At 42.1% G+C, this 137,021-nt stretch overlaps 4 protein-coding genes across 10 annotated transcripts; 1 reads left to right on the top strand and 3 right to left on the bottom strand.

The window, feature by feature from the left end:
- The first annotated feature begins 21,872 nt into the window (after positions 1–21,872).
- On the top strand, positions 21,873–27,524 carry LOC133108621 (beta-1,4-galactosyltransferase galt-1-like). 2 transcript variants are annotated; one of them, XM_061218234.1, is made up of 3 exons: positions 21,873–22,005; positions 22,683–22,770; positions 25,095–27,524. In XM_061218234.1, the coding sequence occupies exon 3, from the start codon at positions 25,110–25,112 to the stop codon at positions 26,466–26,468; it is 1,359 nt and encodes a 452-aa protein (XP_061074218.1). In that variant the 5' UTR covers positions 21,873–22,005; positions 22,683–22,770; positions 25,095–25,109; the 3' UTR covers positions 26,469–27,524. The 2 variants fall into 2 exon arrangements, with proteins under 2 accessions (XP_061074218.1, XP_061074217.1); XM_061218233.1 differs by lacking the exon at positions 21,873–22,005 and having other exon boundaries at positions 22,508–22,770.
- A 429-nt stretch (positions 27,525–27,953) lies between these two features.
- LOC133107945 (metastasis-associated protein MTA1-like) lies at positions 27,954–89,654 on the bottom strand. 5 transcript variants are annotated; one of them, XM_061217284.1, is made up of 20 exons: positions 89,619–89,654; positions 67,069–67,136; positions 65,457–65,550; positions 59,034–59,160; positions 58,435–58,498; positions 57,317–57,434; positions 56,092–56,194; positions 55,207–55,306; positions 49,837–50,025; positions 48,566–48,640; positions 47,701–47,759; positions 47,347–47,462; positions 45,263–45,414; positions 43,902–44,106; positions 42,030–42,113; positions 41,121–41,279; positions 40,549–40,587; positions 36,876–36,907; positions 33,544–33,698; positions 27,954–30,527 (listed from the first exon to the last, which is right to left on the bottom strand). In XM_061217284.1, exons 4-20 carry the CDS (start codon positions 59,141–59,143, stop codon positions 30,383–30,385), a joined length of 1,905 nt encoding a protein of 634 aa, XP_061073268.1. In that variant the 5' UTR covers positions 59,144–59,160; positions 65,457–65,550; positions 67,069–67,136; positions 89,619–89,654; the 3' UTR covers positions 27,954–30,382. The 5 variants fall into 5 exon arrangements, with proteins under 5 accessions (XP_061073268.1, XP_061073265.1, XP_061073266.1 ...); XM_061217281.1 differs by lacking the exon at positions 89,619–89,654 and adding an exon at positions 87,284–87,544; XM_061217282.1 differs by lacking the exon at positions 89,619–89,654 and adding an exon at positions 87,284–87,544 and having other exon boundaries at positions 40,549–40,584.
- A 323-nt stretch (positions 89,655–89,977) lies between these two features.
- yif1b (Yip1 interacting factor homolog B (S. cerevisiae)) lies at positions 89,978–103,280 on the bottom strand. Of its 2 annotated transcripts, none has more exons than XM_061217062.1 (8): positions 103,150–103,280; positions 98,169–98,389; positions 97,560–97,664; positions 94,466–94,544; positions 93,591–93,648; positions 93,103–93,258; positions 92,873–92,966; positions 89,978–92,241 (listed from the first exon to the last, which is right to left on the bottom strand). In XM_061217062.1, exons 1-8 carry the CDS (start codon positions 103,193–103,195, stop codon positions 92,086–92,088), a joined length of 915 nt encoding a protein of 304 aa, XP_061073046.1. In that variant the 5' UTR covers positions 103,196–103,280; the 3' UTR covers positions 89,978–92,085. The 2 variants fall into 2 exon arrangements, with proteins under 2 accessions (XP_061073046.1, XP_061073047.1); XM_061217063.1 differs by having other exon boundaries at positions 103,159–103,280.
- A 4,332-nt stretch (positions 103,281–107,612) lies between these two features.
- On the bottom strand, positions 107,613–131,316 carry si:ch211-136a13.1 (HHIP-like protein 1). The gene is made up of 9 exons (XM_061216577.1): positions 131,038–131,316; positions 122,184–122,830; positions 120,359–120,502; positions 115,536–115,864; positions 112,746–112,872; positions 112,146–112,285; positions 110,730–110,811; positions 110,437–110,519; positions 107,613–110,329 (listed from the first exon to the last, which is right to left on the bottom strand). The coding sequence occupies exons 1-9, from the start codon at positions 131,314–131,316 to the stop codon at positions 109,275–109,277; spliced, it is 2,886 nt and encodes a 961-aa protein (XP_061072561.1). The 3' UTR covers positions 107,613–109,274.
- Positions 131,317–137,021: the final 5,705 nt, after the last annotated feature.

The following is a 137,021-nucleotide window of genomic DNA, read 5'->3' as shown; positions in this document are numbered from 1 at the left end:
CGAGATAAGGTGCACTTTCATATTTCTGCAACCAATTAAAAAGAAGTATAGGCATATGGCCAATCGTCGCTGAGTTTTACTCATTTTAGCTGTTTATAGACACGGGATTCGATGCCTAAAGTACAAAAAACTGGCAATTCGTGTCCCGGGAAAGACCGGGGCAGTCGCTCAAAAAAGAGAACAATCCCGGGAAAACCAGAATGTTTGGCAAACCTAATAGCCAGTCCAAATCCAGTAATTACGCACGGCACGTCTGTATATTCATTATGTTATGCGAATGTAACAATATTCCTAAACTGTCCATTATACCTCAAGGGTAGGAAACCCCGTACAAGAATCGTGCCATGTTTTACATTAGTTCAGTTTTGAAATTACGTGGCAATGCATTTACGCAACAATAGTAGTTCAAGACAGCATTTGCTTACCGTCCCGGCAAAACTAGTTTTTCCGACAATCGCTGAACGGATTATGAAATAAACTTCAACGTTGAGAAAACAGCCGTACCTTCATAACCAGGGGGATATTTGGTTCCATAAATATGTCTATATCGAATAAAAACTTGTATTTCTACCAAACCGGAAATATGTTGGCCGGACGTGGAATAATAGTGAACTAAGAACGATTTTTTTAACGTAGAGAAATGGTATTGTTATAATATCCCTTTTATTGTCTCAGTCTCTGACTCGGTCGACGCTGTAAGCCATTCATATGGCATGGAGACACCTGCTATGAACCCGCTTTGCAAATAACGAATCTATAGTGTTTTTCTTGCAAGCGGAAAGTCTGGTTAACGGAGCATCGCCGTCTTGCGGTTTCATTTCGTAACAGTTTTTATTAACGCAACACTAAATTGGGACATTGACGTCTCAAAAGCGTGGACGGGGTTAACACGTTTGTTTGTAATACTTTTACATACTATGAATAAGTCTGTAACACTTAAACGTACGTCTAATGTTTGGGATGAAGACCCATAATTTATTTATTTGCTTCTTTATTCCACTATTTGAGAATTATTTGGATAAAGTTAGAAGGGCATTTAATACACTCAGAATGTTGCGAAAGACAAAAAACATCCAATGAGCGACAGTTCTGTGGACGGAAACGCCTCGTTGATGAGAGAGGTCAATGGGGAATGGCCACACCGGTCGAAGTTGACAGGAAGGCGACAGTAATGTAAATAACCATGCATTACAGAAGAGAATCTCTGAACAAACAACGCATCAAACCTCTAACAGGCCTCATAAAGTGCCTTAAATAAATACCTATTAAAGTGCTCACCTTTTGGTTTTGGAGTGTACATTTTGGTTTTACTATAGAAATTACAGCAGTGTTGATACATAGTCCCCCCATTTCAGGGTACCATAATGTTTGGGACATAAATGTTAGGTAAATGAAAGTAGTCATGTTTAGTATTTTGTTGCATATCTTTTGCATGCAATGACTGCTTGAAGTCTGCGATTCATGGACATCACCAGTTGCTGGGTGTCTACTCTGGTGATGCTCTGCCAGGCCTGTATTTCAGCCATCTTTAGCTCATGCTTGTTTCGGGGGATAGTCTCCTTAAGTTTTCTCTTCAGCACATGAAAGGCATGCTCAACTGAGTTCAGATCGGGTGATTGTCTTGCCCAAGAATTGACCATTATTTGGATTTGAAAAACTCCTTTGTTGCTTTAGCAGATCATTATCTTTCTTTTAGAATGAACCCCCTGCCAATGAGTTTTGAGGCATTCACTTGAACTTGAGCAGATATGTCTGTACACCTATGTCTATATGAGCAGATATGTCTGTACACCTATGTCTATATGAGCAGCTATGTCTATATAACTACCATCAGCAGTTCAGTTAGACAACTCACGATTAATTAAGTAATATGAATTGAGGTTAAATGTAAATACAAACTTTGCCATGGACTCTGCCTCTCAGCACTCCCTGTTCTAGAGCCTGCCGAAACAGGGAGTGGCTATAATTTTACATAATCATTGTACTTAGATCAAATACACTCACAAGCCCTTTATTAGGTATTTATTAGACTTCTACTGCTGTAGCCTATCCACTTAGAGTTATAATGCGTCGTGTTCAGAGATGGTCTTCTGCATACCATCCATTATCTTAACCCGTTTATCCTGAACAGGGTCGCAGGGGGGCTGGAGCCTACCCAGCATACATTGGGCAAAAGGCAGGAATATACCCTGGACAGGTCACCAGTCCATCACAGGGCACACACACCATTCATACACAAACTCATACCCACGGTCAATTTAGACTCTCCAATCAGCCTAACCTGCATGTCTTTGGACTGTGGGAGGAAACTGGAGTACCCGGAAGAAACCCACGAAAACACGGGGAGAACATGCAAACTCCACACAGAGACAGGGATTCAAACCCAGGACCTCCTTGCTGTGAGGCGGCAGTGCTACCCACTGCACCATCCATGCTGCCCTTCTTCTGCATACCACTGCTGTAATGTGTGGTTATTTGCGTAACTGTCAGCGTTGACCAGTCTTGGCATTCTCCTCTGACATCTCTACTAATGTGTGTGACGGCATTTTATGAGGTATTTATTATGCACTCAGTGGCCCCAGTGCACTGAAGGAGCTGTGCCACTCTGCACTCCACTAGGTGACCTGTGGCCTTAGGGCACTGAAGGAGCTGTGCCACTCTGCACTCCACTAGCTGACCTGTGGCCTTAGGGCACTGAAGGAGCTGTGCCACTCTGCACTCCACTAGCTGACCTGTGGCCTTAGGGCACTGAAGGAGTTGTGCCACTCTGCACTCCACTAGCTGACCTGTGGCCTTAGGGCCCTGAAGGAGTTGTGCCAATCTGCACTCCACTAGGTGACCTGTGGCCTTAGTGCACTGGAGGAACTGTGCCACTCTGTACTCCACTAGCTGACCTGTGGCCTTAGTGCACTGGAGGAACTGTGCCACTCTGTACTCCACTAGCTGACCTGTGGCCTCAGTGCACTGGAGGAGCTGACCGTGGGGACAATGTTCACTTTTGTCTTCTTCCTGGCAATTTAGCAACCATTCCATATATTATACATGTTTTTATTATTGCCCCTACAGTGCTAAGTGGTATGAGCTTCAGTTAATGTTCTTATAAACCATCAGAATGGGGGGAAAATGTGATCTAAGTGACTGTGGAATGCTTGTTGGTGGCAGACAGGGTGGTTTCAGGATCTCCTGGGGATTTTCATGCACACTAATCTCTAGAGTTTGCAAATGTAAGGGTCTTAATTGATTCTTAATTGATTCTTCATTGATATTCCTTTTTACTATTAGGCCACTTTCTGAAATAAGTGCTTTCTATGAGTCTTTCTCTGTCTCTCTCCCAGCTGACAGACAGCCTTTGACCTTAATGTCTCTGCTTCTCCTAGAAGGGGGTAGCTAGCTCTGTTTCTCCTAGAAGGGGGTAAAGGGGGTAGCTAGCACATTCCGGTCAGCTAGCAAGGGCAAGGTTGGAGTTTATCTGGGGACTAAATAATAATAATCCTTGGTTGTCAGCATCATGTCTTACTTGTTTTTGTCTCCGCCCTTGTGGAAAAGTGTGTATAAGAGTCTTACTGTGTCTGATTAGAATCAGAGAGCCGGTACGCTCTCTCACTTTCTGTTATTTCTTTGCAAATAAATCTGAAAGTTAAACTCAAGCATAGTTATCGTTGTTTTACTGGGATCTGTTTCATCAGACGATGCTCACCTGTGAAATGTTAAAAAGGCACCTGAGCTTGCTCTGCAAGACCGAGAACGACACTGGGTCCCTGACACAATCCAGTCCAATCGACTATATGGCTCCATGTGATACATGTAACCACTGGATGACGCAAGGCTCCATAGCTTGTAACCTAAACGGATGGGTTTACCTCTTATGAATTGCTTACATCCATGTCGGCCATAGTATGTGATCATGCTCTCATCCACTGACAGTCATTCCTGAAATGGCATGACTTTGTATGACTGATTGAGCTCGGAGAAGATGGGTTGTTTTTTAACCTTAAAAAATGGGTTGTCGACCACTTGAACTGAGGCCATTATTTTGTCAAAGCAATTTCTCTGCATTGCATTTGGAATGCTTTCATTGTGTACATCGCTGTCAGGTGACCAGTACATGTGTCTTCTTGGAACAGAGCTGTACCCAGATGTGATAAGGATCCCATAGAATGTAAGGAGCTCATCCATACGCAGATACAGTTGCTTGTCCTTGGTCTGGGTCGAGTAGAGGTTGGACATTTCAATGGTGAGCTTTGTTTTACAAATTCTGCAGCATTTGGGCTGTATATAATGTGTTTTGGTATCATAGTGGTGGCAGGCCTCTTGGACTGTTTGAACACTCAATCTTTATTTTTGACCACCTGCAGTTTTGCCCTTGGCTCCTCTGGCTGGCCCCTGTCTTGTAGAGGCCCTTGGCCCTTCACTATCTACAGTGGAGGGGGTGGGAGAGGGGGGGTTGGTGAGGGGGAGGTCATCATCACTGATAATGTTGTTCCTGTCAGGATCTGTTTGCATAAGTTCAACAGCCCGCCTGGCAAAGGGTCTGTCTCCCCCTCATAGTCCATATCTGACCCATCGCTGTCACAATCACTGAGGACAGCGTCTTTCTCGTTGTGAGATATAACTGCAATGTTACATGGCGGTCACCTAGATCCACCATATCCAGGATCCTTGAATCAAAGTGAAACTAAAAGAAAGAACAGTCGTAGAAAGTTAAGTAGAACAAGAACTATGTATGTGCATAAGTATGTGTCTATATCTAGATGCACTGTGTTGTCCCACCAGTCACTATTGTTGCTGTCAACATGTTTACTCATTCTATGACCACTCTGAACAAAGTTGAGTAATTTCAAATGCATATATCAATACTAGACACCTTAAAGATGATGTGTACCAAAATATTCTGTCCTATCTTTATGTTAACATACTTTACCATCCTTTTATTTGGGAGCTTTGATGCAGCCATTCTTCTCATGGTGCAACCATGAAGTAAACATCTCTGGTCATGTGACAATTTACATTTACATTTACATTTTAGTCATTTGGCAGACGCTTTTAATCCAAAGCGATTTACAAGTGCATAGGTTCTACCATAAGTCAAAGCATCACATCCAGAAACTAGCAAAATACACATGAAATGCTGTTCTAAACATAGTTGTCATCATAAGTGCATTTTTTTTTTTTTTGGGGGGGGGGGGGGGTTAGACAAGGATATGGATATCAGAAAGGAGGGGCAGGGGAAATCAGGAGGGAGGACTAAGGTAGAGTTTGAAAAGGATTTACATTTTACATTAACATGTGACACTGCACATATTTCATTGAGACCATTTTTTTTTTCAATATTTGCTGGAAATGCATTGATACATCATTCAGTAATATTTCTAGAGCCTCATAACTGAAAGGGTTTTTTACGGTCACTATTGTGACCGATGGGATTACATGGATCAAAACTTACGGTCCCTCTCATGGATAATAATGTCATGTAATGTAATGGATATTGTCCACAATAGCAACAGTCTGCTGCCATCTAGTGGTAAAATGAACCAGGGATGCGGATGAGCGATGCCTTGCCAATAAGGAACCATAATAATAAGGAAACCGAGGTAAGTTCTCATGTGATATGCAAGAGCCATTACAGACCAGTGCTTATCTTGAACATATCACAGCTCGTAACAGCCAGGGGAATTTAAACAGGACCATCATAACTCTATCGAAACAACTCGGCTCGACTAACAGAATGAATCATGCCAGGAGAGTTACAGCTGGGAACAGTCGAATAAATACATAAAAAGTCTATTACATTGCTTCAGCAGTATGTGCTTACAAGCAATGTTGTGTAATGGATCTTGGCTCGACTCTGAAATAATTTCCAGGCACTACCTTGTTGCATTTCTGCCTATTTGGTCATTCATTTCACTTTGGTAATGAATGGCGATTAGGTGATCAGTGCCCTTGTACTGACGACTGATTCCAATTGTCTGCCGCTTGTGGTTTCATTGCGTGCCTTTCTGTTTAAGCTCTGTTTCTCTTTGAATCGGGGCTTGTTTGTTGCATTCCTCATGGCACGTTATTTATTTTATTTTTCATTTTCATTTGTGCATTATGTGCGGTGTGACTGACGATTCTCTATTACGTGTTGTGATGGAGTCTATGGGAGCTAAACACGTCGCAATTCTCTCTCATCTTGGGCAAGTGAGGACAGTTTGTAACACCTTCACTTGCATATTTTGTTTAGCGCACAAATGTTAGACACACGACAGGTGGAAGACAGGATTCTTCTGAGAGTTTGAGACCCCGTTCGCAGCTTCCTAGTGTCTAGGCCAAGTGTTAGAGTTTTGAGGTTATTGCACCCTTTTTCTGCACGCTTTCTCTCATTGGCTATTCGTCCACATAGTTTGTTTCCGCCTTGTTTAAAGACTACCTTTGGGAAGTAAGGAGCTTTAGGTTAAGTTGAGGTGGACCCAGGAGTACTGAGACCCGCTGGTAATTAAGACTGATGCAGACTCCCTACATTTTGATCAAGCCTAAGAGGAAGTCAATATTCCCTCTATCCGTAGGTGGAAACTATTCTTGGGGTCATTGTGTGTCTTTCTCGTAGTGTTCGGTTTCCCCTCCAACTGATCCAGAATGCCGCAGCTCATCTGGTATTCAATGTAGCCAGATATTCACGTCACCCCCCTGCTCAGCAACCTCCACTGGCTGCCTGTCATGGCTCGCATCAAATTTAAAACTTTGGTGCTCACGTACCAGGCAGTTAAGGGATCAGCCCCTGCGTATATTTAATCACTGATCAGAACGTATACACCAGCAAGACCCCTCCGTTCCGCTACTTTGGGATGCCTGGCACCTCCCCCTCACCGCACCTGCACTTCTCGGTCACGACTATTGACTGTTCTGGCCCCACGGTGGTGGAATGACCTTCCTGTGGATCTTAGAACGGCAGAGTCTCTGACCTCTTTCAAGCACAGACTGAAGACTCATCTCTTCAGGCTGCACCTTTCCCTCCCTACCTCACTACCACGATTAGCCTTATGTATGCCATAGATAATAATGGCACTTATGTATAGTTGTATATAGATATTGTTGTCTTGTATTAGATATTGTATTGTTGTATGGGGTATTCTAGCTGCCAACCGTGGTATGCTAGTTTGTAAACTTATTTATCCTTCGAGGGTTCCAATTGTATCTTTATGGTCACGCTAGGACTCGGAACCGTACTGTCCTCTAGGGTTGTCATCACACTTGTCCCTGTGTTTGATTTGCGCTTTGTTGTACATCACTCTGGATAAGAGCATCTGCTAAATGCCTGTAATGTAATGTAGTATGGCAAGGGGTTTCGTTTTGTCACTTTCTAAACGCATTATTTTTGTGATTGTTGTCTTAGTGCTGTATATCCAATGACAGACAAAGTCGCTATTCACCACTGTCGGAGGTAACATTAAATGGCTTCTTTGTTGAGAGTTTTACCAGGGAGGAGGTTACTAGTAGGCCGGAAGGCATACTCAATGCTAACAATGTCTTAGCCAGTATTGAGATAGGGGATAAAGAAATATTGGATAAATTACATAAACTAAAGACAAATAAGGCAGCATTGGCCCAGATGGCATATTCCCAAGGGTACTCAAAGAGTTAAGTGGAGTTAAGTGAGATAATTTTTAAACCACTGGCAAGTTGTCATGATCTGTGTTTTGTGAGTTTATTTCATTGTTTATTATCCTTTTTTTTTTTGTAATTCATTATTTTTCTTATTTATGTTTCATGGTATGTATGTCTTAGTATTGCCTGTGACTGTCTGCCTCACCATGTGCTTGTTTTCCTTGTCCTGACCCCGCCCTCACCTACCTCTGTCTGCCACTCCCCTCAGTTCATTTACATAATCATTGCCCTGATTGGTTCCCCCTGTTCCTCGTTTTCTCTGCCTTTTAGTTGCCTCCTCTGGGTATTTAAGCTCCCCTTTGTTTGGTGTTCTTTGTCAGATTGTACTGTAGCCTGTAAGCCTGGTGAGAAACGCTGGCAAAATTTTTGCTCTGCTTGCCTTTGCGCCGTTCTGTTTGTATTTCTTTTGTTCCTGGTAAATGTTATTTTTTGCTGGATTTTTTTAGTTCTGCATTTTGGAGATTATTTTTGTTCCACGTTCCCTGTAACTTCTGAGCTTTGGATTTTTGTGTTTTACCTTTTCCCGGTGGTTGGCCTTTGAGCATTGTCCATTTTTGAAGACTTAATAAACCCTGTTTTTGGCACTCCGTTTCTGGTCTGCACTTGGGTCCTTTACCGGCATAATCTTAACACAAGTATTTTTAGATAGTCCTTAGAAACTGGAGAAATACTGGATGACTGAAAACAAGGTAATATAATACCAATATATAAGAAAGGGAATTTACCAATCTAGAAAACTACAGGCATGTCCGTCTAACTTGTATCACATGTAAAATACTGGAATCTATAACTAGGGACAAACTGAAATTATTTCTTGAAAATAATAACATTCAAGGGGATAGCCAGCATGGTTTTTGAAAGGGTAGATCATGCGTGTCAAACCTTTTGGCATTCTTTGAGGAAGCTTCCAAGTGTTTTGATGATAGCAGGACTTATGATATTATATACCTAGATTTCCAATAAGGTACCACATGACAAATCATTATCAAAATGAGGATGGTAGGAATTGTAGGAGCCATTTCGAAGTGGATTTGGAATTGGCTATGAGAAAGGACACAAAGAGTAGTAGTAGGAGGGGCCTTATCCTAGCAGGATATTGTGGGAAGTGGAGTCCTACAGGGATCAGTGCTGGGGCCACTGCTCTTCCTTATTTATATAAATGATTATTTATAAATTTGCAGATGATACAAAACTAGGAGGTTTAGCGAACAGTATAGACTCCACTAAAGTAATCCAGGAAGACTTAAACAGAATCCAGAAGTCCAAGCAAGTTATACTCACCTTATACAATACTCTTGTTCCTGTCTGCGCTCTTTAATCTTAGTAAAAGGAGGCTGGGGGGGGATTTTATTGAGCCTTTTAAATTCATTAAAGGGATTAACAAAGTGAATTATTGGGGATTCTTCACGTTGAGTTTGGTTAGCGGAACGAGAGGACACAAATTGAAATTGGCAGAGGAGAAATTCCGTACAGATATTGGGAAGTATTTTTTCATACAGTGAGCGGTCAATATGTGGAATAGCTTGCATGTAGTGGAGGCAGAAACACTGGGGGTTTTCAAGACCAGGCTTGATATGGTGTTAGATTCTATTTAGCTTTTAGGCAATTTAAGCAGTAGGTACACTTAGGGGTAGGAAAAGCCATTGCTGGGCTGAATAGCCTATTCTGTCCTGTTATTTGTTAGTGCGTTGAGTTGAGTGCTGAAGAACTGTGGAAAGTTCTCAAATACGTTTGGTACAACCTACCAGCTGATTACCTTATGAAACTGCAGGACAGTGTACTTAAGAGAACTTATGTTTTAAAATATACAAATATTGATTCAATTTAGTTTTCTGAACGTTTACTTCTCTTTATAGTAAGTTGTTCAATATTTAATACTGTTCATTTCACTATTTATGAAGGCATCTTTGCTTTTTGATTTTCATTTTTCATAACTGCACATGCTGTCATACTGACAGAAAATTGAAACTTTATCATATTTTAATATCTCTCCTGGTTTCAGTAATACCTCTGACAGATGCCATTACATTTCCATAAGTAACTGCCGATCCCACACACCCCTGGTTTCCCATGGTGTCCCCCAAGTTTCGGAGCTTGGTCCCCTCTTCATCCTCTACATGCTTCTCTTACGTCACAAACTTGGAATTCTGGAGAATACGAGCAGAAAAGGTAGCAAACTTATCAGTCAGATGAGACCAGTCGGTTGAGAACCCAAATCAAGTGTGCAAAACTGACTGTCACCAACTAACATTACAATAGGCTACCGCTGTAACCTTAGCTTTTGCTAAAGGTATATCTGTTCGTGATCTCAAGCTGAAATGAACTTGGGTTCTGCAGCAGGACAATGATCCAAAACACCCCAGCAAGTCCACCTCTGAATGGCTGAAGAAAAACAAAATGAAGACTTCGGAGTGGCCTAGTCAAAGTCCTGACCTGAATCCTACTGAGATACTGTGGCATGACCTTAAAAAGGCGGTTCATGCTCGAAAACCCTCCAATGTGGCTGAATTACAACAATTCTGCAAATATGTGTGGGCCAAAATTCCTCCACAGCGCTGTAAGAGACTCATTGCAAGTTATTGCAAACACTTGATTGCAGTTGTTGCTGCTAAGGGTGGCCCAACCAGTTATTAGGTTTAGGCGGCAATCACTTTTTCGCGCAGGGCCGTGTAGGTTTGGATTTTTTTTCTCCCTTAATAATTAAAACCTTCATTTAAAAACTGCATTTTGTGTTTATTTGTGTTGTCTTTGACTAATATTGAAATTTGTTTGATGATCTGAAACATTTAAGTGTGACAAGCATGCAAAAAAAAATCATGTGCAATTTTATAAAGAATTTATAAAATTGATGAAAAAAATAATGGTATATGGTCTTATCATTCCACTACTCTGCCTTTAACTAAATATTCAGGTTGTAATGAGAAAATTTTATTCAACATTTAAAGGTACAATAGGTAATTTTGGTAACAGTCAAGAGAGGGAGGGTTTATCAAGGGTGCTTGTGCACCGACCCTTTGTCTGGACTCTCGTTTTCGAACTGCCTTATCTCTGTCACTACTGTTTGCTGGATATCGACCCCTGCCTGTCTAATCTTTCCTGCAGTTAATAAAGACTTTAACGTTAACTTCTGTGGTCTCGCTCAGTATTCTGACACCTGACAATTTCAGTACCAAACTGATGTAAAATATGTTAATCTTATTGTATGGGGTTTCCTACCCTTTCCAACAAGGTAGATTTTGTGGCATATTTGGGTACCGGACAGTTTAGGATTATCGCTGTATTCGCATAGCAGAATGAATATGCAGATGTGTGTAATTATAGGATTTAGACTTGCTAAACCTGTAATTCTACTGGCTAATGGGTGAATGTGATGCAGGTTGGTTAAAAACCACTAGGGTGAGTAATCCTTTTTTGAGAGTCTTTTGGACACTTTGCGCATGCTTTATAAAAACATGCTCTCATACACACCTGTGCACCTACTTATTCATGTGATTATCTAATCAGCCAATTATGTGGCAGCAGTGCAATCCATACAAACATGTAGATACGGGTCAGGAGCTTCAGTTAATGTTCACATCAACCATCAGAATGGGGGAAAATGTGATCTAAGTGACTTTGACCGTGGAGTGATTGTTGGTGGCAGACAGGGTGGTTTGAATATCTTAGATTCTTAGAGGCGCCTTCTTGGGCCCTGGGGGTCCCCCTTTTCTCACATTCCTGACAGGTTTGAGTACAGGAATACTGGAGATGTCATAAAGATGTTTCATGATAATCCCAGGTCAGAATATAATAATGTTTGGTGTTATTCTGATTGGTTCAGTGTGACTGGTGTAATGGTCTAGTTTTTGTAACAGTCTACCTTTGATATCATAACCATTCAGGAGCCAAGGGGAAACTGGGCAAAAGCTGTCTCTGTAGAAGCCATGTGTTTTAGCCCCCTGCCTGGTGGGGCTGGCTGTAAATTATAGATGGGTGACTCACTTTTAGGGTCAAGAACTAAGGCCTAGATTTTGGAGATAAGGAGAAGAAACCAAGCAATCTGGGGTTGTGTCTCCTTTCATTCACCCAAATCAGGTTTATCCAAAAGGTATATTACCATGAGAGGCACAAATACATATTTCCAGCATAATGCAGTTATCATGAAAACTCCCAACTACAGCATTCATAGATATGATGGGGCGGCCTGTAGCATAGTGGTTAAGGTCAGGAAGGGCTGCCATTTGTGAGGGGCCTGAGAGCTGGGGTTTTTTTCTCCACCGAACTGAGATTTCAGCAATAATGCTAATCCCGGGAGCATATATTGAGTAATGGTGGCGCAGGTACGAGTCGAGTGTAATCACTCCCGAGGTTCGCGTAAGTTTCAAACCCAAATTTCTAAATGATACTTTAAATGGAGTCAGATAAACGAGTAAAACTATAGTAACCACTAAGCGTACAATATGGCCCCATTTGAGAACGGAGAATATTAAGAATTGTACTGATCCGTTTCAGGCCAGCCGTGAGCAGGATATGGGGCAGGTCAATCCATATCCTGTCGTGTCTACGAAACGACAGAGTCCAAATCTTCAATTTGTCGAAATACATCTTCGTGAGGGAAAAGACGACACCAGGCAGCAAGATCTTCAGGAAAATCAGACTTTATTAGCACACGTGCATAAAGCCGGATCAGCTCTCCAGAACTGAACCCCGACTGGCATTTGTACACCCATTTTATACACAGTTACTCCACCTACAACTCCTCCTCAAACCTCATTCTGGCAAATCACCCACATTTTTCTTATCGTAACTCCTCCCAACGCTCCTCCCACAACGTCATTGTGGCAAATTGCCAACGGTCCTTATGCTCTGCCAACTCTGTACAAAATTCAGGGCATTCTGCCAACTACGTGTCCTCACTTCACCCCGCACCTGCTCTTGGCAAACTACCAGACCTCATAAAGTTCTGGATGCCCTCCCTCTAACACGTCATCCATACACGTCACTCTGTATCTTTCGCTTTTATAAGACGAACTAAGCAGCAGTAATCATTGAAAATATACAGACAAACTAAACATTTCATTAATATTCACTTCTAATATACTTTTCTAATCTACAGACATACTAAACATTTGATTAATTATTCTCTTCTAAGGGAGTAAATGTACGTAGCATTCTTTGCTCTCATTTCGACAGTTTTCACTGTGGTTTCTTGCGTTTTCATAAGCTCAGCTATAATTAATGTTCTAGGTCAAATAGATACACTCCTGGCATAAAACATCGAGAGTCCTGGAGAAATCAGCTGTACAGTCATATCTCGCTCTGCCTGGTCTACACAGTTCAAGACGGGGCCCCCCCCTGCCAGCTGGCTGGGCTCACTGTGTAATCCTAGCACAATTTAGCAGTTAATCAGTTTGAAACTATACAGGGTACATATCATACTTTAATACAGATATATTGATAAACTTTTAGCACACATCGTCGAGAGTTTTGGAGGAACCAGCCTGCTCACTAAGGCGGAGTCTGATTTTTACTTGTGATTGGTTATCATGCTTTTAGGAGGGAGATCTTTCGTTCTGTGAATTTTCCCCTACAATCCGACCCGTGGCAATGGACCCAGTATATTCTTAAACGTAATTGTGCTCTGTTCTTGTACGGAGGATAATAATTAACCCTACTAATGTTCTCCCAGCAACGCCAGAAGGACAAACACGCTAAACCCCCTTTGGCCCCCGCTAAATTCCGTCATTGGGTTAGTGTGGGGTTTTACACTGTGTCCGGACAAAAAGATGTGCAGACGTTTTGTATTTGGGGAGATTTGGGTACATTTGAGGACATTCAGGTGCAGTATTGGGTACTCATGTGGAATTTGAATGGCTGTCGATTTCTTTACCATATTTTTTACACAAGTTCACATCAAGGTTGTCAATAACTATAAAGTAGTTCTAGGTTGGTCCTTGACTTGAGATATTCAGTGCTAAAACATAAGGCATTTTATAATTTATTTGTATTTTAATGTATCTTTTGTGTACACTGTATGTACATGGTCTGACATAAATTGGTTCTGTCTCAAATGTATGAATCTCAATTCATTTTTGAGATATTGAAACTTTTATAGGACTTGTACAAAATAGGTGGAAATTGCCCTCTTGTGGGGCAAAGTGGAAAGGGTTAACCGTTGCGATTATTGTCATTATGCTGAAAGATATCTTGGAGGATTCTGCCTCACAAACAATGTCTATGCAAAGCACAATGGCTTGCACAGATGGGGGGACTCATTTTATCGTCCTGTTGGGCAACTGGAAGGGGTACTATTACTTGCTGAAAGCCTTCTCCATGCAAATCAGCCCTGTGTGTCTGGAATATGCACCGGTCCCCTGCCACATTTTAGCCATCTCAGTGGGTCCCACTCTGGGTCTGTCATGAATATTCATGCATTAGAATGCTGATTGGGGTTATTTTTGGATATAAAATGCAAGATCATCATGATTTGGTGACATGCATTTTCTCCCATTTCACAACTAATCTTAACCAAAGTCTGCTTTCATATCTGTATTTGTAATCACCTGTTTCCAAATAAATATCATCCTTTCATGTGGCTTCCTGTATTTATTGTGTAGTCTTGCAAACGGCATTGCCCATGGGAAGATAATACGCAGTGCACAGTGTTGTAAAGGCAAGTTAGCTTTCAAGTATTATGGTTTATGAGCAAGAAAATTAGTTCCTTGTTATGATGTGCTTCTGAGTTGGTGAACATCTGTGGGGCGCAAATTAAACAAAGCTGGGCTGGTGGTTGACAGATTTGTCATTAACTCGATGATGTTTTCAAATCATCCAGCCACTCACACAAGAGAAGTGTGTTGCTATCGTACATTTGTGAAAATAGTTAATTTTGCTTGTCTGCCACCAGCCTATGGTCTTTTCTCAATCCTACAGTATAGGCCTAGTGTACCGTAAATCACCATCGTAGTTGTAGTACATAATGCAAACACAATGTCAAAGCAAGGTTTATGCACAACATTTGATGTATGAAAAGCACACTACTTTGCACATGTTTATTTTAATAACATCATTATTTTTCAAGTTTACAGTATTTCTTGTGTACATTTATCAAGGGTGCCAGTAATTCGGGAGCCCAATGGGTGGCAATAATGCTGGACTTGACTGTATATGTATATGAAAAAAAATGGACTATTTCTTCTTGATTAAGTGTCTCTGTCATGGTGCAGAACCGGTTTGGACCACTGGAGGGTGGTGTGGTCATTGACAGCCGTTTCAGCCTATTTACTCACAGGTGTAATAATTTCTGTGCAATCAGACCGCACCCTTGATAAACCCTCCTCTCACTGCGCTCAGGTCCGTCTGTGTAATTTGTTATGCTGAATCTGGTAAACGGTATCCCTGGGTCTCTGAGAAAAGAGTTTGTGGGAGTCTGTCTCTCCCTGTGTTAGCTGCTATGACAAATTTTCTTTTTCCACCCGTTTGGGTTCTATTTAAGTTCACCTTTATCCTTTCCTTTGTGATCATTTTTTCCCCAGTGGGGTAGTTTTCAGTTACAGGTTATTCCTCTTTATCTTTTCGTTTTTGCTGTCCCTTTAGTCTGCTGTGCATATTTAGTGGGTGTCTGTTTGCGTACAGCTTTTAGGAACCCTGGTGTCTGCGTTTGGCCCAATACCCCACGCCCCCACCTCACAGTCTCCTGTCACAACCCAGCTCGGAAGGCCGTAACAAAAGAGGGCCGCCACACCAGGGAAGTATGGGAGGAATGTTCATTTTCGTATTAAAACCCAAACGCATAAATCATGACCTGCGGAAGCCTGCAGGCTGTCTGCTGCATTTGCATGTGCATGAATGGGTGAGCAGTATGAGAGTGAGTGTGGTTCAATACAAAAACCAAACGACTGACTACATGCGTGGAGAGGGCAAGGAAGCCAGTGAGTGCCCTAGAATGGTAGAGGGCGGGCTAGAGAGAGAGGCACACTCTGTACTGGTGTGCCTAAAACGGCTCATTCCAACTCCGCCCACTGGCCTCCTGTTTCAAAGGAACCGCTGGTTGGAGCAGGAGAGCCGAAACACTGTTACAATGTAGCCAACCTTCCCTTTGGCGATGAACGTCCTTATTCTGTGCCAACAGGAAATGTCAAGTAATGCACATTGAAGCCAACCAGTGAACATTTTTTTGTGGTGAGAAATGCCAGCTGGGCATTCAGGTAAACTGTTTTCTAGTAGCCAGGTAAACCCTGAGCTATATGTATCCTATAGCACCCATACAGTATGATTCTATGACAGACTGGCTCCACACCTGTATACAACTCTTTTAAACTGTAAATCCTTTAGCATACACTTTTGCCCTAAGTTTAAACACAATTTAGTTTCCATGTTCCTTTTGGAGCCATTTTTATCACCTCTGGCGATATTGTCCTCTAATTTGAAAGGACATTTGGCTACAATAATCTGTATCCTGTCGAATACAGGACATATTTTCAGTGAGAAAAAAGCAAACACTTTTACTGCGTTTGTGCTTCTGTCACCTGAAGTAATCCTGACTCTTGGAAAATAAACCCCAAAGGGTTCCCTTTCAGAAGAGACCATAAATTTGCCTGTAGTCATAAGGGTTCAAGAATAATCACCATTTTATTTATGGCATGACATTTTCAAGCTTGTGTCAAGAAAAGGGCAGTAATTAAGGGATTAAAAAGAGATTCAAGTCTTCTTGTATGCCTTTGACACACCCTCTCAAACACTCCCATGTCACATATCCCTGTCATACCTCATGCTTTTTTGCGATTTATCAACTCAGCCAATTGTGTGGCAGCAGTGCAATCCATACAATCATCTATATACGGGTCAGGAGCTTCAGTTAATGTTCACATCAACCATCAGAATGGGGAAAAAAATGTGACTCAGTGACTTTGACAGTGGAATGATTGTTGTTGGCAGACAGGGTGGTTTGAGTATCTCAGAATCGGCTGATCTCCTGAGATTTCCACGCACACTAGTCACTAGAGTTTACAAAGAATGGTGCAAAAATAAAAACTGAGTCTAATAAATACCTGATAAAGTGCTCAGTGAGTGTATATGATTGACTACCTCTGAGAGCCTAAATATTTCAGTTAGTGGTCTGATCCCTGAGTCTGGTACATCTGCAAGGTTGCCTTATGAATGAATGAAATGGAATAACAAGTAGGAATAACAAAAATATATATTCATTACAGTCCGTAAGTATTGGTCAGTGGTACAATTTCTGTTATTTTACCTCTGTACTCCAGAACACTGGATTTTAAATTAAACTCTGGTCCTTATGTTGACAAGCACCAATAACCAACTCCAATGGTAATCAAAAGCATAGAATCAAGACAAGGTGCTTAAAGCTTTCTTATACCTGCACTATGGAAGTGACTGAAGACATCAGACCAATCAGAAACAGCTGAGCAGCAAACTGTCCAATTACATTTGGTCCCATAAAATGGATGCAATTCCTACACAGAACACCCTATATGGATGTAAACACCCTCAAATTAAAGCTGACAGTCTGCACTTTGTCCTCATAGTCATTGCTTCACGTTTCAAATCCAATGCGAAAATGTCTAACATGCGTGGGTAAAGTAGCTACAGGGCAGACCCCTTTCCCCTTCAGCAAGAGAAGGAGGCTAGATGACCTGGTGACTGTGGCCTCCCAAAACCACACAGCTGCACACAGAATCACACAGAGCTAAGGACAGCTACCTCTCATGACATTACATTACATTACTGGCATTTGGCAGACACTCTTATCCAGAGCGACGTACAGTTGATTAGATTAAGCAGGAGACAATCCTCCCCTGGAGCAATGCAGGGTTAAGGGCCTTGCTCAAGGGCCCAATGGCTGTGCAGATCTTATTGTGGCTACACCGGGATTAGAACCACCGACCTTGCGTGTCCCAGTCATGGGCAGAGAGAAGTGGACTGGGATATTATACTCCAGTCTAAAGAGTAATTGCACTCACTATCTCAACCTGGCTCTGCCTTATACACAATTTAAAAAATAATGAAATAATGCATTCTTGTAATGTCCATTTCATTTGATAAAGTATTCTCTAACCAATCAGGTGCCAACAGTGTGTAGTGTAGTGTAGTATTGATTGATAACAGCAGGCTTTCTGACTTTGGAAATGAGCCATTCAAAGTTAACGGACAAATTTGTGGGTGTCAATAATTTTCCCACTCAATAACTTCATTGACATCAAGACATCACGACATCAAGTAAACTTGATTGACTTGACATCTACTGTGGAAAATGTAATTTTTTTCACTTTCATCAAGGGTGCTGTACCCTTGATAAAAATGAAAAAAGGCTACATATAATAAACATGTAGGATGATCATTAACATGTAATGATCCATATGTTATGTTCAAATATATTGGAACACTATTTCAATCCATTTACTTTAATATTTAAATATTATTTATTCAGAAGGTTTCCTACAGGCCAAGCTACACATGCGCTACCAATTTCTCAAGGATCTTTGATAAAAAGGTTTGAAATAGGTCTATAATTGGCCAGGACAGTAGGATCCAAATTTGCTATCTTGGGTAATGGCTTGATTTCTTGATTTTAAAAGATATGGGGACATAACCTGATGACAGTGAAGAATTAATTATGTGAAGAATTGGTTTACAAAGAACGGGCAGAGCCTCCTCCAATAATTTTGTGGGTATAGGGTCAAGGAGTTGAGTTCACTCTGAGTAAGGGGCTAAGGAATTTAAGCTGTTCTGTATATCTAGGAGGTGGTCCTATGTTATCAATAAGGCTACCACTGACTGGCGTAGAGACAGATACGTATCTTGTCTCTAATTCCAATTATCTCGTCACTAAAGAAATTGAACTCCTACTGCAAGAAGCTGGGGTTGGTTGCTGCATGATTTATTAGTTAGTTCAGCGACCGTTTAGAACAGAAATCTGGAATTGTTTTTATTTCCTTGAAAAGGCTTTGCAAAATAAGAAGCCCTAGCACTAGAGAGAGCATGCTTAGAAGAAACAAGGTTCTCTTACTAAGCCAAGCAAAATACCTGCAGTTTAGTAGAGCGTTCCAGTTGGCGAGAGAGCCCGTGTGTGGTCAGTTCGTTGGCGACCATGGAAATTATTCACGGACATTCAGTATAAACTTGTAGAGACGATGCCATTCATTCTAGGGAGGAACAGCGCCACAATATCAACGTGTGGCCTACAAAATATTAAATCCGTAGTGTTAATAACTACCATTGAGAGCGAATTGAAAACGTTAACGGGAGTTAAGCTTATCTATTGGGAGCCAGGCGACATTTGGCATAATTAATAATATGTAGGCAAATAAATGTAATATCAATGTACAGTGCATCCGGATAGTATTCACAGCACTTCACTTTTCCCACATTTTGTTATGTTACAGCCATATTCCAAAATGGAATAAATTCATTTTCTACATTCTACATTTCTACATTTTCTAAATTCATAATTCTACACATAATGACAACATGAAAGAAGTTTTTTTGAAATTTTAGCAAATTTATTAAAAATAAAAAACGAATAAATCACATGTACATAAGTATTCACAGCCTTTGCTCAATACTTTGTTGATGCACCTTTGACAGAAATTACAGCCTCAAGTCTTTTTAAGGCACACCTATCTCTGGGCAGTTTCGCCCATTCCTCTTTGCAGCACCTCTAAAGCTCCATCAGGTTGGATGGGGAGCGTCGGTGCACAGCCATTTTCAGATCTCTCCAGAGATGTTCAATCGGATTCAAGTCTGGGCTCTGACTGGGCCACTCAAGGACATTCACAGAGTTGTCCTGAAGCCACTCCTTTGATATCTTGGCTGTGTGCTTAGGGTCGTTGTCCTGCTGATAGATGAACTGTCGCCCCAGTCTGAGGTCAAGAGCACTCTGGAGCAGGTTTTCATCCAGGATGTCTCTGTACATTGCTGCATTCATCTTTCCCTCAATCCTGACTAGTACTCCCAGTTCCTGCTGCTGAAAAACATCCCCACAGCATGATGCTGCCACCACCATGCTTCACTGTAGGGATGGTATTGGCCAGGTGATGAGCGGTGCCGGTTTCCTCCAAACATGACACCTGGCATTCATGCCAAAGAGTTCAATCTTTGTGTCATCAGACCAGAGAATTTTGTTTCTCATGGTCTGAGAGTCCTTCAGGTGCCTTTTGGCAAACTCCAGGCGGGCTGCCTTGTGCCTTTTACTAAGGAGTGGCTTCCGTCTGGCCACTCTACCATACAGGCCTGATATAGTGGATTGCTGCAGCGATGGTTGTCCTTCTGGAAGGTTCTCCTCTCTCCACAGAGGAACGCTGGAGCTCTGACAGAGTGACCATCGGGTTCTTGGTCAGCTCCCTGACTAAGGCCCTTCTCCCCCGATTGCTCAGTTTAGATGGGCGGCCAGCTCTAGATAGAGTCCTGGTGGTTCCGAACTTCTTCCATTTACGGATGATGGAGGCCACTGCGCTCATTAGGACCTTCAAAACAGCAAAACATTTTCTGTACCCTTCCCCAGATTTGTGCCTCGAGACAATCCTGTCTCGGCGGTCTACAGACAATTCCTTTGACTTCATGCTTGGTTTATGCTCCGACATGCACTGTCAACTGTGGGACTTTATATAGACAGGTGTGTGCCTTTCCAAATCATGTCCAATCAACTGGATTTACCACCGGTGGACTCCAGGTAAGCTGTAGAAACATCTCAAGGTTGATCAGTGGAAACAGGATGCACCTGAGCTCAATTCTGAGCTTCATGGCAAAGGCTGTGAATACTTATGTACATTCTTCGTTTTTTATTTTTAATAAATTTGCAAAAAATTTCTAAAAAACTTTCATGTTGTCATTATTGGGTGTTGTGTGTAGAATTTTGAGGAAAAAAAAAGAATTTATTCAATTTTGGAATAAGGCTGTAACATAACAAAATGCGGGAAAAGTGAAGCGCTGTGAATACTTTCCGGATGCACTGTATACGTGAATATAATACGGGAAACCTGGGCACAAACTAACTCGAGGCATGTTGAAAATTACCATTTTGCACAGCGGTCACTCCATCCGCACTTAAACCTTTTTGCGCATCTACATTACGGTTTACGGTAAATAATGCTTTTGACGGCGCTATACGGTTGAAAATTCAACTACTCGCAAGATCAATATTCCAAATGCTACAGTTTGGTTATTTTAAACATTCAATAATAATAATAATAATAATAATAATAATAATAATAATAATAATAGTAATAATAATAATAATAATAATAATAATAATAATAATAATAACATTGACTGCTCAAAAATGGCCATTATTCCATAATTCCACATTCCTACGGTAAAATGTAACGCAATCAATTGCATGTATACCTGGCATGGTGCTCTTCAAGATGTTTCATAGATACTGAAATAGTGCCATGTATTGAATACAATTTCCATTTTGGATTACTTTTCAATCCCATAATTCCACATTTGTATAGTTAAAGTGCACAGAATTGATGACATGTACTATACCTGGCATGGTGTTCTTCAAGGTTGTCATGGTGTGTCCTGAAAAAAGTTGGATTCCATTTATTTATGGAATGTTAAATCGTGCGATCTATTGTTTCCTGAAAACAGTTTGATAAAATTTATTTAAATGTATTTTGCTTCCAAATACCCACTGAACAAATGCACGGAATATAGTAGAATTAACTTGTTTAAACAGTTCGAGTCGACTTTTGACTTTTATGGAATTAAAAAATAATGGCCATACATTAAACATAATGGCCATTTTGGATTATTCAAGGTTATTATTTGTATTATTGAATGTTTAAAATAACCAAACGGTAGCTAGCATTTGGAGTATTGATCGTGCGCTAAATAATTTATTCAGGATGCGAAACGGTTTGAGAACGGTGACAAAGGTCATATATCATATATTAGATATATCATTTTAGCGATGCACTTAATTATCCAAGGCTTCTTATTCACATGCAAGGAATATTTTAGAATCGAAGGTGACTCTAGAAATAGTGACTGGATTCATTAATGTTAAAACAACGTGTCTATCGTGGTTAGAGTGCTAACTACGTGTAACGATGCTCCTATTGGTTGTTCATTGAATGTCCATTGTCTGTGGTCGTAGGAGTTGTCACATTGCACGATTTTGGTCCCGAACTATCTGAGTCTGCCAGTCTGCTGTCGGAGGCTAAGATTCAATAAATCGGCCGTCTGCGAATATGTCACACTGAGAGATCCAAAACGGCCGATTTTGGAAATGTTGTGGCAAAAATCTCAGCGTATACCCAGTTTAAGAATGAAGGATAAAAGTAAAAGTTCTAGAGCTAAGAAATGTACGAATATGTTTACTAAACTGTCCTTCTTTTGTCCTGGATAACCCCACTGGTAGGTTTTGTTCTTCTTTCTTTCCAGATTATATATATATATATATATATATATATATATATATATACATATATATATATATATATATATATATATACATATATATATATATATATATATATATATATATATATATATATATATATATATATATATATATACACTAGGTGACACAATATCACAGACGAGACAATGGGAGCATATACAAGTGTAGCCTTTTGGGTTAGAAAAGAGTGAACTCCACTGTGAAATCCTGAAAATGAAACAATCATATTGATTAAACTGAGAGGAGCATGGAAATATTTACCTATCATGCTTGTTAATGTACATTATTGTACAGTAAAATCCATTCATCTCTGACAGAGTTAATAATTATGTAAATCCATTCAAGTCCAGCAAGTGTTTTCACCTCTATTTCCGGCATATTCTTTCATCTCTGTACTAGAATGATTCAGAGGCATCATGACATTCATTATCTAAGCCGGTAACTAAGGTGGAAATAAAAAAACCAGATTTTCCTGAAAGGTGCCATTCATATTATGTCAGTCAGTATCCTAGGAATGTCTTGCATTCTGTTAGTTTTCTTTCTCATTGGGTGGACCCCTTTAAAGTTCTGTGTTGCTTTAGTTTGGCTTCTGTGGAAACTTTGTTCACCTCTTATCGGAATGATCATACAGGCACAGATGAGCTGACTTGTAACGCTGGAAGTTACTCAAAAGTGTGTTTTAAAAGAAAGAACTGTGGAGTACGTGATTGACTGAAAAGGTATGTGGCCGTTTTATTAATTTATTATTCTGAAATAAAAAATATTTATTAGTATAGTTTGTTTCAGTCCACATATAAAATTTTTTTCCTTCAAAGCTGTGTAAAATGTGCTTTAGAATGTACAATCGAAAAATGTCACTGCATTGATTGCAAGGTCTGTAGATATTTTAACTGTGACCCATTGTGAATGTGATACTGTTTTTATAATACGGTCTCTTTTGGTTGTTCCAAAAATGTTATTTTAATGAACACATCTGCAGTACTGTATATTTCAACCTAGATTTCTTTGATATAAATTTGGTCTTTTTTTGCTTGTAAAAAAAAATTAAAAAAAATAAAAATAAAAAAATTACACCTTATGGTGACACGTTACTTTATTTAAATATACTCGATCAAGTTCATATCTGAAACATTTATACTTTTTTAATGATTAATTAAAAAAACCTTGATCTGGGCTGTCTGGAATGACCTGAAAAGCCAGAAGCCACTGTGTGTGGAACAACCTCCCAGCTGATTTTATTATGAAGCTGCATTACAATTCTGAAATTCTGCAGTTATGCTTAAGGTAATTGATGACTTTTTAAATGGTGGTCACAAAACATATTGGTTTGATTTATTTTAACTTCACTGCTGTTTATAGTATATTTTTTCCAGATATTTAGAAACTGTCCATTTCAATATTTTGGAAAGCGTCTTCACTTTACTGCCCAAGATATTTACACAGTAGCCTATTATGTCTCAAGAATAATTTGAATGTCGGTGAAACCAGAATTTTCAGTTTTTGTGAAACAAGAACAAGAATAAGGTGTGTGAACTGGGGAACAGATAAGGAACAGGTGAAATTAATGACAACAGTCAGAAAACAGACTACGGGAAGCAAAGGCAAAAATCCTGGGGGCTTAGACATAAAACAGATAACTGAAAAACACAGAACCTGACAGCAATGCCGTTGACGGCATCGGAAATACAAACAAAACAGTGTTGACAAAAAGCCATCCTTGTATTGGGCACTAAATGCTTATCATAAAATCTTTCTTTCTTTTTTTTTTCTCGGGGTAATGGGCCCGGACCACCCTACTTGTTTCCATACCCAATTTAGGAAAAGCAATGTTTGTGTTGTCGCTGACACAAATAATCCAAATGGCCACCCAAAAATGACACATGACATCCTAATATCACTTGATCGGGAGAGCTGCTAATGAGTCTCAGATGAAATGACAATCGGAGGCGGGTGTGCCCAGTGATCACGGGACTACCGGGGATTTTTTTTCCATAGCCTACATTGTCCTCGAACTAGAGTCTGAGATCTGCGCATTAAACTCTGAGCGAGTTATTAAAAAATTGGTTTTAATTAATCTGTAGTGTTTTACCATACCATTTTGATCATTTATATCCTAGTTCCAATTCTACACATAGGTGGCACGGATGGTGCAGTGGGTAGCACTGTTGCCTCACAGCAAGTAGGTCCTGGGTTTGAATCCAATGTATGCTGGGATAAGCTCCAGCCCCCCTGTGACCCTGTTCAGGATAAGCGGGTTATGATAATGAATGAATTCTGCACATGCTTGACTTGTATTACTGACTTGCATAAATTCAAAAGCAAGGTCTACCTCCATGAGGCACCATGGTAACATGTATTACAAATGTGCCTTTTGGCTGTATTAGCATACGCTAGGCTACTGAAACACATTTTAGTGAATCAGATTATTATTTGGCCTATTATCATTATTATTAGGGGTCCAAACATGAAGGCCAGATTTGTGGTGCTGACACATGACCCACAACTCCTGAACCCTGTGGTCTAGAATTATTTTTCCCTCTGATACCTTGGCTTATCCCAAACAAAAGATATAGTCCCAATTTAGTTTGCGGCTCCAAATGTTTGTTCTCGCCATTTAAACATTTTTCTTTTATTTTTTAAAACATTTTTTGCTTCTTCTCCTATACATTTAATTTCATATTCACTCCATAATAAGTCCAATTTAGAGGCATACTGTCGAGACTACTGCCAGCTATTACAGAATCATGCCATTTGGGTGAACCATGGCTTTAATTAATGATCTTATTACATGTCATCTTTTTGTGTGTGTGTGTTGACAACTGTCTTACCAACATTTTTAAAAGTTAATTATCGATCTTAAATGGCCCTTAGAGAATCTACTGTACTTTGCTAGCAATGCTAACTTGCGGGTCAAATCAGGCTCATAATAAGCCACACCATTATGATTTTTCATAGGTTACTGTTTTTTGGTTCAGTATTTCTCTACTACTTGCTGCTATTACTGCCATAAAATCACTCACTGTTTTGTGTTTTCTTTTTTTAGATTTGACGCAAAATTATGAGACTGTTTGCAGTTTGCAGTTACCTCTCAAGACAACATCGTGCACCCAGAGCTAGAAAATGGAGATCCAGAATCGCTTTGGGCTCTGCAATACTTTTCATCTATCTCTTCTACTGTTCATCTCAATGGTTTGTATTGTCCAACGTACAGGTGACCAAAAGGGCAGACTCAACAAATCGCATCCTCACGCCTGTTAATGGATCGAAAATGTTATTACTGAATGCATATTACGAACATCGTGCCTGGAATTCCAGTGTTCGATTCATCACCATTGCATGGCGTTCAGAGAAGGTCGACTACAACTGCATCTTCAGCTGCAATAAAGGACTTGTGTCCTCTCCAGCCAAGTTGACGGCGCACAAGACGCACTTTTGGTTCCCGTACGTGACCGCAGATTTGCTGTGTGAAATCCCTCCAGGTTGTTCACGACGTCGCGCTGCTCTGACCCCAGTTGGCGCGAGCATGGTGAACCTAACCTTCCTTCAGGTTCACAACCTTCAGTACCGGCAGTCCAATTTCCCAGTAGAATTTACTGTCTGTCACTCTACAATGTTCAATAAATACAACAACGTCTTGCAGTTTGTGCAAGCCATGGAAATGTACCAAATTTTGGGAGCCAAACGAGTGGTCCTGTACAAAACCAGCTGCAGTCCAGACATGGAAGAAGTGCTGCGTTACTACAGTGACATCGGACTTCTGGAGATCGTTCCCTGGCATATAGACAAATATATCAAAGTCTCATCCAGCTGGATTTCTTCAGAATCACCTGGGGACCTACACTACAACGGCCAAATCCCGGCACTCAACGACTGCATATACAGAAACATGTATCGGACTAAATACCTGTTCATGCAGGACCCTGATGAGATTATTGTCCCTCTGAAGAACGTCACCTGGCATGAAATGTTCAGCACTCTTGATGAGAAATACGGTAGCGATGTCAGCTACTACTTCGAGAACAATGTCTTCCCCACCCAGGAGTTTGAAGAAAGCGGAAAGTTCAATTTGTCACAGTGGGCGGGGATCCCTGGATTTAATTTTCTGCAGCACGTTCTGCGAGAGCCCATTCCGAAAAGACACTTCACAACCGGGAAGCTTGTAGTGAATCCTCGGAGGATATTTGAAATTGGCGTACACACTATAAAGCGTCAGTCTCATCGGACTGTGGAAGTGCCTTATGATTTAGGGAGATTGTTTCACATAAGACGCCGCAAAAACACTAATCTGAAAAAGAAAGACTTGGTGATGGATAAGACTCTGTGGAGGTATGCCCCAGAGATTATTCGCAGTGTCACTGATGCTCTAAGCAAAATGGACCTTCCTTCTCAAAGGCAAAAGCCTACCTTACGCTTTTAGACAGTGTGTCCCAGGGTCGCAACAAAGATGCTTCCCAAAGTCACAAACTGCTTATCTATTTTAAAAAGTAGGCAGAAGACAGAGTGGTGTCCCTTCCTCCCCTTGAAAGAATAGGGTTTCCGCACTTTATACTAAAGCAGCATCAATGGAGTTATATTCAAATTTTTCTCGGCGTTTGAAAATCAATTGATCAGAATTATTGTATCGGATGTTTGTTGTCATAGGTTGCAGCCAAGTGTATTTTATGGTTTTGGGTTTAGCTTTTTTTAAAATAATAAATGTATTGGATTCCTTTTGAGCTTTGCGTTTGTCTTTTGGCACAAGGGACTCAACCAGCTACCAGCTGTTTCAAAACATAGCTTGAGCTGATCAAACCATGTCGAGCTTGGAGCTGGTCTGAACTGGTCAACCAGCTACCAGCTGTTTCAAAACATAGCTTGAGCTGATCAAACCATGTCTAGCTGGGAGCTGGTCTGAATCAGCGAACCAGGCAAACCACGTTGAGCTGGGATGGACTAGAACCTAGCTTGTGCTGTTTTTTTTTCAGCAGGGGATGACAGAAACAGGATCAACAAGCTGAAGACAGAGGCATGTTCTGTTGGCTTGATATCAGATCGCTGGAGGCTTCTCCATTAAAGTTAAAGCAGGCTAAGCCTGTAATGTTTTATGAAGTATGGTAATTAGTGGTCAGTGAGCCTCTGGTTATGCCTGATTGTTCCACTGAGAGACTAAAGAGGTATCCATCTTCCACCAGCTCTCACATTGTTAAGCACACACTTGTAACTCTGGTAGGTCAAGATTATACGGGTGGCCTGTAGCCCCTGGGGGCCCCTGGGGGAATTGCCTCCTGCTTAGTCTAATCTATATGTCGCTCTGGATAAGAGGGTGTGCCAAATGCCATTAATTTAATGGAATGTAATGAAATGTAATTATATACTTGATATTGTCTGGTTCATTATTGTCTCTGACAATACAATGCACTCTCTGTTCGGGATTGTGAAATAGCTACAATGAGTTCCCCTGTCAGGATTAATAAAGAAATAAATCAATCATAAATCACAGCGAGAATACCTTTTTTCATGTTTTTATGATAATGTTTTTCTTAAATCAGTGGTTGTCAAACTCAGTCCAAGCTCATTTCCATTTTGGTGTTGCTTATTGCAAGACAGGTCCGCATTTTACCCTTTCCCAGTAGGGGTTCATTCAAAATCTCAAAATGCACTTTTTGGCCAGAAGTCTCAGAAAATCAAAAAGGATGAAAAGTGTGCTGGCTCATTCAAATTCCCTTTCACACAACATTCCGAAAACACCACACCACAGTCTGCATGGATCTGGTTTAAGACTAGCATTAGTTACAATAGAACCTGTTTTTCCCGAATAGGGGCAAAGTGTCAATTGTTTTGTTTTGTCTTTTAGCCGACAGTTTGCTGCACTTGGCTTATGTATGTCAGGCAGCAAGAATGAGGAACCAATCAACTCAAAAAATAAAATGAATAAGTGTCTTTATTGAAGAAATGGCAGGTCAGGCAGACTGGTACATTAAGTTCACCGAAGTTCATAATCGGAGTTAGGTTTCACAATTATTTTCACCTCTGGTTTAATACCTTGTGCAACAACCCCTGGCAAAGATGACAGCTGAGTCTTTTGCTTTTGTGATAAGGTTGGAGAACACATTTGAAGGAATTCTTGACCTCCATGCAGAATCATTGATATCCTTAGGTTTCTACTTATGGACCCTCCCTCAGATCACAGGTTTTTGATGGGATTTATGTCTGGAGACTGAGATGGCTATTGAAGAACGTGGTTGTTTTCACTTAACCATTTCTGTGTGGATTTTACTGTATGTTTTGAGTCATAGTCCTGCTGGACAATCTACAGATGATCATGTCTCAACTTCCTATCAGAGACAACCAAATCTTCGGCCAAAATTTCCTGGTACTTTCCCTGGACCACTGTCAGGAAAACATTTTGGCGAAACATTGGGCGAAAGGCAGGAATACACCCTGGACAGGTCACCAGTCCATCACAGCGCGCGCGCACGCACGCACTTTTATAGTGTGAGATTTAGGCTTAGAAAATACATGTAAGTGACTGACTAATAAAGAAAATGTGCACTTGTTTTGTTGTTGCCTAAAGACAACTGGCAAGTGTCACATTCAACCACCATATTAATGAATAAAACATACATTGTGCACGACAATAATTTTGGTAGTTTGAAATGAAAAAATATTTTTGTCATGTTCAAAATCATTTTCATGTTCATAATTTCTGTAAATATCAAAAGCAAATCATTACAACTACCTTACAGTTTCAGTGTTATGCTGAACACAAAATTCATGTTTTAAATTCTGAGTAACATTAAGTACATTAACAAACAAGCTAATATTGCATTGGTAATATATATGGTTTTGTATTACTAATCAATTTGATCCTGGGGCATCATTCAAACCGAGTTTGGCAAGAGTCTGGAAACCTTATGTGACGGTTCTGTACTTCTATTATATATGTTTCTGTATATGATTAGGTAATGAATTCCCTCGTGCAGACGACTGATTCCAATTGTCTTCTGCATGTTGTCTAATTACCAATGAAGGATATCCCGCACTGGCATTTCAGCCGAGGAGCATATTGTAGTTGTATCAATATTACTGTATATTTGCTATCAGTATGGGATTTCACCAAGACTAAATGCATAGTTATTGGAGACCACCAATATCTCAACTTGCAGGACATATTAAGGGTCAATAACTGGTTTGTAATTCAAAACATACTCATTTTTAGTTTAATGTTTTAATATACATGTTTTTCTTCATGAAGAAAGCCATAATTTCATGAAACAGCAACATTCTGACTTACTGTAGAGGTAAAAGGTGGCACATTTTCTGTCAGAACATTATACATTATTATTATAAACCAAATGTGTGTGTGTAACACTGACAAAGACATAATGTGAACAAGACAATAAACTAGTAGTACACCTTATTATCAAACAAGAAAGTCATATCCCACTCAGATCCATGTCTTTATGGTCGAGCCCCGGCTCATAAGCCCATTCGTAAATAGTCTAAAACTTCTTGCCTGGGATTTCTTCATGGGTCCTAGTTATATACGTAGTAAGTGCTTTTTCAGACTGCCAGCAGGTCTGTTTCTTGGTCCTCCCAGACAAATCCCATTTGTGGCTGGGGTCACCCATGATGTGACAGTTAACCGTCTGTTTGTTTTCAGTGAAACCTGCATCAACATCCATGTGAAAATGTGAGGGCCCTTACGGATTCCAGCTTTTGGCATGAAACAGACACTGAAAGTGAACATGCTGGTTCTGCTGAGGGAACTAAACTCGTTATATCCATACATTGAGAAGCAGCATTATGTTGGCATCATGGGATGCGACCAAGAATGTGGTATCAAATGTACTGTGGACAGACCAATGGCAGGCACGTTGCACACTCACAGTGGATGGACCAAAACAATCACATCCCATGTCATGTTCTGTACAGCCAGTAGACGACAGCTCTTTCTCAAGCAGGATGGGTGGTTAGAGGATTAAAAAGGTCAATGAAAGCGAACAGTCTGTACAAAGAGTTCAGTTACATCTGCCTCTCATCAACAACTGTCCCACAGGCAGCAGCAGCTCTGTCCTGGAACTTCATTTCACACAATGCCAACCATTCACATCTTCCAGGGAAGGCTTAGCAAGCAGGGATTAATACCATAGAAATATACAAATATTTACAAATATGTCTACTCAATGACATTCTCTCCAATGTTGACATGGCTGTCCACAAAAAAGACAAAATACAAAGAAAAGAAGAAGAATGTTCCTCTACCCAACTGAAACATTTTGGGGCCAAGAGCTCTGGGTGGCCGAGTCTCTACTCCACCAGGAAGGAATGGGACATGTGAAGAGTCTTGGGCTAATCCTCAATAACGATGGGCTCCTCATTGACTGGTGGCCGTGCGGGCAGCAGCTCTGAGTGGATGTGCTTGATGAAGATCGGTTTGTATGGCTGCCGGGCGGCCCTCCTGATGTCAAATGATGGTAACAGCTTCCGGACCTTTCTGCGTCAGGGACAGAGAGCAGAATGGCCGTTAAACATCGTGCAGACAACTGAGGCACATGCCTCTTACGTGTCTGGGAGTTTATTGCGCAGGTAGTATCACATTTTGGGCACACATTACAAAGAGTCTTGTGCTAAACTTAAAGATTTTGCCAGCCTAGTGACTGCAAAGTGTGGTACAGTATGTCAAAGTAAGGTCAGACTTATTAGGAGTTATAACAGACACCAGGCCATGGGGCCCCATCCACAAACTAGAAACCTTTAAAAATAGACAAATCGTAAGAAGAATATATAAAACATCCACAGACAGAATAAAAGTATTGGGTACTGGGGTTAGCGCCTCCATCAATGCTCCTGAGGCAGTAGCTCACCCATTGTTTTCTCACAAATAAAATGCACGGCCATTTGCCTGTTGCACTAAAGAAATTGCGGACTTTGTTGGTCAGCACACAGCTCCACCAGAGAGTGATGTAAGACCCATCGCTTTAGCCAGCTTGCTGTCACGCTACACTCAGCTTTGTACCTTCAATTGTACAAAGACACCGGTCAGGTTGTGAGAGAACCTGGCAACCTCTCAGGGGGGTGGAGTTTCAATTAAGAGAAACTAGGCTGTGTCATGCCTGGGTTTAGGATTGTAGTTTTAAATAACTTATTGCTCCGCCAGAATTAACCATCTGTGTCTGTGCGAGCAGAAGTTTCTGATGAAGCACCCCAATATTCTGGGGCAAAGTGTCAATTATTTTGATCATTGTTTTAGCTAGCTGTTTGCTGGGCTTGGCTTGCATATTGAAATAGTGTTGAAAGTGTTCACCAGCTGTAAACTTTAGTTCGAGAAATTGTGCCAAGACAATATAGGAACCCTTTAGTTTGCAATAGCAGACTACCCTGATGCAAAATCCAGCTATGACTAGCTTGAAATTACCTGCTACCATCTGTTTCAAAACATAGCTTGAGTTGGTCAAACCATGTTGAGTATGGGGCTGATTTGAACTGGTCAACTGGTAGCTACCAGCTGTTTCAAAACCTAGCTTGAGTAGTTTTTTCAGCAGGGTACACAGAAGATATGGACACTCTGCCCCAGAATACCGGTGTGCTTCAGTGGAAACTTCTGCTTGCGCAGACACAGTTGGCAGGTATCAGCAGTAGAATAAATAGTTTTAGATTAGAATTTTGAGTTCTAATGATGTTTGCGAGTATGTTTGCAAGTGATGTTTGGAAAGAGAGTATATTTAGATTCTATTTTTAGTTTTTTGAATGTCAACTTTCGGAGAATTGATTACCAGAAAACGAAGGCCCATAAGGGTACATTATATCACAGTGAACTGCATCTAAAAAAATGGTAAATGGTTGGCATTTATATCACACCTTCATCCAAAGCACTGTACAACAAGGTTATTATCGTTAACGAAAACGAACGAAATAACGAAAACTAAAATTGAAAAAACAATGTCGTTAACTGAAATAAATAAAAACGAAAATTAAAAGAAAAAAACGATAACTAACTGAAACTATATTGCGTGTTTAGAAAACTAACTAAAACGAACTGAAATTATAGATATAATTTCCTTCGTTTTCGTCTATGTCAATTAAATATAAGCCTCTCGGTATGATCAATTTATTCCGCTCTGGCTGTTTATCTCCAGCTGGCAGCCGCAGCACCTGAATGCGCCCTACTGTCCGTGACGTCACTGCTTTTACACAGCAGCAACTCATGGCTGCAGCAAAAGTTGGGAGAAAGCGGCAAAGTCTCATATGGGACTTTTTCGAATATGACGAGGAGAGAGATAAAAGCTAGTGTCTTGTAGTGGAAACAGACGAAATATGCGGCTTGCTGCTCAAGGGGAAAAACCCCACGAATCTAAAAGTCCATTTAAGAAGCGCGCACAAAGCGGCTAATCTCGAGTACCTCAACAAGCTAGCATCTGTGAGTAGCCCGCCGCCCCCCGAAAGAGAAGCAACATCCCGGCCAGGTGGCACGGGGACGGAGACAACTATAATGGACTGCTTTCACCGACGACCAAACAGCTGCTGGTTAGTAAATACACAGCAGTGACACACACAATGTCCATCTGTAATGCACTTTATATGTACTGTATTCATTAAGGGAGTAGTTCACCCTAAAATAAAAAGGCAGTCATGTTAACTCACCCTCATTTTGTATCTTTTTTTGAATTTTATTATACATTACTCACTCTGACCTTTTTAACTCCTGAACCTGACAAATAACCCAAAGTATGAAAAAACTAAAACTAAAACTAAAACTAATAAAAACTAAACTAAAACTATGCATTTTTGAAAATATAAAAACTAATAAAAACTAGCAAACCCACACTAAAAACTAATTAAAACTAACTGAATTGGAGGGGAAAAAGTAAAAACGAAATAAAACTAAACTAAAATGAAAAATTTAAAACTATTATAACCCTGCTGTACAATTGATGCTTCTCAATCACCCATTCACACACATACACCAACGGCAATTGGCTGCCATGCAAGGCACCAACCAGCTCGTCAGGAGCATTTAGGGGTTAGTTTTCTTGCTCAGGGATACTTTGACACACCCAGGGTGGGATTGAACCAGCAACCCTGTGACCACCAGACAACTGCTCTTACCGCCTGAGCTAATGTCGCCACCAAGGTCAAGAAAATGAGTCACATCTTGGGTGAAACTTTCTGGATGGATAGATGATACTCTGAGTACAACATTCCAACTAGGATGATTCTATTCTATTCTAAAGGGGGAAACTAGCCCTTTAATGCGTGGAGGTGACATGATAATTGCATGAGATTTCTACTCTTGTAATGTTGTAGCGAAACCAAAAGTCAAGTCAAAGTCTTTATTCACTTTGGTGCAGGTCAAACAAGCAAAGGTCAATAACAAGCAAACGGGTATGAACAGTCCAAGAACAGTGGGTCATACACAAATAAGGCAAAAGTCAAAAACAAACATTACAGTGTGAGATTACCTTTTGACACATCTGTCTGCCCCCAGGGTGGCCCCCAAGGGGCCTCCTTACCTGGTGTCGCCGGTTGCCATGAAGAAGACATCATCGGGGGCATCGATCCAGTTCATCCTGCGACCCTTGATAGGCGGGAGAGATCCCTGTTTGAGCATGCGCTGGCCCCTTTCCCCTGGCTTTCCGTTCAGGAGGTAGCTCTTGTTCATCGTGCCCTGAGGGTGAGGGGAGGGGGGGATTGATAAACTGCCATCAAATTGCCAATGGGTAAACCCACCCAAGGTTGTACTGAATAAAACCCCGTACCACTATTTGTAGCACTGCGCTTTTAACTAATCCAAGCCACAACATTCCAGCTTTGTCCTAAAATCTTACCCTAACCCTAACCGCATTGTTTCAATGCTGTGATTTCGGGTGATAATGCATAATGTACAGTGGCTGCTAGAGTCTTTTTCGCTTAAACCTTACTAGCACTTAAATAATGCTATGAAGTAGCCGGATCCTGGCTACTCTTTGAATAATGTATATGAAGCATGACATATATTGCACAGGCCTGTCATCTGATTGCATGACACAGCAGTTTGAGTATCTCGGAAACTACTGATCTCCTGGGATTTTCACGCACGACAGTCTCTAGAAGGGCAAGACTGCTCAAAGCTGACAGGAAGGTGACAGTAACACAAATAACCACACATTACAACAGTGGTATGAAGAAGAGCATCTCTGAACACATAACATGTCTAACTTCTCAGTGGATAGGCTACAGCAACAGAAGACTGAAGAAAAAGAAGAGTTTAGCAACAGAAGTGCTAAACCCAAACCACAAACCACCAACCACCACCAACCACAAACCACCACCAACAATCACCCCACGGTCAAAGTTCCCCATTCTGATGGTTGATGTGAACATTCACTGACGCTCCTGACCTGTATCTACATTATTATATGCATTGCACTGCTGCCACACTATTGGCTGATTAGATAATCGCATGAATAAGTAGGTGTAATAAATAAAATGTTCCTAATGAAGTGCTTGGTGAGTATATAGTCAGTTTACCACCCTGAAGAGTAATTATTTCCACATAACTGACTCATTCAGATTATTATCCCACTTATAGCACAGCTACCATGCCAAGGTAATGTAGTTATGGAAAATTTATTTTTAGTTGAGAAACAAAAGTATTAACCCTTGTGTTGTCTTAAGGGTAAAAAAAAAACTTGCCACTTTGTTTAACAGCAGAGAACCCATCCATCCATCCATTATCTGAACCCGCTTATCCTGAACAGGGTCACAGGGGGGCTGGAGCCTATCCCAGCATACATTGGGCGAAAGGCTGGAATACACCCTGGACAGGTCGCCAGTCCATCGCAGGGCACACACACCATTCACTCACACACTCATACCTATGGGCAATTCAGACTCTCCAATCAGCCTAACCTGCATGTCTTTGGACTGTGGGAGGAAACCTACGCAGACACAGGGAGAACATGCAAACTCTGCACAGAGAGGCCCCGGCCGACAGGGATTTGAACCCAGGACCAGTGCTACCCACTGCACCATCTGTGCCACCAGCAGAGAACCCCCTAAATTACATTTTTTCAACTTGAAATGTGATGACAAAATTTGTGATGAGTGACAGGTTGTTTCTTCATGCAAAATAGATTTGAAAAATAGAAATTCAATTAAGATGCTTTATTTTAGGGGTTTAGTGAAATTGCCTGCTGCAACTTCAAGCCAAGTGCATCATCGCTGAACACAATTCCACTAACTCACCATCGGCGAAAGGAAATAAAGCGTTAGGCTATTAACTAATGTTAGCTCGCAAAATAATAGTAAGTCATTTATAGACTTTTGACACTGCATTCCAGACATTAGTGCCATGAAACTTCCCATTTTGTACTGAAGCATAGAAAGCAATATTTCATAAGGTTGTACAGCACAGTTGTCAAAATAAGCTAGCATGTCTTATTATTGCAGCCAGTCCCGCAAAATGACATATTAAATTATTCCAGAGTTCACACTGTATGTACTTAACAGAGAATATCAGTGTACTGAATATATTTTAGCATCTCGGGCCGATCCGTATTCAAGTATATTCCTCTATGCTTGCGGTACTTTCTGTTGTTTTACAGAGTGAATTACAGACAGTAAAGGTTTGATCTCCTCACTCACTTATATGGTGTAAGTTATGTTATTATTACTGCCCAAGTTAAAGGAACAATAGGTAATTTCAAACTTCAGAAAAGAGGAATTGCAGGAACAAACACGCTCAAACCACAATACTGTTTATCCCTCCACTTCTCTTTGAACGTGCTGACGTTGAAATGCCATTAGCCAATTATCCAACCAACAGCCAATGAGCTTGAATTATTGTACAGCTATACAATGTTTTGGTACAGAGTGCCGGCCTGTCAACTGCATATTTTGAAACCCGAATTTAAGGAATATAAACACAGGCAGAGGGCGAGTCAACATGTCACTGAGCCTTTTTCAATTTACAATGGTCTTGTAACAAAGACAAAAGGTATCTATTGGTACCTACTGTACCTTGGAAATGCTTGGTTACATTATCTCCCATGGTTATCTTTCTGACAATGCAAAGTGTAGCCAAATTCAATGCAATGCATATTTTAGCTGTGAAAAAGGTCAGCAAACCTGTTCGATGAGTTTGAACCACTGCCCTTGTGGATCCCAGTCATGCACTACAGCCACTACATTACAGGCTGATTAAGTGACTACAAATTTCTAAAATGATAGGGATATTGAATAACCTTCTTCATCATGTCAGTGCCTCATACTTACTTAAAAGATAATAATAAAAGTATGTTCAAAGTAACAGTATGGAAATACTGTTATTCAAATATGTCTTCTAAATCTTCTCGTATACCGTTCACACACCCTTTTAAAACATCCATTCCACACACCCCTCTGAACCACACTCACATCAAACATCTCATACAAGCTGTCCTTTTGGAATTGAAATTACGTAGGAACGTCCTGTAATGCAATCCTGTAATCCTTTGTCTTGGTTTATCAAAATATTGAAGTGAAAATATTTTGAAATATATTATTTATTATTTATTTTATTTTTACTGAATTTCCCTCATAGTGAAGGTTTCAGTATTTCAGCATGGTTCTTGAGATTATTCCAACGGGACAAAAAAATATTTTTCTTAGGAGGATACGATGAACATATATGACATATATGTTTACATGTATGTCTGCAGCTGAATGGTCTGAACCTCATATTAATTTTCATTTTAAATCCAATGTGTGAGTACAGAGCCAAAATAACAGAAACTGTACTAATGTTCAAATGCTTATGGACTGCACTGTATACATTATATGCATATAATTATATCTAATTATAACATCATCCTGTTATACTTACAACTGGTCTTACTTGACTGTGATTTGGGAACCCTGCAAAGAAAGAAAGAACAAAAATTATACACAAGTCAGTTATGTAATCACCCTCAAATGCACCATTTAAGGACAAAGTCAGCTCTGTAACTTTTAGGACAAAGAGGGCAGCACGGATGGTGCAGTGGGTAGCGCTGCTGCCTCACAGCAAGGAGGTCCTGGGTTTGAATCCTGATCGGCCGGGGCCTCTCTGTGTGGAGTTTGCATGTTCTCCCCGTGTCTGTGTGGGTTTCCTCTGGGTACTCCAGTTTCCTCCCACAGTCCAAAGACATGCAGGTTAGGCTGATTGGGGAGTCTAAATTGCCCATAGGTGTGAGTGAATGGTGTGTGTGCCCTGCGATGGACTGGTGACCTGTCCAGGGTGTATTCCTGCCTTTCGCCCAATGTATGCTGGGATAGGCTCCAGCCCCCCTGTGACCCTGTTCAGGATAAGCGGGTTAAGATGATGGATGGATGGATGGATGGATGGATGGATGGATGGATGGATGGATGGATGGTATTGTTTTATCCATTTGGCTCTGTAAATTCTGCATTCTCAGATTGTGTTATGTTTCTGAGTATTGTCTGTTAGTTAGTATTGTATTTTTGTAAATGCATTATTTTTCATTATCATGTCTGGTTTTCTGTTTACATTCATATTCATTGCACTTGTCTTCCTCTGTAATGTCTGTGTCTTTATGTATTTTGGAGCCCGAGTCACTTTCTTGTCTGCATGATTCACTATTCAGGAATTTTCGGGTTTCCCACAAAATTTACTTCCTGCTTTTTCTCCATTCATGTTTGTAGATAACACTTATAAAATAGATTTTGTACAGTACTAATTATATTACCACACTAATTGTCTGTCTAACCAATTAACTAACAGTCATGTCGGAGGTATGGCTTTTTGCCCACAATTCTTCCATGAAGAGTGCTTCTGACCAGACTTCTCTGCACAGTAGATGGGTGTACCTGGGTCCCACTGGTTTCTGCCAATTCTGAGCTGATGGCACTGCTGGACATCTTCTGATTGCGAAGGGAAGTAAGCATGACGTGTCTTTCATCTGCTGCACTAAGTTTCATTGGCCGACCACTGCGTCTACTGTCCTCAACTTTCCCGTTTCTTTGTGCTTCTTCAACAGAGCTTGGACAGCACATCTGGAACCTGTCTGCCTTGAAATTTCTGCCTGGGAGAGACCTTGCTGATGCAGTATAACTAGATTATGTCATGCAGCTGTGCTCAGTCTTGCCATGGTCCATGACTTCTGACATTAAACTGTTTTCAGCAACAAAGCAGAGTTTGGCTGTTCCTCACCCAGTTTTAACCCTCCTACACAGCTGTTTCTGTTTCAGTTAATGATTCTGTTTCAACCTACATATTAAATTGATGATCATTAGCTCCTGTTTGGTATAATTGGTTAATCCGCACCTGACTATATGCCTACAAAATCCCTTTGTGCAAGTGAACCTAGAAGAATTGATGCTGGTTTGAAGGCAAAGGGTGGTCAAACCAAATATTGATTTTTATTCTGTTCACTCACTTTGCATTTTGTTAATTAATAAAAATAAACTATTAACATTTCTATTTTTGAAAGCATTCTTACTTTACAGCATTTTTTCACACCTGCCTAAAACTTACAGTACTATATATTTGTTAGATCATCCTCCCATGCCCCACCTAGTTTGTCTTATCCCTCAGTGCATTTAAACCCTATTCTCAGTAGGTCCCATTGTCAGAATGCTGATCATGATTTCAGAGCCGACTGTGTGTAAGCCTGTTATTGTTCAGATTCATGGGACACCCCTTTGCCTGATTTCGAGTTTGCCTCGCCCCTTTGGTTTTGTTTGCTAGTGATATTTGGTTTTTGATCTACAGTCTGTTCTTTCGACTACTCTCTTGCTTTGCCCTTTTGTACCTTTGCCTTTCTGCTAATTTGGATTTTTGACCCTGGACTGTACCCTTACTATTCTTTTGCTTCTCAACTTGGCACTGTGTCTATTGGATTACCTGGCTTACCTGGCAACATTTTTGGAATATTGTGGCCTGTGTTTGGGTTTCTGGCTGCAAGCATAGCAGATTTTATTTCAGTGTATTTTCATACCATGGAGGTAATTACAGTATTTATACACAGCCCGTTGTCTTGCTGTAGGTTTAAACTTGAGCAAATATAATTCTGCTGCAGCTGCTTCATCAGTCAAGACAATTGAGCCAGTATCTATGGCAGCCATACATGCCCAACCCATAACACCCCCACCACCAGATTTCACAGATAAGGGCGGTTCTTTGGATCGGTTGATTGTCAGGTGTGGAGCTGAGGTGTGGTGCAGAGAACCAGACTGAGACAGAGATGGGGTGGGAAAAAGCGACACAGCTTTACTTGACACAAGAAATTAAAAACTAACACAAGGAACTAAGTAAACAAGAGAACCGGTACACAGTTGACGCAGTATATCACATCTTAAAAATGCTAAAACTCAGTTGTTGTCTTTAAGTGTTAAAGGCTACACCTACTATCTTTAGTTTCCTGTAAATGCCAACAACAACACACACATATTTAGAATGGCACAGTAACTGAGAAGTCCCTGGTTCAGTTACCAGAAGGGAAGTCATTTAAAATATTTGGTTTTGTAATTCAGTTATCTGCCAATAAACCGCGGAAGATCAATTCCATTTATTTAATGTATTTGTAAATAACCAATAAAAGGAAGAAATACTTTCCTTTGAAAATCGAAATATCAATATGTTCTGTAAAATTCAAATACATACAAAATATTATTTCAAATGACATTTATATGAAATATAAATAGGAGTGTCTCCAAACATTTTTAATCATCTGTATTAATCATCTGACTTGAACACAACTCTTCAACATCGACAATTGTTGTTCCATGACTTTGATATGCACTGTTTTGTATGTCGCTTTGGATAAAAGCGCCCGCTAAATAACATTACATTACATTACATTAATAAATAAATAATAAATAAAATGTCACGTAATGTAATGGAATAGCATGTCTGGTAATTAAGCACAACCGAGATTAATCAGGCAATCAGCACAGCTACATAAAGAGCCTGCTTGAGTGTGAAGTGTTTGGAGTTACTGGAAAACCAGATTTTGTGATGTCTAATTGCTTGCCATAATTTTGCTTGGCAGAAAATGCACAAAGATACTAAGAGTCTGTAGAGACTACCGGCTGTTAAATTACTGTACCCAGTGGATATACCTAAGATGGTAAACACTGATAAAAGAAAATAAAATGTTATTAATGTATCAGGAAAATATAACAATTCAAGTTAGAAGTCGAGTTATTTGTATAAAGCCCCTTTTTACGCATTCAAGGTCAATAATGAACCATTCACATCACCTCTGTATATAACAAATATTTCATATATGTCACTTCACATATTTGGAGCTTTGAATTTTTATCTTTAAATCAAATAATCTACAAAGGAGTATTTAAAAATAAAATAAAACGATTTTGTTTGTATCTGTATTTTCTCCATAAATAATGGAAATAAATCCATCTGGATAACAATGAAGTATTTGACCCAGGTCTAGGATGTTGTGTAAGTTTCTGAAAGTTGCACTGAGTAAGAGCAACAGCTAAACCCAAATGTAAATGACCAGCGACTGTTCATCACAGGTGATGTCATACCATACCTCGCAATGGCATCAGCAAACGCTTCTTGATGTTAGCTACTGGGGATAAAAAAAACAAAACACTGTGAATGTTTTCACATGAGACTTGGGGACTCAGCAACTTTGCTTGTCATGTGGTGCTTGCAAATAAAGATCATTGTGCTTAGCTATTCAACTGGTGACAGATGACAGTTTAGGAGCAACAGTCTTCCTGTTTTAGCCATAACAGACAAAGCTTTCATACCAGTACAGATAAAAGGTATACAATGCACACACTGTTAATGTGCACGTACATGCAAATCCCTGCATATAGCCATCTGGGACTTCCGTTCCATGTAATATGCCATTACTGCATTATAGGAACATTTACTATGATTTCACCTGCAACAATTTTGTGCTGGTCGCTGATACAATGCCCTTACCAAAGAAGCATGCCGTCATTTTTTTTTTTTTATAAATGCCCCTTACCAAATAAGCATGGTGTAAAAAAAAATGATGAATGCCCTTACCAAAAATTGTTATATTGATAATGCCCTCATTAAAGATGAGGCCTTTGGAATGACGGGCTGCCTCTGATGGTGGGGTTGCCATACCTTCAAGGCCGTTGTGCTGCTCGTAGCTCCGCTTTCCCAGGATGGTGGTGGAGCCGTGGTTGATTACTGGCACCACGGTGGCCGGGTTCGAGCCCGATACCTGTGACGGGTGGGTGGAGGGGGGCTTCGATTTCTCCGGCTTCACGTATGGGTGCAGCTCTGAAGGCAAGACAGAGACAGACAGGCAGACAGACAGACAGACAGAGGAAAATACAATAGCTCAAAGACAATGGGTTCCAAAGACAGTAACCTGAAGGTCCGAAGCTGTGGTCATGTGCGGCTACTGTAATAGGATCCTTCTCCTAACCCTTAGTAATCTCATACACATTGAATGTGGTGTTGCATTTTGGGGTCCACACTCTCACTGCGGGAAGGACTGAGGAGGCTTCGGGTGGGAAAGACCTTGTCCCCGGGTGATGAGGCTGAAATGCTTGGATCAGTAGTCTTCATTCCTGATCCTGGAGAGCCGCAGGGTGTGTCGGCTTTTGTTGTCACTCAGCACATGATTTATCAATTGAAGCAGCACAGTCAGTTCTCACCTCACCCTGTTTCTTGGGTCTGAATTGGTTGCTGATCGAAAAGGAAAAACTAGCAGACCCTGTTTTTCTGCAGTTGAATGGTGTGATAGTGACCTTTCCACATTCTGTGCCCCAGACTCCAAACAGGTTTTACTTCTCTGATTTTTAACCTCTACAAGTACGTATTGTCTCTGCAGTATGGAATCCAGCAATACAAGCTTTTCTAAAAGCAAGGGTGCAAAACAAAGGCTGATCTATTTCAGGGTTTTTCCTGCTCTTAAGTATTTCATAAGCTCAGTTAGTTGTTGTGTCCTAAAGATTTCACTGTGCTGAAGTACAGGAGTGAAGCAGCATAACCAGCGTGAAAGCCCTGCTAAAAGAAAAGACTGACCTAAATGCTTGACGATCTTTTCCAGAGGTTTCCGTGCTGTGGGCTTCAGCTTCAGTGGTCTCACTGCCTCTGCTTTGGCTGCACCTATTTATTTACAAATGACAGGAGAGTCAAATCCAACCAAAGCTGCAGGTATGAAAACCAGGCCAAACTATTACTACTACTACTACTGCTACATTACATTATTGGCATTTGGCAGACGCTCTTATCCAGAGCGACATACAGTTGATTAGACTAAGCAGGAGACAATCCTCCCCTGGAGCAATGCAAGAGTTAAGGGCCTAACAATGCAGGGTTAAGGGCCTTGCTCAAGGGCCCAACGGCTGTGCGGATCTTATTGTGGCTACACCGGGATTAGAATCACTGACCTTGCGTGTCCCAGTCATTTACCTTAACCACTACACTACAGGCCACCTACTACTACCACTACTAATACTAATACTACTAATATGAATAATAATAATAATAATGATAATCATAATAATAATAATAATAATAATAAAGCTGAAAATGGGATAACTCAAAACAGTTGTTTCGATAAAATGGTAAAACATATGCAAGTCAATACGATAGTAAAAGCTGATTGTACTTTTGTTTCATATTCATATTTTTATCTCACACCCAAATGCTATCAGTATATACCAAAAAACATATATATTTCACTCGAGAGTGCCTGCAAAACGAATATATTTATATTATATATAAATGTGGAGGCCCCTACCAACATGTCAAGGGTTAGCAGAATATTTTGGATAATTGTGGTCCTAAATAATCTTTGATTGATATATAGAATGCTTTCAGTGTTTCAGGTAATTTATTAAAGGGTTATCGAACCTGACTATGATGATGCACAGGAATAATGCACAGGTATAATCTGAGAAATCTTTTGTAGTCCAGAAATTCTTAAACAGTAATTCTGTAATTCTTTATAGAAAAATAAATAACTGTTTTTATTTACTTACATATTACACATTTCTACACCTTTGCTGGCATTTAAACGAAGAGCGTACTAAACACAGTATGTTGTGTGATTGTCTTATGTGGAACTTGCCAATGAATTGGTGGTTCCACCAAAAAAAACCAATTCAATATGAATTTGTAATTGGGAATTAGGCATAATCAGAACATGGTCTGTTAAGTCATATTTGTTTGCCCTCAACAGAACCCTGGGGGCAGATGGTCATGTCAAAAGGGTAGTCTTGTTTTGTAATCTTGCGCCTGAGTGTTTGCTAACCAATCAGGGGAAAAAAGCAATTTAAAAAAGTGCGCAGCCAGGTACACTGAAAAGGCAGCACTGGCTCCCAGCAGATTTGGTCTTGTGGTTCGTGTAATTGTCTCTCATCTATGAGTTCCAGAATATATTTCCCTCTTTGTTTCACTCACAAAATTATACAATAACAAACTATATTTTTCAACTCAGTCCAGGGGGTTTGGAGAAAGGCAATCTTAACTGAAATACGGCCTGTAGCGTAGTGGTTAAGGCACATGACTGGGACCCGCAAGGTCGACGGTTCGATCCCCGGCGTAGCCACAATAAGATCCACACAGCCATTGGGCCTTTGAGCGAGGCCCTTAACCCTGCATTGCTCCAGGGGAGGATTGTCTCCTGCTTGGTCTTAATCAACTGTATGTTGCTCTGGATAAGAGCGTCTGCCAAATGCCATTAATTTAATGTAATGTAATGTAGTATAATGAAATAGGTCCACTGGAGCAACTCTCAGTAAAACGGAGGCCGACTGCCCACAGGGTTGCTGTTGAGGGCAGGAAGAGGCATTGCTGCCCCTAGGGTTGTTGTTGAGGGCAGGAAGAGGCAGAGTTGCCCCCAGGGCTGCTGTTGAGGGCAGGAAGGGGCACCGAGCCGCTCTGACTCACTCAGTCCGGCAGCGACGCACTCGGTCATGATGGCGGAGCCGTCGACGGGGCTGAAGGGCCGGCGGCCGGCACGCCGAGGCTGGAGCAGGGCCAGGCACTGCCGCCGTGCCATCCTGGTCAGCGCGGTGACCTGCAGGCAGAAGGCCTGCTTGGTCTTCAGCGTGTACTTAGGGTTGGCGTTCTTCACCCAGTAGCCGAACGGACTCTGCCGACACAAAGAGACACAGGGGATAGGTGAACACTGCTATCACTATAAGTACTGCATACATTAAGTCTTAATATAGTTCAACCACTCTGTACTTTATATGTCTGCATTCATGTTGTGTCCTGCCAACTGCTGCTCAAACTTCATTTACCTCTTTTTTTTAGTAAACCTGATTATGTATTTGTTATGCCAGTTACTAGTCTCTTATTGTGTGTCTTCATATTGTTTTTTCAAATCCATGCTGGGGTAAATTACGTAAACCGCTGGACCTTATAAACTTTCAATATTGCAGGCCAAATTATTTACATTCAGATGGCGTCTGATTAAGCAGCAGACTTCGGGAGATTAACTGCACTTGGAGCTTGTGTACACAGACATAACCCTCTCCACAAGCTGTTCTCTGATCCACACGTCCATACGCTGCACTATACAGACAGGCAGGTGTAAAGATAAACGTTATATCATGTTTATTTGCCAAACAGAATTTAAGTTTAATCAAAACATATAATATAATTAAGTACTCTGCCTTGTACATTAGCTGCTCACATTACATGAGCTTGTCCACGACACACCTTTCAAGAACAGTGGAGAACAGTCCAATGGGGTTCTCCTTCATGGTTTGAAAATTGTCATACAGTACATAGCACATGGTGACTTACGGTATAGAGATCAGATTTACGTTATTGAAACTCGTGGGGTAAGAAGTTCTCCAGTTCTCAACGACAGGAGCACACCTAACCTGACATGCATGTCTGTGAGGAAACCAGAGTGCCCACTTTAAACCCACACAAACAGGGAGTATCTGTCTATCTAGTTATAGGGAACAGTCATGGCCTCCAACCACCGCCCTGAAGTAAAATCCAGCTTGAAATGGGCAGTTACTAGCTCTTGCAAAACATAGCTTGAGCTGGTCAAACCACGTTGAGAATGGAGCTGGTTTGAACTGGTCAGCCAGCAACCAGCTGTGTCAAAACATCACTTGAACTGGTCAAACCACGTTGAGTACGGAGCTGGTTTGAACTGGTTTGAACAGTGTCAAAACCTAGCTTGAGCTGGTTTTTCAGTAGGGCAGCCCAAGACCAGTTTACAAAACTCTTAAACAGCATTGCAGTTATTTGGTGCAAAAAAGGCGAACTGATCTGGGATCAGCACTGACCATGCTGCTCCTGTTGGAGCTGGCCCGCTCACCCTCCAGGCGTGTGGGCATCTTCAGGCCACCGTACTTCTTCCAATAGTTCCAGCAGGAGGTGCACAATCGACACTGCATGTTTGTTGGGCCCCAGGAGTACCACTGGTAGCACTGGATCGCTACGACAAACACATAAATGGTGTTAACTGTGCTACAAACCCACTTCCCCCATCTGAAGGCCGGTTCAGATACAATATTTGTGGCCATTTTAGAATGACCGATTGGTTTTTACTTTTCATTTGATGTCATGTTTTCTACATGAAATTATGAATACATTATCAATAGAAAGACCGGAGTTTGTTAATCGGCAAGCCTGTCCAGCATTAGAGCATTGTTCTGCATGTACAGGAACATAATTTAATCATATTATGAAACCAAATGTCTCAAAAGGCTATTTTCTTGAAATAAAGGACACCGAGTCAATTTAAACATTTTTATTTCTATAAATATATAGTTTTGTCTTATGACATAAAAATGTGTGAAGGCAGAGTGTCACGTTTCAGGTCTGTCTCACCATGTTTTATGTTGATTTATGTTTATTCATGTTGTCTTAGTCACGTAGTGTCTTATCATGTATTATGTTAGTCTAGGTTTGTCATGTTGTTTAGTTTATTTCTTGTTACGATTTATTTTCTCGTCATGTCTAGTTATGTTTTCGTACGATTATATTACCTGGTTATGTTGAGTGATTATCGTCTTAGTTTCGCGTTGTGTCATGTTTTGATTTATGTTTATTGTTACGTTACTGGTCGTTGTTATGCATACACTTTTACATGTTTTTCCGCAAACCTTGCGTTCCGCCTTTTCTCTCTCTCTCTCTCTCTCTCGTTCTGTCCTTCACTCCCCTTATGCTTCTATTGGTCTATTTACTAAAACTACTAACGCTAGATCAGGATTGGGTAGAAACTAACAAGACTAATCATGTGTTCATGTTTCCTTACGTTTCTCGTGCATGTCATTTACTAATTTACTAATGCTAGGGCAGGATAGGTTTATTACTAACGATTACTAATCTCCTTGTTAAACTTGTCATCCATCGCACCTGTTTTCCATTTCCTTGCTACGCTCTTACTAATTGTCTACACCTGTCTACACCTGCATTTATAGCCCAGTCGTGCAACTGTTCACTGCGAAATTGTCTGCCTCTGTTTTTTTCACGCAACTCTTGAGCATTATTTACTGTTTGATTACACGTTACGATCCACGCCTGTTTACTGACCATCGACTATTGATTTCTGTTTTGTGACCTTCGTTTTGTTTCTCGACTACGTCCCCGCCTACCGTTTTTGTACTTTTGCCCCGCTGATTGTTTCATGGTTTCGACTCCCGCTTCGCCCACGACTATGCCTCTGCCTGCCGTCCGCCTGTTCATCTGCCCCGCTGACAGCTCTCCTGCTACCGGACCTCCCTGCACGCCTACTGACTACGAGATTGCCTCTTCCCTCGGCACCGTGCTTTTTGTTTGTTTTGTATTTGTTTGGCTGGATCTTCGTGTATGGACTTTGCTTGTATTGACTACGCTCCTGGGACTCGTCCCGAATAAAGCCCTAACGGGACTTTATTTTACTATTGTTTCTGAGTCGTGCATTTTGGGTCCAACCCCCACGCACCCGTCTCACAGAGGCTATTACACGTGCACTGAGAAAAGTGCTAAAATGTGTGAAACAAGACATCACACAAAATGGAAAAAGTAGCGGAAAAAAATACAAAGTGCAATATTTTAAAACGTACATAATTTCTTGTCACAACAAATGAATTGCGCTTCTCCCTTCCCCTGCTCCCGCTATTACACACAGTATCTGTCCACAGTATCTGTCCAATTCCACAGAAAAAGCTGATCCTCTCTTCTGTTTGAGCAGGGACTGCACACAAATCGATTGCGTTTGCACTTGTCTTTATATATTGGTATCATGTAATGTATTCAGAGAATGTTCAAAGTCGCTATTTAACTGTAACCGGACCGTAACCGGACTGTAACCGGACCGTAACCGGACTGTAACCGGACCGTAACCGGACCGTAACTGGACGGCGGCGCTAGGTTACAGACTCACAGTAGCAGCTCTCACAGACCCAGTCAGCGGAAGCGGTCTGGTTCTGGGACCCCGACCCGTTCACCAGGCCCCCCTTGCTGTTGCTGGTGCTGATCTGGTTGGGGTTTGGCTTGTTGCTGTGGAAAAGACAAGCAGAAACCCAGCCTGGTCTCAACCATGCTTTGGACTGGTTCACAGTTCATATGGGTAGCAGTGTAGTTATAATGGTTAGGGAATTGGACCCCTAAAAAAAAGGTTGCAGGTTTGAATCCCAGTTAGGGCACTTTCATTGTACCCTGGAGCAAGGCACTCAACCTGAATTGAATTGACCCCAAACATAATAGGAGGGTTAAGCTTAGAGCACTTGAGACTTACTAGTTTGGGATGTAAACTTGCTTCAGTCGGCTCTCTGCCTCAGCTGCTTTTAAGCGCTTCTGTAGGGAGGGAAAGCAAAGTGCCATTTGAGGGAGCATGGGATAGATACATCTGATCTCTCTTACAAATACATGCCAAAATGTGTTTTTAGGACACCTTACAGGTGGGTGTCCATAAGTAAGTATTTTATGCAATGCAAATGCAAAATATCTATATGATGTATAAATTCATAAACAAAGCTGAACAGCTTAACCTTTCAGTAGTCATGTAACCTTGGTGTAAGGTGTTACTATCACTGTTGATAATAGAAATCATTGTTCTAGAGTTCTTGTGTTTTTGCAATCACATACTCTTGAAACGGTTAAGTAATAATGATTAGTGAAATTCTGTTTTGTGAATCTTTGTCATCTGTTGATGCATTCATTAGCTTGTGGTTTTATTTTAATTTGTACACATATAAAGGGGATCATATTATTCAATGTTTACCAACTGATATTATACTTTTATAACTGTTTAATATAGGTTCACAGCTTTGTTTTATCATGTGTGATTGCTTTGGTAATGTCTCTTTATTCTGACAAAGACCCAAATGTTGTTACAAATTAATACATTTCCTCAGTCCTGGGCACAATGTAGGCTACAGTTGCTTGTCTGTATTCACTGACAGTAGAAAATGAGGGCTGTTTCCATGCCTTATGTCCAGACAAATGTGTGAATTGTTTACAGTGTAAATTCTGGAAGCTTCTACCCAAGTAGCCCAGTTCACATTGCAGAAATATTAATGTGCAACAAATGCATTTGTGATATAACTACCATGATTACTATATACAATGTAGACTCTGGGGACTGTACAGGAAGTACTAACCTGCTGGACATATCTATCAGTGGTCTTCCACATATAATAATATTCTATGATACTGGTTAAGGACTTCCAGGGCAGCTGAAAAAAGAAGAAAAACATGGCTGGACTTTCACTCTCTGATCCCTGGACTTTCCACCTTTGCACAGATGGAGTCTAACAGATATAATACATTCAAACTACACTGTACTGGATGAAATGCAGCCTGAATGTGCTAAAAGTGAGGGGGTCTGAATACTTTCTGAAGCCACTGTACATCTCGTTTGTAAAGGTCAGGTAATATATTTCATATTAGGATTTACAGTATATCATAACCAATGTTCTATCTGTTAAGGTCCATTTTGGGAACAGGTTTTTGTTTTGGACCTGATTCAACTAACTAACTAATCATGGTCTTAGGTGTGTTAAGTCTGATTTATACTTCCTCGCACAACCCTTCCTAGAAGTAGGGTGCAACAGAAATGAAAGTGTGGCACAATGTTTTGCATTTATACTTTGGTGAAGACTGTTGTCTATTTGATGCCAAACTGCTGTTTGTATTTGTGAGAACATGGTGGCGTCTGATGAAATTATTGAGAAAAAAGACAATACCTATGACAGTGAATTTCGGTGTTCCGTGATCTGGCTGTCCAATTAACACTGTGACCAAGTATGACGTTGTCCACGAAGCAACACAATTCTAGAAGAGTGCTACACTGAGAAAGACACTTCTTTCAGTTGAGAATATGTCATTTTTATCATTTGACACTTGTCGAAATGGTCGTGCGAGAAAGTGTAAATCAAGCATCAGCGCTGGGTTAATACAAATACCAGCACCCATATCTTCCCTTTTTGAATAAGACACACCTCATGAATATGAATAGCCTCATTAGAGTTAGAAAACTGCATTTTTCTTACAGCAGATGAGTGCACTCATTCAAATTGCTTATTTTTCTCATCTTTTTTCTTTTCCTTGCTCCTGACCCAGAAATCAGTCATGGTTTAGGTCATTTCATTCATTAAATGTTCCTTCTAGGAGCTACAAGTAGAAGTTAGGAACTCCCACTCTTTCCTTTGAACAAGGACACATCAGCAGAGGAAGTATTTTTTGTTTGGTAAGCGTGACGTATAAATGATCGACCTGTGGATCCACCTTTCCCCATCTGAAACATTTGAAAGAGCAAGGACATTCAATTTACCAACATCACATTCTAGCATGGAGCTAGTAAAAGAAAAAAGAGGATAAAAAATAAGCCATTGGTTTCCCTGCTGAACTTGGGTGACTGGGCAGGACTTACGAAGTCTTGCCGGATATCAGTGAAATCCTTGCCGTACTTCTCCAGCGCCTCCTCGAAGAGGCTGGCCTCCAATGCGCTCCACTCCTCCATCTCGTCCCGGCACAGGACAGGTCCACCCTGGGGCACCAGGACGAGGATGGCCTGGGACATGTCATAAGATGTCCCGTGGAGGGTGTCCATGGCATGAAACTGCCCAAAGGGCACGTGACACATAAACAGGGGTGAGAACTTGGAGAAAAGCTGCATTTAGTAACACTTTATTTTAGAGCCTGTAAGCCCGTCATAAGTAACATTTGGTGTCATGCGCTGGTCAGCTTGCTGACCTCCCCCTCCCGGAGCATGCATTGTTAGCCCCCACCGTTGGCACACATGCCTGTGGGGGAGAGCTAGAGAAGGATTCCTGGAGCCCCCTTCTCTCACATTCCTGACAGGTTAGAGCACAGGAATATTGGAGATGGCATAAAGATGTTTCATGATAATCCCAGGTCAGAATATAGTAATGTTTGGTGTTATTCTGATTGGTTCAGTGCGACTGCTGTAATGGTCTAGTTTTTGTAACAGTCTACCTTTGATATCATAACCATTCAGGAGCCGAGGGGAAACTGGGCAAAAGCTGTCTCTGTAGAAGCCATGTGTTTTAGCCCCCTGCCTGGTGGGCCTGGTTGTAAATTATAGATGGGTGACTCACTTTTAGGGTCAAGAACAAAAGCCTGGATTTCGGAGAAACCAAACAATCTGGGGTGTCTCCTTTCCTTTCATTCACCCAAATCAGGTTTATCCAAAAGGTATATTACCATGAGAGGCACAAATACATATTTACAGCATAATGCAGTTATCATGAAAACTCCCAACTACAGCATTCATAGATATGATGGGGCGGCCTGTAGCGTAGTGGTTAAGGTCAGGAAGGGCTGCCATTTGTGAGGGGCCTGAGAGCTGGGGTTTCAATGTTGTTTAGACTAAGGGAAAGATGTATGAGTGGTCCAAGGGCAGTTGGGTCATGGGAAAACAATCCTCCAGAACATTGGTGACCTCCCTGTGACTCCATACCTGGTCACTTCCAAGGGGGAAGAATCCGGACAATGCCACAGTGCCCTCATTTGGGCACTGCTGCCATTACACCGGTGACTGCTCTCCTAGATTAAATATTCAAAACTGCTATTAAGATAGTAAATAGACCCGATAAAACCTTGATATGATAACTGCAACATAATAAAACATAAGGGTAATCTGTTTGATAAGGATGTGATCTGGTAAAATCAAGGAATCGGATGAGATACATTTCATGCCAAATGGAGTTTAATTAACCATAGTTTCAGTAACACAAGGGAAAACCTACACGTCCTCTCTTGGTAATCATCTCATTTTCCCTACTTAACAACCCCCAAGGGTGGGGGTCTAAATTCCAGATTTGACCACCCCTCCAGGTTGATTTATGGCACTGCCGCCCGGTTTCAAACGTATGATTTGGCATAAAAGCAAGAGAGACAGACCAATCTGGGAAGATCGTATTCGACTTCCCACACAGCATATTGTACGTGTATGTAAGTATCAGGAAGATCGTATTCGACTTTCCACAAGGCATATTCTATACTCTGTGTTTGTGTGTAGTCCAAGCAGGCTAGGTATGATTATTTACTCTATCTCTCGTCTTAATTTGTGTATTTTGCCATTGATTGTGATATTTTAAAGCTAATAACCTACCTGTCTGCAAATAAACTATTTGTTTGTAAGTTGTTTGTAACTTGCGTGATCTCCATGACTCTAATTCATCTCGTACCTTTTCAGCCTAAATTACAACAGAATACTCAAGGGGAAAATGGGGGCCAAAGACTGACTGATCGGCAGTTTGGTACATTTGTGGTAGTTCTAAGCTGTGAGGCCAGCAAGTTTCTGCCCATTAAAGGATCGGTGACGCACGGCTCTTGTGATTTGGTGTGAAGGGATGGGTGTTACGGCCCTGGTTCCTGCCAAATTAACTCTAAGGAGCCCAGTTAATGCTACGCCGACCTGGGCTCGCAACTATCATGGCAGGTTTGCATGTATTGTGTTGACTGGACCCTCAGCCTCTGAGTTCTCCACCGAACTGAGATTTCAGCAGTAATGCTAATCCCGGGAGCATCTATTGAGTAATGGTGGCGCAGGTACAAGTCGAGTGTAATCACTCCTGAAGTCCGCGTAAGTTACAAACCCAAATTTCTAAATTATATTTTAAATGGAGTCAGATAAATGAGTAAAACTATAGTAACAACATGTATAGCGTACAATATGGCCCCGTTTGAGAACAGAGAATATTAAGAATTGTACTGATCCGTTTCAGGCCAGCCGTAAGCGGGATATGGGGCAGGTCAATCCATATCCGACCCATGGCAACGGACCCAGTATATTCTTAAACCTAATTGTGCTCTGTTCTTGGAAGGAGGATAATAATAACCCTACTAATGTTCTCCCAGCAACGCCAGAAGGACAAGCACGCAAAACCCCCTTCGGCCCTCGCTAAATTCCATCATTGGGTTAGCGTGGGGTTTTACAAGCCCTTTAATTATGTAGTACTTACTGGGTAAGGACACGGCTACTTGTATAATTATTAGGTAAGTACTTTGATTTCTGTAGTAAGTACTTTGAAACAGTATGAAACTATGAGTCTTTTACAATTAATAGAACAGAAGCGAAATCTAATTTTTCTAGAATTGTTTTTTAAGGTTTCAAAATAATAAAAAAAGGAAAAAGGCTCTGAGCTAAATTTTGGGAGCCCTGTCAGTAACTCCTCGGGCAACTATAACGGCTTGTAAACGCTTCCTGTAGCCACCTAAGAGTCTTTAAATTCTCGCTTTTGCTATTTTTCCCCATTCCTCCTCGCAGAACACCTGTAATAAATATTAAATATTCTTTGGCCTCCTTGCACGTATGGCATGTTTGAAATCTCTCCACAGATTTTCAAGTCTGGGGACTGCGGTGACCATTACAAAACCTTCATCTGTCTTTCCTGGAGGTACTTAATGGTTGATTTCGAGGTATGCTTTGGATCATTGGCTTGCTGGAATACCCAACATCTCTTCAACTTCAACGTTTGAACTGACCTTTGAACATTGGCCTCTAAACCTCTTGATATTTGGTGGAATCCATTCCTTTCTGAGCCCCATAATGGATCCTCCATGCTTCATTGTTGGCAAAGTGTTCTTCTCTACAATGCTTCATCCTTTTTTCTCCAAGCATACCTTCTTTGGTGGTGGCCTAAACGTTTAATTTTGGTTTTGTCAGTCCAAAGCACATTGTTCTAAAAGGCTTCAGGCTTCTCAATGTTCTCTTTTGCATACTTCAGATGCTTAATTTTGTGTTGAGGCCGTTCTGTCGGCAACTCTGCTTTTGTTGTTTAAAATATGATGTATTATTGTCCTGTGAACAGCTAGACCTGTGTTTGCTACTCATTTTTGCAGCTCTTTTGTAGTGATGTGTGGGTTCTGGTGAGCATTTCTCACCAGGTCTCGGGCCATTCTATCCTAAATCTTTCTTGGTCTTCCAGAACATGCCTCGCCTTCAACTGTTCCATTTTTCTTCCATTTTCTAACAATGTTTCTGACAGTGAAACAGGTAGTTTGAAACATTGAGAGTGTGCTTTCCTTCTTTCTGGATCTTCATTCTGAAATCCTTGGACAACTGTTTAGAGGAACCCATGGTTGTTAAGACCAGACAGAACAGCCACTGCAGTTGGATACATTAGAAGGCAAGGAGTTACTTCAGAATAAAAAGTTCAGCCCTGGAATTACTCACTTGATGCAGTATCAGGTATAGAATACCAGACCCGGTAGCGAGACCAAGGCGTACTTTGTCATTCAAAGTCTTTATTATAACAAAGGCAGTTCAGACAGGCAGGGTTCAATAGCCAGCAAATGGGAATAGCAGGGAATAGGCAGTTTATTATCAAGTGTCCAGAAAAAAGGTCAATAGTATAACAAGGATAATCCAAATTGAAGTCGTGGTCACAGGCGAAGGGTTGAATACAAGCGGGCAGAGCAGACAAAAACCGAATCCAAGACAGAGGTCAAAAAACAAAACAGGTCAGTGAACAGCGGTTCAAAACTAGACCACCGGGATAAGTTAAATGCGTACGTCGAAAACAAACCAGGCCGTAACGGGTATCAATCAGCACTAAATGCTGGAGAGTACCGTCGGGACACATAACAATCTAGTGACAAACTAGACAAACAAAGGGGTTTATATAACGCTGGTAACAAGAAGGAAATGGCAATTAGGAGTGGGAAACAATCAGGAAATGAAACACAGGTGAAGTAAACTGAACTGCACAGAGGGTAACAAAACATGGAAACAACACAATGAAAATGAAATGAAATGACAATGAAAAACACAGAACCTGGCATGCAGAGGATGTTGTTGTCAAGGATACTAAGCTGATCGACAAACCTCACTGTTATAAACTAATCTGTTCGCTATGCTGCAAATTTTTTCAGAGAAGAAATGTTTTAAACATTTTATTGTGAATGCGGATGGAATAAAAATATATATATATGTCTGCTGCTATATATATGACATATATATATATGACAGCTGCACCTGAAATCTGTGTCTAATTATGTAACTTGTCATCTTTCAATACCTAATTGAGAAATTGTGGTATATATGCTTGTTAATTAAGGCTCAACATGTGGCTTCATGAGACAGCAGTATTGGTGTCTTCTTATCAGAGGACTGGACTACAGGTTATGAATCCCAGTCAATACAAAATAAAAAGTATGGGCCCTATGACTAATGTGAGTATATGCTGCATATACTCACATTAGTCATAGGGCCCATACTTTTTATTTTTACAGGCAACCTATCTATGTCAGCTCATGCAAGGGTTGAAGACCTTTTAAGGTCCTAATGTGAACACACCGAGTAAATAGCAAATGGGTTAGAGTCCTTCTGTATAGAATCTTTTTGGGATTCAGGGATATCCTTCTTTGGTTAGAATCCATGTATGATTCAGAGAGTATCTTTCATTGGTTAGAATCCATATATCATTCAGAGAGTATCTTTCATTGGTTAGAATCCCTTCCAATCCCATCCTGCAATACTGTTTTCTTAAACATCTCACCATTCACAATGGTTGGTTATTGATGTAATAAAATTTGAAATTTAACTTAAGGTTGGATTCTGACCTGCCAAGTTGAACAAAATTACTAAAGACTTTCTTTTGAAAGCCCTGAAAACACTTTTTAACTGAAGCTCAGTTTTGAAATTTGGGATACGGGCTGAATGTCCGCAGTTGAGACTGTTGGGAAAGGATGTTCACCTAGGCCAAAGTGTTACTGTAGAGGGATAGGAGAGCAGTGTGAGGGACTGAATGTCCGCAGGTCGGTAGGCTCTTACCAGGGTGATGTCCCTTGACGCAGCCGCTGCACTGATGTGAAGGCTCGGCTGCCGGACAGAGCTGCTGCAGTCAAGAGCCCGGGCGAAGGTGCCCACCGAGCTGCCCGTTAAGAAAAAGCACGGAAGCCCCAGATCAGGGAAGAACTAACAGCACATACAGTGGAGATTTACTACCACACTGGCCAAAAGCAAATCATATCTACTAACAGGCTGTGGGCGAGAACTTGATTTTAATTGCAAGGTGTTATGAATTATATGCGATTTGACACAGGACATTATGCAATCTGTTTGTTTTCCTTAGTCAGGGAGATGAACTGAATGACTCAGAAGTCATTTCTGTTATATATGAATTTTCATATTTCCACACCGTTTTCTGAACCAGCAATCTGTTCACTGCCCGCTATGCTCACTGTACAGATAGAGAGGTGTGAAGATGGACCTCGACGTGTTTAATTCCTGAACACACTCGGGGCTGGATAAAATCCACCAGACCTGGATTAAATGCATATTTGTGTTTGATTCAAATACTTCTCTGTGCTCGATTGATCTTGCCTGGTGAAATTGAGCCTGCCAAAATGATCATAATACTTTTTTTTTGAGTAACTCATGGGTTCTGATACAGCAGTAAGCCCAGGAAAGCATAGAAAAGCATATGTTACGTATGTGCTATAGCTTCTTCTGTAACTACATTATGTGCTGAGTGGACGCTGTGTAAGAAAGATGTATAATAAAGCCTACATGTATAATTAAAAATGTAAAACAAAAAGCATGCATTTTGGCATTAGTGTCATAACTATTAGCCATGTTGGACATTTGGTGTTGTTATCAGTGCTCTCTGCTCATATAGCAAAAATAAATCTGAGCCACGATTCCAGCTGTGCTTACCGCGCTATGACCAGGAACTGATCGATCTGCTGGTCCGTCAGCTGGTTCAGCGGCTCCCAGACCTTGGTCTCTAGTTCCGCCTGGTTTCTCCCATCATCCTCCCCTGCATAGATTAGGACGTTCACACTGTCTATAAACACTTCTTTTTCAAAAGACGTGAGACACAATCTTTCTTGGTAACCGATGGCAGAGGTGTCCAAGCCTTGGTGCCCAGGATTGCCTGCTGTAGGTCATAAGTTTCCAGTATTTTGGGTGCTTATAACATCCCCACCCCGAGAGGTAGTTATGTAAAAAAAGCTATGGATAAAATGTATTTTCATAACCAAAATATTGATATAAGTCCATATTTAGAAACGCACAGCAGCTTCTAGTCCATTCATGACTAAACGTGTTGTTTTCCATTTGCAAGGCGAAAAAAAATCCCCAAAATCTGATATACAAAACAGGACGCACCTGTGCCTCTCATAGAAAGGCCGAGCACCACTCACAGTGCAAGAGTTACAGTTTATAACCAGGTTTTAGGCCATTTTCAGAGAGGAAAAAAACTGTATAGTTGCATACTTTTACTATAATGTTGAGAGCTTGAAATTACAGCCTTCTGCCAGATGTCTGTCAAAAAGTTTGCTATCATTTGCTGTACCTGAAATTACCCTATTAACTTTGTGAAAACATGCAGTACATAATAATTTTGATTTAAAAAAATCTAAGCTATATTACTTACAAATACAATCGTGTAATTTTAAGCATTCAATGAAAATGATGTAAAAATCTAATAATACAAATACAAATATTGTATAATCTTAAACATATTTCAAGGATCATTTCAACGTTCACTGTTTGTACAAAGTTTGTACATAAATCAAGAATAAAAATGCAGAACAAGTATGGTAATCATACAATGATGGCACTTCATGTTTTATTTTTTGCATTGGTGTAATTATCAACAAATATGGCAGCAAAACCAAACACTGTTAAGAAATGTGCATGAAATGCATGAAAATGGAAACATGAAATAATAATTTAATATTATTATCAGTAGTAAAAAATCAATTCTGCAATTTTCAATTTTACAACATCACAAAATAGAACATGATGCACATTATTGCTTATTTAAATCATTGTTAATGGTGAACCTTTAAATGACTGTGGGAAAGTGTAACACATTGTACCATACCTAGGGTACAACTACACATATATCATTATAATTTGTAAGTTGTCTGCTCACCCTCCTTCAGCAGGTCAATGATGTCTGCCTGGAATCTGGGTCCAACGCGGATCTCCCCTTTGTCAGCCAGCAGAGTCTTCTGCTGGGGATCGTACACCAGACAGTAGAAGAAGCATTCCTGTGAGAGACAGGCATCATGGGAAAACAGCCACAAACCGTGACATTTAGAGATTCTAGTGCACCAGCTCGTCAACTAAACAAACTGCAGAATAAGGGGTTACGATGCGATGATACCCGAATGCGATGACAGTCATGTTGAAACCGTAAAAAGTGAACAATTCTCTCTCTGTCCCCTCTCTGTCTGCTGAATGCCCAAAATACAATGGAAACGAGCTCCCTGGTGATTTTTCCATTCGTTAATATTCGCTAATATTTCCTTTTTCCCCTTTGTAGTTCTGTGGGGTGTCTATATGAAAATTAATTACCTTGAATTTGAAACATTATGTTTTTTTCATTATTTACTGTATTTATACTACGGTTTCAGTCTGTCTACACTCAGTGAGCACTTTATTTGGTATTTATTAGACTTATTTCTTAGACTTATTAAGTATTCTGTTGCTGTAGCCTAACCACTTAGAGTCATGATGTGTTGTGTGTTTACAGCTGCTCTTCTGCATACCACTGTTGTAATGGTTATTTGTGCCAAATTTATATTTAAAAAAAAAACATTGTATCAAGTATCAAACAAAACATTGTATCACATATCTTTAGAGTCTGAAATTAATATTTTTCTTTGCAACATTATAGAAGAAAAATAGAAGTCAAAACAACTCCCACAGCTACAAAATATTTGTATGTAGTTGTTGCAGTCTTGTGTGCAATTCGCCAGGAACGCATTTTCCTGAAATGTGTTCTTGACAAGATATAGAAAACATCCTGGCACATTGCTTTCGTGAGATGTGCCCCAGTTTGTTTGGCAAACCCCTCCATCCTGAGGTGCTGCGACTCAAAGCGCCGGTCATTCATACAGCTGTGTTTACACTGATGCAGGTCTGGATGACTGCCTGGAGCCCGACCAAAGCCTCTCAGTCCACAGCATGGCGGTTAGCTCACAATGCGGGCTTGGCCTGCACAGGTGCTACTCCTGCTTTGATGTGCGGGTAGGGCCTGGTACGCACCTCTTTCTCCAAATACGAGAACAATGCTTCTGTTTCATTCAGCAGGGTGACGCAGCATTTCCCCCTGTGAAGCACAGACAGAACTGAGCGCTGGCAAGATGCCATATGACAGCACTCCAGTCAGTAACAGTGAGCAGCGCGGGTAGGATTGTGACACACATGCCGATTGGTTCTGCATGCCTGGGAAGGGTTGGGGCCTATGGGACAGGAGCCCGAGAGATCAGTCCAGTCTGCCCGACATGTTTTCACCAGTTTAGACCCCAAAAAAACTGGTAACCAGCTACTTTAATTGATCAATTAAGTGTGAGGAGTATCCAAAGGAACCAACAGACTCTGTAGCTTTCCAGGACCAGAGTTGGAGACCCCTCCCCAACAGCCTGGCAAGGGGCGGATCTTATAGGTCACCTTGTGTCAGGCTAGGGTGTGGCTTGTGAATTACTGGATGTGACTGGTGGAGGGGTCGGAGCTTGGACTTGACAATATTCAAATGGTGAGGAGAGTTTTAGCGATGCAGCAAGGCACAACAGTGCCAGGGCACAGAGGTTTGTGTAGATATCAGAGGAGGGGCTTGATGGAAAAGGGCTTGGCCGGCGCGTTACCGTATATGAGTGGCAGGAAGGGACTCCAGCTGTCGGGAGAGGAAGAGTTCTCTGTGCTTGAGCTGGTGTCTCTGTTTGTCGCTGAGCTGCTGCAAGCTCTCACCCTCCATCTCCTCCTCCAGATCCTCTGTAATCACAGTGATAGAGCCATCACACACACCTTCATACAAAACACCATTCACACACACCTTCATACACAACACTATTCACACACACCTTCATACAAAACACCATTCACACACACATCTTCACACAAAACACCATTCACACACACTGTGCCCCACAATCTGCATTCACACACACCGTGCCCCACAATCTACATTCACACACACACAACCACACCAAACCAGAGAAATCCTGTTCACACACAGAATGATGTATCTCACGAACCACATTCACACACAAACTGTAACCTGCAAAGTGTTTTTACAGAGAAACTGACACGAAGATGTAAGGGTGGCCTGTAGCGTAGTGGTTAAGGTACATGACTGGGACACACAAGGTTGGTGGTTCGATCCCTGGTGTAGCCACAATAAGATCCGCACAGCCGTTGGGCCCTTGAGCAAGGCCCTTAACCCTGCATTGCTCCAGGGGAGGAGTGTCTCCTGCTTAGTCTAATCAACTGTACATCGCTCTGGATAAGAGCGTCTGCCAAATGCCATTAATGTAATGTAATGTAATGTAATGTAAACTGGGGGAAAGAACAGGTGCCTACAGCAGGCAGCCAGGGGCAGATACAGTGCCTATAGCTGGCAGCCAGGGGCAGATACAGTGCCTACAGCAGGCAGCCAGGGGCAGATACAGTGCCTACAGCTGGCAGCCAGGGGCAGATACAGTGCCTATAGCTGGCAGCCAGGGGCAGATACAGTGCCTACAGCTGGCAGCCAGGGGCAGATACAGTGCCTACAGCTGGCAGCCAGGGGCAGATACAGTGCCTATAGCTGGCAGCCAGGGGCAGATACAGTGCCTATAGCTGGCAGCCAGGGGCAGATACAGTGCATACAGCTGGCAGCCAGGGGCAGATACAGTGCATACAGCAGGCAGCCAGGGGCAGATACAGTGCATACAGCTGGCAGCCAGGGGCAGATACAGTGCCTACAGCAGGCAGCCAGGGGCAGATACAGTGCCTACAGCTGGCAGCCAGGGGCAGATACAGTGCATACAGCTGGCAGCCAGGGGCAGATACAGTGCCTACAGCAGGCAGCCAGGGGCAGATACAGTGCCTACAGCTGGCAGCCAGGGGCAGATACAGTGCCTACAGCAGGCAGCCAGGGGCAGATACAGTGCCTACAGCAGGCAGCCAGGGGCAGATACAGTGCCTACAGCAGGCAGCCAGGGGCAGATACAGTGCCTACAGCAGGCAGCCAGGGGCAGATACAGTGCCTACAGCAGGCAGCCAGGGGCAGATACAGTGCCTACAGCAGGCAGCCAGGGGCAGATACAGTGCCTATAGCTGGCAGCCAGGGGCAGATACAGTGCCTACAGCAGGCAGCCAGGGGCAGATACGGCGTCCCTGGCCTGAGCCTGGCAGTGTGCCGAAGCCGAAGCTGAAGCATGTGAAGTCCTTCAACCATGAAACCATGCTTTGGTTTGGGTTCTCGTCTGCTGCTCAATCTGCGGGCTGCGTTTACACTTTCTGCCATGCCACCTGAATTTGTGTGAATGCAAAAAACACTCCTCAATCCAGTAAGTAGAAGAGTGGCATTCCGTCAGAAGACCTCACCCTTTTACATTACATTACATTATTGGCATTTGGCAGACGCTCTTATCCAGAGCGACGTACAACAAAGTGCATACCCATAACCAGGGATAAGTTCGCTGAAAGACCCTAGAGGTAAGTACAATTTCAACTGCTACCTGTACAACAAAGAAAAGGACAAGGGCCTTTTTTTTTTTTTTTTTTTTTTTTTTTTTGAACAAACAAACAAACAAACAGAGCAAAAGTCACCAAAGTTAACTATCCAAACACTGCTTACCTAGCCAACTAAAAATACCGATACACAAAGCAAGTCACAGAGACAACAATTAAGGTTCACAGGGAGGTAGGGAGGGATGGGGAGAGGTGCTGCTTGAAGAGGTGTGTCTTCAGCTTGCGCTTGAATGTGGGGAGAGATTCTATAGTTCTGACCTCAACGGGGAGTTCATTCCACCACCGTGGAGCCAGAACAGACAGTAGTCGTGAGCGTGAGGTGGAGTTTCTGAGAGGGGGAGGTGCCAAGCGGCCTGTGGAGGCTTGGCACCTCCCCCTTTTAGATTTGAACAATATTTTCTTTACACATTAACCAATATGAGAGAGTGTTAGAATGTGATTTGATTAACCTGAATGAGCAACCATGCAGGAGACAGGGACACTCTTTCAGAAATAAACAGCAGTATGGTTCTCGGAAAGGTTACAATCTTTATCCACAAGTTACTGATCAAGAGTGCTCCCTTTTGTGTGTTTTCCAAGTGAAGACATGTTCATTTTGATACAGACGAGGCATTATTTAATGAAGAAACGTGAAGAGGCATTAGTTGTTCTTATTATTTATTTTGTGGGGAGTGACAATAATAATACCACACATATTATTATTAAAGAGGCATTATTTCATTTGCATGTCAAAACAAGATTAATTTGTTCGTCTTTTTGGGATATCTAAATGGCTTCCACATCCAGACGATCTTGCAGCTGCACAGCTCAAGTCTAGCTATGACCCGTTTCAAAAAACAGGTTGGACGACAGCTTACCAAATACAGAAAAGTGGATCCATTCCAGAACAAACAGTTACGCTACAGTCTGATAGAGATCATGGAATGGATTCATCTGGTTCTCACAGCACTGGGAGGTATTTCTTTTTCACACCGAGAGCGGTCGCAGTGTGGAACAGCTTGCCAGGTCATGTAGCGCAGGCAGAAACTCTGGGTGTTTTCAGGACCAAGCTTGATATGGTGCAAGAGCTAGTATCGCTTGGCTGAATGGCCTGTTCTTCCCCGCCCACTCTCCCCTCCGCAGGGCTGCTCAGAGCCTGTTCACACGGCCGCACGCATCTGGGTTAAGTGACTCGCTTGCCTGAGCCTCACTGGGGACTCCAGTGAGCTAGTGCTGGAGTTCAGGACGCTAACAGCCAATGCGACGTGGTCTGAGCCCCAGCAGACGCTGGAGCGCCTGGGGACAGCCGCTGCCGGCCCCCTCGGAGAGCCGCGGGGGGATTTCTGCCTGCCCGCTTCTGGAAACATCCATCTTCTACAGTCTCCGGGAACAGCAGCTAGCTCCCTGTGTGCAGTGGGTCACATAAACTGTCAGCGCTCTTGTGCTTTTCAAAGCAGCACTGCTGCACAGCGGACCGCTGCACCAACAAATTAATACAGTGGAGAGACGAGGAAAAGCATGAATGCACCGACGCAGTGTGTGAAGCACACCTCGCACTGCCCACCATTTTCACAAGTGCTACACAGGATTATAAATAAACACAGAATCGTGCGATGGAAGTGTACTCATGAAGCACCTGCTTCTGTCTCCACGTTACATTAACCGTGACAAAGGGAGAGAGGACTCATGCAGTCCATAGCCAATCTGTGGGAGTTGTCATCAGCACAAATATTCATGAATAGCAGATGAATCAGCTATGTCCTTCTGAAACACAGGCGGAATAAACAAACACTAACCCTTGATGTGGGCTTTATGGCCCACAAATGCTTAAGAAGTGGGAACCCTGGTGTAAAATCCAGCTATGGCCAGTGACTGGCTGTTTCAAAACATAGCTTAAGCTGCTCAAACCATGTTGACTATAGAGCTGGTCCACCTGGTCAACCAGCTACCAGCTGTTGTTGCTGATGTTTGTTTTTTTCAGCACTGAACCCACAAATGCTCTTCTAGAGATTTGGGATATGTGTTTTCTGGACTCAACTGCCTGGACACAATGATTTAATCCCTTCCAACCTGGTACCCCTGGTACCCCTAAAAGATTCACGTGATTCACACTGTTTCTCTTCTTCCTTCCCTGCACCCCCCTCCAGAGCCACCGGTGGCGATATATGAATGTATGACTACACCGCGTTCCAAATTATTATGCTATTTAAGTGTCATAAAGATTAAATTTTTTGTTTTTCAATTAAACTCATGGATGGTATTATGTCTCAGGGCTCTTTGGATCACTGAAATCAATCTCAGACACCTGTGATAATTAGTTTGCCAGGTGAGCCCAATTAAAGGAAAAACTACTTAAGAAGGACGTTCCACATTATTTAGCAGACCACCATTTTCAAGCAATATGGGAAAGAAAAAGGTTCTCCCTGCTGCCGAAAAGCGTGAAATAGTTCAATGCCTTGGACAAGGTATGAAAACCTTAGATATTTTCACTTAAGCGTGATCATCGTACTGTTAAGAGATTTGTGGCTGATTCAGAGCACACATGGGTTCGTGCAGATAAAGGCACAATGAGGAAGGTTTCTGCCAGACAAAAACATTGGTTTAAGCGAGCAGCTGCTAAAATGCCATTACAAAGCAGCAAACAGGTATTTGAAGCTGCTGGTGCCTCTCGAGTCCCGCGAACATCAAGGTGTAGGATCCTCCAGAGGCTTGCAGTTATGCATAAACCTTCTATTCGGCCACCCCTAACCAATGCTCACAAGCAGAAACGGCTGCAGTGGGCCCAGAAATACATGAAGACTAATTTTCAAACTGTTGTTGTTCACTGATGAGTGCCGTGCAACCCTGGATGGTCCAGATGGATGGAGTAGTGGATGGTTGGTGGACGGCCACCATGTCCCAACAAGGCTGCGACGTCAGCAAGGAGGTGGCGGAGTCATGTTTTGGGCCGGAATCATGGGGAGAGAGCTGGTCGGCCCCTTTAGGGTCCCTGAAGGTGTGAAAATGACCTCTGAAAAGTATGTGCAGTTTCTGACTGACCACTTTCTTCCATGGTACAAAAAGAAGAACCGTGCTTTCCGTAACAAAATCATCTTCATGCACGACAATGCACCATCTCATTCTACAAGGAATACCTCTGCATCATTGGCTGCTATGGGCATAAAAGGAGAGAAACTCATGGTGTGGCCCCCATCCTCCCCTGACCTCAACCCTATTGAGAACCTTTGGAGCATCCTCAAGCAAAAGATCTATGAGGGTGGGAGGTAGTTCACATCCAAACAGCAGCTCTGGGAGGCTATTCTGACATCCTCACAAGTTCAATGGATGCAAGAATTGTGAAGCTGCTATCAAATAAGGGGTCCTATGTTAAAATGTAACTTGACCTGTTAAGATGTTTTTGATTGAAATAGCTTTTGATTTCAGTAAATATGCAAATGCTGCAAATTCAACAAATGACCATTTTCAGTTCTTTTCAACCTATAAAATGTTTTGAAACTCTGTTGTGCGTAATAATTTGGAACAGTGCATTTTAAGTTTTTTATTTTTGAAAAAAATACTGTTATCATTGGGAGGTTTGTTCAATAACATTCGAATTATACCCTAACAGTTGATGACTTGAAAATTATACTGACTGTCATTTGCATCGACTATTTAGGAAAATCAGAGAAAAATATAATTTGCATAATAATTTTGAACACAGTGTAGCCATAGGAGTGTGGGGCTTTGTGTCTCTCACAATGAGTGAAGCTGGCAGGTGTGCGATATCAATCACTGGCATGTCTGAACCAATCACAGGTCCCACACTAATCAGTCTGCACCAATCAGACACTACTAATATACAATAGCGTCACCCCAATTTGGAGTCCTGAAGTCCTTCTATGTGTTGCACACTATACCCATGTCCTCCCGTGGCCCACACATCCCAGCAGGGGCTTACAGCCCCCTACCCACCCAAACCCAACTGTGAACTCAAAACAAAAGATATGACCGCCATTTATTTTCCAAAAACCTATCACGTTTGTTCTTAAAATCAGTGACAACAATCCTTAAAGGCACTTATAACTAATAACTGTTCTTCATATAACATCCATGTCGTGCACAGTTGTGATGTGGAAGGCTGCCTGTGCATGTGTGCGGATCAAAGTGGGAAAGCTTTGCCCTTATTGCACTGTACTGGAGCTGGGAATGGGGAGCCATGTTGGCTTTAAATTAATCCGCAAAAACAGGAGGTTTCAGCATTATTATTATGATAAAATAACCTAATTCCACTGTGCCTGCTATTCTATCCTACATGCAATGCTCTGTTTTTGCATGCCCCTGATCTGCCCCCAACCCTATTTTTTTTTTTGTTTTTGTTTTTTTTACTGATTTATGTTTTCTGTTCCTTAATTTCAGTCAAGTCCTTCAAACACAGGTTTGAGGCAAGACCAGGGCTGGTACAATCACATGACTTTGATCTTTAAACTCGTCAGAAATACTCCAGACACTGCTATGCCAACATTTAGCCCTGCCAAAGTGGAGGAGACCCGTTCTGTGAGGACGTGCAGAACCTGGTGTCTGAAAGACACACTCACTGGCGTGCTTGTCTGCCAAAGCGATGAGATTGCTGGGGATGTCCCTCCTTCGGTAGAAGCACACCACCTTGGCTTCCACATTGCCATTGGCTGTCTGCAGGAAGAGCAGTTGTTGGAGGGGAAAAAGAAAGAGGAGGAAGTGAGAAATGGCTCTGTTAGGGGAATTCAATGTGATACCACTTGGATACCACTGGATAAGAGCATCTGCTAAATGCCTTGTAATGTAATGTAATGTAATACAACATTATAAGAGTAGAAATGTCATGCAATTATCATTATGTCACCTCCACGCATTAAAGGGCTAGTTCACCCCAAACATGAAATAAAATAATGTTTTACTCTGAGTATCATCTATCCATCCAGAAAGTTTCACTGAGGTGTGACAAATGTTCTGGACCTAGGTGGCGACATTAGCTCAGGAGGTAAGAGCAATCGTCTGGCAGTCAGAGGGTTGCTGGTTCAATCCCGCCCAGGGTGTGTCGAAGTGTCCCTGAGCAAGATACCTAACCCCCAAATGCTCCTGATGAGCTGACTGGTGCAGGACTGTGACATTGGCTCTGACAGCGGAGAGGCAGAAGATTTTCTGAACCTGACTCTCGCTATTCTGGCCAGGGTCAAAGCTAAGATGAAAGTTGTGTCTCTGCCTCATGGGCCTAATGGCAGCAATCAGGTTTATCTTTGATCATCTGTCCAGAACTCTACAGGTTTTTCAATGTACGTTTTTCTACATTAAACGGTAACCTGGCTATTCTATTGTTGAAGCTTGCCAGGGGTTTGCATCTTGTGGTGAACGCTCTGAGGTTATGCTGGCGTAGTCTTCTCTCGCTGATTGTCTTTGACACATCCATGACAGATCAGAGCACTCATGGATCTGTCTTTGACACATCCATGACAGATCAGAGCACTCATGGATCTGTCTTTGACACATCCATGACAGATCAGAGCACTCATCAGGAGGCAGGTGTGGATGTGTTAGTGACTACTGTCCGCAGAAGAATTAATTAATAGAGCTACTGTACAGAGGCCACACTGCTAGATGTAAACCATTAGTCAGCTGCAAAAACAGGATGGCCAGGCTACCGTTTGCTAAAAAACACCCAAAAGAGCCTGTAGAGTTCTGCAAAAAGATCTTGTGTACCTATGAGACCAAGATGCACTTGTATCAGCAATGGCAAGAGCAAAGTGTAAAGGAACTGTACAAGATCCAAAGAACATCCCTGTAATTTATACATGGTGAAACCAAAATGTATGCAAATAAACTTTAACGATAGCTGAGGATCTGCAATTTAACCAAATGTGAATTGTTTGATTGTGAATCTAGAATTATAGAGTACAGAGCCAAATACAAACTGTAAAAAACACTGTATATGACTGTAAACTGCATTCACATGCAAATGTAATATATAATGTTTATCTTTCCTAAGATATATTTAAATTAAAAATGTACTTTTAAAAAAAACCTTTTTCAATGTTTAGTGTAACCATCTCTCCTGCTAACAAATCCGTCCCAAAGCTCTTTGACATATGTGAGCTTCTCCACGTGGCTGCTTGTATTATTGGCACTCACAGGAAAGTACAATATTTTACAACATTGGAAAAAAAAGCCTCATACCTTGTTGAGTTCTTCTATTCGTCTTACTGAATACGGATTGCTTGAGGAGTTTTCAAAGAAGACATAATCTGAAACAAAAGCACAAGAGTAAATATGATGAGTTGAATAATGTTACAAAATCCTTAGGCTCTTGTAATTATTTCCTAATGGGCAGAAGCATAAAATTATTATAGGGAGATTATAGTTTTAGTGCTCTACATTTCCAAAGAAATTGAATATAAAGTACAATTAGTTAGATCCAGGAAATCTCCAGAAAGAAAATTAATATACACTCAGTGACCACTTTATTAGGTATATTATATTATAGGTATACTTTATTATATTTAGTATCTCCTGGGATTTTCATGCACAACTGTCTCTAGAGTTTGCAGAGGCAACTCTGGAGTGGCTTGAGGACAAGTTTGTGACTGTCCGAGTAGCCCAGCTAAAGCCCAGACTAAAACCCCACAGAACACCTATGGAGAGACCTGCAGATGGCAGTTCACAGACGCTTCCCATCCAATCTGATGGAGCTGGACAGCATCTGCCAGGAAGAATGGGATAAACTGCCCAAATCCAGGCATGCAAAGCTTGTAGAGACTTACCCAAGAAGATATGGGTATGGAGGGTATGAATACTCATATAAATGTACAACACAACACATACAACATGTTAACTTCCCCACTCACAACAAAGGTCAGATACTGGGCCTGGACTGCACCTTGAGTGTAGCCCCCTCCAATATTACCAGCGACAAGCTTCCTATTTCTGACCACACAGTTATTTATTTTAATTTCTGTCCCACTGTTTTTCTTAAAATGTAAACGCACCATCTCCTTCAGAAATGTGAAAAAAAACATTGACCCTAATAATTTTCCGCAACGGATTACTGCCTGTCCTATTACTGACCCTCTCTGCACCACCTCTCACTACAATAACCTCCTCTCTAAGTCACTAGACTAACTAGCTAGTCTCCTTCACACACACCGCACCCTGGTGCACCCCTGAACTCCACCAATTAAGATCCACTGGGTGGCGCCTAGAGCATTTCTCCAAAAAGACAGGACTTGTTGTTCATACCCAGCCTATGCTGAGCACCTTAGTAATTACAAATCTGCCCTTTTGGTTTCCAGATCCTGTTACTATGCCAACATAATTTATTCTAGTAAAGGCAACAACAAAGTTCTCTTCTACACTGTGAACAAGCTGCTACAGCCTCCAGATAATTTTCCCTTACCCATCTCTACTGGCCTTTGCAATAAATTCCCGGCTACATGTCAGCTCGACCCCATACCCACAACCCAAGTCAGAGCTTGCCTTCCCTCTCTCTCCCCTCTGCCGGTCCAGATTATCATCTCCGAGCTCTGGCGTGGTACTTCACAACCTGAAGGTAGCAGCAGTCACACAAATCCTTTAAAACAATTGGTGCTGACCCAGAAAATCGTAATGAATTCCAACCCATTTCTAATCTCCCCTACCCTTTTCAACACTTAACTCCTTCCCCTTGGTCAAATCATGCAACATCACAACACTAGTTTCCACTGCTACACCGATGACACTCAACAGTACATCAGCTCCAAACCCTCCTCTCTTCTTCTTGCACTCTCTCTCACAAATTGCTTGCATGATATTAAAACATGGATGACCCACAACTTCATACAGTAACAAGACCGAAATCATGCAAAACCCCTCACTTCAACATCCCCATTAACAATTTCCCCCTCTTTGTCTCAGCACAAGTCAAGAGCCTTGGTGTCATTCTAGATATTACACCTTCCTTTGAACCACATTGAAAAAATATAACAAAAACCACCTTTTTCTACCACTGTAACATCTCCAAACTCAGACCCTCTCTCACTTCCTCCAACACAGAAACTCTATAATCGACACATTTGTAACATCCAGACTGGACTATTGCAATTCACTTCTAACAGGTATCCAAAATCATGCTATCAACAAGCTACAACTCTGCTGCTAGATTGTTAACCACATGACCACATCACTGCAGCTCCCTGCAATCTCCACTGGCTCCCTGTTAAATTCGGAATTCAATTTAAATGTCAAAGTGCAGAACCGGTTTGAACCACTGGAGGGTGGTGTGGTCATTGACAGCCTTTTCAGCCTATTTACTCACAGGTGTATTCATTTCTGTGCAATCAGAATTTATTTGCTATGACAAGTTTTATTTTTCCCCCCATTTGGCACCCATTTAAGTTCACCTTCTTTATCCTTCCCTTTTTTTCCCCAGTGGGGTAGTTTTAGGTTATTCTTCTTTATCTTTTTGTTTTCCTGTCTCTTTAGTCTGCTTTAGTGGTTGTTCGCTTGCGAACAGCTTTTAGGAACCCTGGTGTCAGCATTTGGCCTAACACCCCACACATTAAAATCCTCCATATTGTTTACAAAGCCCGCCATAACCAGGCCCCCACCGATCTCTCTGACCTCCTGCTGGCCTACTCGCCCTCCCACTCACTGCACTTCTGGCCTGCTCACACTCCCCACCTGGCACCTCTCCTCACTCGTTCAGCTCGTAACCTTATTCAGCTGTGCTGCACCAACATCTTCCACCTCACATTCGCACCTCCGACTCTTCATTCAATAAACGGCTCAAGACCCACTTATTCAGAATAGCATATACTTAAGACATTATTCAACCACATAGTCATACACACACAAACACTCACATGCATACTTTTACTTTTTTAATCTTTTTTTTTAGCATAACAGATGTGCATATATAGAATATTATAGTGTCCCATACATTTTCTTTTTTAAATGTATGGAACGTTAATAATCTCCCCTCTGTACTGTGTGTCTCTGTATTTGGCTCAGATTCTGATTCCCTGTATAAAGAGACCTTGGGTGTCTTGAAAGGCGCTTTAAAAATAAAATGTATTATTACTATTAGTGTTATTATTATTACTATTATTATTATTCATAATAAAGTGTGCAAAAAGTGAAGGGGTCTGAATCATTTCTGAAGCCATGTATATAATATGGATGGCTTAATATAGTGGGCTATCTGCAGAAAATAGGAATCATCCAGATAATATAACAATCTGTTCAGCTGTGATAAAAATTAATTTTCTTTCTGGGTTTAAATGCCTGTTCTCAGAGGCTGTCCATGGTCATGGCTGATACTATCTTCCCTTCCCTGGATGACATCAGTCAATTAGTTGTCTACTGGCAAGAGTCAGGACTGGCACACTCTGAATTCAATACCGGTATCAGGCCCTGTTCCTGTGTGTGGATGGGCCCCACAGTCTGGTATATATTAAGGCTCTGTTCCTGTGTGGATGGACCACTGATTCCATGATATAATCGCACTCTCGAGTTAACCACTGAATATGAGAAAGGAAGATAATATAATTGTGTCCAGCCACTGTTGTTATCCTGACGGTAGGTTACATCACTTCCTCCACACTGAAAGGAAAACAGACACACACACACACACACACACACAGACACACACTGATAAAACTGACCAAGCTATGTCAGCCTGGATACAGCTTGTCTTTGCCAATACCAGGAATCCTTCCAGAAACTTCCAGAACCATTCACAACCAAAAGTAGATTGTATCATGTTACATCATAATATATTGAAAATAATGCACATACATGAAACTTCTTCTTCAGGAAAGAGGTTTTTCACTTGGGGCATTCCATCAGAAACCAGTCACTTTCTGACTTCACCCTTCTAGATTTGAACAAGTTGTCAGGGTTATGGGACAGAGGAACCAAGAGCAGACTCAGGGAGAAGGTGAAAAACGGCAGGCTTTAATTAACACGGGACAGATCCAAAACGCAATCCAGAAACAGGCAATGGTCAAAATCCGGGCAGACGAGCACATACAGGGCACGCAGAAGAGTGGACAGATGACAGGCAGAATTCAAGAACAGGAAGGCAGTCCACACACACAAATCCAAAAACATAAAGTCCAAAGCCAGGCAGAGATCAAACCAGGAACATCCAAAAACAGATTAGACCAGACAGAATACAGGGGCGAAGGCACAGGATACAGGAGGCTAGAACCGGGGACAGGAAAATACAGGATACAGGGTATGACAAACTAGCGTTGCCGAAACACTCATTGTTTATGAGAGAGTTCAGAGGAGAAGGGCCAGACTGGTCAAAGCTCACAGGAGGGTGACAGTAATGCATATAACCACTCATGGTATGTGGTGGTATGCAGTGGTATGCAGAAGAGCATCTCTGAACACACAACGCGTCAAAGGTGGTCTAATAAATACGTAATAAAGTGCTCAGTGAGTGTTTACATCTATTCATTTGGACTGCCTATTTGCCAGCTAGTTTAACATCTGAGACTGTGACCTGCTTAACCCATTTGATTATTTGCTATGAAATTCTTCCCAGAATTTCTTCCCTTTGGAAGTTTATTCTGAACACCGTTTGAGTGTTTTGCTTTCCACTGGGGAATTTTTTTCCCATCAATTTCTCACTTTTTAGGGGTTCAGGCCTGACTTCTGTGCAATTTCCTTTTGTTTCTCTGTCAGGGTCTTTGTAACAGTTATAGAAAATGAATTGAATTGAATTGAATTGAAATGAAAATCAGAGGTTTACTCTGGCAAAAGGTGGGGTAAGGAGGAACAAATGTTCTTCTTCAGGATGTATTCCTTCACAATTTCCCATGGATAGCGAGCCCCAGATAAGGCTGCTGTCGTAGACGAAGACCAGAGTGCTGCTCTTGATTGTTCGCCAAAAAAGTCAGTCAATAAAAATGACAAAAGTTATGTGCACCTTGGCAGCTGCTCAGCACAACAATGGGAATGATGGAAGACTGCTATTTATAGACTGTCTGGAAGCCTCTGCGCAAATTAAATATGTCAATTTTAAAAGACTGATAACTGTATGTGCAAATGTAATGGGAGCTTGTGTAAGACGACAAAAAATAGAACTTAGACTCAGATTTTGCTTTTTAAACTTTTAAATAAATACCCTTTATTTCCCCTGAATAATGCTGCATGTACTCACTACATGTACTCTGTGATAGAATGGAATAATGTGTAAGATGTCATTTCTTCTAATGTCATACAACAAAAAGTGCTTTTCTTACCAAGGCATATTGGCATTCTCCTGAAGCAGAAGCTGAGCATGACCTGCAGACTGCATTATAAGTGTCGGTGACTTCAATAAGAAAATCATGCGCAACATTGTTGATGAAGGTCAAGGGGAGCAACTCTGGACTTGGCATCCTATCAGCAGCATACAATGCGAATTGCAATTCAAAGTGGTCTGTGTATTGAACTCATACCCCAATCACAGCACACGTTATTCATTACCCACGAGGAAAAAAGCATTTTTGCGCCAGATTCCGTGGAGATCTCTCTGGAAACAGTTGGCTGTGTTCTGCTGCTTTGATGCAGTGTCCTTTCTCACTAGGGCTAGTACATCCATTCAAAATTTGAATGTCTTTTCTGCTCATAAACCATCACAAGTGTAAATAGACCTTGAAATGCAATAGAGTTCTTAAGGCTAGGTTGGGAGATGAACCATTCTGGTAAGAAGAGCTAGCCTCACTACTTAAAGGAATAAATGTACCTTGAGTATATCAGAAAAAGGCTGCCAGTTAGCTTGACGTTTAGCCATTATGAGGTAATTAATGCCTGTAAGATTAATGACTAGTGGTGTGTACTTTGCAGTGATTTCAGTAAGAAATAGCTGAATATAATGAACCAAAACATTGTGATATTTTCTCTCTTGATATTGGCAGAAAATGATTGTGAGTCAGGACCAAAGGAAAAAATAAAACATGACAAAATGACCAACTTCAATTAAATTTTATTGATGTGAACATTCCATTGGTATGCAATAAATACCTGACCAATGGAGAATATTAAACATATAGAGCGCCCTCTGAATTTAATGGTAGCCTTAAATAACTGTATTTCAATATAATGAAAGGGCTAATTATGTTTATTTTATGTTGTGTGGACAGATAAATATGGCTGTGGTTCTAAAGAACTATTACAATAGTTTGGTGCAATTTTGTATATACTGTACAGGTCCCTGGACCATTATGAAGATTGGTGAATTATAAACTGCATACAAAGTACAAAGACATTTTGACCAAAAACCAGTTTGCTTCAGCCAAGCTGAAAATGCACTTCCCAGCAAGACAATGAAGTTCCATGACAATTTTAACAGAAATGTTATTCTTGTAAAAATCTTTGCAGAAAATATTATCTTTTTTTTTCAGGAAAATAATTATAATTTGAGAACTTATTATTACAGTACCGTTTGTTCTAGCAGTGTTAACGCCAGAAACAATCAGTTTCTTTGAAAAGTGCCATAAATAGCTGAGTCACCACACGTAATGCTGCTAGGAAATTATTGGAAAATGAGTTGCCAGTATTTTGTTCTAAAAACATAATGGCAGTTCAAACGTGTTATTCTTTTAAATGAATTAGCTATAAATGTACTTTGTTATGCCCTTGAAAGCATTGTATATGAGTGTTCCTTACATGTATACATTTGTATACGTTTAAATTTGTGTATTGTTGCATCATGCAAATGTGACTAAATTAAAACACTGGGCATGGGATGCCACTGACTCCCATTACTGGCCGGCTGTCTAACTGCATACAAACACATTGTACAGTATATCATTACAGTATATCATTTCCATAATTCCTAAGGTAACAGCCAATCTTTTCCAATGTTTCTATGTTGATAGTTTCCAGTACCTGTGAGTTTAGTTTTGGCACTAATCGCTAATTGTCATGCTCACGATTAATCTTGCTTTCACTCAAACGATGACAAACAAGAAAAACCTCAGGCAGGCAACTATACTAGACACCAGTATCCAATGGGTATTGGCTACAAGCCATCAGTGATATGTACATACACAGAAACATATTGCAGCGTTATGCCAGTAATCTGGATAAGTGGTTGTTTAAATCGAAAAAAGTCAGAGTCAGCTTCATGGGTTTATCAGCCCACCCAGACACAGTGTGCAGTAAGTGAACATGCTACAGGCAGACATTAGAAACTGCAAATTTCCATTGTCACCTTCCCTATACACCATCCTGCCAAGTCATGTCATTCTGAAGGAATACACTGGATATAAATGAGATATTTTCAGAATTAAAAATCTTAAAGACCTGGCAAAGACAAATTTTGTCCCATCATAAAAGCCAGCAGGGCTTAAGCCAATTTTCTCTAAAGTTCTCTGGATCTATAAAGCAATGTCTGAACACAAAACGATGTGCAATGATGCAGGAAAATACTTGCAATTCAAAGCATCTGGCTTTAAACGGTACACAAATTGTGCAGATATATAAAACAGTGTTCAGAATAGAGTTCAAAAGCAGTCTTTGCAGAAAAAATAATTGGATATTGGAACTGCAGAAATGACTCAATAATACTTCCAGTATTGCCTACTTTTGCAGATTTTATGAGTTTTTATATTGAATTATTCATGACATAATATTAAACAAATATTTCATTTTTGCCATAGGATATATGTGATGGCTTTATGCAGTTAACTCAGGAAACCACTTTTTTGTATCTTCAGTATGAACCTGAGATTTGTGACTTGTTTATCTTTCATGAAATGTCTAAACTTTAACCCTTTTTGAAATCATATATACAAATTGGATAATGTTGACACTTTGCAGCTAATGAGAGCTCTACTGTCAGCAGTCAGAACAATTATGAATTCCTTAACCATTCCAACCCTGTACATAAATATCTTATTAATAAGAGGTTTTAGGATTGAAGTCATGAATCTGCGTAACACTTTGAGCCACATCTGTCTGGAGCGGTCACAGATCACTGCCATATCTGCTCTGGACATCATATAAGGGTCATCCTGAAGAAGGAGGACAGCCCCACATTTCCCTGCGCATTTTACTATACTACTGGGGACACTAATGAAAACAGGACAGCACACAGACACACCTCACACTCCTCTTTGCTGGGGTCATGCCATATTTTCTACCTTTCTCTTTCCCCCTCCTTTCTTTCACAAGCAGCATGGTTTGAGCAGCTTGCCATGTCCTGTACATAAGAACAGTGAGATAAAAAATAAAAATGTTTGTGTAGTACTGGAAACAAGTAATTAACAAATTGTGTGTGGTCACTCAAGTTCACATGCTGGCTGTGGAACAAAGCTCATTCACCTGTTTAGAGGAGACCCTTACAGTACACTGCAGCTAGGCATACCCTTGTGAGCCTGCATACTACACCTTAAAGTTTCAGTTATTGAAGAGGGCCATTGTACAAGAGTGGGTAAGAGAACTGAATTCAAAAGCCTTGTTAAAAAAAACATGGCCATTTCTATACTTGGCTAAAGCACAGGACAGTGTTTTTACTGCTACCATAAGTACAGTGGGAGCAATAATTATTTGATCCCTAGCTGATTTTGTAGGTTTGCCCACTTACAAAGAATGGAACTGTGTAGAATTTTAATCATAGGTACATTTTAACATTGAGACAGGATATCACAAAATAATCCACAATAACAACATCATATAAATTTTATAAATGTATTATCGTATTTTTGCATGGAATAAGTATTTGATCCCCGACCAATCAGCAATAATTCTGGCTCCCACAGTTTTCCATTAAGAAGCACTCCTAATCTCAACTCATTACCCAAAACACCTGTGTCAACTCGTTACATCGTTATGTAGCTGTATAAAAGACACCTGTCCACACAATCAATCAGATTCCAACGTTTCCACCATGGCCAAGTCTAAGGACATCAGGGACAAAATTGTAGACCTGCACAAGGCTGGGATGGGCTACAAGAAAATAAGCAAGCAGCTTGGTGAGAAGTTAACAACTGTTGGAGCAATTATTAGAAAATGGAAGAAAGACAAAGTCACCGCCAATCTCCCTCAGTCTGGGGCTCCACGCAAGATCTCGCCTCGTGGGATATCAATGATCATGAGAAAGGTCAGGGATCAGCCCAGTACTACACATGAGGAGCTTGTTAATGACCTGAAGGTAGTTGGGACCACAGTCACGAAGAGAACCATCAGTAACACACTACACCGTGAAGGATTAAAATCCTGCTGCGCGCGCAAGGTTCCTCTGCTGAAGAAGGCACATGTACAGGCCCGTTTGAATTTTGCCAAAGAACACCTGGATATTCCAGAGGAGGCTTGGGAGAAGGTGATGTGGTCAGATGAGACCAAAATAGAGCTATTTGGCATCAACTCGACTTGCCGTGTTTGGAGGAAGAGAAATGCTGAGTACAACCCCAAGAACACCATCCCCACTGTGAAGCATGGAGGTGGAAACCTTATGCTTTGGGGGTGTTTCTCATTTAATTGGACAGGACGACTTCACCGTATCGAGGGGAGGATGAATGGGGCCATGTACCAGGAAATTTTGGGCGACAACCTCCTTCCCTCAGTGAGAGCACTGAAAATGGGTTGTGGATGGGTCTTCCAACATGACAATGACCCAAAACATACGGCCAAGGCAGCAAAGGAGTGGCTCAAAAATAAGCATATTAAGGTCCTGGAGTGGCCTAGCCAGTCTCCAGATCTGCAAAGAGGAGTGGACCAAAATCCCTCCCAAGATCTGTGCACACCTGGTGAAAAACTACAACAAACGTCTGACCTCTGTGCTTGCCAACAAAGGTTTCTCCACCAAGTATTAAGTCCTATTGTTCTATGGATCAAATACTTACTTATTTCATGTGAAAATATGATATTAAATTTATGAAATTTATATGATGTTGTTATTGTGGATTATTTTGTGATATTTTGTCTCTCAATGTTAAAATGTACCTATAATTAAAATTCTACACAGTTCCATTCTTTGTAAGTGGGCAAACCTACAAAATCAGCAAAGGATCAAATAATTATTGCTCCCACTGTATCTTCTTATACCTGAAAACATAAGCCAGGCAGCATTGTTGATATGCTCATTAAATAAGTGATGTAGCAATCTGTAAACCACTGCAGATACATTTGTCCAGAAGTAACTGTCCAATCTCCAATTTGTCGAAAAACATCTTCACGAGGGAAAAGACACCACGGCAGCAAGCTCTTCAGGAAAATCAGACTTTATTTAGCACAAGTGCATAAAGCCGAACCAGTTCCACAGAAAATGGAAATGGACCTCGAAATGTGATTTTTACACCCATTTTATACACCCTCCAACTCCTCCTACAACCTCATTGTGGCAAATCACCGACACTGTTCTTATCTTAACTCCTCCCAAAGCTCCTCCCACAACATCATTGTGGCAAATTGCCAAAGGTCCTTATGCTCTGCCAGCTCTGTACAAAGTTCAGGGATGCTCGGCCAACTCTGTACAAAGTTCAGGATGCCCCCGCCCTCGCGAACTGCCTCTAACACACACGTCATCCATGTTTAAGCATACACGTCACTCTGTATTTTTCCACATATGGGTCACTTTTCTGACACAAACTAAGCAGCAGTAATCATTGAAAATATGCAGACATACTAAACATTCGATTAATATTCTCTTCTAATATTCTTTTCTAATATACAGACATACTAAACATTTGATTAATATTCTCTTCTATTATTCTTTTCTAATATACAGACATACTAAACATTTGATTAATATTCTCTTCTAAGTGAATAAATGTACGTTGCATTCTTTGCTCTCATTTCAACAGTTTTCACTGTGGTCACGCTCACGACTACTGTCTGTTCTGGCTCCACAGTGGTGGAACAAACTCCCCGTTGAGGTCAGAACTGTAGAATCTCTCCCCACCTTCAAGCGCAAACTGAAGACCCACCTCTTCAAGCAGCACCTCTCCCCATCCCTCCCTACCTCCCTGTGAACCTTAATTGTTGTCTTTGTGATTTACTTTGTGTTTCGGGATTTTTAGTTGGCTAGGTAAGCAGTATTTGGATCGTTAAGTTTGGTCATTTTTACTTTGTTGTTTGTTTATTTGTTTGTTAAAAAAAAAAAAAAAAAAAAAGATAGGCCCTGGTCCTTATCTTTGTTGTACGGGTAGCAATTGAAATTGTACTTCCCTCTAGGGTCTTTCAGAGCACTTATCCCTGGTTATGGGTATGCACTTTGTTGTACGTCGCCCTGGATAAGAGCATCTGCCAAATGCCAATAATGTAAAATGTAAATACATCATCGAGAGTTTTAGAGGAACCAGCCTGCTCATCAAGGTGGAGTCTGATTTTGACTTGTGATTGTTTATCATGCTTTTAGGAAGGAGATCTTTTGTTCTGTGAATTTTCCCCTACATAACCTGACAACTACTGGCTGTACTGTACAAAAATGAAAGTACAACGATGCTGCATAGATTTACTCCAATGGCAAGTATCCTGATAAACCAGACTCATAAACTGCTTCAATTCATCCATAAAAAAATGTAAACACACTAAGCCCTTAAATTAAAGTGTTATCCAAACGCTCAGATACAAATAACATGTTTAACACAGGAAGAGCTTAATGGTACAATAGGCAATTTGGGAAAACAGTCAAGAGAGGAGTCCCTCAAACCACCACAGTTTATCCCTCCCCCTTCTACAACTGATCCAGAATGCTGCAGCCCATCTGGTATTCAATGTTCCCAGACATTCACATGTCACCCCCCTGCTCCGCAACCTCCACTGGCTGCCTGTTATGGCTCGCATCAAATTTAAAACTTTGGTGCTCGCATACCAGGCAGTTAAACAATCAGCCCCTGTATATATTCAATCCCTTATCAAGACCTATACACCAACAAGACCCCTCCGTTCTGCCACTTTGTGCCGTCTGGCGCCTCCTCCTCGCCACACCTGCACTTCACGCTCACGACTGCTGTCTGTCCTGGTCCCACGGTGGTGGAATGACCTCCAGAACGGCAGAGTCTCTGACCTCCTTCAAGCGCAGACTGAAGACCCATCTCTTTAGGCTACACCTTTCCCTTCCCAACTCACCACCATGATTAGCCTTAGACTGTAATGGCACTCATGCATAGATTGTATAGATATTGTTACTTGTATAGGTATTGTTGTTTTTTATTGGCTGTTGTATTGTTGTATTCTAGCTGCCAACTGTGGTATGCTAGTTTGAAAGTTGATTGTACTCTTCAAGGGTTCTGATTTTCTGTATGTTTACACTAGGACTTGGAACTGTACTGTCCTCTCAGGTCCTCTTTGCACTTGTTCTTGTGTTTGATTTGCACTTTGTTGTACGTCGCTCTGGATAGCAGCGTCTGCTAAATACCATGTAATGTAATGTAACAGTCAAGAGAGGAGTCCCTCAAACCACCACACTGTTTATCCCTCCCCTTTCTCTGTGAACAATGTTGAACCCCCCCGCCCTTGCCATTGGCTGTGGCAATTAGAACCCATTTACAACCAATGACCTTGAATTATTGTACAGTTATACAATTTGGTACAGTGTCGGTGCGTCAACTGTAAATTTTGAAACCCGAATTTAAGGACAATAAGCACAGGCAGAGGGTAAGTCAGTGAGCCAGGAAAGGATTTACGGTGGTCTTGTAACAATGTTTTAACACACAAAATGTACCTATTGTACCTTTAAGTGATTCTCTTCATGCTGACTAATAGGAAAGTCTGTTTCTCAGTAAAACCTTAATTAGTCTTGAGCAGCACACTGGCAGAATAGCATGACCAGCCTCCCATGGGCTGAATTCCTGCCTGTCTCAAACGATGTTGTCTTGCTTTTGTGCATCACACCAAAATCCATACATTTGACTTCCCTGGATCTCCATCTGTATAGATTACGCCCAATTGGGACTTAATGTTTTTTTTTCACCAAAAGCATGCTGTCATCACTCCCTCCATCAACCCCGCACTTGTTTTTTTTTTTTCACCCCTCCCACACTGCTTATTGATATGCATGCATGTGGGTGTCTGTGACTAAAAGACACCAAAAAATATTCCCTGTGTTTGTATTAGCCTGACAATAACAAGGTTCACCGACTGCAAAGAAGGGCAGAGACTATCAAACAGCTGTCGAGAGAGAGACTTGTAGAAAGAGTTTGAGACTCACCCACAAGTGTGCTAACAGAAAAATCTACATTCATTTGCAGCACTGGCTGATGAGCCACAAGGGTGAAACTCTATAGAACAGCAAAAGCAGTAGTTAACAGCATATATTAAATGTTAGTCAAGCACTATAACCTATTATGGCTTCCACCTCAAATAAAACTGTGGTGGGAAATCAGTTAAATGATTTTATATTAAAGTCAAATGAACCTTACCATATGCTCTTTCAGCATGACAATCCAGTATTAAAATCAGTGACACTCGTACCGGTACAGAGTGTCACAAACATTAGCCTTTTTCAGAACATTTTATTTCTTCGCTCATTTTTGCTGTAGGATCTTAATTTTGGCAAACAACTGTAATATTACTGTAATATTATTATTGTTATTATTATTGATATTATTATGTATATAATATTGCCATTATTATAACAAAATTTCATTTTATTACAGAAATACTAATAATTTTCACTTCATAAAATGTAGTCGGCCCATGCTGTCTGTTTTTAAGCAAATCAAACTAAAATATAACAATCTGTCGGTACCATAAAGGCCATTTCGTACGCGCAGTTTTAATTAAACTCAGCAACGAACACTAGACCATGATTAACGGAGGCGATTCTGTCGAACTTTTCGGGCATTTGAAAAAGGGGGTGCGTTTCCTTTTCGACGTAAGGACAAGTTGATTGTTGTTGTTGTTGCTGTTTTGATTTGTTAAAGGTCGACTTCATCACTACCAAAACATTTCTAAAGCTGCCAAATTTATGCACCTCCTACCCTGTACATTTCGGCTGCCATCTTACACCGGCGCAAAAAATAAACAAAACGTGATTGCCAAATGTAAAATAACATGTCGCGGCCAGACGATTTCGCCAAAAGGTGCCCGAGTATGATACCCATTGTACCTGTTTAGCACAATAAGAATTCCAGGGTAACGCATGCAGATGCATTAGGCTATTATAACTGTATTATTTTGCATTATTTTGGAGGGGTTGGGGATTCTTATGTTTCACTCTACTACCCTTGTCTGCGTATCTGCGGAGACGGTACACCACGTTCTGCGCTCGCTTTATGCTAACGGTGACGTAGGATAAATCCAGCAATCCGTACCCTGTTTTAACCCTCCATCTCCCAGAAGATAGTTAAAATCCAAAAAGGCATCTTCTGATTTAGCACCCCTGTACTTTCAGAGGGATAACGCCATTTTTAAAAGACAAGTCGCATATTCACGAAAATCGCAATTAAGTTATGCGCAAATTACTTGTAATTGTATACGTTTTTAATTAAACAAAACAAACCACGAGAAACAGCTGTTTCTGTAAAACATGTATATATGCTATCATGAAATAAAAGCTGCTTGTTCATACTTTTATTTTACATTCATTTTTTGGATTCAAATCTGGGCGGTCAATGGTAGCACTGTAGCCTCACAGTCCAAAGACATGCAGACTAAGCTAAGTGGAGAGTGTATTGCCCATGAGTGTGTGAGTGAATGTTGTGTGCCCTGCGATGGCTTGCCATCCTGTCCCATGCATGCTGGGATACATGATAAGGTACTCATGAGACTTTTTCAATTTTGAAGTGCTTTAGTGTCACCTAGGGTGGTCGTGGCACAAAACCTGAGACACCTGGCCTACATGGGCCCCTCTTCAATGAGAACATTTCAAAAATTTTAATAGGCTGGATTTAAAGCTGGAGTAGGCGATCTTTGGGTGCGAGCAGAATCTGGGCAGAAGAAGAAAGATTTTGAATGTATGCAACGGTGAAGAAACCCATCCCCTTCTCTCCAGTCAGCCTCTCAGGGACGTGCCACAATTGGACAGGTAAGCGCACCTCCTGGCTGAGAGGTTAATGAGAGTCAACGTCTATTTGAATGGAACAGGGTCAAACACAATATCCACTGGGCAGACAAACTCGTAGTGTTAGGCAAGAATCAAAGTAAACAAAAAATCACACATGCAGCACCAACAAAGGAGTCACAGTCAAAATACAGAGAAAATCCAAAAAGTGAGTCTCTTTCAGTGAATGACAAACTGCACCTTTTCAACCCAACTAAACAGAGACTGAAACAACCAATCAGATGATGAACCAGAAGATTAGAGACAAACATACAGCAGAGATACAAATGTAAACACAAAACTTACAACAGAGGCAGTAACATTACACACAATCTGGCTTCTACTGTCTCAAAGGACATCAGAGTCTCTTTTTGTTAAGCCCACACATACTCACTGCATGAAGAGCAATTTGCCATATAGTCCATGATGTCACCTCTCAGAAGAGCATTTCCTTTGCCTGTCTGTAACAAGCCTCACCTTCAACATGGCTCACATGTATCCAAGTGAGGTATCGTTGCCTTATAATAACACAACACCTTTTGTATAGCACTTCATTCTGCACCTTGATCTAATGTCAAAAAGACCAGTAACCCCACACCAGCAGTGATGCATCCTCCTTACACTCCAACAGCACTACTGCCCTCAAGCTGTGTAATCTCTTGTCATGTCATTTACATAGCATTTATATAGCTTATCCAAAGCACTGGGTCAAGTCAATGCATCCCATTCACCCATTCACACACCAACAGCAATTGGCTGCCATGTAAGGCACCAACTAGCTCGTCAGGAGCAATTTGAGGTTAGGCGTCTTGCTCAGGGACACTTCGACACACCCAGAGCGGGACTGAATGAGCAACCCTCAGACTGCAGCAGGCCCACTCATCTCAGGCAGCCGGGACAGATCACATACTCCATAACGCAGTGAACTGCTTTCACATCGCTGTGAGTCGGTATCCATAGCACAACTGTAGTCTTCTCTGGACCTATTTGCAGTCCATCCCGGGACAGTACGTGTCCATGAAGATTAACTGCTATCAGCTGGAGCCGCAGCTTCCATACACTGTGACAAAGCTTCGACTGCCTGCAGTGTTCTATCAAAATGGAAAATCTGTTGTCATGATTGTGCTGGCACTGAGGATATCATATGCTGTGGGCCTGCCAGTAACTTGCGCTGCTTATGCTGGTACAGTTCAGGGGCAACACACATTGTGAATGGCAGCGCAAGTTATTTCATTTTCCTCGGAGGGTCAAAGATGTATCAATCGGTCTCCACAGAGCTTGGTTCAGGAATATTGGGGCTAAAAAGATCCTGTTTTTCAAGATGACCACCACCAGTCAGGTCCAGTTCAAATGTGATCTCCCCTGGGACATTATACAGGTCGGTGAACACATTGTCATATGTGTGAATTAGCCAGCCCCTCTTCACGGGTCCACTCTATCCACTATCGTGGAACTTCATGAGACCAAAGCTGCTCATATGTGGAGCCAGAGTGCAGTGGGTGCTAATCCGTCTCCACAACTTCAAAAACAAGCGTGTGCTTGCGACCCCTTACCACGCAGTCTATCTTCCAGGTTCACAACATCGCTTGTAGCCGCTGCATCCTGGGGGCACGGTTGTCTCTTGTTGGGCAGTCGCAAGTGTGAAAACCACTTGAGCCCAGGCAACTGCTTTGCGCTAATGCTCCCCTCCGTCTGGGTGCACGTCTCCTTGTTCCGCTTCCTCTCGTGCATGCTGTGGGTTTCCACATCACTTGGCCTTGAATGGAATGACTACTCTCCTCTGGGTGCCAACTCCAAGACTCTCAAGTTTCTCATTACATTTCATTACATGAATGGCTCTTATCCAGAGTGACGTACAGTCGATTAGACTAAGCAGGAGACAATCCTCCCCTGGAGCAATGCAGGGTTAAGGGCCTTGCTCAAGGGCCCAATGGCTGTGCGGATCTTATTGTGGCTACACCGGGATTAGAACCCCCAACCTTGCGTGTCCCAGTCATGTACATTAACCACTACGCTGCAGGCCAATCAGGCCCATCAACCTTTGGGTCATCCATTGCCTTGACATGCACATCAGTATGCTCAGTCAGGGAGCACACAAGCAGCATCCAGAGTCAGCATCAGGGCACATTTTTTGAAGCAGTTGGCATTGGCTGCTTTCTTCAGCAATGCTCAGTCTATCAGGGAAGAGTTTATCCCGAAACATGGCATCACATGTGGCAGCTTCCTCTCTCAGCTGAGGGAGAATTCTGTAAATAGGCTTATCTGTCTCCTGTGTCCTGGCTTAAAATGTTCCTCCAAACATCCTCCTTTTGCTCCTCATTCAGTGAGTATAAATGTGTCATCAGCACTCACCACTCAGGAGAAGATTCACCAATTTCATAGTAATGTATTTTAATTTAATTTGTGTGATTTAATGTTCTAGCTAGCTAGCTCTTTCAAACATAACAGTTTGTTCAACGACCGGTGAGATGCACTACTCTAATAATACAATTCAGAATTCCGTATTATGATATTATTTTACACTGGCAGAGCCTAACGCTACCTAGAATCACAAAGATTTAAAAAAAGCTGTGCTTTTACTTCATACTTAGAAATGTATGATTTTCCCCTGATGGACTTTGATAGCTGAATAAAAATGGCCATAATGTAAAATAGCACCTCAGCATACAATACACTGAGTACTTTATTAGGTATTTATTCAACCTATTTTTTAGACTTATTAAGTCTTCTGCTGTTGTAGTCTATCCACTTAAAAGGTTTGATGTGTTGTGTGTTCAGAGATGCTCTTCTGCATACCACTGTTGTAATGTGTGGTTATTTGCTTTACTGTCGCCTTCCTGTCAGCTTAGACCAATCTGGCCCTTCTCCTCTGACCTCTCTCATTGACAAGACATTTCTACTGCTGCTCACTGGATGTTTTTTTGTTTTTCACACCATGCTCTGCAAACTCTAGAAACTGTTCTACGTGAAAATTCCAGGAGATCAGCAGTTTCTGAGATACTCAAACCACCCTATCTGGCACCAACAATCATTCCACAGTCAAAGTCATTTTTTTCCCCATTCTGACATTTGGTCAGAAAAACGACCACATCTGTATGCTTTTATGCAATTAGTTGCTGCCACATGAATGGCTGATTAAATATATGCATTAACAAGCAGGTGTACAGCTCTACCTAATAAAGTGCTCAGTGAGTGTGGGAGGAAGAGTCTTCTATTACAGAGCTCCTATCTTATGGAGTAATCTCCCCAGGCAAATGCAAGCTTCAGACACACTCTCTGTCTTTAAACGTAGGCTCAAAACTCTCTTTTGTCAATCTTAAAGCATAGCTAAATGATGTGGATGGTAGGTGCAATAATGCTTATTTAGAAATCCGGTGGCACTGTGGGGTTCATCCCAACCTTAGTCACCGGGTGTCACACGTGGGGAACAGGCGTTCTGTGTATGAGGTGCTCTGTGCATGGGGCACATTAGTTAGAACTTCAAAGTGAATTTAGTTGGAGCTTTGGTATCAAATCAACATCTAATTATGTCTACTGGTAACTTCTACAGTGCCTAAACCTTCTTTGTTTCCTTTTCCTGGGCCATCTGCCCCTCCTCCCCTGAGCTCATGGACCACTCTGTGGTCCTGGACCGCGGCTGTCCTGCTCCTCCCCTGGTTCATCCCCATGCTTCCACAAAAATATGCTGGCAACACAACAAAGGACTTCATTAGGGAGAAAAAGTGGAAGGTTTTAGACTGGCCAAGTCAATCACCAGACCTTAACCCAGTTGAGCATGCATTTCACCTCCTGAAGAGGAGATTAAAGGGGAAAAAACCCAAAGCCTGGAAAATCATCAAAAAAGAAGAATGCAACAGGCCTGGAGCTAGAGATGCATTCCCCCAGAACAGCATACATCACATCCATCCATGTAGACTTTTCCAGCTAGTTTAGTACCTCGACTGTTACCAACTCAACTCAGGCATCTCCCCCAATAGCCAGGTTCCTCTCAAGAGTTTTTCCCGTGAAGGAGTTTTTCTTTCCACTGTTTGAGAGTTTTTCTCCCCAGGGGGGAGTTTTGTACCTCTCGCTATCTGGGGGCTTAGGGCTGGTGTTTCCATCCTGTTTCTCTGTAAAGCCTCTTTGTGACAGCCCTATACAAAAGCGCAGTACAAACAAAATTTAATTGAACTGAATTAAAATGAAAAACGCTGATATATAACAATTAATTTAATGATGAATGCTAGATTAATGACTGACATTTGAGGGCTCTGCACGGTGGTTGAAATAAACCTCCTTTTTCAAATTTGATTCTCATGAAAAATCAAAAATCATTCAGAACATGCTTAACCATGAATCCTTCATGTTCCTTATGCAAAAATAAAGAATGTAAGGGGTTGGGCATAATAAACTACTACTATTACTACTGCTGCTGCTGCTGCTGCTGCTGCTACTACTACTACTACTACTACTCTCACTCTTTCTCATTCACTCACTCACACACACACACACACACACACACACTGCTTGGTACAGTAGCCTAATATTGAAAATATTTTAACAATGCCCATGCATGTTTTTTCATTTATTTTTTTATATCGTGCATGTTTTTTGCAGTTTGACAAAATGCAAAGTCATCATTGCGAAATGCATACTTCAGTTTAAATATCACAAACACTCAGTACGTCGAAGCTTCGTGTCTTCTGCTCGGCATTACCTCGTATGCTACGACAGCAACTGACAGCGCTCCTGTCTAGCCGTCGCCATTAGAAGCACAGCACCAAGACTACCAGAGTGATGCCCTCGTTTCACCCTGATCTTTTGTTATAAACGGTGGCACAATCGTTATATAACCGACCAGACGACGGCTTTACACATTGTCAGATCAGTCAGTGACATCCGTTTTGTGGTTATATACAATACCGTTATCCTACTATACCTTGATGTCGAAATCGTAATGAAAACATGCCCATTTGGGACAAATGTTATTAAAATAATGCAGCGTCTACAAAAGAGACATTAACATCTGACTAAAACACTGGAAAGTAATAACTAGGTGGTTGAAATAAGGCGTTTGCTTAGCCATGTGTCACTTGCTTGTTCTTATAAATAAAAAAAACAAACATTTCTAATCGCTTAACTGGGAAGGTGCATGTAGCATCTGTAGTTAGCTAATACAATACACATTCGCTCAACCGCAAGCTTGATACATTGTAATTCCTCACTGTGTGGTTCCGTCAAAATAATAGGAAGGGGGGAAACTAACATATACACAACTGTCGAACAGTACAGTTGAGGCTACCGTTTTAAAAACATGAGCAAAACGATGCTTCCTCGCTGAAAAAGTTGGGTAAGGCAAAAATATCTATTCAAAAAAACTGCCAGCAGACCCGCTAGATTCACCCCTCCCCCTTTCCAAACCCCCGTGCAGTTTTGGAAGCATCCAAACTTACCCACCTCCAACCCTGTACATGTTTGCTGCCATCTTCCACACTTAAATATATGTATAAAAATGTTATTTCTTTTATTTTTACAAAAAGTCCGAACTTGAGAGCCTCTGAACTTATTTCCTTTTCCTTTTGTAGTATCCAGTGCTACTATCGTTCTTCACCTGCTACAATATGCTACCCCGTACGTTGCATTAAACACCGAACTTGATTTTTTTTTTTTACATGTTATTTATTTATTTATTTATTTTTTGCGTGTGTCTCTGTGTCCCACTGTCTTTCCCTACTCTCCCCCTTCTGTCTCTGACGTCGGACCCATAATCTTCGACAATCTTGAATGCTTTAACCCCTTCCAAGGTATGAATCACAATCAGTCCTCAATAATTTCCAAAATGTTAATCGACCGACAAAAATGCAGTATAATTAGGGTCACTTTAAATGCCATTCATCTATTTTCGTTTTAGCCAATCTAGTGTTGCATATGCTGTAGGCAATAGTGCACTGACTTCCATTTTTTTATTTGAAACAAATATTTATAAAGAACACCAAATATCTTCTTTAATTTCAGTGTGAAAATGTTTTACTTTGGTTAGGACACAATCAAATCCGAAGGTCGACCGCTGCTTTTCAATATTCGCAAAGCAACATATATTTCCATAGTTCCTGTTCAACATCAGTCGACGAGAGCATCGTGTGACTGGACTCTAGGTAACTGCATAGAATAACCTACGTCGAAATTTCCCGTTTGATCCAGGCGCTTTAAATAACGGTCTAGAATCATTATATTATTTTTATAACAAGTTTCACGCTTCTGGACGACTTTTGGCTTAGTTCACTGGAACCGAAAATATGCTCTTGATGTTGAATTATTTTCATGACCAAAATTTGTGCTCATGGGGTTAATTCGAGTCCCGCAGTTCACGGTGACGTCTTACCTAGGTGAGGTCTGTGCTGCACACAACACAAATTGCTTACTGTCATTTATGGGAATACATTAGAATGACTTATAAATCCATTTCTACGGAACCGACTCGAAATTCGGTCTCATAGTTAAAATATTGAATCTCAATCAAAATATTGATTCTGCAAGCGTAGTCTTTAATAGCATTAAATGCATTGGTGGTGGCAAGTGATTACGACAAAAAAAAGACGGCGTGGATGAATATGACTATGGTCAACAAAAAAAAAAGTTGTTAAATGGCCCTTTTCTTCATTGCAAGTGATGAGGCTGTGATCCGTCCGCGTCTATATGGAAATAAAGTAGTACCCACTGGCTCGGAGTCAATACTCATCCGGGTATCAATGTAGAGAAGCGGCCGAGTAGCGCTGATCCATTGAAATCTGCATGGTTTCTATTAGAGGGCGGGGCTACAGACCATCAGCAAAAGCCACCCACCCAACCGCCCACCCCACACACAGTGTGCGCGCGCACACACACACACACACACACACACACACACACAGCAAGCACTGGCATACCATCAGTGCATCAGTTCACTGAAACCTCCCAGGGATTCTTGGCTGAAACACTTGTGACTTCGCCAGGGAGAAATATGCTTATGAAATTGCCTTCCAGGTTGAGCAGGTCAGCTGACTGTGAAATCCAAGCCTCCAGTTGAGCAATTTGCAGGATTCTTAAGAGGTATCGACACTTTTGGATTTCACTTTGCATCCATATTGTGTCTTAAAGAAATCAATTTGCATCCTGGTATGAAATCCTTCACAATGTGCGGTCACGAGCAGCAAATCTAATGTTGTCAACAGCACATATTTTAGCGTAAAAGCTTGTTTTGAGTTCCAGCAACAAACAGAAATGTGTCCAGGAAATGATATTTTTGCTGACTTATTTTTGCAGTTATCAGATAATGGCATTGAGCCAAATCATTGGTGTTGCCAGAAGACTAGGAGTTTTCATCCCCATCATAATAGTACCCCCACCCTCTTCTGCCACCCCCCAATACTGCCTTTTAAAATCATACATCACATTGACTTCCATACATTTTAAATCTTTTTACATTTTACCCCAATATTTTCTCGCTCCACCATCTGGGGCAAAAATTCCTTTGTATGACCCTGCAAACAACCCTGCAAATCGCCAAGAATTTCAAACACGCTCATTTGGAAAACAGTCATTTGGAGACAAAGTTCTCAATTTTAAATGAGTTAAAAGCATCAACCAGACAGGCTTATAACACTGTGGGTATTGCTGCACACAAAACCTTTACATGACTTATAGACATGTATAGACGCATATAAACGGTTAAAAACTACACGTTTCCTTCATAGAATAAAATAAATATACAATGCAGCATCACAGCATCTGTAACTCTTGCATTTTGACTTACCTTAAAAATGATTACTTCTTTGAGACTAGATTTGACTTTGTGATTTGTTAAACACATTCATTACAGGAACCTTCTAAATACTCACAAGTGTTTCTAAAGCTGTATGTAAATGCTGCGTTTAGGTTCTAAAGAGCAACATAGTCTAAATGTTGTCGCCCCCTGGCGGTCAGTATACACACTACTGAATACTTTTCTCAGACCAGAAAATAATTGTGCTGTAAACAGCACATCCTAGTGTCAAAATACGTTAGTGCATGCTCCCCTAACGTCAGGAAGTAACTGGCATTAAATCCCGAATTAAACTTCTTCTCATTTCAAAATCAGTGCAAAAGGTGACAAAAAGTATTTCTATATACGGCTTAACAAACATCATCGGTCTTCTTTATTGTGAGGCAGATTCTACGTATAAATATCATGTACAAAACATCACAATGATTTTCACCATATGCACAGTTCATGTACACCAGTCACAGATCTGGACTCGCAGAAGCACAAATTCAGCATTGTATTTTTAAAATGTTGTGTGTCGAAGCTGCTCTTTTGATGTGAAAATGCGTTTTTATTTTCATGAAAATCATTTATTTTGGGAGCACCTTTCTGGGTACTGCTGAGTTTAGCTTCCTTAAGCAGATACATTTGAGGGGTACCCTTAGCAGTGCCCTCAGCTTAGAGCAAGTTATGCAGGTTACAATTTTGACATTAGCTAGTAGCTGAATATTTCCTAAATTAGTACTGCCTTAGTGACTTGCCTGAGGTTAAGAGAACACGGACAGTTTACCTACATAATGCATTATGGTTGCAAGTCCAGTCTCTTACCCACAATGCCACATTACTTACTGGTCCTGTGAGCAACAGACAAAGCTTATCTTAAAATGGCCTACTTTGAACGTCTGTTGAGAGATGACGTAATACATGGCCAATTGCATGCAGCTGAAACATTTTCACCAAATATCTCCGTGTTGAGAAACGAAACAAGTCTAATCAGCTACTTCCTTGATTGAATTAGAGAACTACACTTTGCTAAAACTCAGCTGAAGTGTAGAAAATACAACACTACTCTAAGTGTGAAGCACAGTCTGTAACTGAAACACCTGCTGTCTATCACAGCAACACCACAGCTCTCCAGGTCACCAATTCTTTGCAAATTGGTCAGGGAGGAAATGTAAACTGACAAATTAAGTTGGTATCAGAGTGCAAATGGCTCACGCACATTTTCCATGGAAGGCATTGAATTTTGACTGTTGATTTTTATCGTTCTGAATGAGAGGTTTGGATAAAGAAGTAATGGCGCTCCACCAAAGGTACAGTTCTCAGTGCTGTCATGTTGTCATGCTGAGCTGTGATTGGATCTCAAAATGGAGGAACCAAGAGAATACAGCGGTGGGTTGGTTGCAGAGCTATAGGTCAGGCCAGCTTAGCAGAAACTCAGTAGGCAATAGCTGGACTGGACTAGACTAACCTGTCAGTTGCCGTGTGCCGTGTGATTTTTCACTACTGAAACCAAGCCATCATGCAAGCTCAAACTGAGGCCGGTCTGGAGCGGTCCGTCCTCGAGCATTTCGGAAATTCAAGAATATGAACAATGACCCATAACCCAAACCAAATCAGACCACATAAAAAAAGAAAAGAAAATTCAGACAGAATTGGGTCCCCTTTGCAGGTAGTGTGAGTGTTTGTTTTGTTCCAGGACAAACATCCAAAAATTTGTTGGAGCTTTTCTATGCAGGTCTTGGAACTGAGTGTATATATTACTCAAGTTACAATAAAGTGTCATGTCCTCCTTAAATGTTAAAGCAAGGCAAGGCTGAAAAGCAAGGCCCTGCTAAAATGTACATTTCTAATAACTAAAACCAGCGTCAGGGCAAAATTAACTGGCCCGACAAGTACAACTTCACATTCAGTTCACTGACAAACTTTCAAGGAAATGACAGACGGACAGGTTGTTTTGTATGCAAATTACCAAACGTCGATTAAAAAGCAATTTCAGTGGTGTCTAGTCTTGTGATCGATGCCAAGGTGGCTGTGCGCTCTCCCTTCTTTTGCAAATCTTTCAAACCGTTGTAACCCTCCACCCAGACAGCACTCTGGGTTACCGACCACACGTCAAATACATGAAAAAAAAAAAAAAGTTACCAAAAAGGGAAAAAGAAAAAAATATATATATATAAATTGCACTGGACATTATCCTACACATGGAAAAAGCGGCATCAACTTTATCATCATTTACCATTTACATTAAAAAACAAAGAACAACAATACAAAAAAACAAACAGTTGAAATATTGTTAATTTGTGCTGCGAAACTCTGCTAAAAATGCTGCATCTACGATGTTGTTTTTTTAAATTCGCTTTGCATGCTAGCGTCTTGTTTCTTGGAGTCTTGAGGAGGGGGGAAGAGTTTTTTGTGTGGGGAGGAGGTAGTGCCGTGTCCGTGTGCCTGTCCCCCGTGTTCTTGCCGCCATTTTGTTCTATCTGACCAGGTGAAAGGTCAGCCAGTACATGAAGATGGGCTGAGCTGCTGCGATGGCCATGGTGAGATACATGCGGAGTTGGTTCTTGGCCCCCCGGACCAGGACGCCCTCCGCCGCGGCTTCTGACAGGATCTTCAGCCTCAACGTCCGGATCTGTGGGGCGACGGCACGGTTAGGCTGGCAGCGAGAGCCTGGTTTCGCCAAAGTGCAGACCTGAAGTCTTCGACTTCGATTTGTAAATAAAGCTCAACCCAATTTTGAGGAGGCTGCTGGACGGCTGTGATGGTTCTTAAAGGCCCACATGCATATGTTTCGGTTTCTGAGCTTTTCATATCACCCAGGAGCTTTCCATTTGTGTTCCACGCTCATTCAAGTAAAACAATCGCAATTTTGGTAGAAATATGCAGATTTTAGGGTCTAAAGGGTATTTCTTTTAGTTATTTGCAAAATAAATAAGAATACAAAAAGTAACGTATGATGTATGTTTTTGCATAGTTATCGGACGACGTTGCTAAATGTTAACACAGACAGCTGACCACAGGAGGCAGAGGCAGAGCGAGAATTGGGCTCTGGACGCATTTTGTGGGCATTTTAGATACTAAAACCAGGAACAGAATACCGTGTGGGCCTTTAATCAACCACATAAACTGCAAAACACACGTTAGCTTTTCCCCAAAAACAAAGAAACAGTAGGCACCTTTTATGAGAACCTGAGGGCATCCAAAAGCACGGGGCCAGTACCGGTACCGGTACCGGTCTAGCTGCAGGCGTTCGGCAGACTTACCATGAACACGAAGATGGACGCACAGCACCAGAGCAGCATTAAGTAATACCCGGTCCTGCCGAACAGAAGCCCGGCCACAACGCCCACGATCATTCTGTGGAGCGACAAAAACATTAAACCTTTTATGGCCCATTTCAGACACAGCCACTATGGTCGCTATGAGGAGGGGTCATCGGACACGGCGACAGATAGCTAGCTATCAGGGGCCCCCGGGGCCCCTCTAAACTTACCCCACATACTTGTACCCCGCAAAGGCGATGAGATCGATGGTGGTGAGGTCCGTGTTGACGGTTACTAAGTAGAGGCTGAGCAAGGTGGCCAGCACCTCCATAATGAGCCACACCAAGGCTGAGCTGGCCTGCATGCCCAAGATCTCTGGGCTGAACCTGCCGACACCAGGGAGGAAGAGTGTGACGTGAAGAGTGAGTTGTGGCAAGCTCCTCTACACACTGCGATGAAGCTGTGATGAAGTTTAAAGAGTACCATTACACTAAGTTCCTTCAGAAAAGTTCCATCAGAAAAACTACCCGTTTCATTACAATTACATTCCTTTTCAAAACATATTCAGCTATGTATGAGTTTATTTAATAAATATAAATATGGCAAAACAAATCGGTGTAAAAGTCACACTGAAGACGAAGAAGTGAAATTAGAAAGTTAACTGAAGTAAAATAATGCCTGTAATTTTTGCAGTATAGCAATGGTATCGTACAGCTACCTGTTCTGAGTTCCCAGAGCTAAACCTGCCACCAGGATGTAAGTGATAAACGCCATCGCTGTAAATAAGAAAAAAGAAAGGGGGGGGACAAGATTTAGGAGGCTTGAAAAATCCAAGCAGTAACTGGTTAAGACTCAATGCAGTCACATTTTACAAAGCTTTCCTCTACTATGACCAGTGACCCCCGCTGGTCAACTGGTTGTCCACAGTCTGCTCACATACATGATTGTGTTTCCTGCCACTCCTGTCTGTGCAAGCTGAAGTTTGTGGACTGACATCACACATTTCCGACAGGAGCATGGCTCAAGGAACAATGTTGAAATTAATTTCTCTTGCTGCTGATTGAAGGGAAACCACAAATACCAGCATACACAGCAGCCCTCCAGGACTGGTGTTTGACACCCCTGCTTTAGAGCATGTCCAAATCCACTTTTGTGAGTTCAATGGCAGATAATTAAAAGTGCAAAGCAAGGTACGAGGTTCAAATGAGTGGAACTTAGTCGCTTAATAAAAAATATGTGCCGTGAGCATAACATGCAGTAACCAATCACTGTCATCTCACATTCGCTTTAAAGCCACGTGCGTTTGCCCCTCGACGGATTGCTAACATAACGGTGGATTTCACGGCAACAATGCGCCCGACCACACCGCATCTTAAAACTCCGAGACGGACACAAGTTAATTTGCTATAACAGCTGGATGGGAAAATGACAACCGCCTCGGTCTGAAGATAGCAAAGATGCTTACGTTTGGGTTCCGGCCGATTAGCAGCGAGTGTAAGGCAGCGCTCCAGAACTGAGGAGGGACGTTTACGGCCAGGAGCGCAGCTGATTTGGCATTCCAAATTGGGAGAAAATACATATACAAGCTCTTACCAGGAATGTAGAGGTCTGGGGCGTTGATGTCAAATCGGGGGGCCACTGGGGTGTCCTGCTGATAGCTCACCTCCCAGTTCTGCAGGGAAATGACCGATAGACGTTTTTTAGGGAACCGAGCTACTAAGCACAACAACTGCAAACCGCAACTGTGGCTCCATTTTCACATAAAACACTGACAAACACTTATTCGAGTAGCCGTTCAATTTCAATTTGTTTCTTATTCTGTTGCGTTATGAGCAGAATTGCTTAAACCTGAACAGAAAATGAATTATAAGTTAATATACACGGAGAAATAATACTCCCTTTCATTGGACATGATGTAGAGCGAGGTACCAACATATGTGCTTGCTGTGGTCTCATGATTGATAACCATGTAAATATCTGAGTGTGATCATGCGACTTACTTGCCATAGAAACACAGGAGAATTTGTACCATGGTTGTTCAGTATGAGGAGAATTTCACATAAACTGAATTTAGCATTATAGCCATGTCCATTTTTTTGTAATGTGGGTTACCAATATTAAATGTCTTGCCAAAATGATAAAGTAAATGTTTGGGTTACTTTTCTGTGGCCTAGTATCTCTCATTCCTACACACCACTAAAGTGAAAATCTGGGCTACTAGGAAACTAAATACCAGCATCAAAATGAAGTCAACGTCCCATTAAATGTCACGTAAGTTACCTTGGAATAGCTCATAACATTAATTTATCTGCAAATTAGAGTATCAGGCAAATTATTTATTTTTTGACATTTTATTTGCTTATGTTTCAACAGTCTCAGCACAAGGAAATAATAGAGCATAGCTTTACTTCCATGGACTCTAAAAAGCTATGGAACTCTATGAAGGTCATAACAAATATGAAGACGAACAAGAAGCACATCATCACTACTGATGACTTGCAAAAAGCTAATGAACTGAATTAATTTTATCTTAGGTTTGAAACTCAGGACTTTTCTTTGGAGTGTAATAATGTCCTGGAGACCATTTCCACTTCTGACCAGAGTCTTGGGGTGTTAGTTGACCCCTTTAAGATCCAGTCATTATTTAAACGATTATGCATAAAGAAATCCTCAGGCCCAGATGGCATCTCTGCCTTTCTTCTGAAAAACTGTGCAGAAGAACTCACTCCAGCATAGTGTCCCATTTTCCAGAGGTCAGTGGACTCACATATTGTCCCTGCACTCTGGAAGAGATCTATAATTGTTCCAGTCCCAAAGAAACCTTGCCCAACTGAAAATAATGACTATAGACCTGTGGCTTTAACTAGTATTGTTATGAAATGCTTTGAAAGGTATATGGTATCTGTGTTGAAGGAGGAGGTGAAAGATCAACTAGACCCATTCCAGTTTGCCTATCGGCAGGGGCGGGGCACAGACGATGCCATTAACAGCATCACCCACTTCGTTATTAAACACTTAGAAGACCCCAAGTCATATTCACGTTTACTATTTGTTGACTTCAGCTCCGCCTTTAAGACGATGCAGACACATCTACTGGTCACGAAACTGAAACATATGAGTGTTAACCCCTTTGTAATTAAATGGTATTTTTCTTTCTTAACCAATCGAATTCAGCAAGTCAGAGTCAACAACACCCTTTCGGGAGCTAGATCGATGAGTACAGGTGCCCCTCAGGGCTGTGTCAGTTCACCGGTTCTTTTCACATTATACACAAATGACTGCAGGAACAGCTGCCCCAGTAATCTCATTTTTAAATTCTCAGACGATACTGCTATCCTCAGCCTGCTGCACAAGGACACACGTCCCACAGCTTACTTTGATGAGATAGAGAAGTTTGTGCATTGGTGTGACACTAATCACCTCATCCTTAATGTGAGGAAGACTCAGGAGATGATCTTAGACCCCAAGCTAGTGGGGGAGCATAGTTCTGTAGTGATTCATGATGAACCAATTACTCAGGTCTGCTCATACAAGTATCTGGGTGTTCATTTAGACAACACATTCAGCTGGAATACACATTTGGAGAGTCTGTGCGCACGTCTCCAGCAGAGACTCTACTTTCTTCGTAGACTTAGAGTACATGGCGTAGACAACAGGATTATGTTTATTTTTTATCAAGCTGTGCTAGAGAGCATGGTCAGGTATGGGATGTCAGCATTGGTATGGCAACCTGACAGTAAAATTAAAATCTAAGCTGATGCGTCTAGTACAGACTGCCATGAAGGTCATGGGGAGGAAGGAACAGCAGTCCCTCCAGTCCATCTATGAACAGACTGTCTCTAGTCAGACACAGAGAATACTGTCTGACCCATCCCATGTCCTCCATAGTGAATATGAGCTCTTGCCCTCAGGCAGACGGTATAAGGTACCTAGATGGAAGCTTAACCGGTTTAGATATTCGTTTGTGCCTACTTCCATCAGAATTTTAAATACTGTATAGTTTGTTAGATAGTGTCATGTGTGTTTGTTAGATAGTGTCATGTGTATTCAAGAGATGGTGCAATATATGGGATGGTGCAATATAAGGGTTAGTGCAATACAGTATATGGGATGGATGGTGCAATATAAGGGATGGTGCAATATATGGGATGGTGCAATATAAGGGATGGTGCAATATATGGGATGGTGACGTGAATATGCAAGACTGTTGTTTGTGATTGTATGTGTTCTTTTTGTAATGTGTTGTCTGTTATCTTCTTTGTAGAGCCATTGATAAGCTGTGTGTAGCCATGAGTCCAAGACAAATTTCCCTAAGGGGCTTTAATAAAGTGTATCGTATCGTATCGTATCGTAGTCTCCATCCATAGAGCACACACACACACAAATAAGTTCCCAGAAACAAAACCACAAAATGAACAGAATCCTGAAAATACTCAACCCTTAAACCTCCACTGGTTATAACAGTTACTCCATCAACATGGAGGGGACATAATGCAATAATGCAATCCGGTAACCCACTGAAGATGGAAGATATGATTTCAGCGGTGGATATAATTCCAGTGCATCGACCTACTTCCATTCTCAGAGAGCTCTCGGGAAATAAAGCCTGGAACCCTTAGTGGCTAAAAGGTAGGAGTAGTGGATTTCACCCAAAAAAACATAGAGGCCTGTCGGGAAGTGGCATCACCTGGTGCATGTAAGGGAAGACGAGGAGGCCCAGTTTTTTCCCCACGTAAACCGTATCCACCGCAAAGTAGTACTTGAGCTTGGAGATGGGGATGAAGCGGTCAAGCTGTGGAGATGAAGGAGAATCACCTTTGTTATTCTGTTGATGAAACGAGTACACACGTCTCCCAAGATGCAGTGCGCCAAATCACGCATGTCAAAATTCCCACAAATTCTGACAAATTCTGACAACTCTGACACCACAGACTAATGCAAGTGTTATATAATCGTGCCACACTTTTTAACTGCATATGAAACTAATATAAATGGAGACACCCAATCATTATTTCCGGGCCGGGAGGTGAGTCAGAGGAGCAAGTGGTTGTACCAGAGCACTGCTCTACTATGGACATTGAGCAGTACAATAATTGTTGGACAGATTACGATTTTTCATTCTTTCTGGTGCTGGATAGTCTATGGGCCTATGCAGGTAAGTATAAAAATAAATTATATTCCTTCCTGTCTGGCCATGTTTATGATGGAGAACAATGTTACCGTTCTACTGGTTTCAATGCGTTTACTGAGGGCACGGAGGGCAGGAACGTCCTCGAAAGGTTCAACCACAACTTACGTTCTTGTCAACCATTTCTTTCCCTTGGCTGGCCAGACTGCTCCCGTACGCCAGGGCGAGGTTGGACATGGGGTCGGAGAGCAGGGTCTGGGCGGGGTACCCCAACCCTGCGTCATCCTGGCCCCTGTAGGCTGCGGGCCGCGTGCCGGCGCTGGTGTCCTCAAACAGCGGGGTGGGGTCCCCGGCCTCCGCCACCGGGTTCCTCATCCTGACTTTGGGCTCTGTGGACGGGGGACACAAGGGCTCAGCACTGGGCCTCTCAGAGGCAGGGAACGGCAGACGGTGTGTAATACGGGCTTCAGATGAGGAGCCAAACAGCCTGTTAAATAGCGCTGCACCATATGAGGAAAATATGTCATACGCGATAACGTTGTCGGGTATAGCAATGACAACATGATATGTATATTACATTAGTGGAATTTGGCAGACGCTCTTATCCAGAGCGACGTACAGTTGATTAGACCAAGCAGGAGACAATCCTCCCCTGGATTAAGGGCCTTGCTCAAAGGCCCAACGGCTGTGTGGATCTTACTGTGGCTACACCGGGGATCAAACCGCCAACCTTATGGGTCCCAGTCATTAACTTAACCACTACGCTACAGGCTGACTTGTGACAAATTAACAAATATTGAAGTGTGCACATTGCTAACATAGACCCCAGACAATGAATAGCTTATGCCCGCTGAATAAAAATAAATAAATGAAATGCATTCTGTCCATCATGCTTTTTGAACAAATTGCACACGAACAGCCAAACAACTTAACAGAACATCAGTTTAAATAAACACTATTCATCACAGCTGAAGCAGACTTCTGCGATGCGTTTCTCGCATGCACATATCACGATGATGATAAATATACACAGTATCATGCAGCCCTATAGTTAAAGGACAACACACACATATTTTTGTGTTTTTGTGATTTTCATATCATCCTGGAGCTTTCGATTAGTGTTCCATACCGATCCAAGTAAAACAATCGCAATTTTGGTAGAAGTATGCACATATTTAGGCCTAACTGCTATTATTCCGAGCTGTTCGTAAAACAACTTCCCATGTGAAACGAGGTATGTTTTTGCATAATTACCAGATGACTTTGCTAAACATCAACACAGAGAGCTGTCCACAGGAGAACCTATGTCTCTGCTCTTTGCAAATGTTTTGTGAGCCTTTCAGAAAGGGGAAGAGAACGCTGATGCGTAGAGGCCTTTAAAGAAATCAAGCTGAATGAGGCTGAGGCAATCGAAGCTGAAAGAGTAACTGTGAAGACAAATATAAAATAAAAGACAAAGAGCAAGTGTTGGGAGGCATTTCAAAAACCCTTCAGAGTACATACACAACCAACTGCGCTCTCGGGCCATCCACAAACCCAACATAAAAATTTATTTTCCATGTATTTCTGTTGACCAGCAGAACAATGAGAACATTTAGCCATTCTTAGCCAGCTAGCACAAAGTGTGCATTAAGCCATCAAAGTGCTGCCATTGCCTCATGATCAAACCCATTACATTTCTTCAATTAAGCGCAGTCTGGAGTGAGTGAGTGAGAGTGAGTGAGTGAGTGAGTGAGTGAGTGAGTGAGTGAGTGAGTGAGTGAGTGAGTGAGTGAGTGAGTGAGTGAGTGAGTGAGTGAGTGAGTGAGTTGCTGATTGCATGAGTACTTGTATCATATTTCATATTTCATATTTCCAGGCTTTTAAGTAGCCTTTTAGAAGTTGATAAAACAGGGCATGAAAGGTAAATATTTAGTCATGAGATGAATATTAAAAGTGAAAGATTTCCTTTTGTAGTTTTTCATAAATTATTTATCTTTCGTAGTCCTTTTTATAAAATGTAAGATGACTTTCATCGCTGGCCTAAATTATTTCTGGTTCTTTGCCCTTGTTGTCTGAAGGCTCTTTGGGAGATGGTCTTACCGCCGCAGAATGCAGGAAATGACTTCTAAGTTGCAAAAGCTCCATTGTCCTCCTCTATAACCTCCAAAACCAACCCCATTTAATCTGAAAATAGCTAGTTGCTCTATTTATAGCTGACCTAAACCTGACAACAGCATAAAGGCTCAGAATAAGAGACTTTTACATACACATTTAATTTTCCTGGTTTCCAACCATTTCTGGAATCTGTTTAAATCTTATAGGATTACTTAGGTGGATTCCAAACTGTTAGCTAAACTTCCCAGTTTGGTATGTGCAAATTTAACTACTGTTCTTTCAGTGTGCAAATTTAACTACTGTTCTTTCAGTGTCCCTGTCAGTTTGTTTATTTACACATGACAAATGAGAGAGCAGTGGTCCCAACTCCAATTCTGGCCTGCGGGAGATTCAGGAACTAACGTGCCGGTCTATTCCAGTTCGAAGTGGGCCAGTGCTCTCTGTCTCTGTCTCTGTCTCTGTCTCTGTCTCTGTCTCTGTCTCTGTCTCTGTCTCTGTCTCTGTCTCTGTCTCTGTCTCTGTCTCATAATGGTCTGGTCAGGAGTCAAATACACAGTAGCTGCGGTCACAGCAATCAGCACACTCAGTGCAGGCAGGAAGGCAAGCAGGCAGGCAGGGAATCACTTGGGTTCTGAAGGGACATAAGAGCAGCCTTTGCCAATCTGGATCAATTCTTGTTTTGTTTTAAATTAGATTGGCTCAGTAGGAGTCATCAAGTGAGCCACAGATCTCCCAATAGGATTTCAGTATTTTAAAAAGCCGGTGGAAAATATAACATCATTATATTATTATCGCATGCCTGCATCACTAGGTATGTGTGCAAGCATATAGATGCATATTATTGCTTAAAGGGCAATTTATTTATATGTCACTATTGGTATTACAGTACATAATTGTGTACCGAAAAAATCACACGGATATGCTCAAAGGACAATGAGGGCACTGGTACAATGGTTATTAGTTTTGTAAATATTAGCCTATAGGCAATTTTTGAATTTTACCTTGGTGGCAGATGGTGGCAATCAGGTTTGCCATCTGAGAGAAAAAAAGTAAAATATTTCAGTCCCAAGAGTGCCACATGGAACTCAAGCGTACTCTAGCTTCCGGAAAATCCCAAGAGTGGCATATGGCACTCTCAACCTTATATTTTCAACCACTCAAAAAGACTGCTATACTATTGCTTTCAGCACATATTAAAACCCTACTAAATTCTCAACTTCCTCAACTTTCCCAACCAAAGCCAAAACCCTATGGAATTAGGGTGGAGCCACTTCATATTTGGCTTCGGACCGAAAGGGTTAACCAAATGAACAAAAGCATGAATAAATGAATTACTGTTGATCCCAGTTGAATGCAAGTTCTTGTCATCATTATAACTGGATATTAATTGGTTAAACTATTTCTCGGTCGATCTTTGGAAAAATATAATCCACAAATTGCAATCAAATTAGCAGTGGCACCACCTCATCCGTGCAATTACCTGTCTATTCTAGCTTTAGCCATTTGTCTACACTACACCTAATATGGCATATTAGGTACATTGCCTCTGGGTACCTTACTGCCAGACATATCCTCACCCTTTCACAGCAACCACAGCTACTACTGAAAGCACACCCAAAGCTAGCTGTGTAGTCCTCAAACTGTGAACATTTACCGGATAAAAGCCACTCAAATGGCCCAGGGAACAGGTACATGAGATTGTTTAGTGTAAACAACCCACCACATCTGCAATACCAGAACATGAAAATTCTTCATCATAACACCAAAACTGCAGACAAAAAACAGTCAGCACATAACCGTCACTTTCAGTTCCTCTGACAGTCACCACAATGGTTATAACAGCATCGCGATTCTTCACACACATATACTTGAGGGTACAATGTTTAGGCTAATTAGGAACAAGGCCACTCATTGTGGCCGCTCAGGTGAGCTTTGAGGAGTCTGGTCTAAGGGGTGATACTGACATCTTAAATAATCGTGTATCATTGCAACTCAACCTTTAATAACTCTGCTTAGTTCCTCTCGTTTTTCATGTAAGTCACATGATCATGTAGAAATACTCAGGGTGTATCCTCACTCAGCGGGAATTCTATTCAGATTCTAAATCAGTGCAGGCCGAGGAGGGTGGTCTCTGGGATATACTAAAAATAGTTATCCATTGGGACACCTCAATCGTCTTAGGTTGACATTGCTGGCTCCGATATTCCAATAATAGACACATGGTAGTTTCTGACTTAACAGTAATACTCAATAGCTATAGTTACTGACATCTAGATTACTTCATACCTCATAATTGACCTTTGCATATCGACTGGACCTCTATGTATAGCTAGGTTTCCAATGGGTCGGCAGTAACAGCACAACCTAATGCAGATCACGCTATTATAAGCAGTTAACAAGTATTTTCATTCACATAATTCAGTGGGGATAAATCAGCGTGGCATATTACTAGCTACATCTTGAATCGCCAGTTACAGTACACTATTTCATACATGTCAAAAGACCGTTAGATAATTTGCTAACCTACAAAAGTTGCAAATATGTTGCTGCTATAGCTAACGTTTATTAGCTGTTAAGCGAGCAACGTATTGTATGTCCGTGCAAAGGACTGCTATAGCTGGTTATGTTAGTCGGTAGCCACCTAGCACCCGGCTAGCTTTCTTATCTAGCTTGTTCGTTAACTTGTGTTAGCTGAAATCCGTGCGATATGATAACGTTTCATGAAATGTGTCACCAAGTTAGACTAACTTAGATACATCCTGCCTGTCAAGACTTGAACGAAACGGTAGCCAGAGATTTTATTAAGCTAGGTGACCTCGTAAAATACTGGGGCATAGCTAGCTAAACAAATATTGTAACGTAGCTACTTTCGCTAGCTAGCTAGGTCGACTGTCATTTATAACGACAGCTAGCTGTAGCCGGCTACAAAACGTTTAGCTCATTGATGAGCTATCAAGCTAGCTAACATAGCAAACGTTACCAAACGAGTCATTTACTACACAATATTATTATTTTAATCACTGAAATAATTAATCTGTACAATGTGACGTACGTAACTTACGCTGTCTGAACCCAGTTGGAGTCTCTGAATAATCCATTGTAGCCAACTGGAAATAACCCCAATGAAATATCAATACGTACACGTTAACTTCGTACAAAGACAGGAAGCCATTCAAATCGACATCGCCCTGCCTCTTTAAAACAAAAATAGCACTTTTCGTGTAATTCTTACGTATAGCCAATGAGAATGCATTAGAATGTCACCAATGGACGTTAACGTTGAAATTATTAGCCAATTGAAATAGAGTGTGCATGAGAGAGGACGATGCAGAGCGAGAGGTGTACCTCCCGGTCTGAAACGCCTGCACTACTGGTACTTTGACGGGCGCTCACAGAATGAATGGAAGTCAATGGGTTTCTCCAGTTTTTTCTAAACGCGTAATTTCTAGAAAGACGAAGAAAAAAGTATTTATTGTTCTCCCGCATTATGTATGCCTAGGTTGTCAGGACACCGTATAATTGAATACAACCCATGATGGTTTTGACAATCCAACGAAAATCAACTTTTAATCAGACGGCCAGATGCGAGCCACTCTGAGCATAACGTGATATAAATGCATAGCGGCCAACTCTCACGCTTTCGGCGTGAGGCACACCCATTTGCATGTGCGTGTGAAAACAGGCAAATGCGTGTCTCACGCCGAAAGCGTGAGAGTTGGCCGCTATGTATAGTGCTAGAAGCTAAAATAGATTGGGTAACCTGTTGCTTTAGCCAGCTCGGTAGTTATAGCTAGCGTTACATTTGATGACTATTCGTTATAGTTATCGAGTAATTTAACGTGTGCTAATAACAACTACTTGTCGCTACCGTTACTGGCCAGAGTGGCCAACGAAAAGCACTACTGTGACTTTCTGCACACTTCCAGTTGAGCGGACAAAAGAACAGAAAAAATGGGAAAGACGTCAGTTCGCCATCTTTTTTTCACGTAAACTCTTTGTTTGTTCTCCGTGTTAAACATTGGATTACAGTTCAAAGGTCGGGCAACCATGAAACAGTAGTGTTATCTAGGGGGGGCTAGCAAAGATTTTACATGTTTCTGAATTAGTGTATGTGAGATGCAACTGACAACTGTTTCAGTACAAGGTGAGTAGAGTAAAGGAGAGTGGACTGAGAGATAATGGGACACTGCCACATCATTAACTATCAGAGCATTTGCAATGTCTAAGGTAGTCTGTTACAATGAGGGGAAAAACAACATAATGGTAGTTTTTCTCCATAGGAATGTGGTTTATGATTATGGTTGCTTATTGACTATCCCAGACACTAAACCACTTTGACTGATGTGAGTTGGACCAATAATCATAGGGAAAACGACAAATAACTGCACAAATTCCGTGTCTTTGGAAGACTGTGTGAGCTCAAGATGTTCTGAACACCTAGTCACAATATGCACAGCACCTGAAGCCCAACTACCAATGTTTTGCAATCTGTTATGCAAGCAAATCTCTTGGCCTATTACATATTTATTTGGTTAATTATTCATTAAAAACTAATACTGTCTATGTAAAATGATGTGTGTGAAGAATTTTACATTACATGTTATTTGGCGGTGGCACGGATAGCACTGCCGCCTCACAGCAAGGAGGTCCTGGGTTCAAATCCCCGTCGGCCGGGGCCTCTCTGTGTGGAGTTCTCCCCGTGTCTGCGTGGGTTTCCTCCCACAGTCCAAAGACATGCAGGTTAGGCTGATTGGAGAGTCTAAATTGCCTGTAGGTATGAGTGTGTGAGTGAATGGTGTGTGTGCCCTGCGATGGACCACCTGTCCAGGGTGTATTCCTGCCTTTCGCCCAATGTATGCTGGGATAGGCTCCAGCCCCCCTGCGACCCTGTTCAGAATAAGCGGGTTAGGATAATGAATGAATCCATTCATGTTATTTGGCTGACACTTTTATCCAGAGAAACTTACGGTTGATTAGACTAAGCAGGGGACAATCCCTGCAGGTTCCTTCTGTATAACATCAGGAGGATTCAACCATACCTGACAACATACTCCACACAGCTACTCGTCCAAGCTATGCTAATCTCTCGTCTAGATTACTGCAACTTGTTACGTCTGCGTAACTTGCGAAAGTCTGCCAGCCTACACCATCCAGCCACTACAGCTCATCCAGAATGCTGCGGCTCAACTAATCTTCAACCAAAGTTGAAGTCACGCCCTTGCTGAAGTCACTCCACTGGCTCCCAGTTGCTTCTAGGATCAGATTGAAAGTTCTGCCTCTGGCCTATGCTGCAGCCAACAAGTCGGCCCATCCCGACCTACAGGACATCGTTCAGCCCTACACACCAGCTTGACCACTCTGCTGCCACAAGCCGGCTTGCTCATTCTGCCAGCTGTGTGAACGGCTCTTTCCTGCCAGCTGTGTGAACGGCTCTGTCCTGCCAGCTGTGTGAACGGCTCTTTCCTGCCAGCTGTGTGAACGGCTCTTTCCTGCCAGCTGCGTGAACAGCTCTTGCTCATCCTGCCAGCTGCGTGAACAGCTCTTGCTCATCCTGCCAGCTGTGTGAACGGCTCTTTCCTGCCAGCTGTGTGAATGGCTCTTTCCTGCCAGCTGTGTGAACGGCTCTTTCCTGCCAGCTGTGTGAACGGCTCTTTCCTGCCAGCTGTGTGAACGGCTCTGTCCTGCCAGCTGCGTGAACAGCTCTTGCTCATCCTGCCAGCTGTGTGAACGGCTCTTGCTTGTCTCGACTGCGGAGCTTCTCCACCCTAGCTCCCGAGTACTGGAACTACCTCCCCATCCACATAAGAACTGCTCACTCGCTGCCCATTTTCCACCGCAGTCTGAAGACTCATCTCCTCTGCAGGAGTCCCCTAATCGCATGTTTTTTCACCTGTCTATTTTAGCCCCTTGTATCTTATACCTTAATCTAGGACTTTTTGAATTCGTATTTGTCTCGGTACTGCAGTTCCTCAAGTTCTGGTTGTCTTGGTATAGTAGTTGTAGTAACTTGGCCTTTCTATCTTGTGTATTGGACATATTCTCAGTGAGTATTATTAGGAACACCTGTACACCTACTTATTCATATGATTATCTAATCAGCCAATTGTGCGGCAGCATTGCAATGCATATAATCATGCAGATACGAGTCTGGAGCTTCAGTTAATTTTTAAAGAAATGTTTAAGAAATGAAGAGACTCCAGACAGCACAAAATGAAATAATTTCACTAGCTTTCAGCCAGAACACATAACCTCCCTGCATTTTATTAGCCTTAGGTGGCTGAAGGTGGAAGAGAGTGTCTCAGATCAAATTATGTATGACCCAAAAGACAGTTCAAAATGATGTCCCTAACTATCTGAGCAACTATTTTAACTGCATTAGTGAAAACCATAGTCACAGCACTAGAGGGAGCACTACAAATGTTATTCCCTACCATTTTAACAGCTGCATGGGGAAGGATACTTTTCTGTATATGGCTGCCAGTATGTGGAACGGGCTGCCAGTCACATCCTGTGTTTGCTCTCTGTCTTTGGCGTTTGTTATTTCTGTTTTTTTCACGTTGATGTTTTTGTCTGCACAAGAGATTTAGAGGTAGTAAGCTTGGCGGCCAGCTTCAAGATAATTTTAGATGGCTAAAATAAACAGTTTACATTGTCTAAAATATCTTGTAAATGCATTCCAACAGATCTTCACAGTAGTATTCGTAAGACGGTGCGGCAGGTCCTGGACATCGGCCAGTAGGCTACTATCTTATGATTACCCTCAGGTGCACTGGCTGCAGAGTAACCCACCTGTCAGTGAGACCACGACTGCAAATTCATGCAGAAAATTTGGGCAATTCAGAACTGAGACAACAGAGCACAACCAGTAGAAAGGCGCAAAAAATGATTGAAACGCAGGCAAGTAAAAAATATAACTTGCGCTGTTTATACCCATGTAAATAATTTGTAATCAATCGACATGTAAGAAGTCTCTTGTTTGTAACCTTTTTAAATGGGCCACCTTTTGTGCTACATATTTTTTGTATATTATATATTTTGGTTATAGGTTTGTAATGGCTGTGCTGTGTTTCTTTAATTATTCAAATAGAATGCTTAACTTCCCATGCAGTTGATGGATATGCATGGTTCACCAAAACATCCTTTACTTTTAATCATAGGGAGCACCATTTTCCCCCGACCCGTACGATTGTTGCCCAGCCTTGTCGAGGTGAGGCTGTCAGGATTAGGACCAGCAGTTAAGATGATCTTCATCCCATTAGGTAGTGGACCTGCCAGCAGGGACCGCTGCCGTGCCATAAGCGTGCATGCCAACTGCTCTCACAGGTTTTTCCTTGCTGGGCAGTTGCCTGTTCACATTTTAATATTCAACTGTCTTGCTCTGAAACATTTGGGACACATTTCCAATGATTCAACCTTTTCTTTTGACTTTCTTAGTTTATTAATTACAAAGACACCCTGTGCCTTGGGAATATACAGTGTGCAAACAGTAAAGCAGCTTTTACAATAAAGCAGAGAATGTCCAGCATCTTCTTCATCTCATCAGCAGTATTATCTTTGTAATAATACAAAACCACACATTTCCTTGTGTACAATAGTTTTTAACCAAACCTTTTCTCTAAAATAGACATTTTATTTCTGACCAATGTTTACAGAGTCAATACACCTTTGATTGAAACATAACCCAGCCCCAGCCCTAGTACCCCAAAACTGTAAATATTTTTAGCATTTTATTCTAATATGTTTAAATGTCATAGGTGTGTTTAGTCTAAACAAGGTCACCTTTATCAATTTTACAAATCGGTGAGTTGTTGATAATTAATAATGTTTGTTTACCAAAATCAGCCCTAAATTTCTCATTATCTGAAGGTTTAGGTCTATATAAAATGGCTCTTCTTCCGTACAGGTTAACATTATAGGTTACTTTAATATCGTCCATATACACATAGGCCTATTATAGCTCATTGCCGTCGCCCACTCTTTGCCATATCTGGCTCCCGGCAATATGTCTGCTCAAAGTGTTACGGACCACGCAGAAATATGTTGTTACTTATTTAGCTTACGGGACTGGGATTTTTTAAATTTTTTTTAATGATATATTGATGAGATCTAGGCATATGCTCATTTGGGGTACAGGTACCCTTTAAGGGTGGGGGTGCAAATGACACTTCTGTCATGCAAACCATTTCAGGGCCAGAGAAAGGAGGGCAAATGTCTCTTTTTTCAGCAGAGATGATTGTTTAAACTCACAGAGAATATTTAAATAGGTACAGTTTAAAGTGTCACTGCTTTTCCCCATTGAGGTAATTTCACTGATGCCTGGACGCAGAGCACGTATTAGAATCTTATTTATCTTTAATCGGAACTTCAAGACCAGTCAGAATTCCTCTTAGACATATTATCTTTAAAAGACATAACTGATTAGACTGTGAAAATTATGCTGAGCCTTCTGGGAAAAAATATCTCAATATTCATGGAAGAATAAAAATGAATTCTTATATTTGTCAAATCCACACCAAGGCCTCACCTCTCAGGTGGATCTCATGAAATGCTGACTGAAAAAAACTGATATACCCAGACAGGCACTTGTGGATTAATTCAGTCAGTAAAGATGCTTTTGATGGCATGACTGTTTTTACTCTGGTACACTACGTTGGTAGTGGGACATTAACCCTAAAGCTGGGCATTCAGGGTAGGCTCACAAGCCTGAAGTAGGGGAGGCAGAAACAACCCTTTATCGCAGTAACTTCACAGATGAGCTTGTTTCGGTTGTTTTGTCCCAGCAAGTGCCTCCTGACATCCAGTCAAGAATGATCAATTATTTTTGTACTTAATTACATGTGATGTGATTAACATTGTATACTTCCATTACACATTTTTTAATAATAGAAAAGTGATTTGGATATATGATAATTTATCATAAAATAGACAGTGGAGAGCAACTCTGTCCCAATTTTTCAAATTGTCATGTGAAGTGCTAAAAGTTTGCGAAGTTATTTCCACCACATTGGTTGCAAGCAAATAAAAAAAAAGGAATTGGCTTGTGATGGATGGTCCATAATCGAACCGGTGCTCATGTCCATTGTGCAAAACGGTCAACAATCAGGCACCTGTCCATTTGTAGCCTCCACCAGGGGGCTTCAGGGGAAGACCAGGGGGCACCTTGCGGGGTTCCTGCCCTCAGCTCTCCCCATACTCGTCGTAGCCGCACACCACCCCCACGTCTTCCTGGTGCGAGCAGTTGTGCATGCCGATCCTGGCCCGCTTGCACTCCAGCAGGTTCTTCTCCGTCCCCTCGCACTCTACGTCGTCCAGAAGGATGCTGAGGCCTTCTCCGGGGCCCAGCTCCGCCCGTTTGGCCACCCGCAGGGCCGCAGGGAAGCCCAGCTGTCGGCACACCACGGTGGCCGCCTTGCTGTTGAACATGTCGTCGCACACCGTCCCCCACTCGCCCTTCACAAAGATCTCCACCCGACCCCGGTCGCTCAGGTTCTGGGCGCTGACCAGCCGCACCGCCCCGGTCCGCGCCTTGCGGCGCCTCTGCTTCCTCGACTTCGGGCCCCGGCCCTTCTTGTTAACCCGGTTCTCCGTCGGGCTGTCTGACGAGTTGGCCTTGTCCTCCAGACCTTTCAAGGTCTTCTCCGGGGACTTGGGGATGGTAAAGTTGGGCCACTGTGTCTTGGAGGTGGGCTGTGGTGTTGAAATCCAATGACGTGGCCTTGGGGTGGTCTGGGGGTTTCTCGTGTAAACGCCTGAGCTCCCTGAGGTCCTCAGCACTGGTGTCTGGGTTCTGACCGTGGTGGGGTGCTGCCTGGTAATGGGGCGCACTGTAGGCTGGGGAGTCCTCCTTCCGGCTGGGGTTTGGGGGACCCTGGTCCTCTGGGTGGCGGGTGTGGCAGTTTGGCCCGTGGTCCTGACACCGTACTGAACCGGGGGCGTCAGGGTGTGGCGTGGCCTGGCAGGCGAGGTGGTAAAGGCCGGCCTCACTGTGGTCGCCCAGTTCCACCTCGGTCGGATCGTGGTGGCTACCAGGGCAGGTCTTTGCGTTACCCTTTGGGCAGTGGTGCCAGAGGGACCCGTAGCCACCCTAGTGAGCACCCTGACGGTTGTGGCTTTCGGCCTGCCAGTGGGTCTTCCTGTAGGGCGGTTGGTGGTGGTGGTGGTTGTGGTGGTGGTGGTGGTCTTTGGTGTGGTAGGGGCTGCTGTTGTGGTGGGCTTTTTGTCAATCACAAACTCTGCAGGCAGAAAATAAGGTTTCTGTCATTTCACTAAAATGTCAGTTACATTAATCAGTATGGCCTAATGTTAGTAGAAGACATGCTTTGTGTGTGGCATTGCTTACCTTCCTTTGGCCTGAAATGAATCAACTTCCCCTTCACTTTTACAGGAGTAGGCTTGAAGCTGCACTTGCCTGGAGGTGCTCTCCTGAATAGATATACAGCAGAATTTTATCACAGATAGCACTTGCTGATTATATTACAGGCACCATTTTATATATTGCCTCCTTCAGGATTTTTCTGCATCAAAATTGCATGTGGCTTTGGGTCCTCTACCAACTGGCAAATCTCATAAAGGTTCCAGCACCCAAATAATATAACTGTTTTGGTGGTCACACCACATACATTTTTCTCTTACCTGGAAGGGTCTACTATCTTATAGACAAACCCTGCTCGAGAAGCAGCACTTGGGACCCCTGTAGACATGAAGTAGAGTTCCCCTAAATGCAGAGAAAGCAATATTTGTGTTTGCAGGCAGTGTGAGACAGATGTCAGGCCTAGATAGTGCCAGCAGTATCCAGAAGAGGGTGCAAGTGAAACGCAGAAAATGAACAATAGTATGGTAATTCTATTGCTATCCACTAACTCCTTCGATTTTCATTGTTTCTCAGTGAAGTGGTTGGATTTTCTTCCTTATATTAAACCACCAGCATTATGAGCCAATACATCCACATTGTTCCACTAAACAGTCAACTAAAGCCCCTAGTTTTGTACTGTATTATTTGCACATTGGACTTTCAATATCCCTGTCATGGTCTTTTATGTAAATAAGAAAGAACTGTGGTCCCAAATTGACTCTCATGGGACTCCCACAGTACCTTGCTCGGATACATTTTTCTTCGTCCTGTCACTGATTCCCAAATAATAGTGGGGTAATTGAAGTCATCAATCATAACAGTCTTACCTCCCTGACAAGCATGTTTCATATTTCCAAAGAACATTGAAATTACACTACTGCCTGACGCTGATGGTCTATAGCAGGGGTGATGGTCTATAGCAGGGGTGTCAAACTCCAGTCCTGGAGGGCCGCAGTGTCTGCTGGTTTTTGGTGTGTTTCAGCACGAGATACATTTCACGTGCTCTCATCCAAAGTCCACAAGTCTTTAATTGGCTAAAGAGTCCACACACCTTATTATCAAGGCCTTAATTGGCTGCTGATTTAAAGGAAACCACAAACACCTGTAGACACTGCAGCCCTCCAGGACTGGAGTTTGACACCTCTGGTCTATAGCATACTCCTATATTCTGGCGCTTTGTGTTCCCTTAGGACAGGGGTCGGCAACCCTGGTCCTGGAGAGCCGCAGGGTGTGCTGGTTTTTGTTGTTACTCAGCACTTAATTGATCAATTAAAGCACTCGATTACTCAGTTAATTGGCCTCACCTGGTTTTTTAGGTATGAATCAGTTGCTGGTATTAAGGCGAAAACAAAAACCACTGCCTTAGGACACAGGTGTCAAACTCCGGTCCTGGAGGGCCGTAGTGTCTGCTGGTTTTTGGGGTGTTCAGGGTTCATTCAAGTCATTGATTGGTTAAAGTATCCACACGCCTTGATCTCAAGGTCTTAATTGGCTCAATTGGCAGCTGATTGAAAGGAAACCACAAAAACCCACAGACACTGTGGCCCCTTGGGAATTCAGTTTGACACCCCTGCCTTAGGAGCTTTTTCCCAAATATCCTGGGTAGGCATGAGTTGGTCAATTACTGGAATTTACAGCTCAGTAAGGTTTTTTTTTTTTAATCGAGAGCTACACTTTCAACTCTCTTTCTTAATTACCTGCCTCGTCTTCAGCGAATGAGATGATGTACTTGTAGTAGCTGTTGATGAGCTTGGGGAAGCGACAGGCTTGACTTGTCCCCATGCAGACCTCCTTGTACTGCCATTCACCTCCATTCTCCCTGAGGGACATGAGGCGTCTGGCACACAAAGCCATTTATTATTATTTTTCATTGACCACTTAAACTAATTTGGAAGATTACTGCACCAGTTACTGGACCAATTTTGCACAGCACTAAACCAGCTAGCTGCATGACATGAAGCTACTAATGCAATTCAGTGGTCCATAATTTGAAAACTGTGCACAAAGGATTCATTTGGATCCTCAATCTCAATTTTTTCAGTATACATCAAGCTATATAAAATGACAATATGAATCACGTGCAAGTTCTAACATGGAAGTTACCCAGAAGGAGGGAATCTGCTAAGTACTGTCAAGATGATTTACTTGTTTAGTTGCGACCTGTTCATATTCAACATAATCACCACTCCAAAGATGTGCTTGAGAGGTTTGGAATAAACCTCCGAAACTACTCCTGCTCCGCCTGCAGTTTTCTCTCTTACCAACCTGAATGGAATGGAGATGCTTTGCATGCTTACCCACTCATGAAGTCCCCAAAAATGTAGAGTCCATTGAGATTCGGCATCTCGCAGCCTCTGTAGATGTAGCCTCCAGTCACCGACTTCCCCATTTTGTGGGGATATGCATAAATGGGAAGGATGTCATCTGGAACAAAACCATTCACCAACCACGTCATTTGATAACACTATCCCCACTGCCTGCACAAGAGTATCAGATCCTTTCCTTCATCACTGTAACTGTGGGACTCTGATAAACATGGTGGTTACTCAGGTATAAAGAGGCATCACCATAAAGAACATCCAGTAATCCATTGCTATTCACGCTATGGCTTACATTTTATATCAGCCATAGCAACAAGTTTGCATTATTTCCTGCAATTCTACAGCTGTGGTTATTACTGACATACTGTATCTAATGCACTACTTAAACCAATGTGTCAAATGTGTCAATGTTAGCTAAGAACTAAGCAATCTCTGTAAACTGTGTATGTATCTACCTGCCAAAAGGCACTTGGTTTGCCGTTACTCAAACGCCTACTTATGCAATCACTTGACCACTTGTTATGGACTTGTTTCTGATGACAAAATCTGGCAACACTGCTCTGGAGCAGTAGCTAAATTTTGTTCAATTAACTATATGTGGTATACTTCTGCTGGCGATGGAAACTCATCCTGAAGCTGTGGTCTTGTGTTCATGGTACAGTATGGTGTATGGCAATGGAAAAGGGGCGATATGATTCAAACTTCAGCCTGAACAGTGAAAGGCATACTAAGCAGGATTTTCACCTTGAAAATATTATGAAACAAACATTGCTACTAATTGTATTTGTTATTCTGAAAACTCCTCGGGCCTCTTCTGGGCGTGGTCTTTTTAATTTCTGTGCTGTATCTGAAAAGCATGTGTCCAATACATCACACACGATTAGGAGACAATGAGCAACTGTAGTGGTGAGCCGGGTTTGAGAGAGATTAGCCTTGGTGGCTAACCATTAATCAAGTGGCTGGCCAGCTTTCAGTAACACTAATTAGCTGCCGAGTTATAAGCTAACTAAATTCAGTTTTGTATGTCAGCTGGCCAGCCGTGACAGCTGGGTCCCGCTGCAGAGTGCTAACATCACTGCTTATATTTTCGGGAGATTCTGCCAGCATATTTCCTCTCCTGGGCAGTGAGCTCATGCCTGAATCCAAAACACTCCCTTACTTTCAGAAGACTTGAGATGTTTGATAAAAAATAAAAGCAACAATGAATGAACGCGTTTGTGAATATGCATTTTTATGTTAGCTACATAATTGTGCAGGCAGGCAAGGGAGCAGAGTAAAATCCACTCGTGTTAGCACTAGCATCAGTGGCTAGCATCACCACTAGCTAACGTTGAACTAAAGTTAGCTAAATAAGCAACACAAACACAGGTGACGTAAGTTAAATTGCTACCAAAATGGCATGTGCGGAAAGCCGCTACTAAAGCTGATGTTTTACAAATAATATTTTGGTTTTCAACTTATTGCTATCATGTCACACAATCGTCTGCAATGGAGAGGCAGGGTTGAGAATGGCTCATATACATTTGTTGTGTACAAACACAGGAACAAAGCAAGGAAATACATTTCTGCATAGTCTGCCTTTAACCTGTCATGAAGAATAGACAGTGACAGGTGCAAAATGAATAAGTGTAAAGTTAACTGAACAAACCAACAATTAGTATTGTAAACTAAATGTAAATACAATAGCGACACTATTATCCAAAATTAATACTGCTACTGAATTTCCAAATTAATGAAATACCACATATGAAGGAGTCAGCAGATGGAATGCACACCAATGAGCCAAAACATTATGACTACTTGCAGATATAGCAAATAACGTTGGTTGTCCTGAAACAATGCCGCATATCAAGGTCTGGGATATATAGTATTAGACGGTAAGCGATAAGTTGCGGTTTTCATACTCAATGTGTTGTATGCGGAAGAAATGGTCAGGCGTAAAGTCCTGAGCGACTTTGACAAGGGCCAGATTGTTATGGTCAGATGACTTGGTTGGAGCATCTCCGAAACGGCAAGGCTTGTGGGGTGCTCCCGGTCAGCAGTGGTGAGTGCCTACAGACAGTGGTGCGAGGAGGGATAAACCACAGACCGGCAACAGGGTGTTGGGCCCCAAGGCTCATCAATGCGCAATGGCAACCAAGGCTATCCCTTCCGGGCCAAACCGTCAGAAGGGCTACTGTGTCACAGTTAATGATGATTTTAATGATGGTTACGGGAAGAATGTGTCACAACACACAGTGCATCGCACCCGGGGGGTCATGGGGTTGCAGACCAGTCAGAGTGCCCATGCTAACCCCTGTCCACCATCAGAAGTGCCTACAATGGGCATGCGAGTGTCGGAACTGGACCTCGGGGGAAATGGAAGAAGGTTGTCTTACCGAATTGAGTCAGCAGGATAATGTGCACTGCCACACTGCAAAAATTGTTATTTTGAGAAATGTGAGGAAGAGGCCAAGATGTTGCCCTGGCCTCCAAATTCCCCAGATCTCAATCCGATTGAGGATCTGTGGGATGTGCTGGAGCTAGTCCAATCCACGGTGACTCCACCTTGCAAAGTACAGGACTTAAAGCATCTGCTGCTAACGTCTTGGTGCCAGATACCACAGGGCACCTTCAGAGGTCTTATAGAGTCCATGCCTCCATGGGTCAGAGCTGTTTTGGCAGCACATGGAGGACCAACAGCATATTAGGAAGGTGGTCATAATACTTTGGCTCATCGGTGTATACCCTAATGCCAAAATATATTAATATTTCATACACTCTTACCAAGAGAGGAGTTTTTACACATCTGTTTGTCGTAGCAGGAGAAGCCCTCCTTTGCTCTCCAGCCATAGTTTCCACCCTTGACGATGAGGTCCACCTCCTCAAACTTGTTCTGTCCCACGTCCCCACAGAACAAGCGGCCATGCCCCTCCCCTGTGATGGGGTCACCCCGGTCAATGGAGCAGCGCCACATGTTCCGTACCCCGTAGGCGTAGACCTCAGGCCGGGCCTCCTTCTCCCACAGGAAGGGGTTGTCGGAGGGGATGCTGTAGGGGGCACCGTCGTCGTTGTTGTCCACATCGACACGAAGCACTTTACCCAGCAGTGTGGACCTACACACAGGGGTCAGAGGTCAAGTGCATTAATGTTTTACATTTGCATTCCAGTGCAACTTGAACAAAGTGTGTATTTAAAGGTTCAAGCAAAGAGCAGAACATTACATTACATTTGGCAGACGCTCTTATCCAGAGCGGCATACAGTTGATTAGACTAAGCAGGAGACAATCCTCCCCTGGAGCAATGCAGGTTTAAGGGCCTTGCCCAAGGGCCCAATGGCCCAACGGCTGTGCGGACCTTATTGTGGCTACACCGGGATTAGAACTACCGACCTTGCGTGCCCTAGTCATTTACCTTAACCACTACACTAAAGGCCACCCTGCAGAACTAATGCAAAGTCAACCAATGTCGCAACCAATGGCAGTAGTCATTGTAGTAGTAGTGACAGTAGTCAGAGTGCATAAACTTACAACATAAGCGCCATTGTTATTGCACAGGAAGTTTCAGTAGCTAGCATTTGGGAGATAATTTGTTTGGGGTTACAAAAATAAATTAGGTTAGTAAATACCTAATAATATCTTATTCTATTGGAGGGCAGATTACAGATGTGACTAGATGTGATTTAGATTAAATAGATGAGAGAGGAATAATCTGGGAATACACAATATGAATGAGACAGGACATACTATAAAGATATAAGGTGTAATAGTTCAACAGATTACATGCAGCAATGAGGAATGCAAAGCAAACACCTCTAGCTCACCCCTATGATAAAAACATACAGAGCCTGAAACAAACTGAGATAAATAGGAAAGTACAAAGTTAATCATTTTAAGCTGTGTCATGGTTATTAGTGAGCATTCTGTGTGATATTCTCATCCAAGGTCTAACTTCCCTCACTGCAACAGATGTAGACGGGGATATTAAATAAAAAAGTATGTAGGTAACAACATCAACAATGAGTGCTGGATACTTTCAAGATATACTTCTGTGATCTCTGTGTGAATTACTAGGTAATTGCCAAAAAGTATCCACCAGTCGCTGACGTTGTTGTTCTATTGGTTGTTACAAGGTAAGATGAAGTCTTACCTTGTTTTATTTAAGAAAATTAAATAAAAAGGTTGGTCTCAACGTGTATTTTCGTCTTATATTTAGACTTCAAATTTGCTAATAGGGAAAGAACATTTCACTTGTCAAGCAAACAGTAACTAAAAACAAGCCAATATTTTCTACTTGGGATAAAGAATAAAGATTTAAGTCTATTTACAAGATCAAAACATATGGACACTATCTTTTCTATTATGCCAGGATTTTGATTGATCACTGCAGAGGGGATAGCCTCCTGAGGCCCATCTCTGGACGGAATGTTCTTGCCTCCTGGCATGAGCAATGTAGCTTAAATGCGACGTCCCCTTTGAAGCTCTCCTTCCTGCCACCTCCCCGCGCTGCGTCCCCAGGTCCCCGCCCGGCTGCTGCTTCACAGCACGCCGCAGGGGTGAGGATAGAGGACAAAGCCGCGTAGTGTCCAGGTGACCGGCGCTCTCTCTCACACATGCCAGCACCGCTCACAGCAGCCCACGGTGTCAATATTAGCCTTGGCACTGCGCGTCCTGAGCACCTCGGCTCCAAGGCCCTGCTGTCAGGTCCGACGTGCTGAGACGGACCAAATACTTCCCTGGTGTGAAATCCAGCAATGACCAGCTGGAAATGACCAGCTACCAGCTGTTCCAAAACATAGCTTCAGCTGGTTAAGCCATATTGGGTATGGCGCTGGTCTGAGCTGGTCAGCCAGCTACCAACTGTCCTGAAAACCTAGCTTGAGCTGTTTTTCTCAACAGGGTTAGCAGGATGAAGGATAGTATCTCACAATTATAAACAGGGGGTTCACCCTGCAAAATAGCCTGATGCTTTCACACGAACATTATCCGTTGGACCATTAATTTTACACTAACTGTTTTTCACCAATTCAATCTCCTCCATTCATTCTCTCTCTCTTCAGTCACCTTGCCTGATTCATAGCGCCAACAGCAACACAGGGACAGACAGTGCCTCATTGAATGTCATGAAATATTATTATAGGGAGCCTGCAGTCTTACAAAATCCCCAGAAGCTGTACACAGTGAGGACAGCATCAAAATCCTTTAAAAAGCCTCCTCGTTATCCTCAATATGAACACGTGGGGACTGAGCTGAGTATTTGTTTGCATTATCTCTGCTGCCTCCCTGTGGTCACTACCCTGATTACACTACACTGGTGGAGAATGCTTACAGTTGAAATAGGCAGACATTGTCAGCTTTGGTTTAGTTTTAGTTTTGGAAACATTTTAGTTGACAGGTTTTTGATGTCTTGACCTGTTCATACACATTACTTGATCACATTCTGTGGTTTTCTAAACCTAGAACTCCATGCAGCTTCCTTGACAGCGGATTTGCATTTTGAATGTTTTAGCATTCCTTGGTTCAAATGGTAAAAAGACAAAATAACAAGGATTGATTCTTTTCTTGTCACAGTGCATAGTTACTGTACATGACAGATTTTTTGATGTCTCAATACGATTCTAAAAAGAAAGATGAATTCAGATTTTACCACTCGGTGCACAATTTTTAGCGCTATTCTTTGTTCTTCACTTTTTTTAAAAGACAGTGGCCAGGCCATACTTTACCATTATTACTCCATAACTGTACAAAATGGTTTCAACGAAAAGTCAAATAAAGAAAAGTACACCTTTTAAAAAAATCAGGAACAAAAATAAATCTGAAAATTTTTATGGATTCGCTCACAAGCATGGTCTTTTTCTGTCAAGAGGTAAATCTGTCTTTTCAAATCCTTTCCTAAATCCACTGTTATATTAGCAATCTGCCAAAGTGCAAACAGATCTTAATCAGCTACGCCTTGATCTGCTAAATTAGGTTAATATTGTTCTGTGGTGGTTAAATGCACCCATATATTGTCATTACCCAGATATGGAACACGGAATAGTCTCCGTGTGCATATTACATATTCCTAAACCCAGTCTTTAATATGATTTTAATTTGAGTTATCGCTCAGCAGATTGTTGTTTAGAATACCTTAAAATTGAATAACACACCAGGCTGGGGGAATTTCTTGATTTAAAGCTGTCAGACTCCTCTGCTGTAAAATACTACTCTTGGCCCGGTCCTACAGGAGAACACAAGCCAAAGATCAGCATGCACTGGGAGGAGGAACGTTCAGTTTCCCGTGAAGCTGTTTTTGGTCCACTGGATTTACACACACAACGGTCAGCAATGCATTCAGAGACCGACCACACTGCTGACCATTCATGTGCACAAAATACATTTTAAAAATCCTTTGTGACAGAAAAGGAAAGAATGGCCATTCTATACATAAATACTATGTTATGAAGATTAAAATGTATTTTTGGAATATACGGGGGCTGAAATTGGCCAGACATCAGTTAGACTTCTGAGCGTTTATGTTCAATAGCCTTCCAAACATTCATGTGTACATTTCAGCTGCAGCTGAAAATATTCACCTTGGCACAGCTGGTGGAGTTTCCTCCTGGCATGGAGGAAATGGCACTACCCTGTGAGACAACACAGTGGCACAGAGACACCCAGCCCCAGCCTCCTGCTGCCTGGCTAGGTGTCTGAGACCCTGGTCCTAGAGAGCTGCCCGGTCTACTGGTTTTTGTTTCACCTTCAAATCCAGTTCAAACCGGTTCAGACACTATGCGAGGTACGTGTTTAATCGACTGCTTCATTTAGTAAATTAAGTGCTGAGAAACACTAAGAATCAGGAAATCCCATACTGATCCTGGAGCAGGGTGATCACTAGTTCTTCTGATGTTAAAGATTTGGGGAAACAAGTGCAGGTATCACTACTATTGTCCTTAAAATGTCCTAAGTCCTTGAAAGCTGAGGGTCGATGCATTTTCCCGGTTTTAAGGTCATTCAAGTTGCAGGCTGCTGCAGAAAGGAAGGATATGTGACCAAGAGAAGTGTTGGATTTTGGAACATTCTAGCAAAAATAATGTGCTGAGTTGTATTACGTGATATAGGTAAATATGGGATAGACCAAGGAGGGAGTTATGTACATATGTGTGGGTATTTAGATGGCGATGCAATGTACTATAATGATGTTTTGTACATGGGTGATTTTGTACATGGATGTATTATCAAAAATGGCGCAGACTCTTATTATTCCTACCCAGTCAGGGCTGGCTGGCACCTGCTCAGTGCCTGTAATGCTTGCTTATACAAATATTTCATGCCATCTACTCAAACAACTGAGCACCACAGCTATTTTTCTTTAAAAAAAGTACTTTTAGTGCTTTGTTTTTAGGATCTGTTGTGGAACCAGTAGGTTGTGGATATGTGACCATGTTATGCTATAAAAAGTGCTAATTGCTGTTCGGAGACAGAGTGGAGGAGGCAAGCAGACTTCTAGTCCAGGTTGTTTGCTTTGGCATCTGGAAATGCTCGAAGTCTCTAAGCTGTCAAGTCGTGAACATAACCCTATTATTTGATATGGAAATGCCAGCATGTGTTTTTGAAATGCTTTGCACTCACTTATTCTGAGAGTTTCCAAACTTCCCAAAGGGGTCTCCTCCTCTGCCTCCATCACCAATGAAAATGTAGAGGTACCCATCAATGCCGAAGAGAAGCTGTCCACCATTGTGATTGGAAGCCGGTTCCACCACTTCCAAGATGGTTCTGGAAAAATAAGAATTAATTGCAGTGTCATTTTTATATTATCATGCTCACAGGGTCATGTAAGTCTGAAATCCTTTTCACTGTGCTGAATAATCTGAAAGAAAGAATACATGTGTGACCATAACAGTTGAATTGAGTTTGTCAAGTAAGATATATCCCTGTGATTCTATATTATATGATATATGATAATCCTTTCCTTGGTTAAAATCATATCTCTGCCAGACAGTAGTCTCCTTATAGGAGCTCACACTCAGGCATCTTCAACTCACCCTTAGTTTTCATTCCAACTACAGATACTGAAATATATTTGCTCTTGGAGAGGGAGGCCATTTTGGAAGCCTCAACTCCTGGTTATATAACGTGTGTGTAGGCAGTGGTTCTGTTAGGAGTATGAATCTTGAATGCACCGATGAGTTCATTTATCTGACCCCCACACAGGTATTTCACTGATACAGTTAACATTGTCGAAGCCAGGTATTTCACTTTTTTTAGAAGCAGGAATTTGTGAAGTTCTTTTGAAGATAATCTGCTGTTCTGGCAGTGAAGCTTGACGATTACATCTTGTATTCATTGCATGCTATTTCCCAAGAAGGGAATCAGAAAGGTTAGTTTAGACCAAAAATTGTTGGAAGATGAATTGCGATGTGCTTTCGAAAATCATGGCACAATATGTCTCATGAGCAAAGACTATTTCCTTCTGCATGAAGTACAATCTGTGCGAGACAGAAATATTCCATGTTGATATAAAAACACACCTTTCCAACTGTTTTTAGTCCTCCCTCCTGATTTCCCCCACCCCCCTTTCTGATATCCCTATCCCCCCTTGTCTAACCCCCCCCCAAAAAAAAACAAAAAAACATTTGCACTTATGATGACTATATGTTTAGAACAACACTTCATGTGTATTTTATAGTTATGGATGTGATGCTTTGACTTGTGGAAGAACCTATGCACTTGTAAGTCGCTTTGGATTAAAAGCGTCTGCCAAATGACAAAAATGTAAATGTAAATGTAAATGATATATCGTAACTCACCATGCTCTGAAAGTGCTTACACCAAGTTAGCTCACCTTGTTCCGAACCGTGCAACTTGCATTACGATTAACAAAAAATGACTTCCAGATCGGCTTTTTGTGTGTGTGTAAAGTGTAATTCCGTCCGTTTTCATAAAAACATTTCAGCATACAGTGACATGGTAATAGAGCTCTGCTTTGGTGGGGAAGCTGTTGCTAACGAGAGACCACGAACCAGGCAGGTTTATATGGCGGTGTTTGAACCATCGTTAGCTAACACAGCAATGTTATTTGTCTTTTTCGCTATAATTATTGGTCCAATTCACATCAATCAAAGTGTTTTAATGTCTGAGATAGTTAATAAGCAACCATAATCACAAACCCCATTCTTCAGGAGAAAAACCATTGAACAGATGGTAACTTCTGGTAGAAGTAGCCTGTTCAGAAGATAGTGAGTTTACGTTATAAATGAGAAAACATATTTTGTGGATGGGACATGAATACAGATCATAGTGGGCTTGCAAAGGTTACGATTGAGTTAAGATTGAGCTTTTTCAGTTTCTATTTTGTTGGTATGAACACACACACACTCACACACAGATGCAGGCCTCCTTCCCCACCCCTGGTCAATGCCCTGGCTCTCTTCCCAAGCCCAGACACAGTATTCACCTTTCTGAGGAGTGATCGAGCATGTTCATATCGGTGGTGGACAGCGCAAACTCGCTGACGCGGATCCTCTCCTGCTTCTTCACCGCCACCGAGTAATACACGTAGGCCTTGGGGACGAAGGGGAAGCGCGGGTGGAAGGCCAGACAGAGGAAGCCCCTCTCATCCCCAGCCCAGGGGGAGGTGAGCACCGCGCGGGTCAGGTTCAGGAAGGGCCGGTCCACCCGCGACCCGTTGGGCAGGTACACCCACACGTAGCCCAGCTGCTCGGCCACGAAGAAGCGATGGGTCCCGTCGTTGGCGTGCACCATGACCACCGGGTTTCGGAGGCCGTTGGCCACCTCCTGCAGGCAGAGCTGGAGGCAGCCCTCTGGGTCTGCCTGCACGGAGCCCAGGTTGGCGTTCAGCTCGGTGTTGGACAGCACGTTGGGGTAGCAGTACTGCGGGTCCTTGAGCTCCAGGTAGGCGCAGAAGCGGTCGCGGTCGTCCTCGATCCCCACCGCGGCGTCGTTCTCCGTCAGGAGGCTGAGCACGTAGCGACACTGGTGCCAGAATTCGGAGCAGTAGTCCCCACACAGCCCTGGCAGTTCTCTCATGGGAGTGTTGGCATCTTCTGCGTCATACAAGTGGGCAGAGTAAGGAGAGCATTCCTGCAATTAAAAGGAAACCAAGATTATTTGAATCCTATTTTTTGGTAGTCAGTCACATCTTTTGCGAGAAAGCCAAAATATGTGGCATTTGAGGTTTGGACTCAAAGTCACTTCTGCGACACGTTTCAGCTGACTCGTTTTGAACTGGCCAGCCGTTCTCCACCACTATGTCCGTCAGACAGTTTCCTGTTTAAAAACAACAGCTCTAAAAGTAATCATCCCAAGACAAAGAGCACCTGCTTGAATTGTACCCCCGTCACTTCCAGAAACCATTCCAAAACCTGTGATCTAGCATGTGCTCTTTTGACTGCACTTTCCAATATTCACCAGTTAGCAATGGCTATTTTGGTTACAAAGAAGGTATATTTAAAGTACTCTTGGACTGCACAGGCCCTCATTAGTTGCTGGCCACAAAATCCACACCCCTCTTATGATGTTGGTAGACCACTGGAACTGTGCCGCAGATACTGTCGTGGAGAGATTTCCAACCAGAGCCATGATTGGACATAAATGTGGTGGCGGTTTCACCCCATTACACAGAAAGAGCATAATGGTGTAATGACTGGAGATTTCAGGCATACGTGGCACATCATCTGCATTTCAGATGAAGAGAACGCAGGCCCGTGCTTCCACAACACGCTCAAATGTTGTGTTTGAAATGAGCCAGCCAAAGCTGAAACCAGGCAGGCAATCACGAACCTCAGATCGTGGAGAAATGCGCTTTGCCGCTTTGACCAATTAAACAGCTAATCTTATGCTTTGGGGGAGGTGCATTCTGTCTCCCTGCTGGACCTAACCAACCAAATATTTTCCCTTGTTAATTAAGTATTATTTATATTATCATTTCCATGCTTCACAACAGCAACCAACATTTGGAGATGTTCACAACTTTTGTATATTAAAAAAAATTGTATTTGTTGAATTTGTGCTTTGAACACAAAGCAGCCTTATATCCTGGCCAAGTAAACACCAATCACATTCTCCTTCACATTCAGGCTTTGTGTTTAATGAGCATATGCAAAACGTGTGCTGTACTTATTATCATATACACTGCTTATGTAAGCCTCAGTGTGCCTCTCTTTGTGTTTCCCTCCCCCTGCCTTGCTGTAAAATCCAGCAATGCCAGCGTGACCAGTCTGAATATTAAGCTGGTCAAGCTGGCCATAAGTTGGTGTAGCTGGGTATGAGCTAGTGAACCAGCATGGCCAAGCTGGTCATGTAGCTGGTCTAGCTAGGTATGAGCTGGTCAATTAGCTAGTGCTGGTACCTTTTCATGATGGACAGCCAGTTACTAGCTGTTTCAAAACCTAGCTTGAGCAGTTTTTTTTCAGCAGGGTGTTGCTCACTCTAAGCAACATCTTTGTCTGTCATGTCTAAAAAGGGGTGACATTGGCTCTGGCGGTAAGAGCAGGTATCTGGTAGTCAGAGGTTTACCGGTTCCATTCCACCCAGGGTGTGTCGAAGTGTCCCTGAGCAAGACACCTAACCCCCTAACCCCGTAACCCCCAAATGCTCCTGAAGAGCTGGTTGGTGCCTTGCATGGCAGCCGATTGCCTTTGGTGTGTGAGATTGGGTGAATGAGAGGCATCAATTGTACAGCACTATGTAAATGCCAACCATTTACCATTTAAAACCACAGGACAGGATTCAGCATCTCCAGACTCCAACAGTCGATGAGAGCTGTCCCCAGAGTGCTGAGTTACAAAGTATTGCTCGTGGCTCGCTACTCGAATGGCCCCCTTTTAAATGTTACTTTGACTGATATGTTTATCACGCCTAAGCCCATGATTCATTCCCAGTGGTAAAATGTGTCAGCTGAATGATTTGCCTCCTCATAATTGGTACTCTCTTTGAACTTGTGCCTGGTCGTGAATTCAGTCTGTAATTAAAACAGCTTTATTGCTCATACGAGGTACAGATTTTTTCCAGTCTTTTTTCCATTTGACCATTTGGTCAGTTCTGCATGAGCGAGACAGCACCTACTGTACCATGCCTTTCTCTGGCTCCTCCAATGAGTAACACAACAACACAACATGGACGTGGAAAGTGAAGCAACATCAAATGAGAGGGAGAGCTGTTTTACTGTAGGCCTGTAATGTCACAGCTCTGCTCTGGTCGTAGGTGCAAGTGACATATGCTTTATTTCCCAGCATGTGTAAAGTATGCTTAATTAATGATTCAATGAAACCAACCGATGTCAACCAATGATTCAATGGAATCAGTATTTGTCAGATATTTTTCCAAAACAATAGGCATCACAATTATTGGCACCCCTAGGGGACATGTTTATTTGTCTTATTTTCTACACTGACCCAAAAAATGCTGTTCTGCAGTTTACTGCGATCCTTATGCATGCAGCATAAGAGGGGTGATGGTGTCTACGGAGGAAAGGGGGGATCTGACGTGACGTCTGTTTCGAGATTTATGGACATAATTTCCAGGCTTTCGGTTCCAAGATTGAGCCATCACTGATAGCAGCAGACAGGCGGCTACTGTGCCAAATGGCGTCTTTTTGGAAATCAGAACCAGATGCCATCACTCCCAGATAGAGTTATAAGCTCATTTCTTCTGTGGGGGTTCTGAAGGCACTCTAGAAACTGCGTTGTGTTGGTTTATGCGCTAAGAACACAACAGAAGGGCGTTCAGAATCCTGATGTCAGTCTGTGGTAGGCGACTTATCCTCTATGAAGGATTGTGATTCAGTACAACCATCGCATATGCACATGATACATTCAGTGGCTACTTCATTAGGTACACCTGCTCATTCAAGCAAATAGCCTGCTTCTGCAAACAGCGAATCACATGACTCAAATTAAATATATAAAGCAGGCGGAACCGGTGAAGAGGACAAGATGCGTGATCTAAGAGACGAAGCGACTACAGTATGGCATCTCGGAAACAGCTGCTCTCCTCAGACTTTCACTCAATACAATCCCCAGAGTTTACAGAAAATGGTGCAATAAACTAAAAAAACAACCAAGGAGTGGCAGTTCTGTGGGCGAAACACCTTATTTTTGAGAGAGGTCGGAGGAAAACGGATAGACTCGTTGAAGTTAATAGTAAAGCCACAAATTCTCAAATAAAAGTAAATAGCAGTTTACAGCAGTGGTGTGCAGAAGGGCACCTCTACAGCAGCAGAAGGCCATGTCGGGCTCCACAGTGGGCCTGTGATAACCAAAGCTGCATGGCTGAAGATTGGAAAAATTTCGCCTCGCTTAAGAAATCTCAATCTCAAGTGACACTTGTGCATTCAGTGGCTTGAGTTTGTGAATTTTTTTTTATTTTATTTTGAGACTTTCCTTCTGCAGTTTCTGCACAATCTGCACACAAATAGCTATCGCTCCAAAAAAAAGCAAGTAAGCCAGCTGTTATGTTCTTCTATGGTCCCTTTCACCTGCTCAGATGGCTAGCATGCTTAAACAATACCTTAGTCCTAGGTATCTAGCTTGCTATTTTAATATGTATGTGTCTAACAATGGCAGTTTGTTAGCTGACGTGTCCAGCTGGTTAGGTCTGCAAATTGTCAGTTTGATTTACCATTTCTCTTGATTTTCTCATTTTCCTTCGATTTAAAAGTGAAACTTGGGAGATGCCTTCAACTCAGAGTGAAATGGGTTAATGTAGATGTGTAGCAAAAACAGAAATAGATCAAATTGCTTAGCTCAACCATACACGCACACGCATTTGAAAGGGGACAGTAAAAACGGTTAAACATATGGTGCGGAGCAAAACACCGTATATTCTGCAGGATCCGTGTTACTGAGTTTCCAGAATGACTCACCAAAACACACAGAAATACCCTCTAGAGGAAATCCCTGTAAGGACTTTCCTCTGAAGGTTTTAGTCAACAAATAAAAATTGCACCCCAACCACAACGGTGGAGGCCGCCCTGCTCCTCTGCCCACCCCCTTGTCCCTAACCAGCATCCCTGGAAGCATGAAAGGGCATCAGAGCTGCAGAAAACCCAAATTCCCACACAGGCTGAAGACCCACCTCTTCAGACTGCACCCTGACTCCCATGGCCCTATCCCCTGTCTCATTTTGGCTTACCTTTTGGGATAATAATATGAAAGTTATAGTTGCATAAAAGCAGGTTAGTGGAACTTCATTTAATTTTCAATGTTAAGTATTAATTTGCTCAGCTCACTTTACATTTATTGGTTATAAGTGGGCCCTCTTGGTGAGTAACGCACGCAAATAAAGTGACAGTGGAGGTACATTTCCCAAATGTACCCTGAAAGTACAGTAATGTACTTTACTCTTTACTCTTTACTCTTGGGTGCTGGTTAGGAGTACAGTTTTATGTGCCTATAGGGCACTTCCCCAGCGACAAGCATTTGTACCTTTTCAGGCACGTTTAAGCTGCCAGGCTCAACTCCTCACTGCGCGATCAGAAATCCGAGACGTCCTGTTTCCCCGTGCAGGGGGAAGTAGGTGTTTGGCCTCTGGCCGGCCGGGAGATAGACCACAGACAGGCCTTGTGGTCCTGATCAGTGTCTCAACAAAGCCGGCCATTGATGGAGTTTTCCCTGGGGGAGCCGAACAGCACTGGGACTCCGTATCTCTACAATGGGTCTGTTGCTGTGAGCTTGGGGTCCACACAGAGCTGAGAGTAGGATCTGACTGTACGTATGTATGACCCATGCAAACTTGAATCAGTCCCACCAGGATTTTCCCGTGCTTTTTTATGATTATTACAGCTCAAAATGGCTGAATTTGTAGTGGCATTACATATATATTTTTTGTAATTCAAGTTGTCATGCTTCTTTGGGTAATTTTGTGTCAGTGCCAATTAATGTTTTGCTGTTAAACATACGATATTAATCAAACTAGCGGTGGCAGACTAGCTGATAATATGACTGAAGCAGCTGTCTCTATCAGTATGCAAACTAAATGCCCTGGTTAAAAAAACCGCATCGTCCGCCCTTCCACTCTCCCTTTCTTGGAACAGCAATAAGGCAGCAAACAAGGCACGCATGAACGTGTGCCTAAACACCGCACACAGATCACCATATCTCTAATCCACCTTTAGGCCTGTGCCAAACGTTTCTGTGTATGGAGAGCCAAACAGTTCAAAGGCCAGCATAAACTAGTGCCCTATAGGTACCTAAAATTCAAAATTTGCGCCTTGTACTACAGTAGCCCTTCTGTCACCTTAGACCAGACCGGACAGCCATTGTTGCCCTCGCATATCGATGAGCCTTGGGGCCCAACACCGTGTCACCGGTCTGTGGTTTATTCCTCCTCGCACCACTGTCAGTAGGTACTCCCCACTGTTGACCGGGAGCACCCCACAAGCCTTGTCGTTTCGGAGATGCTCCAACCAAGTCATCTGACCATCATGGTTTGGCCCTTGTCAAAGTCACTCGGGTCTTTACACCCTGGCAATTTCTCCCTCATCAAACATGTCGACTATGAGAACCAACAGTTCACTTACCGCCTGATATATCCTTGACATGTGCCATTGTTACAAGATAATCAGTGTTATTTGCTTTATCTGTCAGTGGTCATAATGATTTGGCTCATCAGTTCATTCTGGGAAAATATATATTATAATGTATAGTGTATGGGTATAGTATTTTCAGAGTTATCACACTAATTACACCATCCATTTTACAGCATTACAACTTAATCAAATAACCTTCATTATGCATATGGGGTCCGGCCTGCTCACCGTCAACTGCAAGGAATCCAGGATCCTGTTTATGGCCTGCTAGCCAAACTGCTGGTCAAAGCCCCCTTCCATCACAAGGGGCTGATATATTCTTTCAAAGATCTTCATGACCAACTTCTCTTATATTATGATTCTAGTTAAGGAGAATACATTCTGTGTTACTTTAAAAAGTCTCCCTTAGCAACACATACTGTACTGTAAAATGTATATTTGTAGCGTATAAGAATGACACAAATGTGCTGAAAGTAACGAAGTAGTAACACAAAATATTCTTTATATTTTGATGATATTATATTATTTTGATGCGGCTACTATGTTCAACCACTGTATTGCACGGGGTACAACATAATTTATGCCCTCTTTCATGCAAAACATGGGGGTACTGTTTCGCAGCTGTAACTTGGGTCGGTAAGTGAGAACGGTTTGCGCTCTTCGTGCTAGTGTGGTCAGTGCGGCGGTGAGCGGTTTTTTTCCTGCATAGAAGCCTGTTTGTTGATGTATAATTTCAGCGGACAACAGTAAATATGGATTGGTTTTTTTTCTGTAAACATTCTAAACCAGGGGGGCGATTCCCACGATGGTGAAGCATTGGCACTGTGTGAGTTAACTGCCTGTAAATGTCGGTTCTCATGTCGGGGGGTTATTTTATTTCTGTTGTAATTATTGTAATTGGAAACATGGCCACACAGGGATTTACCCAAATCTTTCCACGAAATGCTGTGTTCATTAAACGTGAAGCAGTAAAGACTCTTCTGATGTTTCCTATTTCTTTCTCATTCTGTTCTCCATTTCCTGAAGCCCATTGTACATTGCCGCCATATGGGCAGCACTAAACAAGGTCTTTAAGGGAAACCAGATGCTAAACATAAGTTCTGAGAGCTAAACAAATGAAATTGAAAATGAGTTTCAAAAAGGTATTCGCAAAGCATTGATGCCAAATGCAGATATCTTGACTGTAAACCACTGTTACGTTTTGAAACAGCCGGCAGGTGGTTGACCAATTGAGACCAGCTCAAGCTGTGTTTTGAAACAGCTGGTAGCTGATACTTTCAAGCTGGTCATAGCTGGATTTGACACAAGGGTACTTGTGTTTGCTATTCTAAAAATTCCTCCTTTTTTATTTTTGCACTGTGTCTGAAAAGCATGTGTCCAATACACTGAACTCATATGTTCTAAGATCCAATACTAGAAGGAGGAGAAGGAGGGCAAGAGGAAGCATGTAAGGATTGGTGACTACAGTGGTGAGCTGTATTTGCAAGAGATTAGCCTTGGTGGCTAACCAACAAGCAAGTGGCTGGCTAGCATTCAGTAGCATTACAGAAGTTTACGTAAGTAAGTGTACGTAAGCTGGCGGGCCATGATAGCTGGGTCCTACTGCTCAGTACAACTTCTATTTTCGGGAGATTTTACCGGCTTATTTCCTCTCCTGCGCAGGGAGCTCATGGCAAAATCCAAAAGACTTTCTGAAGACTTGAGATGTCTGATAAAAATAAAAGCGCCATTGAATTGTGTAGTATGTGTATGTATGTGAGTATGCATGCCTATGTTACAGAATTGTGCAATGTTTCCTTCCTGGTGACCTGGCTAGAATAGACAAAACTCTTTTGTGAGCTGAATGAAATACAAAAACAAGTAACCTCAGTTAAATAGCTGCCTAAATGGCTTGTGCGGAAAGCGACTACAAAAGCAAAGAGCACAGTTTACAAATGTAATGGCGCCACATGCATGCAGCTAAATGGAAATCCTACTTTCACATTTTCATCGTCATGCTTGTCAAATGTTCAAATGGCGAGACAAACAGCAGAGTCAGGACTGTGGTGAATTTCAGCCTGTCATCTAGCATACACCATGACCCTCCCGTGACACGTGCACACGGCCGCACACACACTTTGGTGTGCATGTGTGAGTGCATGCAAACAAGCATGCACACAGACACACACACGCACATGCATACGCATGCACACAGACACACACACGCACATGCATACGCATGCACACAGACACACACACGCACATGCATACGCCTGCACACAGACGCTGAAAACTAGGTTTGGTAGACATCTGTCGTTGTTATGTGGAAACCCTGCTGTAAAATCCAGCTATGAATATTGAGCTGGTTAAGATGGTGTTAAGCTGGTCTAGCTGGGTATGAGCTGGTCAGCCAGCATGGTCAAGCTGGTAATAATGGCGGTCATTCCTCTGAGCCGGTTTCAAACTGTTTCAAAACACAGCTTGAGCTGGTCAACCAACGACCAGCTGTTTCAAAACCTAGCTTCAGCTTTTTCTTTCAGCACGGAAGTAGTCCCTGCTTCTAAAGGCTTCTTCTGAACCTTTTTCTCTAGGGTCCTCATCGCACTTGTCCAAGTGTTCAATGTTCACTTCATTGTACGTCGCTCTGGATAAGAGCGTCTGCTAAATGCCTGTAATGTAATGTCATCTAAAGACTTGCCCATAACCCCCTCCATAACCCCAACCCAGCACACTCTGAGGTCAGGTCCCGAAGCATCCCAGCGGGGGGGCCGCCGGAACTTACCTGACACAGAATGTTGCGGATGTACTTCCCGCAGGTGAGGGAGCCGGAGTAGTCGAAGTAGTCCATGATGGCGTAATACCTCTGGGACACCAGGTTGTCCTTCTCCAGGTCGCAGCAGCCGAACTTGCTGTACTCCTTGCAGAAGAGCAGGGGCTCGGGGGGCTGGAAGGGGGGCTTGTAGTCCAGGCATTGGGGGTGGGAGAGCACCGTTTGGGGCCCCCGCAGGAACAGTGCCCAGCAGCAGGGCAGCAGGAGCCGCTGCCAAAGCGCCCTGCTCATCGCAGTGCGGGAGAGCGGCCCTGCTCAGCTCGGGTCGGTGCGCCGGGCTCACACTGGCGCGGAGCGGAGCGGGAGGATGCTATGAATGCCCGTTTGTGTGTGTGTGTTTGCGCACGTGTGTGTGTGTGTGTGTGGGGTCCCCCCTTACCTCCCTGCTTGCCTGTGCTCTTGTGTTTGCTCAGGAAAGACCTGCCTGTCGATTCTGGTTTAGGCTGCGCGAGTCTAGAGTCACCTTTCCTTACCCAGTCCAGCCACTCTTCCATATGCAATCTTACTAACCCCCGGCTCTCTCCTCTCTCTCTCTTTCTCTTTGTCTATCTTTCTCTGCCTCTGTTCCCTCACACTGTTTCCTTTGCTCTCCCTGTTTGTCCTTTGCAAACTCTCTTTTTTCTTACTGCCTCGCTCTGTCTCTCCCACCCCTCTCTCTTTCTCTCACACATATACCGCAGACACTGTTTCTCCTATCCTTCTCCCTACTTCTCTGTCCATTTTCCGCTCACTTTCTCACACATGCACAAGCACATGCAGTTTTTCTTCTTCAGCCTCTCCTCTCTCTCTCTCTCTTTCTCGGACTCATGCATTCCTTGCCATTGCGTCTCGCCTGTATCACCAAGCTGTGGCCGCCCTCCCCCTCCACATTCCCGCTCTCCCGCTCCCTCTCTCTCTCCCCTGCTGTCTCCCTCAGCCCGTCATTTCCCACTCCCTTCAGACATAGTGCGGGAGGTAAAGGGGGGGTCACGCACATGAGCTGGAAGTCTCGAGCAATGGCTGACGACATGGGGCTCACACGTAGCTCAAAAGTGCACGTGCGCTAATGTGGTTGCGCACAGAAAAGCGTATCCGTGAGTGTGCGCGTGTGTTCGTGTGTGTTCGTGTGTGTTTGTGTGTGCGCGCGTGTGTGCGCGTGTGTTCGTGTGTGCGTATGTGAGTTATTAATGTCACACACGCTCGTGGAAACACTGCTGTATGCTCTATTACATTGAACACTGCATTAGAAAATGGGCAAAGTGAAGGCCATTGATTCTGCTTGGGCATGTGAGAAGCATTTTGAAGCTGTGGAAGTGCAGTTTTTGCACAGTTTTGCAAATTTGGGGGACCCTTGTACGTGTACGGTCACAGATATCTCTTCCGCCCCTCAGTGGGCGGGGAGGGGGGCTGCTGCTCGAAACTCGAGACTGAAACTGGCTGGGACAACCCATGGCGTCAAATGAAATATACACCAGCCTGTTGTCCGAATTCACTAGACATAAAATGCTCTTAGCGCTCAATGTAAGCTCTTAAAATGCATTGTGAATTTTAACTGCATGTCAGGTTGTAAGTGTAGACACAAAGGCTTAGGTCAAGGTTTATGGAATGTACTCCACTGACAAGCCATTTAACCATGCCTTGTGTTAATGTTAGCTAGCCAAATGGTTTGCTAACACTATTAGCCTATTGGACTAGCTAAAATTGCAAATAAGCATTGCCTACTGATGCCATGAAGGTCATGGTAAGTAGGCTATGTTTGCTTGCTGTTAACAAATTAGTTGGTGAAAAGAACAATAGTAAAAATGACTTGCAGAACAAACTGGAGAGAATGATTTTAGAAGGTTGATTATAGAGATGGCAGGCTACACGCATTAGCCAACTTCATGCAGATGAGAGCAGGATGGGTTTGACTGTAAAAATCATTACGAACCATGTGAACCAAGTGATGCGTAGAGACAAGACAGTGATGGAAACTGAACCTTGACTTCATATTTTGATCTTGGTACCATTGACTTGTAATGAAGTGGGTTGCTGGAGGACCTATAGTGGAGAGAGCAGTGTCTCTCCCCATGACCAGGGGCTCTTTCCAACCCCTTATAATTACCTATAGGAAAGGAAGCAAGGACGGAGGTAGTCTTACCAGGCACCACTGCAACAAGATTAATTCAATGTTTTCTTGTGTATCTGACTCCAAAAATAGTAGTTTAACAGTTACACAAAGGAACTGCAAATATCCACCAATAGTGCGGCTCAATACATCAATCGCTATCTATCTGTGTAGAAGCGGACGTGCCTCTGGCCTGTATAGCCTACAATGATACAATTGTGTATCTTGTGACAGCACTAGTGTATTGGCGAGTGACTACGGGGTGCAGGTATCCTATGTTGAGTATGGCTGTTAGGACTACTAGGTGTGCCGTGGTGCAAGTCAAGAGGATGCAGGTTAAAATTAATGCAATTTATTAAACAGAATGTGCTATATCGAAATAGAATGGCAATGCCGAAATGTGAAATATGAATGAGGGGGTCGTATGAGCAAATCTCCTCAAACCATTCCATGTTCCCATCTATGTACCCGGGGTTTACAGAAAACCAACAAATCATCAAATAAATAAACAATCACAAGACAGCGGCAACAGCAATGTTCCTGCTGATGTTATCTTTGTACATCTAACAGACCCGGTTAACCTTTGTAGTACAGCTGGCTGCTGATTCCCAGGTAACTTTCAAAATACGAAACAGTGTATGTGGGAAAACCCATGATATAGACAGTACTATTTCAGCTTAACAGTTCTGGGGTGGCAGAATTACACTGAGGCAGTGGAATGATTGGTGCAATAGTCCTGTATTGGCGAGCACTGTCTCTTTATCAAAACCTGCTGACCCTGTGTTTCTTTTGGGCGTCTACAGAAACCTCTGGAAAATGTCCAACACATACACTGTACCAATTTTTAAATAAATGTAGAAAACAAACACGCACAAACACACACACACACACACACATAAATAGTTGATAACGGTGTGTGTTAGACATGTGTGCATACTTTGCTGTTTTGTCATAGGTGACGTTTTCACTGGAAATCTGGTGCACTTTTGTTCTGTCCTGTGGAGTACATAAACCGCTGTGTTACATCTGCCTCGCATTAAAACAAAGCTTTTTCTGAGTGCCCATATAAGGATTTGTGATTTCTTATATTTTTTTAATGTATTGTTAATTTTGTAAGTACCACTTAATCTCATTTTACTGCTTTGCAATGCTTTGTATTCTATTCTATTCACTTTTCTTATTTTAATTGGTTGTTTCTGGAATCAGAATATATTGCTCTGGTCTGACCAATCTGTATCAGGAATGTTGGCTGTCTTCTCATTCGTTCATGAGGAATCATTGTAGTTTTGTAGGCTTGACCGATGCCCCTGAATGTTATACTGACTTAAAAGGGACATACAGATCTCGAAAATTGGACCAATAAGGTAGCGTGAACTAAGCCAGATGCAGCTTACGGTAATCGTCTGTGAACACACATGACTGAGTGCACGCCGGAACGAAATCCATCAGTCCAGTCACAGCAAAGGATTCTGAGCTGCGTGCAGCGCGCTGAAGAATGTATCAGGGCTCCTTGCCAATGGACGTACAGTCCTACCACTACGCAGACAAAGCCACATCACGTCTTAACTCTTCCCGCAGTAACTCCCAAAAAAGCAAAGTAAATAGGTCCCATTCAGATTCCAACTAAAATCTGAATGGGTACACTACTCATTTTTCTGATTAAAAAAGAAATATATATATTTTAGAAGGAGTGAAAATTAAAAAATGTGAAAGTTGCATATTCATATTCAGTTCTGCTTAGTGCCACATCTGCATGTGAAAATAAATGTGCAATAAATGCATGTGTTGCCATACAACTTACATGTCACTTGTGTGTGGACACAAATCAGATGGACGGGGTATTGTCTCCAGGATGGTAGGGGGGTAGGACTCGGCATGCGGTAAAGACACAGGAGAGCAGAGTGCGAGCGACTATTAAGGCTTTCACTTTTACACATATAAAAAAGTACAGAACAGCAAACAGGCAAATACACAAGCTGAGTCACGTTCAGCCCTGACAAAACGCAGCAGAACATAGCTACTGTAGGGACCACGTAACTACATTTCCCACAATTCCACAAGACACTTCCACCCCAGCATGACGTCTAGTTATGGTTTAGCAAATACTGTAACGGCGGGAGCAATAAACCATCACAATATAAGAGCTAGGACAAGCATTGTCCGGCCCTTCTCTTTGGCCCTCATTTTTCCCTTTTCTTCACCTCAGCAGCCTCCGGCCTCCGGCTCCCAACACTCGGACAGAGGCCTCCACAGTGCACCACCAGGCCTTACGGACACACCCTGCTTACCTCGCGGTAACTTAAAGTGGCCTGTAGTGAGTGGAAATTGGTTTATGCAAATTGATACATCAGCTTACCACTAGAAACTGCAGCAAAAGCAAAAACTTTTCCACACAGAAAAAGGGCCAGCGGACATCTTTTAACCGACCAAACAGACCGGATGACGTTGCGCAGCACACGGGAACATCCCAGCTTTGTGCATCTGCCCAAGACAACGACTCACAGTAACCCACCACTTCTACAAGGACAGCTCAGCATTCCTGGAGCCAGCAATGTGGGTGAACTCAATAAGACTAAACGAACATTCCAGGCATAGCCAGTGCTAACTTAGTTTTAACAGAAATTGTGAATCTGTGCTTTTCTATTTACCGTTTGAATGCATCCTGTTAGCCGTATATGTACGTGAATAGATTTGCCGTCTTTCGCATATGTACAGCGTTAAATTACGCAAGTAGTCTCTCTCTTCTCACAGTTAACACTCTTTACTCTCCCACCCAGAACTCTAGCTAACTACCCAAGCTAGCTACTCTTACCTTTCCTTTGTTCATGCACACACACCTACCTTATCCTACTAACTTCCCGTTAGTTTAACCCCATGTCTGTTCTGAGTTTGTATGTCTGTAATACATTTATTTTATTAAACCCAGTGTCTGTTTTGGTGTCACATAGACGTGAGAGCCGAGTCAAATCAGTCTTTTAAAGAACTTCAATCCTTCAGGTTATCTGTATGTTCAATCATTGATATTGATTATTTTAATAATTTTATTTATTTTTATTTTCTTAAATTTTTTTATTATTATTATTATATATTTATTTATTAATGAATTATTCATTAAAATACTACATTTATGGTTAGATATTTCAGATAAGCGTAATTTTGAGACTGATTACTTTTTGCAGTTATACCCCTACATAACGTTAATTGGCACAATGGGATTATTATCTCAAAACGTTGTATGTATCAATTCTTGAAATCGACAGGGGTGGATTCCACACAATTTGTGTGCCCCGTGTGAGGACTGAGATGTATACATTTCTAATAGTACAATAATTGAAATCAATTAACAACAAACAAGAACAGGAACGGGATTGGGGATCTGGTGCCCCCTGCTGGAAAGCCCCATGTTGTGGTGCCTGGCTGAACCTCACAGCCTCTGGCTGAATCAGGGTGGTAGCTCCATAGGGTGATCACCCAGGGTACGAGAGCATTCGGTCAGTGAGGGGTCTGTGTTATATTGTTTTCTAGTGACCCCCGCTGGTAGATCTGGATGTCTGGAGATTACATGTCAAATTCACATTTGCTGTCTTCCTGCAGGGTGAAAAAAAGTTGTGACCTTAGGATGTCTACATTCTCAATTTGGCTTTGGCGTTTGTGCATGAATGCGGATGTGGTTGCAGATAAGTGTATATTCCAAATTAGAGTGGGGAAAATCAAATACAGTATGAAACCCAAATTGGGCACCAAAAGTCAATCATTCCAACATGAATCTGAAGGTGAATCCGGCCCGAGCCATCGGCATGTAAGACAGACAGACAGCCACAAACCATAACTAGGGAGCAGAGAAAATCTC

The sequence above is a fragment of the Conger conger genome, chromosome 13, assembly GCF_963514075.1.
Source record: "Conger conger chromosome 13, fConCon1.1, whole genome shotgun sequence".
Lineage (NCBI taxonomy): Eukaryota > Metazoa > Chordata > Actinopteri > Anguilliformes > Congridae > Conger > Conger conger.
Note: the sequence above shows the minus strand (reverse complement) of the source record. Positions and strands in the feature narration are given on the sequence as shown.

What these genes read in the sequence shown, in the direction of transcription:
- LOC133108621 (XM_061218234.1), top strand. Translation starts at nt 25,110, where the DNA reads ATGAGACTGTTTGCAGTTTGCAGTTACCTCTCAAGACAACATCGTGCA.
- LOC133107945 (XM_061217281.1), bottom strand. Translation starts at nt 87,311, where the DNA reads ATGGCAGCAAACATGTACAGGGTTGGAG. An exon ending in TTTGGCAGACAAGCACGCCA is followed by an intron (nt 59,161 to 65,456) that starts GTGAGTGTGTCT and finishes CTGTGATTACAG; the next exon opens with AGGATCTGGAGGAGGAGATG. An exon ending in GCAGCACAACGGCCTTGAAG is followed by an intron (nt 40,588 to 41,120) that starts GTATGGCAACCC and finishes TTTTATCCCCAG; the next exon opens with TAGCTAACATCAAGAAGCGT.
- yif1b (XM_061217062.1), bottom strand. Translation starts at nt 103,195, where the DNA reads ATGGATTATTCAGAGACTCCAACTGGGTTCAGACAGCGTAAGTTAC. An exon ending in GTTCAGACAGCGTAAGTTAC is followed by an intron (nt 98,390 to 103,149) that starts GTACGTCACATT and finishes CCCCGTCCACAG; the next exon opens with AGCCCAAAGTCAGGATGAGG. An exon ending in GCTCTGGGAACTCAGAACAG is followed by an intron (nt 93,259 to 93,590) that starts GTAGCTGTACGA and finishes TGGTGTCGGCAG; the next exon opens with GTTCAGCCCAGAGATCTTGG.
- si:ch211-136a13.1 (XM_061216577.1), bottom strand. Translation starts at nt 131,316, where the DNA reads ATGAGCAGGGCGCTTTGGCAGCGGCTCCTGCTGCCCTGCTGCTGGGCA. An exon ending in TTTGGAAACTCTCAGAATAA is followed by an intron (nt 115,865 to 120,358) that starts GTGAGTGCAAAG and finishes CCCTGTGTGTAG; the next exon opens with GTCCACACTGCTGGGTAAAG. An exon ending in TCATTTCAGGCCAAAGGAAG is followed by an intron (nt 110,330 to 110,436) that starts GTAAGCAATGCC and finishes TTCTGCCTGCAG; the next exon opens with AGTTTGTGATTGACAAAAAG.